We start from the raw sequence: 144,179 nt of genomic DNA on the forward strand, positions 1-144,179 counted from the left end.
TCTTGGGGATAATGTATATCCACTTCCAATACATATCCATAAGGACTATCAATATCAACATTCATTATATCAAGATTGAGAATTTCATGAGGTGCTAACCATGAAAATTCACCTGTTGGTAATGGTTGCGACATGCTTTGACCATATAGATTTGTTGCATTCAAATATGAAATGAATGAAGATGGTTCATTTGGATTATAATCCGGTAAAAATTTATTGTTTGCTTTATGTTTCCTTTCACTACATTGACTTATCCCACCACGAATACCTTTTTGAAAGAAGTGAACCATATCAATATCAGTTAGTAATTCCAATTCAATATTAGTATATTTCAACATGGCATCCCACGATAATCCGGGTGCAGTGAAGTATTGTGCCGGATCCAATTTATATTTATCAACAGATATATTTCTAAAGTTTTCAAAAATGTCACATAATAGTAACACATCTGACTTTAAATATAAATCAGAGTATTCACCCAAATCTTGACATTCGAATAAATTCCAAACAAGTTGAGCTCTCCCATAATCATTATCTGATATATGTTCACAATTGAGTTTATCATAAAATTGATATTTGGTTGGAAGTCTTGGATGATTCAGTTTTTCGATGTCATCAACAAAACTATAGGGAAATACACCTTTCTTTCTCATCAAATTGAAATTTTCAATTTGTGGGAAATGTTTGCGCATCTCGATACACTGATCAGATGTTAAATTTGCACCTAAATTCTCCAAAGAACTAGGCATGAATCTGAAACTATCAATGAATCTCATTTTCAAATAATTCTTCTTCACCCTACCATCTTTATCCGTATAGGAGTGTGTAAAGAGATGTTTTGTGAAAGATATATATTTCTCATTAGTTTGTGGGATGACATCCACTTTATCTTTGTTTTTATACAATTCCTTTATGAATAAATGACAATCATATCCACTGAGATTGTGAAAAATTATAGGAATGAAATTTGGCAATTTAAAATTCAAATTACAAGATGAATGAGCAGCAGGGGACCTTTTTTTTCCTGTGAGGTGACAATGATCCCTCACTTTGACTTCGCCATCATTAAATTGTTTGGAACAAATGCCACAATTTGTGGCAGAAGCAAACTGTTCCTCTTCCTCAGGAGTTTGTACATCCATAGGAATAGGAAACCCGAGATGATTTTCATAAATATTTTTCATATCATCTTCGATTTTGCTAACGAATTTCTGGGCTGCATCCACACCCCTATATGAAACAAATTTTGATAAATCATCATTGTATGAACATTTAATCAAATAAGCAAATGAACAGATATTGTTAATTTAAATGGAATGAGTGGACCAGAAACACATTGGGTGGCATATAAAAAATGCGGGAAAGAAGTCGCATATTTCGATAGTTTTGGAGATCTACCCCCATCATTGGAATTGACTCGATTCTTTCGAAAATGTTCGAATGTAAAAATCAAATATAACTATGATCGTCAACAGAAATTTAATACAGTTCTCTGTGGTCACTTGTGCTTACAGTTTCTCTCTGAATAATTTTCCAAATATAAATGGATACAACACCAAAACTGGATCGGGAGGCTATCAAGGGAATGGGGTTTTCACTTAGAATGTTTTCAAAATATGGTACCTTGAAAAAATGGATGAAGTGATGCTTGCAAATATGCCCAAGGAAGTGATACTTGCATGTGTTGAGATACTTGTTGAGATTGCATATGTTTGGGAAAAGTTACCCAAACATCAACAAGACGACATCGATATAATGAAACATAGATATTTTTATGAACACCACCCCGATGAAAATTTAGATTCAGATGTTAATGATGGTCCTATACCTCAAAAATCTATGTGTTGTATTTGTAATATAGAGGATGTGAATATCGGTATCAATAAAAATGATATTTATTACAATGCAACACCTTTGAAAAAGTGTAAATTGTCTCAAATATGCTGTTTCTGTGCACAACAATAAATTGAAATGTATTTCAAAATATTCATCAATCATGTCACGAAAGTTCTATCTACAAGCTGTCGGGACAAGTGTCTTGAGTGCGGATTTTTTTCCACCAGTTGAATTGGATAGGAACAGCCGTTATGGATTAGGACTTTTGGGATTATATAGATGCAATACAATCAATAATATAACTGAAGCTAATAATTTAGTTAGTTTCAGAATCAGTAATGACAACTCATCGATATTCCAAAAGTTAACAATTGAAATTCCATGTGTTGCTTACGAAATAGAAGAGATAAATGCCGTCATACAGAAACATATCATGTTCAGATTGTTTCTTGATAAAAAACCAATTGATATCGTTGCAGATGGCATTTTCTATCTACACGCCAATAATAATACATTCAAATGTGAAATGCGATCCAAATATGAAATTGATCTGACACATCCAAATTCTAGAGCAGAAATGATGGGGTTCGCTCATGGCATATTTCCACCAAATCAGATACATGAATCCTCATTACCAATAAACATTACAACTGTGAGACTTATCCGCTTAGATCGCAATATAATATCTGGTTCATATATAAATGGTGAAGAATCCCACATTCTTTTCTCATTCGATATTGATGTTGAACCTGGATACAATCTTACTAAAGAACCACACAGTATAATATATATGCCTATCAGTCCAGAAGATCGTCAGTTGATTCACAACATTACAGTGCGTATTTTGGATGAAAAAAATAACCTTATTGATTTTGGAAGTGAAGAAGAGATTTTCATTATTTTGGAATTTAAGAAAATCGAATAGCTATTGTTATGGGTTTCATTTACAATAGAAAAAATCGTATTGAACAATCCCAAACCAAAACGAGCTGCACTATCAAAAAGAAAAGTGTGCATAAAAAGAAGCTCATTTCACAAGTGTGTGCTAAACAGTTAGCACATAACGCTCTGTCTGTGAATGATCTTAAATTTTTTAAATCGATTGCATTGAAAGTGAGAAAATAACAATGGTGCTCGAAACAAACAGTGAAAAGTTGATTATATTCGATGAACCAGTGCTCAATCATTCTCTCATAAGTTTACATGAGCACACATATAAGCCCTACGGATCACCGCTATTCAGGAATTCGGATGAAATTGGAATTGCAATCAATAATCAAGATGTTATACTAGATATTGCCGAGAGCTCCATTTACATAGAAGGTAAATTCACCCCGAAAGATGTAGCGAAAACATGCTATCTCTCGAATAATGCAATTGCATTTCTCTTTGATGAAATTCGTTTCGAAATCGGTGGTGAACAAGTAGCTGTTGTTAGAAAACCTGGGATAACATCTACAATGAAAACCATGATATCATTTGGACAATCACATGCTAACACATTATTGACATCTGGCTGGGGACTTTCACAATTGAAATTAGATATCTTGGATACAAACAGTCATGTTTTTAGTGGAAAACTACCACTGAAATATTTGATGGGTTTTGCTGAAGATTACAACAAAAGTATCTTGAATGCCAAACAGGAATTGATTTTGATTATCGCTCGATCATTCAAAAACCCATATATAGGTGAGGTTGATGCTGATTTGGAAATAAATGAAATCGAATGGAAAATAAGACATATTGTACCAGATGATAAACACAAGCTCAAACTTTTGAGTAGAATAAACAAAACCGGTCTGAATGCCAAAATCAAGTTGGCTTATCGCATGTGGGACCTCTATGAACTACCATCATTACGTGGGACTTCTTCAGGCATATGGGCCATCAAAACAACTAACGCTCTGGAAACTCCTCGTTTTGTCATCATCGAATTCCAAAGTACTACTACATCTGAAGATAGAACACAGGATATTACAAAATTCACAACTGATGATATCAATAGTATTCGAGTATACTTGAACTCTGAAGTTTATCCTTATGAGCGTTGCAATTTAAATTTCGATAAAAAACTTGATGCTCCTGCTTATTATGCTTTTGAGTTTCCAGCGAAGTTATTATGATGAAGATATGAGTGAACCTCTGATGGACATTGGACAATTTAGAGAGAATCCACTATTCGTCATCGATTTTTCCCATCAACCAAATGCAACAAAACCATCAACTATTGATATAAATATTGAGTTTGAGACAAGGAAGAGCAAGTTTCCAGGCAACACTAAAGTATATGAATTAATTTTGCATGATACAGTTTTAACATACAATGCATTGGATGGTTCAGTTCACAGCAGATATTGACACTCTTCAAATTATTGATAATATTTCATTTTTCCACTCTATCATGTACTGTTTTATGATTTTTTGTATCTGTAACTGACTTATATCATGTATTGTAATTTTTTTCCTGATTAATATATATCATATTTATTGTTTTGTAATCATTTTCTATTGTATATAATAGGATTTAAATAAATAAAACATGAAAATAATACAAAGTTTTTTATTTGACATTATTTACGATTTACAGGAACATACAGACTATATAAAATAAATTCTTCCTCATAGTCATCATTTTCGCGATCATCTTCAATTTCCTCTCGATTTTCATCATTCAATTCAAAGTGATGAATAGTCCATTCTGGCAAGTATTCAATTCATTATCCAAAAATTTGTTACAAACTTCTGCACCACTCCGATAGTTCTCAGCATCACGAAGACATAATTCAAATTGTTTTTCATCATAGCATACACTCATATCATAAACGCTTGCATGTTCGGCTCCATCACCCAACACCTTCAATTCAGACGACAAATGTTGAACCGATGATTTAAGATCTACATCATCGATCCAATCTTGACTTGCATACTGCATCCACATCTTTGAATGGTGGAACTGAAATCGAAAAAAAAAACAATAAGCAACCTCCAACTTGTTTCCATGATATCATACTCACATTCCTATTTTATTTGTAGTTACAAAGTGAGTGCATTCAACTAAGTTAGTAATGTTTATATTTACATATAATTATCATCCAATATATAAATATTATTAAAACAAAAAGAAAGTCATTATAACTACTATTATTATTCAATCATATTGAATTTGACAAGAGTTCACGTTTTCATACCTGCAGAACTTTGTGGGCTATGACCTAAAAAAATTCACTATAAATAATAACAAGTATTATTCAATCATATTGAATTTGACTAGAGATCGCGTTTTCATGCCAGCAAAACTTTGTGGGCTCTAAATACGTCATCGTATATTTACCACCCGATGAATTGATACAAGTTATATCATCATCACTGAATTGCAAAGAAATACGTTTTGGTAGCCATGTTTTAAATAATTTATCATTGCTCACATCTTCCAAAGTTAATGAAATTGATTTACCAAATCGTGTAGAATAAGTTGACATATTTTTAATTATGTATACTTCATCAACTGGCAATGATGATAAGGCCTTTTGCTCTAGTATTTCAACCTCCTGTACAATCAAATTAATAATTTTATTCAAATATACTTTTGAAACGGACATGATGAAAACATTTATGAAAATATAAACAATTTCCAACAGACAAATACACTCACCGTCTTCCTTCTATTACGAACTGAATAACACTCTACCAATTGCTAACTGCTGCAGATATATTCGTCTACTGATTTCATAGTGTGCCAGGCATTTCTTTTATATTAAACAGTGCGAGTCACCCCCACCATGAAATCGTGAAAGGTTCACATTGCTAGTTGCTACCCACTAGAGATGCCTGACGTCACAGCCAAGCCCACCTCCCAACTGCATGCGATAACAGATGTCGATAGGAACAGACAGTGGTCGTTGCGCTCTCGTAGAGGCTAGACGTTAGGCAGACAGTCCTCGGCCGCCTGCGTGTCACCATCGATAGCGAGGCTAGAGCAATGAGTTACAGTTCGATAACCTCTTACATCAGCAGGATATTGTTCGATGACCCGAAGACGACATCAATTATTTTGCTGATATCTGCAAAGTCGGCAATAATTTATGTATAAATAGGTTCAATTGATTTGTAATAGCCAGTACTTATATTTCATAGTTATTAGTTGTTACTCTGTTCAAATAAAAAGTTTTTAAAAACCCTTTTGTGTGAACGAGAAATATAATTGGCGCAGTCGCTAGGATAGTGGAAGAGTCCTTAGAAGATCCTCGTCGTTCTCAAACGTTTATCCACTATTCTCCCGAACCAAGTTCCACCGAGAAGCAAGTACTCCAGGAAGAATTCCGGCCGTAGACAAGAATACCTCTTCACTATCGTCCGTCAAGAAATATCTACATAGAAATAAGTTTTTGGTGACAGAATATGCAACGAGCCATCATCGTCATCCTGTAAGCATAAATGAACTCAACTTCATCAATTGCAAATACTATTTTACGTCCCCCTACCTTAGTTTTACCAAATTCACCTTCAAGTATCAATTCTCGCCCATCCATTATTCCTCAAACAATTGACCAACCTTTAAATCCCATCAACATGGCAAAACAATTCGACCTGAAGAATTTTTGGATTGTACCCGAATACGATGGAAGCCCAAATGAATTATACCAGTTCATCAACGTATCAACAATGATTCTGAACGAATATTGGAATACTGAAGACCCCGGTTGTTTTCAGAACCATATATTGATACAAGGACTACTCAACAAGCTACGAGGCAGAGCCAAAGACGTCATCTCAGTTTATGGATGTAGTGACTGGAACAGCATCAAAGGAACTCTAATCCAAAACTTCGCCGACCAACGGAATGAAAATTCCCTAACAAGAGATTTGGTAAACCTGCGACAAGACCAGAACGAAACACCACAACGTTTCTACGAAAAAGTCATGGGACTTTTAAACACAATATCAAACTATATCGAATTACACACCGCCGATGATACGATAAAGATCAGCAAGAAAAGCTTTTTCCAACAACAAGCTCTAACAACATTCCTAGCCGGACTACGAGAGCCTATGGGATCCACCATAAGAACAATGAAACCAATAGACTTGGCAACGGCAATGCAGTACATCCAAGAAGAAAACAATATCCGTTATCTACAAAGGACGTTTGGACCCCCACAAGTCCCCAAGAAACCACTCCAGGCCCAGCAAAAAACTGCAGATCACCAATATGCCCAACAATCAATACCACAGCGGATGTACCAACCCATGCAACACTTTCGACGACCCGGACAACAACAACCTCATCAGGCAATGGGACTCCAACCACAATTTCAACAACCGACCTTCAGACCACATTGGCAACCAAATACTCAACAGAAACAGATGTGGCCTTCAGTCCAACCACCACGTTTTGGACAGAATCAACCAAACAGGCAGAACGGACAAGAACCAACACCAATGAGCATCAGTACCAGAAATACTTATGGAGCACCAACGAGGAGCATGAGAACACAACCTCAGGCAAGGCCAAATTTCAATCCAGCTCCCATGTTCAACATTGAGCAACATGACGAAGACTTTGCATATGAAGCGAACCCCTATTACATTGAAGAAACCTGCTCTTATCCCGATCAAGAACCAACTGAAGAATTCCAGGTTCAAGAAGACCAACAGGAACCAGATGTAAATTTTCCATTGGATCCAGGACAAAACCAAGAAACATAGTGGAACTGCATACATTCGACGATAAGAGAGAACTTCCTTATATAACCATTGCAAATCCTCCCCTGAAACTCCTCATTGACACCGGATCAACAAAATCCTTTCTCAATCCTGAATTAGCTTTCCAATATTACAAGGATTGCATCAAAAAAGATCCCTTCGTTGTCACTTCCATTTTCCAAAACTATTCTCAAGATTACAGTGCAGAAATTCCCATATTTCCTGAGTTTAACTCAAACGGCATTCTGAAATTCTACCTCTTCAAATTCCACAAAACTTTTGATGGCCTCATTGGACTCGATAACCTGAAATTTCTCAAAGCTGAACTGAATTTTCCTGAATCCTCCCTTTTAACCGAATACTCCTCTCTCCCAATCCAGTACTACGAAACCAATAAGACCCAGTTCTACTCTATTCAATTGGAGCCAGACAGCGTGACCCAAGTACGACTACCGGTGAAGGAGAAGAATGGAACTATCATGATACCAAGACAGAAACTGCAAGGCGCTTACATCCGTGAAGCTCTCACTGATGCCCGTGATCATCTAGCCTGGACGGAAATTGTCAACTTCAGTCCAGATAAACTCCAAATCGTTCTAGCCGAACCAGTACGCAGCAGCCCAATAAATCTTCAAGAGCATCATATCTATTCTGCTGACATAATCCCATCAGGAAACAGAGACCCAATCAACAACATGGATGATCTAATCAGAACAGACCACCTGAATCCAGAAGAGGAGATGCATATCAGAAAATTATGCAGAAGATATGCTGATATTTTTCACCATCCAGATTCCTCACTCACATTCACCAATCAGGTCAAACACCATATAAAAACCAGAGACGAAATCCCAGTCTACACAAAATCATACCGATATCCGTATGTACACAAGGAAGAAGTCAAGAAGCAAATAACTTCGTTATTGGACCAAGGAATCATCAGACCTAGCCAATCTCCCTGGTCCTCACCAATTTGGGTCGTTCCAAAAAAACTGGACGCCTCTGGAAAAGCAAAATGGCGTATCGTTGTGGATTTCCGCAAAGTCAACGAGAAGACAATCGACGACCCCTACCCTATTCCGAACATTTCTGACATCCTCGACAAACTGGGAAGGTGTCAATATTTCACTACCCTGGATTTGGCAAGCGGATTTCACCAAATAGAGATGGCAGAGGAGGACATCCCTAAGACCGCATTCAACGTCGAAAACGGACACTACGAGTACCTGCGTATGCCGTTTGGACTGAAAAATGCTCCAGCGACCTTTCAAAGGGTTATGGACAATGTCCTAAAGGGTCTACAAGGGACCATCTGCTTGGTTTATATGGATGACATAATCATCTTCTCTACATCTCTGCAGGAGCATATGGTCAACCTCACAAAAGTTTTCCAACGTTTACGAGAAACTGGTTTCAAAATACAAGTAGACAAGTGCGAATTCCTGAAAAAAGAAGTCAGCTTTCTAGGACACATCGTCACTCCAAATGGGATAAAACCAAACCCAGCAAAAGTCAAAGCAATCATGGACTATCCTGTACCTCGAACTGTCAAAGAGATCAGAGGATTCCTAGGACTCCTAGGGTACTACAGGAAGTTCATCAAGGACTTCGCCAAGACTACCAAACCGTTAACCTCCTGTCTCAAGAAAGATGCCCATATAGAGCATACGCCAGAATTCCTAAAATGTGTTCAAACTTGTAAAAACCTGCTTACCAATGAACCACTACTACAGTATCCGGACTTCACAAAGCCCTTTAATCTGACCACAGACGCCAGCAATTTTGCCATAGGAGCCGTTCTATCCCAAGGACCCATAGGAAAAGACAAGCCAATAGCTTATGCATCCAGGACCCTGAACGAAACTGAAATGAAGTACTCTACCATCGAAAAGGAAATGCTAGCAATAGTTTGGGCCACCAAATATTTCCGACCGTATCTTTTCGGCAGAAAATTCAAAATTCTGTCAGATCACCGTCCCCTCCAGTGGCTCTTCTCCTTGAAGGATCCAAACTCAAAACTGGTCCGATGGCGCCTGAAGCTAGAAGAGTATGACTACGAAGTGGTCTACAAAAAAGGCACAAGCAATACCAACGCCGATGCGCTCTCTAGAATAGAGATACATACAAAGGAGCTCCATGAAGCAAACTACGACGACGACAAGGCATCTCTATTCAACCATCCTCCATCAGAAGTTCCTGAGTCTGCAGATGACATCATCAACGATCTGTTCAAAGATTGCTTTCATCAACATTTTCCTGAAGATAAGGACCCCATACCGCAAGAACAAGAAATTCAGAATGAACCCCCAACCGAAGGAGACAAGGAATGCGTGAACCTGAACCCGGAAGTTACCCCAGACGAAGATACTAGTGGCATCACCAACCATACAGCCAGAGAAAGTCCAATATTAGAAATACCAATATCAGAGAAACCTCTCAATGTCTTCAATAACCAAGTCATCTTCAAACGAGTAAGCTATAACCCAGCAAGAACGGTGATAGAAGAAATATTCCCGAATAAAAGAAGATACCATGCTCAGTTGGGAAACGACAATATGGACGAAAATGTTTTTAACTTTTTCAAAGAATATATCAGCCCGGGAAAGAAATACGCTTTGATGTTCGAAGATGAAGAACTCTACCCCAGCATGTGCAGAATCTTGAGAGAGACATTCAAGAATTCCTCTTTCGATCTCATAAAATGCAACCGCCTTTTGGAAGATGTCAGTTGCTCAGCTAGACAATAAGAAATAATCAAGCAGCATCATGAAGGAAAAACAAACCATAGAGGAATCACTGAAACGGAAACTCGGATCAAAAGATTGTATTATTGGCCCAATATAAAAAAGGATATCGAAGAAGCTATCAACTTATGCGAAACTTGTCAAATCAACAAGTATGATCGAAGACCAGAGAAGCCAAAGTTCATGCTGACACCTACCCCAACGAAGCCTCTTGAAATAATTCACATGGATACCTTTCAGGCTGGTGGACAAAAATTCCTGACGATTGTGGATGCATTTTCAAAATATGGCCAGGCGTATCCAATAGAGGGATGTAATGCTATCAACACTCTCAATGCTCTCTTAGTATTCATCAACCATCATGGAATACCACATATGATCGTCACTGATAACGGAACGGAATTCAAAAATGGACTGATCCAAGAATTTGTTGATACACATAAAGTCAACATTCACTATACCACTCCAGAAAACCCTCAGTCAAACGGGATAGTGGAAAGATTCCATTCCACATTGATCGAGCACTTGAGAATATTGAGAGATACGCATAAGAAAAGAGATATCAAAGAACAGATGCTCTATGCCATCCTAGGATATAACAACTCTATCCATTCAGCAACAAGACAGAAACCTATGGATATTCTGAACGGACATCTCAATAGTCAAGACCCATTCGATATCGACATAAGACGAGCCTTGATTAACAACTACGTCCAACAACACAGGGAAAAAACGAAGGAAATATATAGGAAAATCAACGAGGATTTACAGAAACAGAAAACAAATATCATAGAGAAGAGAAACAAGAAAAGAGAAACTCCTATTACCTACAAACCCTGCACCAAGGTGTACACAAGAAAAACAGTGAAAAGAAACAAACTGCTACCACCCTTCTCCCCAAAATCCATCCAAAAAGACCAAACAGTAACTGTCGAGACAGAAAATGCAAACGTCCATAAGAAAAATATAAGACATTTGCCTAATAAGATTACTAAATTCTTCGTCCCTTTACAGTCTTCATCTGACGAGAGGACAGGAGATCGAAATCCAGAACCTCAAGACAAATCCAGGACTACTTCCCCTCAAGATGGGACAAGCAAAGATCAAGACTAGTACCCACGACTTCATCCACTACTACGATCTTCAACCCATCCACGAAGAGATATTCGCTATAGAATCCCAATATGATGCCGTCTCCACAGCAATTCGTAACGGACTAAGTGACCCTTATTTCTTCAACTTGCAAAATTTCGATCAAGGACTGAAGTACCAACTGAAAACTGCCAAGGAAAAGCTACAGACTCTTTACCCTCTCAGTAGACCCAAAAGAGGACTCATAGATGGCTTAGGAAGTGTGATCAAAGCAATTTCTGGAAACTTGGACCAAGAAGATGCAAGGAAATATGAGAATGCTATTGCTTCCCTAGAAAACAACCAAAGGAACATAATAAGTCATGTGAACCAACACATCAGTTTAAACACAAGAATAATGGAAAGCTACAATGAAACCATCTCTCTATTAACACATAATCAAGATACCATCTCAATAGAAGTCAAGAGAATTGAAACCGATCTCAAACGTCTCGTTTTTGACTTCAATCACTATCTGGAAACCAGAAACGTATTGGATCAAATCAACCTGATACTTCAAGTTATTCTACAAACACTAAATGACTTAGAAATGGCAGTATCCCTGGCAAAGATCAATACAGTCCATAACAGCGTCCTCAAAAGCGAAGATTTAAGTTGGATCGTAAGGACACTGCTCACCTACCACTCAGAAAACCAGTTACTCTATAACCAGGAGGACGACATCCATAAATACTACGACGTCATCAAAATAGACGCCTACCACACGGATCATAAAATCGTATTCATCCTTCATGTTCCCTTAATATTCCCTGATACATTCACCTACTTCCACTTATTTCCCATTCCTACACAAAATTCGACAATAATTATTCCACCAACTCCTTACCTAACAGTCAGTCCCTACCTCTACCAATACCTAAATTCACCTTGTGAACGAATTGGCCTGGATTACCTTTGCGAAGAAAATTTCCTCCAAGATACTGGCAGATCCCCTGACTGTGTTACCCAGATGTTGGAAATAACAGATGAAGAAGCAAAATGTGAACACGTTCCAGTTTCGATGAATGCAACACTGATTCTGGAAATGTCAGAAGCCCATTACATAGGAATATTTCCACAGGCCACGAAGATATCTACACATTGTTCCAGTACGAAAGTTATGGTTCTGGAAGGAGTGCATCTGATAAAACTTCCACCAGGTTGTGAATTCAAAACCAACAACGAAGCCTTCATAAACTCCAAAAGTGTCATATTAGACGAACCCCTCACTTTACCAAATATCAAGACAGCTCACATCAATTCCTCGCTGAAATTCAAACCATTGAAATTAGATAAGATTCCCCTGGATAAACTACAACATCTGACCCTAGAAGAAGAGAGGTTACAACTCATCCCAGAAGAAACCAGACAATCTGATAATAACCATTTCTGGATGACTCCCATTTACATTTCAATCACCATCTTCATTCTATACGTAATTTACAGATTGAAAAGGCAAAAGAAGAAAGAACCATCCAATGATGATCCACCAGTTCCCGAACACGAAGCATCATCTTCAGTCTTGTTCGTCCCTTACAAGACTTCCCCAGGGGATGAAGAAGTTACAGTTCGATAACCTCTTACATCAGCAGGATATTGTTCGATGACCCGAAGACGACATCAATTATTTTGCTGATATCTGCAAAGTCGGCAATAATTTATGTATAAATAGGTTCAATTGATTTGTAATAGCCAGTACTTATATTTCATAGTTATTAGTTGTTACTCTGTTCAAATAAAAAGTTTTTAAAAACCCTTTTGTGTGAACGAGAAATATAATTAATGCGTTACGTCACAGCCTTCACTGTATCGAGAGAGGTGAGGGCACACCGATGAATACGCATTACTCAGCCACACGTTGTGGAGTGAACATCTTGCTCTCTTACCGTTGAACGGTTGTTGCTGTGACGTCACACCACTACTAACTTTGTGGGCTCACACCGATGGAACATTCATTACTTGAAGGATCTTCGAAGTATGCAGACGTATGTTTGTGCAAAGACAAGCACATGATGAAAACCCTGTACCGTGCATTCACACACACACACACACACACACACACACACACACACACACACACACACACACACACACACACACACACACAAAATCTCATATGAAAAAAATTCTGAACGATCCATGCACCAGACCCTTCAATGTCACATCGCCTTGATGTTACTAAACAACAACAAAAAAACAATTAATACGTCATAGTGGGGGGGGAGGCCTAGAACCAGCTGTAATCTACTACTGATGTCTTTCATTGAAATCCTGAATATTGTTTTTCAATGACATCGAAATAGATTTCTGTCAGGGTTGTCTTGAAAAAGAGGAACCAATAATCTTTGTATTAATATCAAGCCATTCATAATTTCCAAATTTCTCTGGAACGTTTGTAGCTACCTAAATGTTTCATAGTTCAGAAAATGAGTATATCCATAAATTAACCAATAAAAACAATATATCAAGAAAGTCATAGATGAAATTCAGAAGAAACATGATAAGCAATAATTTTTTTTTGAAGTAAGCCTTGAAATACATGAACGTAAATGTCAATTCGGTGAGAAAATTTAGGGAAAAAACATAAATTTTTCCAATGACAAAAAAGTTGACATGCTTTTTGTTCATTCGAGATGTTTGGAGAAATGCTAACAAATATCTGGCAATGTATGAGGAATTGTATCCTGAACGACGACAAAATAATCATAGATATTTTTGACATTTCAAAAGTAGTTTACGAAATTATTGGATCTTTTGAAAAACCCTCCAAAAGAAAATGTAGGGTTACTGAATGTGATGGCAATAATGAAATCGGCGTTTTAGTGGAGTTCAAAAAAGATTCACAATAATGATAAAGTGACACATACACACAGAAAAAATATCCCTCGGATATTTTTCTTGGAAACCAACAGCAATTTCAATAGTTATGGGTTTTGATTTGATGAATGCTAATATATAAATTGTTTAAGGGGCTTCAACAGGAGAAAAGTTTTTTGTAGATGGCTCATTAGAAAATTGCGCTAAAATAATGGAATTTTGAAAAAAAATTGTGGTCTGATTGAAGTATATTTACCAATAACCAATGTTTCAGAAGGAATATAGGTACATCATCCCTGGAGACAAGAAAATGAATATTTACATGGAGTTACCAATTTTCAAGAGAGATATGGTGTTAACGTATGGCTTGGTGTTCTTGATAACAAAATTATTGGCCTCCACTATTTTAAAACGTCTCTGATCGGAGAATCATACTTGGACTCCTTATCAGGGTCTCTAATTGAGTTTCTTGAAGATTCATCTCTTAGTCTAATGAGAATATATGAGTATTTCCAACACGACGTAGCTCTAATGCATCACAGAAGATTGGTGTAGAGATTTTTCCCAATACAACTATGCCAGGAAAATGGATAGCAAGTAATGGTCCTATTGAATGACCACCACGTTCACCGGACCTTCCTCTTCTAGGTTTTTCGTTGTGGGGGTCCATGAAAGATTAAGTAGTCAGAACGATCTCCTGATTGAAAGATTCAATCAGGAGATCACTCCACATTTGTTAGAGAACTGCCACAAACACCCTATTTCTAGAGCAAGTATTTGTTTGAGAAGTGATGGAACATTTAATGCGATATCGCGTAAGGCATTACGTTAAAATATTCATTTTCTACGATTCATTGTTCCGTTACATTGGCCTAAGATGAAAAACAGAGGTTGCATCTTTTGATGCAACCAACTGATCTTCAGCCTTTCCCGTTTCAGTAAATGTTCACATTTATTTATTGTATCATTCTGGGAATAAAGACCTATTATTATTCTTATTATTATTATTCTCTTTCGCAACTGTTTCTTTTTCAATGAGGTGTATTACTATACTATCAACTATGTGCTTGCAACGATATTTAGGAATTTTAATTCTCATTAAAAATAAAGGTAAATGATGGAATTTTCATGAAGTGTTTTTTGGAAGAAACGTCGATAAATACATATGTCGTAATATGTCAATGAATTTTTAATCACAGTGACTACCAAAATGTATGAAAAAATACAGCGTGACTCACGGTCGATGGTAGGTTAGACGTTTCTGGAAAACACAAACCATGATTTTCCACCTCTCACATTTCCTTACCTGTTCTATCGATCTGAAATATTTTCAGCATTGCGGCGTTGCCACTTCCATCAAAAAGTCCTAGCAACTTTATTTTTTTAAATAGAACACCTCGTATATTAATACATTTGGAATCGCTCTGGTATTTTAATACTTTTTTGTTGATAATGTCCTATACCTATCTCTACCTGTTTTCGAGATAAAAAATAAATTGTGCTGAATATGGTCCAAAACATAGCCTTAATTGAAATTAAGTACATTAGTACTTTCAATTCATGAAAAATTGATATTTTGATGATAGTTTCAAGAAATCGACTCCATATCATACAGGGCGTGCTAAAATTACTATTATTTCCATTGTGCATAAAAGTAGTCAAAAGCTCATTTTTTCAAATGAAACCCCCTGTATATTACTCGGTAAATTGAAAGATGGTGAAAAATGCTTCAAGATGATATATCATGTCCCTATACCTAAATCGTCAAGTTTTTTCAATAAAGTCGCTTCTTCTAGAAACATTATTTTTTTTAGAATTTGGATACAGGTAGCAGTGGAATTATCAAGCTTATAGCGGTTCGGTTACTTTTATAAGTAATTTACAAAGAGTTATCGATGGTGTTTCGAATCATCTTCCAAAATGAATGCAAATATCGATTATTCAAACGAAGTTCTTATGAAATTATTTATTATACACATGTCATTGTCAGAACTGGATCTGCAAAATTTTTTCAAAAACTTTTCAAAACAAAAATATCATTTAGAACTGACGTACACCAACTTAACTTGAGATTCAGGATACATTTAACAATACCGCGGATCTTCCGTTTCCCATATTGCCTACTCATATAATCGGATATCTATTGAATATAAACCTCTGCCATTAGGAAACTTCAAGCGAAAGATAAAAAAATATCTTCTAATAAATAGATCCAACTAATCGAATTATGTCGAAATCAATGAACCGTTCTCCAATATATATATATATATATATATATATATATATATATATATATATATATATATATATATATATATATATATAAAATCAAGAAAGGTTAATGCAGTCAAGCTGGAAAATAATTCCATGAAAATCTAAAGATAAATAGATTAGTATATACAGTGTGACCCATTTAAGATGGAAGCACCCTTATAAAACTTACTTTTTTTAACCGATTGGAATTTTTTTTTTGTTAGGTAGATATTCAAAAAGTCTATTAGGACACCAAATATCATGAATAAATCTCAATTTCCAGGGCCAAGTAGTCTTATTTTTCAAGGTCAAAAATCTAAAAAAATTACTAGCGATTTTTTTAGAAAAACTCTGACTACACCACTGGATTTGTGACATTTTCTAATGGGTAACATGTAAATTACGTTGAAATGCGTCAATCAATAAAAAAGTTATAAAGGAATGAAATTTGAAAAATATGCCGTTTAATCAACCCACCAATTCATGTTCAGGAATTTTATGAAAATTCTGTATACTCCACTGGATTCAGGATGTCTTGAAATATCACTGGTTACAGTTTCATCGAAATCTGTTCAGTAATACAAAAGTTATAAGGGAATGAAATGGAAAATAATTCCATGAAAATCAAAAGATAAATAGATTAGTACTTTTTGATCATTCCCATATTGATTTCAATTTAAGAGCATCGTCAGTACCGGGCAGGCGGTCCTCGATTGAAGACAAAATGAGAAAAACCAAGAAAGTACTTGATAAAAATAGCTGCGTAAACGTAAGCGAAACATAAGTGGAACCACCTATTGGTGTGACACCGGTACTGACGATGCCCAATAGGCTGAAACAGCTGTATACCGGTGGCTCTTAAATTGAAATCAATATGGGAATGATCAAAAAGTACTAATCTATTTATATATTTATATATATATATATATATATATATATATATATATATATATATATATATATATATATATATATATATATATATATATATATATATATATTGAATGATCCAACTAATTTTCCTTTATTGTAAGTATTTTAATATTAAATTTCACAAAAATTTGAAGCTTTATATCTTCTATTAATTATCTGCGAGCGTTTTCGACAGCTGGTCATCTTCTTTGTATTTCAATTTCGCTGCATATACTACTGCACTGTTCTTAATAGCATACTGGTTTTTTTTTCTTTTTTCTTTTTGTTCTTACGGTTGGATAGAAGAGCAATCTCTGCGATGATTTATCATACGCAAATATTGAATCCTACCATTTGATTAGTTGTAATTGTATGGAACCATCAATAAAAGCCATTACAATTATTATTATCATTATTATTATTATTATAAAATTGATCAGTATTCTGATTGTAGTTTTTGATGCTATATATAGAAAATCATAGTTGTGCCTAACGAGATCAGTTGTTGAACCAATCAGATTTTATCAAATCAGCAGCTTTTTCTCCAATCGCATATGCTGGCACATTTGTATGAGCAGTCAGAGGAAGTGGTATAACACCTGTGTCGACCACACGTAACTGTTTTATTCCATGAACTCTCAAACGAGGATCTACTACTGATGCTCCATTATTCTTAGGACCCATTTTGCAAGTAGCAACTTGATGGTAGAGACTACCAATAATGGTTCTCAGCGAACATTCCCAATATTCGTCACTATTGAACTGGTAGCCTTCACAACCTGAAAATGAAATATACTTTGGAAAATTCCTATTCTCCTATAATTCAGAGAGTTATCAAAGTTTTCAAATATAGCTAAGTATCACACGATGTAATATTTTTAACTTGATGAGGAGCTGAGTTACTCAATTAGACTTGATTTGAGGAGAAAAAATATTAGTCAAAGTCAATGAATACCATGGAAGATGAGGTACCCAAAGTAAATGGATTGTTGGATTATTAAAATATACCTGATTATCATCTTTTATATCATGAAAACCTAATGGAAAAAAGGGTTTTGACTTTCTACTTCTCTATCTTTATACAGAAAATAATAACACTTTTATTGCAAAACGGTCGACACAGCAAACGTCAGGGACAGGTTTAAAAACAAGTTAAAATGTATTTACCACATCTATAAATGATGAGGGAAGGAAATATCAAAATATTGAAGTACAGCATATAAATTTAAAATATAAAACAGTATTGAAACTTCCCCACAAGTCGAAACAGCTAAGAATTAATACTAACTTGCGATTCACGGCACCGTTCAGCCGTCAGGCTGGAACCACCGTTCGACATATCGATGTTATAGATCCTACATGAAAAATAATAATTTTTACTCACATCAGCACTTACCAGGTATTTTAGTGTCAACTATTTTAGCTCCATATCTTTGTAGAGACGGGCTTTGGCTAATCCTTTGTATTTCCCTTATTGCTGCTATGAAAGTTCTGACATCGTGATTTTCGGGATCAGATAGATAGTTCGCATAGAATTTGGGTGAATCTAATGGATCTCTAGACCTCAATTCTATGTATCCTCTGGATTTTGGATGAACTAGCATAGGAAATACCTGCAAATTGAAGACTCGTTTCAGCTCACAAGATAAGGGACAAAATTATAACATATATGAGATATGGTGGTGCCCTGAATTGGAACACCTCAGGAGGACATCGAGAACGACCTTTAACAAGGCAAAACGTACAAGACTCGAAGAGGACTGGGTTATATATCAAGCCAACCTCAGAGAGTTTGAAAAAGTCTGCAGGCGAAAACAAAGAGAAGCCTGGAGAGCCTATTGTGAGGCAGTCGAAGATTTTCCACTAGCTTCTAGGCTACAGAAGGCACTCTCAAATGACCACCATAAGACTGTTGGCATCCTGACGAGGGAAAATGGCGACAAAGCCGCCAACCTCCAGGAGAGTGCTGAGATTCTTATGGAAACTCACTTCCCAGGTTCTGTCTTTCCTGGAACGGCGAACTGGACGGATGTATCAATAACACCCTCACAATATGACTGGCAATATGCTAGTACAGTAATTGATGAGGACAAAATAAGATGGGCTATATCGAGCTTTTCCCCCTTCAAGTCACCAGGGCCTGACGGTATAAGACCAGCCCTACTTCAGTGGGGACTGGACACGCTTATGCCACACCTGGTTGGAATATTCAGAGCCTCTCTAGCTCTGAGGTATAATCCCAGTAAGTGGAGAGAAGTAAGAGTAGTATTTATACCCAAACCAGGTAGGATGGACTACACCCTACCAAAAGCATTCCGACCAATTAGTCTCACATCGTTTTTCTTAAAAACCATGGAGAGGCTATGTGAGCGGTACATAAGAGATGAAGTACTTGTTAACAACCCACTTCATCCGAATCAGCATGCATATACCCCGGGAAGGTCTACTGATTCGGCCCTTCACCATGTGGTTGGCAGAATCGAGAGATCATTGGAAAACAAAGAATCCACCCTAGGTATATTCATAGATATTGAGGGAGCGTTTGATAAAACAACCTTTCCAACAATTACCCAGAAACTACACTCCAGGAATGTACCCCTGGTAGTAGGAGAATGGATACTCCAGATGCTCTCTAGCAGAGCAATAAGTATTAATGTAGAAGACATCACAGTTAAAGGACTGGTCATGAGGGGATGTCCACAGAGAGGGATCTTATCACCCCTTCTCTGGAACATAGTTCTGGATACCCTAATTAATCACCTTAACAAAAATGAATTCTACACAATTGCATACGCAGATGACATAGTTATCTTGCAGACCGGCAAATTTGTAAACACACTGTGCGATAGAGCGCAGGATGGGCTCAAATTGATAGAAACATGGTGTAAGGAACACTCACTGTCGATCAATCCCAAGAAGACTGAGATGGTCCTTTTCACCAGGAAAAGAAGTTTAACGGGCTTAAAACCTCCCGAAATCTTCAAAAGCCAACTAAACTTCTCTGAAGAGGTGAAATACCTTGGTATTATCCTCGACAAGAAGCTAACATGGAACTCTCATCTACAGAGTAGAGCAAAAAGAGCATACGTGGCTTATGAGCAATGTCGGAGGACAGTGGGACGCGCATGGGGTCTTTCACCCCGTGTAGTCGCCTGGATCTACACTGCAATAATAAGACCTATGTTAACGTATGGAGCCATTGCATGGGGACCGAAAGTTCTACAAGCAACGGCCATCCAAAAATTATATCAAATACAGCGACTGGCTTGTTTAAACATCACAGGAGCCATGAGAACAACACCAACCGCGGCAATGGAAGTAATCACGGGTCTGACCCCTCTGGATCTGTTCGTTAAGGAGGTTGCGTTAATGGCCATGGTACGATTGCACACGGCTGGTGTAAACCTAGAAGTAGGAATGGGTCGATTGAGGCTGGGCCTATGGCGGGAAGCGCTTACTGCGCAACCTCTGCTGCAGGCAACAAGTGATGCAATTGAACCCAGGTTTGTGTTTAATAAACCCTACAAAATACAAATTAAGCAGAACACAGAGTCAGATGCTACAAATGCAATACGGATTTATACAGATGGCTCAAAAACCAAAGAAGGTTCAGGATGTGGAGTGTACTCCAGATCACTAAGCCTAAGGATCAAATGGGGAATGGGAAGAAATACCAGCGTGGTCCAAACAGAACTGGCTGGTATCTCAATCGCCACAAAAAAAATAACCAAGAAAAGAATTTCGGGCAAAAACATAACAATCTGCACTGATAGCAGACAAGCACTATTAGCCTTGAACAGACACCGTGTTACTTCAGGGCTAGCACTAGAGTGCCACCAAGATTTAGCCAAAGCCTCGGTAGATAATAACATTATCCTGAGGTGGATTAAAGGGCACGAAAGGAGTAAAGGTAATCGCATTGCCGACTCTTTAGCCAAGGAAGCGGCTGGACTAAGAATTTTAGGACCAAGTGGCACCCACGGCCTGATGACTTCGACAATTGCGGAACTAGTCAAATGTTACACCCATGCTCAATCTTTAAAGAGATGGGATGAAATCAAAGGATGTAATCTTGCCAGGATCACCTTGGGCGACCCTGGGAAGCTGGCGCCGAAGAAATATCTGGCGATGACCAGGAAAAATCTACGCCTTACAGTAGGATTTCTGACTGGCCACTGTCAGCTAAGGAAACACCTACATAATATGGGGCTAGTGGACACACCTCTATGCAGGATGTGTGAACAGGAAGATGAGACTGTCAGGCATGTCCTGTGCGAGTGCCCGGAGTTATCGTCAATAAGAGAGTGTGTGTTCGGCGAGTCTTGGCCTACACCTGCCGATATAAAGGAGATGTCACCCAGCGACCTGTCCACCTTCCTGGAAAGGACAGGATGGACGACGACCTAGGAGGACAACTCCTTGGGAGGATGTACAATGGGTCACATGTGGCCTAAGTGCGTGGGCTTACACTCACCCTCCCTACTCTACAGATACAGAACATATATGAGATACTGTAGCCCGTTATCATTATAATAAATTTCACAAAAATAGCAAACTTTATCTATCCCAGTATACAAGGTATTTCTTTATGGTAATGATAATATTCGAGTTGATTATTTTTGGGTACATTTTGAAAAAATATATGCCCTGACAGTCTCAACTTTTGAACTGCAAGAGTACTTAAATTAAGTACTCTTGCAGTTCAATTATAACCAAATTAACAACAAAATATCATAACATTCATTGATTTACCTCAATGAATGTTATGTCTCAGAACCCGAATTCATCATTCAGTATGCCGTCCTTTCTGTTCTATACAAATTATAGTACAATATTGAACAACATCAGCAAAAAACTAACAGTCAGCATGTTAAATAGGCATAAAACATTGCACAGTATTTCGAGTGTACAATAGTGCAAGAAAACATCAATAAAACACAATAATGTAAAATATACAACGAATGTGAAAAACGGTTATACAAATATTCAAAGTCAAAATAATCAAAAATTCACTCAAGTAAGCTAATGATACTTCCTTCAATAAAATCATTCATAAGCCTTCTCCGAGAATCAGGAATGTTTTTTTTTTCAATCTCTTCCTGAACAACGCATAGGAATCTATCTGTTTTATTCCTTCGGATAGGTTATTGTACACTTCTGGTACTATGTAGGCAAAATACTGCTGGCATATAGATTTTGTCATGTGGGGAATGACACGATAATCTTTCTGACGAGTAAACTAATTGTGGGATGGAAGAGGAACCCAGTGGCATATGGAGTGAAATTTCAAGTTGATGTTCAGGTAATATAGTTGCCTCATATCTACTATTTCACTCTGAATAAAGTTTATTCGAAGGGTATCTACATTTTCTATCTAGGATTAGTTTGAGGAATCTACTCATACACCAAGATCTTTAATTGAGTTACTTGGTGACAGTGAAATGGTATCTACTCGATAATTATACTCGATGACTGACATTTTCCTAAACTCTGTATATGTATTACAGTCTTCGATAGTTTCGACATGTGAATATATTTTTAAATCATCTGCAAAAAATAGCTTACTACAATCAACATAATTACTGAGGTCATTAATAAATAATAAAAACAGAAGTGGTCCGAGATTCGACCCCTAAGGTACTCCAGATGAAGGATTGTAATTGAAAGAATCATAGCCGTTATAAGATACAAACTGTTCGCGTTGAAGTAAGTAGGATTTGATGAAAAGTACTGCTGAATTATGAAAACAAAATTAGTGGAGTTTTTGTGGAAGGATTATGTGATCAAGCCGATCAAATGCTTTAGCAAATTTAGCGATTATAGATGACAGTTTCGAGAAGTTTAGCAAAGTTCGATGGGATTGAGATAGGACGATAATTCCGAATATCAGATGGATCTCACGACTCAAAAATTGGACAAACTCGTGATATCTTCAGGAAAATTATTATTTTCAACTGCAAGATTGGAAAGTGTTAGTGAGGGATAGACCAATATGCCAATGTTTCAATGATCTGAAACACTTTTGATTTGTGAAAAGTTACACATTATGTATGAAATTAACATTATTTTAACTGTTTTCACAAAATTACACTGGAAAAACCATGAAACTTCCACTTAGTGGCACAGTGATATTAACTGGTCAAACCACACAGAAATTTATCTATTGGTCTGAAACGTTGCGGTTCAAACTGTTGAATAAATGCTTCTATAAGTGGAAAATGCTTGCGCCGAATTTATCCTGGTTATAGTCTTGTCTGATAGTTTGTACTACAATTTGAACCTACATCGCCTTAATGGGTAGTTTTATATGCCGGCATCTCCATATCCATCAATAATTCCAATATTCACATAAAAATGAAGTATGTTCACACCAGACACAAACTTACAAGCACAGACATAGATACCGTTAAGAATCATAGATCATTGTATTTTCAAAAATTTTATTCGAAGAATTCACGGTAAACATTTATACATACTATTACGATACGAGGTGGTGATAATTTTTGTTGTGATATTTTGTTTTTTATAGTTATAATAATTGTATCCTAATAATCTCAGGGTTCTTTTTTATTATGGTTTTATGAATTTCAATTTTGTTACTAAATAATTCTTACACATAGTTTATACTCTTCCTTTTCACCTTGTGGAGCATTTCTTTGCATCTCAGGGAGAATTCTTTGGTAATCAGTTCTGTTGTTTATAATGTTATAGAATTCAACAATCATTAAATTTACTAAAATTGAAAAACTATAACTTTTACCCAATTTGAAAAAAATCAATAATTATAAGAAAATAAATGAATAAATAAATGAACAAGATGACATTCATCGATTAAGCAAATTTTCAACATAAATTAACAAATTTTAACAAAGTTTTTTACAATAACAGCTTTCTGTTTAGAAAGATTTTTTGCAATCTCACAATTTTATTTTGTTCGTTTTGAACTACTTTACTTGTTCTTGATTTCAATATAATATGAATTAGGTCACTGGTTTAGTGTTTATGCAAAGGGTTTCATTAAATCGCACTACATATTAGTTCTGGTTATTATTGAATTGGATTTGAGAATTGTTCATAATTTCACACGGAATATATGCATATATGTGTTTCGAAGTACGTTGCAACAATTGATAAGCGATAAAAAGCCCCTTTACCTGTGTAGTTCGGTGTGAAGTTCATAAGTTCTCTTCATGATATTCCTGTCCGGAATCCGCCATTTTTTGTAATTCACCTGGATCAATTTCTTTCTCCAAGAAATGTGTTCTTATGAATAAATATAAGGTAATTATCTTCTTACTCTCTCCAATAGCAGTTTATAATCATTATTTTACTTTCTCTTATACAGTTTTGAAAAAATTATGGATTTATAGCTTGAATAATCATTACACAACTTTAGTATCTACAACCTTCCTCCTTTTTAAAAACCTTCTGGCTTCTCTTATCAACAAAAATTCTGAACTACACAGTTCTTCCTTCCTCTTCAAGATGATCACTTGGTGATCGAAACACGTGTCGAGGTGTTAAAATAACGGTTTGTTGTTGGGAAAAATCTACAGTAATATCAATTTATTGCAAACTAATTACTGAGTCTTGGAAAATACTATTGACATCTATCTAAAGTTTGAAATTCTAAGATTGTTATTTTATTTACTAATTCAGTCTTTGGTATCCTCTTTCCTCTTGAAATTGTTGAAGCATCATTTCATGTACTGAAATAGTTGAACGTCAAACTTCTTCAATGTTGTTATTATTTCAAATAATTTGAAAATTACTTCTTATTTATTTTCATTCTGTTATTTAATTGCTGTTCTAATTTGATTACTATCCAATTTCTCTTTCTTTACATTTTTATTGCCAATTTCTCATATTCATCGATTGAAATTAATTTCTTGAATTCTATTGGTCAATTGAACTGTCAAATATTGAATTTGGTTGCACTACGTTTAAACAGGATGATCGAACGATTGTCCCAATAGGACGATGAAAATTCCCAACTGATATTCAGATTTTAATTTGTTGGATTCAAAATCTAATATTTTATGAGACTGCATCACAATCTTCAATTTATAATAACATGTTGTGAAAACCATCATAGTAACAGTAATATTGACGATATTTAATGTTATTGGAAAATCCTCAAGTAAAAATGGAATCAAGTGAGAAAGCATGAGAAATCTACACACCTGAATTACTACAGCAGTAAACGGGCATCTTTAACAAACCAAAACAAAAAACAAAATTAAGTAAATAATGAACTCTCGACTTTTCTTGGCAAAAAGATTTTCTACTTACTTGATATACCGGCTTTCCTTCTAAGGGCCTCCAAATTGCATTATACATAGTAGGCGGTATATTTAAAAGTTTTCTATAAGTAACACCATAATCGGTATTAAATGATCCAGCAAGAAAAAGCAATTCCATGTCAGGATAGGAAAGATCTGGATCTGATGAAACATTTGTTCTTATGTATGTCATTGCTTCAATTCCCCCTGAAATATTATGTATATACAGAACAGGTCAACTCAAAAGATTGAAATTTGGGATAATGAAATGAATGCATGACTGGGCGCCATCTGGGAAAAAAATTAAATAGAAAGGGGGATCTTGTGACACATCATTTTGAAGCTCCTGACAAATACTTCACAACCCTAGAATATGAAGTCAATATCTTCACTATTACATTTAATAATTTCCTGAAAACAAACACATTAATATCGGTATTTTCAAAAATATTCCTTTTTATCTGCCATATGTCAATTCCATCAACCAGACAAGGTTTGTTGAGTTATTTTTCGTTTATAAAAACGTCAAAAAATGTCAGTATGACAATGAACATCATTGTTCAGTTAGAATATTCTCATTTAGTTTTCGATTTTACTAGTAGAAAGGTATCACATCATCATTCTCTAAAGCGATTTTTATTTACGGTGTGACGCGTAACTTTCACGAGAGCAAAAGAAATTTCAATGAACGTTTTCTGAATCGTCCTATCCGTAGAAAATATTTGAAGGAACTTGTATCCAAATTCACAACTACCGGAAGTGTACATAACAAAAAGCCCCCAGGTCATCTGTCCATTCCGGAAGAACAGCAAGTGTAAATAATTGGTGAGATGTTATAGGATATTCACGTTGAGACGAGAATGACGTCATTTTTGGTAATTTTGTATATCCAACATAACAACTTTGAAATTCTCAATGAAATGCGTTCAATAGTGATGAAAATAGTAAAATTTCATTGTGTAAGTTGCTCAACTGATAGTAAAATTTCAGATGTTGCCGCATCGAAAAAAACTCGAAAACTGTCAGTCTTTCTTTTCTTCTCAGAACTAATCTTTTCTTTTGATAGGACCTCCGTATATTCAATATGCTTAAACTATTGTCGAAACAGTCTCAACAAAGTTGTATTTCAACAAAGTAAACTGATAGTAAGATTAATAGCAATAAAACAAATCAACAGTACAACAAAATTTGAAAGTTCGAAATAGTGCACATGTTGGCAACGCCGTAACTTTCCATCTTGTGACGTCATTCTCTTCTCAACGTGAATATCGTATAGTAAATCCTGAACAGTCTACTTATTCCGTCGCGAAATTTTGTGAAGTGACCCTTTCTACTCTGGAGACTTTTGAAGAGGAATAGGTATCATACATACAAAATTAAAATGGTACACCAAAATTACTGAAGATGACCCTGATCGAAGAACAGAATTCTGCCAAATCATGACGGAAACCATTGCAAGGCTTCCTTCAAACAATATTTGTTTTAGTGACGAATGTACATTTTTTAAACGGCAATGTTCACAGACAAAATTGCTGTTATTGGAGTAACACCAACCCTCACGTTTTCCGGGAAACACATATCCAATATCCAGAAAAAATTAACGTTTGGGCAGGAATATTGGGAAACCATATTGTAGGGCCTCTATTTATTGATCAAAATTCAACAGGGGAACTGTATTTGAATATGCTGGAAACTACTGTTGACCCTCTCATCACTGAAATCGTCGAAGCGAATCCTAATGAATTCGATATGGATATTGTATTTCATTAAGATGAAGCACCACCACATTACTCTAGACAAGTAAGAAACTATTTGGATACTACTTTTTCCGGTCGTTGGACTGTCCGTCGAGGTCCTAAAGAATGGCCAGCCCGCTCGCCAGATTTGATACCTTTGGACTTTTTTATGGGGCTATTTGAAGCAAAAGGTGTACGAAACTGAACCTGCTTCAAAATTGGATATACGGTAGTGCATAATAAATATTTGTAGAGATATTGACGTTACTATGTTCGAAAATGTTCGGCGTGAAATATCGGATAGGCTGTTCATATGTCAAAAAGTTCAAGACAACCATTTCGAGCATCTTCTGAACTGACCTCAAGCTTATTACCTTATATTATGTAGTTGAATGTCAATGTATTTAGACAATTATTGAAAGTTCCGCCGGTGTGTAGTAGTTGAAGATATTGACATTAATATTCTAAGGTTGTGACGCATTTGTCAGGAGCTTCTAAAAGATGTGTTACAAGACTCCTTTCCTTTAATTTTTTTTCCAAGATGGCGCTCAGCCGCCATCTTGAAAGTTTCATCTGTCAATTTCCCTTCAAAATAAAGTATTCATGCATTGATTTCATTATTCGAAATTTCATTTATATATATATATATATATATATATATATATATATATATATATATATATATATATATATATATATATATATATATATATATATATATATATATATATATATATATATATATAGAATAGTAGTTTTTCGGGGATTCGGTCTGATTAGAATAAATATTTACTCTTTTTAGCTGCCCGAGCTTTCGCTAATGTTTATTAGCTTTATCGAGGGCTGTATTATAAAAAGGACATAATAAATATATACATGAAGATCCGTTATTTGAAAAGTCACATGTAGTTTACGAAATTCCCTGCAACAATTGTGATAAGATATATATAGGTCAAACAAAAAACAATTTAAAAACCCGCATAGCTCTTCATAAAAGTAATTGTAAAAATTTAAAACGAAATTCTTGTGCACTCACACAACATGTTCTAGACAATGATCATTCAGCCAATTATACTAACACCAAAATTCTCCATTTCGAACCAGATTCAAATAAAAGGCAATTTCTGGAAATGGCTGAGATCAAAATTAAAGAAAACAATATCAACAAAAAGACAGACATCGACAACCTTAGCAAAATTTATTCATTTTTACTAACAAAAAATATAAATCTGAATACATCCTGTAATATTAACACAGTATAAATCCCCATAATAAATGATAATCAAAAATTTGAAAAAGCATTTCACATTATTCAATGTCAAAAAGTTGTCATTTTGATGTTGAAGACTTCTTTCAAAATTGAAATTTTCAAATTGAATATTCTCACGTAGCACAGGTATTCTGTTTTATCCGTTATTATGTTTTATATATATATGTATATATTTATTATGTCCTTTTTATATTACAGCCCTCGATAAAGCTAATAAGAGTAAATATTTATTCTAATCAGACCGAATCCCCGAAACACTACTCTTCTATATATATATATATATACATATATATATATATATATATATATATATATATATATATATATATATATATTGAATAAACTGGTTAGATAATGGAGATATTGCTTATATTTATGTTATGCACACCTTGGTACGCTCGTTTTCGGCTTTAGTCGACAAACTTCATTCTCGCAAGTAATGACCAGATTACTCACCAGTAATGACCACATTTGTCACTAGTTAAATTGTATAATATTACATCACTTCCCTTCATTGAAATCAACCTGAATCTCAGTAATATGAAGGGTGTGGAATAAGTGATCACTTTGATTTCACAAAGTTATCTTTTTTTGAAAAAAATGTATGAACATTTGTCCTAGCTTTCTTCGTTTTCAAATTATAGGGTATCAAAGATTTGATGAAAATCGGTTCGTCCTAAACTCTTTCCGCCGATTACGATGAAAAATAATGAGTTTGATTGGAGTTACTATCGCAAATGATTTTTCATGTTCGCAGATTTCAAATAACCAACAATGGTGGCATCGCAGAAGGTCAACTGATCGATATCTTTAATCATTATACACAACTAATTTTCAATGTTACGAAGGAATTCATTAGATTGAACAGTTATAAATAATGTTTTCTGATGCTCAGTTTTTTAGAACAAAAAATCAAAACGAATTCCTAATACGATCTCTAACTATAAAAAAGGCTAATTACATCATACTCTAGGCAGCTTGTGTCAAAAAAGGGCAGTTTGCGGGAAGTTTTGGAAGAGTTTTGAAATTTGGTTCTATATGATATTTTGGGCTTCCGAACACGAATCCGATGTTTGCCAACAAGATTTTTTACGAAAAATAGGTTTTTTTTTTGCAAAAATTGTGAAAAAAAATCGACTTTGTTTTGGTTTTTTGCAAATAACTCGAAAACTACGCATTTTTGTAGAAAGATCACCTGTACTGAATGAAAGGAAATAAAATTTTCTACATTTTATATCATTGAAGTATTTTTTCTACAGTCAACCATTAAGCCATGGGAGAACGCTAAAAGTGAGGGAAAACCCCCAAAACTCCAAACATTGGGATTTTCGGCGGTAACTGTTTAAGTAAAATTTAATACATTTCAAAGGATTCCCTGACTTAAAGTTCACTTACCTTTTACAGCTATGAGTTGAAAAAATATACTGAAACCCTTTTCTATGCAACAATCTGCTAATTCATCCAGTAGGCAAATGACCTTCACTGAATAGTTTTGAAGTGAAAGCAATAAAAGCTAACGGAAAATTCCTCAATGGAATGATTTCTTTTCAAAGTAAACAAAAGAAAATCTTTTGGTAAAAGACTTGGGGTCACTGGCGTAGGAATCTTTCCAGTGACCTGTGTGCGAACTTTCTAATGTGGCCCGTGTGTGTATATGTACATATATTATATAGTATCAAAGGGAAAAAATGTCAAATATACATTGATATATTGAGCTTTCAATAAGCAACATTTTACTAGAATAAAAATTGAAATATTAATGGAAACTGAAAATTGAAAAATCAAAAATATAATTAACAAAAAATTAAAAAATTAAAATAAAAAGATTTCAAACAAAGTTATGTCACGACGTTTCGATTGTTAAAATCGGAGTTGGTAGTTGGTCGGAGTTGGTAGTTTTTCGCTTGATTAGAGATTTCCATATGTTACGTATCTCTACGCTGGTTTGACTAAATGCGTTGTTGGACAACATATACGCGGCTTCTTTGAATTTTCTCCTAAACCAGTGTTCCTCTTTGTGGATGATTTCAGCTTGAACCCACTTGATGTTATATTGATGAGTCCAAACATGCTCTTCTATTCAGGATTTGCTGGTTTTTCCTCGCTGTGTGTGTTTCTTGTGCTCAGCAATGCGAACTTTCAATGGCCTCTTAGTTTCACCGATGTATGATTCTCCGCACTCGCAGGGTGTCCGATAAATGCAATTCTTGGAATCGCAGTCCGCGTTTGGTGGCCTGGTTTTCGTGAGGCTGCTACGGATAGTGTAACCAAATCTGAAGCAAGTCGTGATGTTATACTTGGACCCAATTCATCTTATCCTTTTCGATAATCCTCTGATGTAGGGAAGTACAAGTACTGGTTGTGGCGGCTTCTCTTCCTAGCTAGGGCCTGTTCTACCATCGCTCTGGAGTAACCGTTCCGTTGAAAGTCATTTTTGATTATGCCTTTTCGGTTAATCTTTTTAATTTTTTTCAGGGTTGTCAAATCAATTCATATTATATTAGACAATGGAAGTCTGAACTGATGAAATTCAATATTTGCAATGTTTATTGAATAGGGTAGAAATGGAAGGGGCCTGTTTATCTGAGACCTTCCCCTTCCTCTTCTAAATTTCCCTTGCAAAGGGGTACCTGGTCTCAAACGTCGACTCCAGTTTTCTTTCCTCAGAATCTGCTGGTTATTCATGGTGAAAGTATTGAGTATTAATCCGTCCGAATTTACAGTGTTTCCAACGTGAGTTTCCCGCAATGTGGCAGTGTTTTATATGTGTCTGAAAGAGAGTGAAGGTATCATTCCTGAATCACTTAGTTCATTTCTGGATACCCTCTTATCACACATGAAAAAAAAGACCTGAAAAAAGAAACACATTGTTCTTGCCCACAGTATACTTACTGCACTAGGACCAAGATCATTTGTGTCTTCTTTACAAGTTGGTCTGGGAGCATTCATATACAAGAAAACTGTATATAGTAAGTTGCTGGAAGTGCGGCATTCATTATGATTCAGTTGTTCATATGGGGAAGATTTGAAATCTCCTCAGCCATGAAGACTCCCAAGCAGATGCAGCAAGAAGGATTTTCTCCGTAAATCAGCCGAGGCTGAGATGGACGATTTGTTGCCGTTGGACATTCCATAAGAAGGAAACTCAAAAGGTGAATGTTTGCAATATCTTAATACTCCTCAATCCGTTATTGAAATTCAACTCCCTCAATTAATTCTATGCTTTTATTTTTTTCTTTTACAGATGAAGATGATCCAGATCCTAGTGAACGGCCCTCGAAAAGGTTGAGGACGTAAGGAAATCGAAGGTACAATAATTTGAGGATTGCAGCGAAACAGTATTTTGACAGTCACAACTTTCTAAACTTTCTAGAGTTCTCACAGTCCTCACTAACCCGTTCGAAGAAGAATTCAAAGATTGAAGAATGAAGAATGAAGATGATGACAATTTTAACGTTCATATTACTATGAATGTACGCAAATTTCATTTCGTACATATAAACGATTCCATGTTCTTATAATCAATATAATATTTGAAACAGAATTGAACTTTTTTCTTTATACTCACTTTTTCATTCTTTTTTGAAATACTTCAACATATGTTTATGTATGGCAATAATTTACAGACGTACACATAGGTACGAGTGTGTTTCAACGTCAAATAATTACGTTGGTTGGATAGAGATGACGACTCCCGCGTCAAACCACTGAAATTCCGATGTTTGCAGTTTTGCAGTTTTCTGTATATATATATATATATATATATATATATATATATATATATATATATATAAATATATATATATATATATATATATATATATATATATATATATATATATATATATATATATATATATAGAAACAGAAGTTAATATCGGACATAGCACTCATGAAAGTGGCAAACCATAGACACGTGTTTCGGGCTATTGGCCCATCATCAGTATGGTGCAGCCAAGTGTGAGGATGGGCAACACTTGGTTACCAAAAGATAGAAATACAAATGCACGGAGCCACCAACAGGAGCCAACCGCACATTTGTGGTTTCAGTTGATAGATCTCGTGTTCACAAGAAAACTATCAAAATCACCACGGAAGCAGCTATAGCTACCTGCGTGACATCCGGGTCCAGGAAATTATACAAATATATAAATATATATATATATATATATATATATATATATATATATATATATATATATATATATATATCTTTTTCATTCGCAGACATAAATCTGTCAACATTTTGCTATTGGCATCAGAATATGTCAATGAATCTTTTATATAGGGTGTCATTTGACTTGGGCCACCCCCATATTTGAATTTTTGAATACGGACCTGTATTTTTGTTGTAGTTTTTGGATTGTAGACGTTCACTTTATACTGAGAAATCCCATCCCATCCCATCCCATCCCATCCCATCCCATCCCATCCCATCCCATCCCATCCCATCCCATCCCATCCCATCCCATCCCATCCCATCCCATCCCATCCCATCCCATCCCATCCCATCCCATCCCATCCCATCCCATCCCATCCCATCCCATCCCATCCCATCCCATCCCATCCCATCCCATCCCATCCCATCCCATCCCATCCCATCCCATCCCATCCCATCCCATCCCATCCCATCCCATCCCATCCCATCCCATCCCATCCCATCCCATCCCATCCCATCCCATCCCATCCCATCCCATCCCATCCCATCCCATCCCATCCCATCCCATCCCATCCCATCCCATCCCATCCCATCCCATCCCATCCCATCCCATCCCATCCCATCCCATCCCATCCCATCCCATCCCATCCCATCCCATCCCATCCCATCCCATCCCATCCCATCCCATCCCATCCCATCCCATCCCATCCCATCCCATCCCATCCCATCCCATCCCATCCCATCCCATCCCATCCCATCCCATCCCATCCCATCCCATCCCATCCCATCCCATCCCATCCCATCCCATCCCATCCCATCCCATCCCATCCCATCCCATCCCATCCCATCCCATCCCATCCCATCCCATCCCATTCCATTCCATTCCATTCTATTCCATTCTATTCATATAGACTGAGTGCTACGCCCTTGAGGAGCAGAAAACACACAAATGTTTATCTCCAGCCCAACCAGCAAAGTTGTTTTATAATCCCATGGTGTTGCAACAGTTTTATTTCATTAGTATTTTATAAATACTTCCAAAATGCTAATTGATCATATTAGATGATCCGTGAACACAATACAGTTGTAGGCAATAAACGTGTTTCATAAATTTATCATAGAAACATTTATGAAATAAAATTAAAAAACCATTATAAAATAGTCAGGAAATTATCACAGAAACGTTTTTACAATGAACTTATAAAACTTATTTTCCTATGAAAGTTAATTTTTATGTAGTAGTTTTATATCACTTTTCTGTGAGATTTTTTTGATAATTATAAAACCATTTCAAGCTAATTTTATAACTGTTTCCTGTAGCTTTAATGAAACTATTTTATTAGAATGCTTTCAGACACCATTTTATTTTCATCACTATATTGTCACTATTTTCCAACTATTTTATAGTATGGTATATTTACTACAATTCAAAAACACTAATATAACTGTTATAAAATCGAATTGCTTTTGCTAATATATATTTGCTGTCACCAAGAATAAAATGCAGCATTCAAGAGCAATTAGCTGACATCAATTCCTAATCACAGCTTTGAAAAATTCTTTACAATTTTAGTTGTGTTTAGTAAGAATTTTTTGTTCAGTTATTCAAGAGGGACACCATCAATATCGTGGTGGTAATTAGTTCTTTAGCAACTTCTATATATTTGATTTTCATTGAGTATAGGTACACCATGAGTAAGTTCAATATTTTTAAGGCACTGAGTTTAGATTCAGTTCGAGATGCTTCAAATAGACGAAGTAATAACTGCGTATTTCATAAAAAAAAAATTCTGGAAGCTTTTTGAGTCGCCCTGTATATTGGAAATACTAAACAAACATTATCCCACTTAACCTAGTGCTTCAATTTTTTTCTTGCGAAAAACAGAAACAGAAATCCTTTATTCATACAAGCACTTTTGTAGGAACCTAAAGCTTTAAAAGTAGTCCGACTCTGCCGCAATACCATCACTCCCAGAACTTAGTGTTTCTTAACAGTTTTATACGGGTAACATAGTAGCTAAAATACGTTGAAATGCTTGCTACTGATACCAAATTATTTTATAGGACGACGCCATTTCAAATGGTAGCATACTGAAACTGAATTTTTGTATATATTTGTTAATAAAATTTCATTTCTAGTAAAAATGTCAATCTTCGAAAGACAAACCATGTCTTTAACAGTTTTATGAGTGCAAAAGTGAAATTTTAAAATGGCTTCAACCTTTCTATTTGTTAGTTGTCAGTTGGTGACATATCTATTATATTTTCCTAGTGTCCAATACAAAATTACTTCTTGCGCCTTTAAGAAAACATTTTCAACACTTTTTTTTTAATTTTCATTGTTTTCGGCTATATTATATTTTATAACGCTTACTTGGAGCTACTAAAAAAGTCTTATAAAATTGTCTTCTGATTATTGTGTAAATTTCGCTTAAGTATGTTGCAAAATTGCAGTGAGAGAAGTATTTACAAAACTACTTTTTAAGAGTGTCAGAAAAATTTTATAGTAACTGCCAAAATGTTTATAAAACTATTTTATAGTGTTTGTAAAAGGCCTTACAAAATATTGATAAAGGCTATAATGTTTTATAAAACGTTGCCAATTTCCTATTTATGGCAGTTTTATAAATACATTGAAAACATTTCTGGGAGAAATGCAGTTTCATAATTTGTTTCTCAGAAACATTTCCGCAACTATTATAAAATACGAAATGGCTAGTTGGGAGAAACAAGATCTGAAGACAAATATCTAATCCATGAGTTAACAAGTCTTTGCAAAGAGAAGATGAAACAGTAGACAAAGCTGTAATGCACATTCAAGGTATTCTAAATTTGTTATTTTAGATAAATAATATCGGCATGACGACAAAGTTCAAAGAAACAAGGGAAAGGAAAATAAAGAAAATGACAGAGGAAAACCTGGGCTAACCAGTAGATATGATGCATTGAAAATGATTGCCGACAAATTTAGTTTCTTGTGCGGTGATCAAATTAAAAAACTAGATATACAAATGATTTGAACGAAGAAGAACTTGTAATTGAAATAAAAAATTCCAAGTTTCACGCTTTAACCATAAAAAAAGGGGTTGGAAGGTTCAACCGCAATAACTATGCTCAAAATACTACATGAAAGCAATTTACGCGAATATATATGTTGCTCTGAAAATATTCGTGATACTTTCAGTGTCTGTAGCAACTGATGAAAGAAGCTTCAGCAAATTGAAGCTCATGAGAACCTATTCAAGAAATGCTTTGAAACAGCAATGACATACGAAATTGAGCATCATTTCTATTGACCTAACAAGGGTTTCTTCGATAATGTAATCAACAGTTTTGCAGCGAAGAAGGTTGGAAAGCCGACATTTTAATGTTTGATTATTATTGTAGTTAATGTATTATTTTCAATAAAATAAAACTTTCAAAACTTTATTTTAATTCCACTCAACTTTTTCTAATAATTATTTCTAATTCATTTATAGACCTAAATGACGACAAAAAAATGGAAAAAAAACAATTATTGTTAACTAGTTCTTCTTTTATTTATTCTCTTCCTTATTTGTCCCAAATCAAAATTTTCTTACGTATATTGCAAAACTGATAATATATCCGCATGGTACATCAAAAATATATTCAAATGTGAATCGCTTCTTTGCGCCACAAAAATGAATGAATAATTTTTCATTCGCGGTACTTTTTGAAACTACTGTTATACGTGTTATGATAACAAAAATTATTATTCAATGAAACTAACAACGTAATTTTTTTTCTTAACTTAACGTAGAACTGGGCGTCTTGGTAGTTTGGGCACATTTGCGGAGGAGGACACCGAAAACACACCCTAACTACTAGCCCCTAAATCTTAGGTCCAGCCTTGCGCACGCATGCACAAACACAAATAGGTATACTAAACCATAGAGATAAAAGAATACTCACCTATAGATGAGAAAAATCCCCTAGATTCCCTGAAATATTGAGAGAACGTCATTGAACTTGTTAGTTCCTTCAACAGGTCAATGCCTATACTTTCATTTAGTCGAAAAAAAATTCCAGGGAAAGTGGGGTGGTCATACATTTCAACTCCAACCGGCAAATCCTGAATGACGGGAATACCTGAAATGATAAAGTATTCAGGAAAGATTTTGACGTCCAACAAAAACATTTTCAATGCGTGGGGCATGAACATTGCATTTTCACTCGAGCGTTTAAAACGTTACGATTTGGAGATATGGTGACAATGAATACGATTGCTATGTTACCATGCTCTATAATAATAATATACTCTATTGACATTAAGAATAAATCTTGTGGACAACATAAAATGTAAATATAAAAACACTTACAAAACAGTAAAGTTAGAACATACACTATAGTAAACAAATCTGTACACAACATGATTGTGTACAGATTTGTTCGAAATATAAACCAAAAATATGCACATTTTGTCACGTAAATATGTCATTGAAGCACTCTTTCAAATCATAATAGGGTCTAGCAGCCAAAAATGTATTTTGTTGCTCAAATTTGCCTGTCTTATATCTGAGGGCAAGTGATTAAACATCTTGACCCCATTGTAATAAATAGAATTCCTGGCCAAATTTGTTGAAGGAATTGGTAATTTCAACGCGGTGGAACGGGTTTGATAAGAATGGCATGAAGCCTCAAATAGAAACATATTTTTGTAAATGAGGCAAACCGTTTCCAAAATGAACAAAGCAATCACTGTTGAAATGTTTTACTCAGCGAATTTGTGTCTGCACGAATCACGAGGTTTAATCTTACACATACACCTGATAGCCTGTTTCTGCAGTACTAATACAGACCGAAGTGCTGATAAATTGCATATTCCCCAAAACGGTATTCCATAACGTAGGTGGGATTCAACGAGGGCGTAATACACCGTTCTGGCAGTTTTGATTCCCAAATTTATTGAAGTTACTCTCACTGCATAACATCCAGAAAAAAAATTACTTTTGAGTTGTTTAACATGCTTAATAAATTTGAGCTTGTTGTCAATGTGAATACCTAGAAATTTAGATTAAGTCTCGTTCTTGATCACTAAGTTATCACCAATTGACAGGTCATCAAGAGCACATCTAAATGATAAAATATTTGTTTCAGTGATATTGAAGGTGTGATGCAAATTAGCATCACACCGCTCCTTGATTTTTTCATATCAGTAGATATTGCATTATGTACATCATTTGAGTTTTTGCTGTTCCACAATATCGTCGTGTCATCAGCGAAAAGAGTGAAAATTCCAGAAATGCTTAAATTTGCAATGTCATTTACATATAGTAAGAATAAGATGGGTCCAAAAACTGATCCTTGTGAAACACCACACAAAATTTCCTTCTTTTCTGAAAGTTCTGTTGTTCTTACCATTTGATTCCTTCCTGAAAGGTAAGATTCAAACCATTTGAGTGTCATTTCTCTGCAGCCGTATTGGTGAATTTTTCTTAGCAAGATCTTATGATCAACACAATCAAACGCCTTAGAAAAGATCACAAAAGACCGCAGCTACTACCAGAATTAAACTTTGAGTAAATATCATAAAGAAACGAAAAGATGACATAGTGCGTATTTTTATTGCTTTGAAAACCAAACTGGCTTTCAGTTAAAATATTGTGGTGTTGTAGTAAAACTGTCAGACATATTTTCACAAGTTTTTCGAAAACTTTGGCTATAGTTGGAATGAGAGAGATCGGGCGAAGATTCGCGGGATCATCTGAATATCCACCTTTATATAATGGAAGGACAACAGATGTTTTCAGAAAATCAGGAAAAACTCCATTATAGAAAGAGGTGCTGATTAGAGATACCAATGTTTGCAATGCCTCAATTGGAAGATTTTCAATCAATACTGATCAATATCAGTGTATTCTTTTGTTTCATCGTATGTACATATATTCATTTGTTTCTGGTGCTTTATGCAAATTGTTTTAGAGTACAATTTATTATTTCGATATTTTCTATGACAATATGGTAACAGAAATCATCTGTTGAATTGAAACGTATTTTAGATCGTACAAATAAATTTTCAATGATATATACTGAAAATGAACTCAATTTGTTCAGAAGAAACTGAACAAGATAAATAAAAAGAGCATTACATACTGAAAGTACTTGAGGAAACTGTGGCTTGCGGAACAGGGTGGAAGAACATAATCCTAATGAAGTAAGTGATTGCTTCATTGGAGAAAATGAACTTCTCTCTTTATTTTCCAACTTTGTTTAAAAACATGTTTTATTATAGATGTACTGTATGTGGAAAATAAGAAAGACGTATTATTATTATTATAACCAAATTAGTCAGAAGAAAGTAATGGAATATTTTATATTCGAAATTCATTTGCCACAAATTATATAAACAAAGTTAAGTGTAAATATGTCGCTGATTTCTTCAATTGTCTGGAGAGTTGTTCAAAAATGTAGATACTGGTAAGAAGCCTGTAGCCTCGCCTCTCATCTATTCCAATCAATCAGTTGCTACTGTCAAGTGAACACTGTAGTTGAAAATTATATATTAGGTGTGAATTGAGGCCAACCTGCTCTCATTAACGATAGCAGCGACATCGGTCATTAACGTGCGGCAGAACACATTAACTCAAAACCCTCTAGTTCTTGGCGACTACGAGACATGTCTTCTAAATAACTTCTAGGAACTTCTGATCTAGCTTCAGATGGGACTGTGGATGGCATGTGTCCATCATGATTCAGGACCACGATGGTTCAACTAGTGATCAGAAATATGTACTTGTATCCCCTGTTTTATCTAAAGCTTTTATACAAGTACCAATTACATAGTTATTTTCAAGAATCATGCATTATTTTAGTATGCGGAGTAATATTCATGAAATGTTGTGCTTACCGTTAACCAGAATTATACAGTGTGTAAAAGCCAAATGGAATGAATTGATTTTTTCGGTTACAGTACATATTTCAACAAAATCCCGAAACACATCAAATTTAAATTATGATTTGACATACTTCAACAGAAAAATTTTTTAAATAGGAAGTATTGGCTTGTGATATATCATTTGAAAGGTCTCTTCATTCTCTATTCAAAAATGTTACAGCTTTCGAGTTTATTACAACAATTAAGATAAAATAAACTAAAATCGTGTGGTTACCGAAACTCGATAAAATACACTCAAAACTCTTTGCAATATACTCAAAACTCATTTCATGTTGAGGTACTGATAAAAAGAAAGTAAGCAAAAACCATAGTAATGTTCTTTTTGGATGGTATCCTTTAAAAATCGGTAAATAATTTCCGTGGCAACGTTAGTATAACACGCCTTGTAAACCTGTTTTGTATGTTACAACATTAGTATTTTAACTCAAAAATAATAATAATAATAATAAATAAGCAGGGATGGCCACTAACACCCATGGCCTTTGGTGAGTTGCGACAACACTTACCCGTGCAACTGGTGCAAAACCGGACCGGCAGCCTAGGCGCACCCGGGAAGGAGAACTCTATTCTCCCTCCGGTGCCAACCGTGGGTCCACAGGGCTAACCACCCGGTGGACCCAACACTTGGTTCCCAGTGATCAAGAAAGGGGCCCCCACAATCGACCCACTCGGAGGGGTCAGAGGCAAGGTGGTGGGGCCCATAACGATGATTTGCCTACCGACGACAATCCTGGCAACGACAACGGACGCTTTGAGTGGACGCATGAGCTGAGAGATAGCCTTATGCATTGATACGAGAGTAGTGAACCCGCGCGAAGAGGGTACATGGCGACATTGCATGCTCTGTGATCTGAAACACATCCGGAGCATGCCGCCTTTTCCGCCCAAAACTTTAGGAATTATGTATCTTATCTTCGGAGGCAGGGCTATTTAGCTCCTTCCCAGCCTGCTAACGAAGTGGTAGAAGTGACAGTTCTACCACCCGTTGGCACGGCTGAAGAGGAGACGCGCATCATATCACCAACGGAGACGACAATCAGAACACGCAGGGCGCTCCACAGGATTAAGCCACTGAAGCCACAAGAACTGGCTCGTTTGGATGCGGAGGTTCATAGTGTTCTAACAGAAGAGGCTAACGTCTGGCAAATCAACACCGCCGTGTATAACGTCGTCCAATCGCTTTCCGAATCGGAAGGACGAAATCCCGGCCTTGCTGTTCGGAAGATTGAACGGCGTGTACATAAGATGGAGGCTAAGATCACGTCGGCTAGACAACACGCGTCTCGTATCCAATGTGTGATGGATTACAGGGTGGCCAACAGGCCTTTCACGTCCGCAGTGCGGCAAATAGCCGCCAATCTACGACGTATCCATCACACTTCAAGCCAAGGCGTGCTGTTGACCACCAAACGGCACTGCCTTGATAGGATACAAATGCTAGTGGCTGCTAAGAAGTCACTAGTGAGGCGAGCGAGAAGTATCGCGGAAAACCTTAGGTTCCGCGAGAAACCTTCTCGCTTATTCCAAGAGCCTCCACGTGTTGTGGATAATCCACTGACCGCTGATCAGGTGGAATCCTTGTGGAAGGATATCTATGAACACCCGCAGCCACTCAACTTAGACACTCCAGCCCTAGCGCAGTTCGAAGCTTTCAACAGAAAGCGGGGACAGACATGGGGTCTTCTTCAATAACATTGGAGACCTTGGCTTATCAAAGCGCCTGACGTTCTCTTATCTCAGGTCGAGTGGGCTGAAGTCGGAAACTGAGGGGTTCATCATAGCTTGCCAGGATGGTGTCTTCAACACCTAAGTCTACCGCAGTCGCGTGATGGGTATAGAGGTTCCTGACACAAGATGCATGGCCTGCCGCGAGGCGCCCGAGACCCTAATGCACTTTCTATCAGCATGTCCAGCATATGCGGTCTCGGCCTATATCCAACGACATAACGCCGCCCTAAGAGTGCTATATTACCATCTACGGCACTCTTACGGTATTGACGAGATACCGGTGTTGCCCTACGCTCCGGGGTATTTTGAATCCGTTGTGGGGAACGAGAAGTGCCGAATTTATTGAAACTATTCTTTCCCCACCCTCAGGCTCATACAAGCTAATAAGCCTGATGTGGTTTTTCTCGACCACCAGAGCAAAACGATATTTGTCGTGGAGTTTTCTGCTCCTGGCGAGACGAATATCGTCAGAAAAGAGGAGGAAAAACGGATAAAATATTGAGATTTTCTCTTCGAACTCCGCAGACTCTATCCAGATCACTCTGTCAAGATGGTTGTTCTGATTATTGGAGTCCTTGGTGGAATGATGTCCTCTCTACTCTCGAATCTTAAAATCATACCGGCTTGCCGCACTAAAGCAGAAATCTTAGCCGCATAAATGCAGAAGGCTGTCATTCTTGGCTCACTGCGCTTGCTCAGGGTACATGATTCTCGGACCCAATGATCACTTACCCTGCGGTGTGGGGAGTGGTCATTGGTTGATAATGCTGGCGTGCCCTCCCGAATGTATCGGGGCTTCAGGGGATAGGACCTGACCAGCGCACACTACGGTGAAAAAAAAATAAAAATAATAATAATGAATAAGCAGGGATAGCCACTAACACCCTTGGCCTTTGGTGAGTTGCGACACCACTTACCCGAGCAACTGGTGCAAAACCGGACCGGCAGCCCAGGCGCACCCGGGAAGGAGAACTCTATTCTTCCTCCGGTTCCAGCCGTGAGTCCACAGGTCTAACCACACGGTGGACCCAACACTTGGTTCCCAATAATCAAGAAAGAGTCCCCCACAATCGATCCGCTCGGAGGGGTCAGAGGCAAGGTGGTGGGGCCCATAACGATGATTTGCCTACCGACGACAATCCTGGCAACGACAACGGACGCTTTGAGTGGACGCATGAGCTGAGAGATAGCCTTATGCATTGATACGAGAGTAGTGAGCCTGCGCGAAGAGGGTACATGGCGAGATTGCATGCTCAGTGGTGTGAAACACATCCGGCCTGCTAACGAAGTGGGAGAAGTGCAGTTCTACCACCCGTTGGCATGGCTGGAGAGGAGACTCGCATCATGTCACCAATGGAGTCCCCTGAAGCCACAAGAACTGGCTTGTTTGGATGCGGAGGTGCATAGTGTTCTAACAAAAGAGGCTGACATCTGGCAAATCAACACCGCCGTGTATAACGTCGTCCAATCGCTTTCCGAATCGGAAGGACGAAATCTCGGCCTTGCGTTTCGGAAGATTGAACGGCGTGTACACAAGATGGAGGCTAAGATCACGTCAGCGAGACAACACGCGTCTCGTATCCAATGTGTGATGAACTACAGGGCGGCCAATAGGCTCCAATCTACGACGTATCCATCACACTCTAAGCCAAGGTGTGCTGTTGACCACCAAACAGCACTGCCTTGATAGGATACGAATGCTAGTGGCTGCTAACAAGTCACTAGTGAGGCGAGCGAGAAGTATCGCGGAAAATCTTAGGTTCCGCGAGAAACCTTCTCGCTTATTCCAAGAGCCTCCACGTGTTGTGGATAAGCCGCCGACTGCTGATCAGGTGGAATCCTTCTGGAAGGATATCTATGAACACCCGCAGCCACTCAACCTAGACACTCCAGCCCTAGCGCAGTTCGAAGCTTTCAACAGAGGGCTTCGACAGCCTGAGCTCAATGAACTGCGCAATCCGATAACCCTGGATGATGTTCGAAGGGCCCTTGTTGGTTCCAAGAACTTTGCCGCTCCAGGCCCAGATGGGCTGAACACTTATTGGTAGAAAAAACTACCAAGTACCCACCGCCATCTGGCCAGAGTTTTCAACTCATGGCTGGACAGAGAGCAGCCGATTCCGGATTGGTTTGTCGAGGGGCGGAGTAGTGTTAGGTCAGTTGATCGATTCTTCCACACTCCCCTAAAAAAAAACAAAATGTATAATGAACCATTAATGAAAATCTATCTAGTTATGATAAAGTGAGTACCTATAACCTATATAGATAATTAATACTTATATATACCACTAGTTAAACAAATATGAACGAAAATAACTAATACTCAAAATATACCACTGATTTAGAAAATATAAACTAAAATGATGCATTTTATTCACTAGGTTATATCATTGGTGAATCAACAAGATTGATTTTTTTTGTTTTTTTTATGGAATTCAGAGACAATGCAAAACTGGGAATATTCAGTAAAAAGGAAATTATAGCAATCTGATAAGAAAAGGAGGATTTACAGATTTCTTTATTATGTATTGGTATATCAATAAGATTCTTTATCCTCAAGTTGAGATTATGAACATCTGTCCTGTATGCGACTCTTCTGCACAGATATTCAGGTGTATCAGTTTTAAGGATTTCATAACAAAACAACGTAAATGTAGTAAACGACGATTAGACATATTTAACCAGCCCATTTCCTTAAGCTTATGTGAAATCCTATCTCTTCTTTTGAAATTATAAATTAAACGTAGACATGAATTTTGTACCTTTTGGATACGAAAGGCATCAGATTTCCGAAGAAAAGGACCATAAACTGTATCATAATGGTTGAAATGTGATAAAACCATCGAATCAGATAACATTTTTTTTTGTTTTTAAATTCATTTCATTTCGATAAGGATATAACAATTTCAGAGCTGTGTATGCAGTTTAGAAGTAACATGTTTGTCGAATCGCAATTTTGAGTCCAAATGTAAACCAAGATTTTTCACATGATCGCTGAAATTGATAACATCATTATTGATACAGATTCGTAATCTATTCGTAGCTTCTATTTTATTAATTTCATTTTCGAATAAAATGGCGAAAGATTTCGAAGAACTGATTTTTAGAAAACATTAGCTTTTTTAATTTCGTCCATATTGGAAGAAAAATACACTTGAGTATCATCGGCATATAAATGATAATTACAATGGGAAAAATTAAGATGAAAGTTTGAAGTATATGGTGTATATAAAAGAGGACCAAGAATACTAACTTGTGGTACACCTCGTTGAATGGTTAGACTATCTGAATTTTATCATCAATCTTCACATGTTGTTGACGATTTGAGGAGTTCCACTGACCTCCTGCTGAATCCAAGGTGATGTATGATTGATAATAGTATCTCATGGTTAATCATATCAAAGGCACTGGAATAATCTATCATAATCAGTACGCACATTTTATTGTCATCTATCGACTTTACTATATCATCAGTAACAGCACTCAAGGCCGAAGAACAACTGTATCCGCTCCTAAAGCCAGACTGATGTTCAGGAAGTAGTTTTCTATTTGAAACATATGTACGGATTTGTTTTTCTAAAATTTTAGACAGAGTTGGAAGAATACTTATACTTCTTAACTGGCTAAAATCGATTGCATTAGGAACTTTAAGCAAAGGTAAAACGAATGCTCTTTTCCAGGCGATAGGAAAGTAATTTTCACATATACAGGCATTGAAAATATCCGTCAAAAAGGGTATAATAAATGACAAAGTATAATCATTTGACTGTTCATATTATCATGACCAAAAGCTTTTGATTTGATGTTTTTAATAATTTGCATCACTTCATATTCAGTTGTATGTTCAAAGAAAAATTGTTCCGATTCATCCACCTCACTATTATTATAATAATAGTTTAATATATCATTATCAGGCATTCGATCATCTCCGAGTTCATTGATTAAAAAGTTGTTAGTATGTTTTAATTATTTCGGTAACACAGTATTTTGTTTACGAGTTATATTCAGTTTTTTCATTTCTTTCCATTTTTCTTTCAAGGTACAGTTAGACAGTTTGAAATCTAAATATGCCCTTTTCTCTCTTTTTATGGCCGAAGATGTAAAATTTCGCAAGTCTTTATAGTATTCCCAATGGGTCTGCAGTCTAGATTTTTTATATCTATTCAAAGCCTTGTCTCTCAGTTTTTGCAACAATTTCATATTATCCGTTATACAGGGCTGGATAACGTTTTTGTCAGTGCATGATGATTTACCACGTCCAAAATGGTTTTATTCAAGTAATCAACTTTATCACTATACGGTTCAATTGATTAATACGATCCCAGTCCTAAATTTCAAGGTCATGTTGAAATTGTTTAAAACCAATACCAGAAAAATCACGGAAAGTAACATTTTTGGATTTTACATCACTGCGATCTATTACAAATGAACAGTAAATTAAAAAGTGTCTAACAAATCCCATATCGACCACACCTACGCTATTTAATTCAAAATTAGAGTAGAGATGATCGATTAAAGTCATAGAGTTATTCGTGATATGAGTTGCATCAGAAATATTTTGCGTGAAATTGAATGATTTACTTACCGATCTGAAATCATCTAATAAGTTAGAAGCTGTATTGAAATAATCGATATTAAAATCCCCAAGAGATATAATATCCTCAAATTCGGGATGAATGTTTATCAAAACGTTTTCGAATCTGTTCAGGAAAGCCACATGATCAGTTTTAGGAGGTCTGTAACATACTCCCAAAGCAAATTTTTCTTTTCCCACCCGAATTTCTATCCACAGGTGTTCAAGGAAACTTTCATTTTCAGAAATTAAAACTTTGTATCCTAAAGACCTTTTAATGAAAAAAGCTACTACTCCTCCACGTTTGGTGACTCTATCATTTCTAGTCAATGAATAACCTCCAACGTTTATGAAGCTGTCAGGGATACCAGGATGTAACCAAGTTTCTGAAACCCCTAATATATGAAAATTTCTTGAATGAATTAAAGAATTGATTTCATTAATTTTCGGGACCAAAGAACAAATGTTTACGTGACCCACCAAAATGAACATATTTTACACTACTAAAGTGCCTCTTCACATATAAAAAAAAATTAAATGAAAACTCGTCGAGAGCAATAGTACGTGAGCCACAACAATACTTCGTCACATAAATATCAAAAAGAATGAAATGAATATGTATATTACACTTAAAATTGATTATAAACAATCCAAATAACATTAATAAAATGAAAAAAATTAACTAAAGGTCTATAGCTGCCTATTACGAAGATTTTTCTTAGCAGGAACAGTAATGATGGGATCGTCTTGTTCAAGCTGCCTCTTTTGAGATGAACTGCTTGTAATGGAGGAGACGCTGTCACTTCTATGCAGCGTTGATTTACTCGAATGATGGTCCGTCGAAAAATTCATAAAGGGCTGTATTTCCAGGTTGTCAAGGCTGTAGCTTTCACCGTCTATTACAAGGGAATAACATTTGATTGTTGCTATCATTCCTTGCTGCCTGGCAGTATTCTGACAATGAAAGAGGCGTTTCTTTTTCTGATATTCTTCCGAAGGATAATAGGGCGATATGAATATTCCTGTACCCTTGAGTTTTTTGGCCTTGGTAAGAATAGCTGTTCTTACTTTACTGTTGCTACACTCAATGAGGATGGGATGTGGTTTATTCGGTTTGCCACCAGTATTCAATCTAAAAGCATCCTTTAGATCCTTCTCTTCAAAATCAATGGTAAGCTATTCACAAATAAGATTAATTACCGATTTGTATATGTCTTCACCAGCTAAATTGTAGATAAATAAATTATATTTTTTTACCCTTTTTTCTACTAATAATATACGCCTTTTCAATATGCTATTTTCAGTTTTGACCTGTTCGTTTTGTTTCAACACTTCGTCTAGGTTATTTTGTATCGTTTTTATAAACACACGCAATTCTTCATTCATTAATTTGATCTGATCCTTCAAACTTTCGTTTTGATTCGATAACTTTTGAAATATTTTATCCTCTTTCCAAATTTTTTCCATGTCCATAGTATAAATCTCTGGTCCACGTACTAATAGCTGTTATCTCCAGCTGTTATTTACCAGCTTTTTGCAATGAGAAAAACAGAATAAAATATGAATATCTCATTGATTTCCAAAAATTCTAGTATAACGACTGCAGATAGTAAATATCATATATCCATATCTTGTGCAGAATATTTTTCTGAGTCGATCGATATCAATTATAAGGTAGTACTCACTCGTAAGTCTATCAATAAACGACAAATTCGGTAGAGCACTTATTCACGATGTTCTCTAGGCGATATCGTTCGTTAACTTCAAGTCTGACAAATGGTTAGATTAACTGAAATGCATAAAATAACAATTTCACAAATGATTGGTTTCGGAGATAAAACCCGAACAGAACAGAAAGTAGCTCGCCTATTTAATGAGAAATTTCCTAATTTACCGCCCATATCTTAAGGAATAATCAGAAAAATAGAGATACACTTTCGCATGCTTGGTCATGTGGGGCAGATAAAAAAGCAACTGCCAATGCAATGAGTGATGAACTCAAATTAGACGTGATGCTTGAGTTTGAGGAAAACCCACACATCGAGTACATTCAATGTTAGCCATATATCGACATTAAACATATTAAAAGAGAATAAAATGCATCCATATAAAATGATACTTATTCAGGAGCTCATGGAAGACAATTTTGATAGAAGAACTTATTTTTGTGAGCAAATGATGGACATGTTGGATAACAATATCGTCCAATTAGAAGACGTTGTTTTCTGATAAGTGTACTTCGTAATTGCCGCTACTGATCAACATAAAATCCTCACTGGATGAGTGGAGAACACACGCAATACCCTCAAAAGGTTAGTGTTTGGGCAGGGATTGTAGGAGACCATATCATTGGTCCTTTTTTCATTGAGGGCAACTTGAATGACGATAATTATTTGGCAATACTCATTCCAAGTTTAGCAAATTTATATCTTGATCCAGGAAACCCTCAAGTTTCAATGAATACGATATGGATTCAGCAGGATGGAACACCACCACATTACCAAGTTAATGTCCAGCAATACCTCGATACAACATTTCCCAATCCGTTGATAGGGAAGCGAGGATCGATTGAATGGGGATATGTGAAGAGCAATGTGTACAAAAATGAACCTTCAGATTTTAATTACTCAAAAAAACGAATAACGCTTGCGATTAGGTCGGTCACGCCTAATATGTTAAATAATGTTAGAAAACAGTTTTATTTGAGACTAGGATGTTGCCAAGATGTTCGTGGTGAACATTTTGAACATCTACTTCGTTAACATCCATAGTTCTTTTTCATATTGTACATTTCATTACGTTTTGTATTACATTTGAGTTTTTGAGTATATTTTGTCGAATTTCGTTAACCACAGGATTTCAATTTATTTTATCCTAATTGTTGCAATAAATAAACTTCAAAGTGATAACATTTTTGATTAGAGAATGAGGATAGTTTCAAATGATAATCACAAGCCTATACTTCCTATTTGAAAAATTGAGGGTTGTATCTATCATTTGAAAGGGGTTGAAGGTAGGGGTGGCATTTTTACGTTGAAGAATATCAAATTATGATTTACATTTGACATATTTTTAACTTTTACACACTATATACATGGAATAAATAAAGGGCTCTGAAGGAAAATTACTTATGGTCTAGGTAGTCTATTTGGTGTAGTTTGGTGAGAGAGACGATGTCAAAATCATCCAAAATGATCAAAATATCCATCATTGAAACCACTATTTCACGAATTTCACAATTGATTTTTGTTTCTCGCAATTATTCCACTCTCTGGATAATATTGGTTTCCAAGGAATTGCATATGACATAATGAAGACCTACCTATCAGATAGGAAACAATGTGTGAAAATAGGGGAAATTTACAGCGACCTTTTTGATATAAAATAGGGAGTACTCCAAGGGACGGTTCTAGGGACAATATTATTCATAATCAAACGAGTTATTTGAACTAGAAACCGAAGGGAAAGTATTAACTTTTGGAGACGATACCGCTGTTATTTATACTAATTTATCGTGGGAAGGCGTGGAAGCTAAAGTTGAGAGAGATATTCCTAAAAGTATGCATTGGTTTGATACAAAGTTACTAACAATCAACTATGATAAAACTTATTATATTCCATTCGCATCGTATGAAAATCATTTACCAGAAGATAATAAGCTTACACTCTTGCAAAACACTTCCCAAATTGACATTCAGTCTAGCAAAAGCATTAAATATTTAGGAGTATTTTTAGATAGTCAATTGAAATGGGAAACACATATCAATAATATCATGAAAAACTGAGATACTTACTGTAAAAGTTCAAAAATTCGCTATTCATTAGCCGAATCGGAATCGTAGTCTGGGGAGGAGAAAATAAAACTTTGATATAAAATTTTGAAACTATACAGAAATTTCTTTTGAAAATTACATTTAACAAAACAAGAAGATTTTTATCTGACTTGTTATACACCGAGACCAAAGTATTTGATTTTCGCCAATTATTCTGTCACAGTTTTCCCGTGTATAAATACAAAAATAATAAAGTTTCGATTCGGATACACATATACATAATACAAGACACAAAACAAACGCCCTTAAAATACCAGAACCAGAAAAAAACCATTACAAAAAGATGTCATACTTACCTAGGACCTAAATTGTATAACACATTGGACATTGAGATGAAAAAAATTAATTTCCTAGAAATGTTTAAAAGTCATACAAAAACATGGTTACTTAGTATACCTCGAGAAAACTTACACCGATTCATCGATACAAAAAATAATTACTACATTACAAAATTATGATGGGAAATGCTGTGAAGTAAGATAAAATAAAAAAAAAACAACCAAAAAAAAGTGTTTTTCTAAGAAGCTACCCTGAATTGTTTGAATCAACTCTAGTTCGTAGATCTTCTTCATCTTTTCTTTCCTTTCTTCCGTCACGGTTTTTCTTATTCACGTTTCTTTTTATCTGCAACTACATCTTATTATTGAGACTAACTATGACTCATCGAATGATCATCAAATGTATCACAATTGTGGAGTACTTACTGCTGAATGATAGAAGCCGGTTTATGTTCAAATCTGAGATTTTTTTTAAAACCCGTTCTATAATTGTCGGTACATAAACATTGTTAGTTATGACCACATGAGTAAACAACTGATATACATTGCTATTGACTAAAGACTGTTAGTATATATCATTGATGTATATAAAGTGATAACTTTCATTCTTTTTTTTTCTGATCCTTTTCCCTTTTCCATTTTTTCTCTCAACTACTATACAAAGCAATGTTTTATGTGGCTAACTTTTTATATTTTCAATATTCACATTGGTTACTGTAGTTGTTTTCGACAAATAAATATTATAATTTTATTATTATTATTATTTTTTTTTCACCGTAGTGTGCGCTGGTCAGGCCCTATCTCCCGAAGCCCCGATACATTCGGGAGGGCGCGCCAGCATAATCAACCAACGACCACTCCCCACACCGTGGGGTAAGTGATCATTGGGTCCGAGAATCATGTGCCATGAGCAAACGCAGTGAACCAAGAATGACAGCCTTCTGCATCTGTGCGGCTAAGATTTCTGCCTTAGTGCGGCAAGCCGGTATGATTTTGAGATTCGAGAGTAGAGAAGACATCATTCCACCAAGGACTCCAATAATCAGAACGACCATCTTGACAGAGTGATCTGGATAGAGTCTGCGGAGTTCGAAGAGAAAATCTCGATATTTTATCCGTTTTTCCTCCTCTTTTCTGACGATATTCGTCTCGCCAGGAGCTGAAAACTCCACGACAAATATCGTTTTGGTCTGGTGGTCGAGAAGGACTACATCAGGCTTATTAGCTTGTATGAGCCTGAGAGTGGGGAACGAATAGTTCCAATAAATTCGGCACTTCTCGTGTCCCACAACGGATTCAATATCCCCCGGAGCGTAGGGCAACACTGGTGTCTCGTCAATACCGTAAGAGTGCCGTAGATGGTAATATATCACTCTTAGGGTCGCGTTATGTCGATGTATATAGGCCGAGACCGCATATGTGCATCAGGGTCTCGGGCGCCTCGCGGCAGGCCCTGCACCTTGTGTCAGGAACCTCTATACCCATCACGCGACTGCGGTATACTAAGGTGTTGAAGACACCATCCTGGCAAGCCATGATGAACCCCTCAGTTTCCGACTTCAGCCCACTCGACCTGAGAAAAGCGAACGTCAGGCGCTTTGATAAGCCAAGGTCTTCAATGTTATTTAAGAAGACGCAGGTGATCTCTGCGGCTTTTATCTGAGCTTTTTGCCGAACGGGTTTCAACTCGGTGACAGAGTTGTAGTCACCTCGTTCAGAGTCGAATACTATACCGAGTTCATCAGCTGCTCGAGCAGCTGCCCTAAGGAGAAATGCTCCAATTCCTGCTCTCTCATGGTCACGAACCATGCAGAGAAGGGGATCCGAATTCTTGACGACTTTACAGGCTGTATTCAGTACCATTCTGTCATGTAGACACTCCAAACTCAAAAGTCCACGCCCTCCCTGTTGTCGGGGGAAGTACAACCGTGGAACGGACGATTTGGGATGCAAACTCCTATAGAGTTTGCATCCCAAAGCACATTTGTCTATCCCAAATTTCATACCGATAGCATGCCTCTCCAGAGGCATAAAGTTTAGGATATAAAACAGATGGGTGACCTTGTGCCTCCGGTTTCCGGGGGTGCCACAGTTATACCCTCTATTATTATTATTATTATTATTATTATTACTTACCAAATTGTTCCAAATGTTGTTTAGGCCCTATTCCAGATAGCATGAGAACTTGTGGCGAGTTGAGAGAACCGGCTGATAAAATAACTTCTTTGTTAGCTAGAGCGGAATATACCTTTCCATTTTTAATGTATTCAACCCCATAAGCAGTTTTAGTTTCCGGATTCACAAGTATTTTGGAAACTCGAGATCGTGTTTGAATTTTCAAATTGGGTCTCTTTCGAACCGGTCTCAGAAACGATTTCTCAGCACTGCACCTTCTTCCCTTAAGAGTAGTTGACTGAACGTAGGACACCTTGAAATGAAATTATATAGTATATAGTATAGTAAATGAAATTATATAGTGAAAATATATAGTAATTGTTTTATATGACTGTTAAACTTGGAAATCAAGAAATAAAGAAAACCTTCATTTATTTCTCATTGCAGACATCCTTCGAATAATTTTTTTGTATAAAAGGCTATTTGTTCGACATTAAATAGCAATACTCATTTTTCAACTTTTACAAAAAAAATTGAGGTACCCCTTGGAAAATGTGTAGATCATACACCAGATGGAAAGCCCATCCGAATAAAAAATTTTCCTGATTGTATTGATAATGATAGTGGATTCTGAAGTATTATTTGATATTGGCGAAAAAAAATGTGTTCAGGTACATTGACAGCTCCAAAGTAGCCATAATAATTGCGTTCATGCAAAACGAGATTAATTTCAGTGAAGTTCAGGTTTTAGAATTTTGTTACCAATCGTCAATACATAAAGAGAATGATTTTTCTGTAATTCAGGATAAATTTGTTGAAATACTTGTTTCGGATTTTTTTATTAAGTTTATATTCTGAAGAAACACATTTATAATTCTTTCTTTTTCTTGGAAACTCTCTCATTGATCGATGGATCAATCCCGAAACAATTATCAATGAAAGTGTTTGTTTTTGGTTTCATTCAGTTTCATCTTTTATTAGAGAAATAAAAAACCAATTCAAACCGTATAACTTCATTTTTAGCCAGAAAGTGTTGAGCTTTTGAAATGATGATTCGTGAAAACGATTGCCAAATTGATATGATGAATTTCTTTTCCTAAATCTTTCTAAATTCCGTGATTGAAACTTATTTTAAAACATTTTTAAACATAAGTTAAAAGATAGAAATATTTCAAGAACATTTAAAATTTGATATTTTTTTCATCAAACTCCCAATTTCATATAACTGCAATGGAGAACGAGCGACGGTCGTTTTGAAGAACTCAGTTTTTGAAGAGGAAGATATAATATAAAACTTAATTTTTCAGAAGGCTTGTAAATCAGTATGTTGAAAAATTCAGCACTCAACCAGTAAGTACTTAGTTCGAGAATATAGGTATGAAAATGTAATAAAAATTACATTTATATTTTACTGGGCTCGGTCATAGAATTATCAATTATTTTAAAAAATTGTACTGTTCTCAGATTCTGAAATTTTTTACCAACCAATTTGATTTTATTTCACCTCTATGAAATTTCAAATGTCTAATGATTGGCACTATTATATCGAAAAAACTGATAGGGGTCTTTATTAGATCTTGTTTAATATCTAAATAAATCAAATGAGGCTATCATTTGGATAATCCAGGCCGAGCTAGGAATCCCACATCAGAAAGTGAAATCTCGTTATTACGTACACGGCACAAGATTCAACTCTTGAAAATCATTTACTCTCTTTCTATCACTATTTTAATCATTTCCTTCAATTAAAGTGTCTTTCACAACATTAAAGATTATTTTACTTCGACAGAGTTGATAATGATATCGACTGACTTGTTTATACTTCCATTTGTTTACTAGGACGTACTCACCCCTAGCTGATTTTTTCCATTATAATCCACATATGGATGACCTGCTTCTTGAGCTGCCTTTATATAAGCATCTGCGGCTTTCGTCCGAAATGGAACATCACTTACTGACAAATAACCACCTACATTGTGATATCCCTCATCTTGCATTTGAAGGTGAGAATCTTCTGATTTGAGAAAATAGGGAAACATATCCTTGTAAGACCATCCCGGATTTCCCATAGCTTCCCATCTATCATAGTCAATCGAGTTTCCTCTGACATGTACCATATGGTTGATGATTGAACTTCCACCAAGAGCAAAACCATGAGGCCATTCCATTTTGCCTTCATTGCAACCTGTTGAAATTTCAATGAAATCAGGTAGAATATCACAATTCAGACTAATAAAATAATTCGTTTGAATGATTTGTATTGATGATTTGAATTTCATATTCATATGTTGACAATAGTTCCATACTTATATTCAGCTGTATAGTTCAAGTAACGTTATAGTGCAACCTATCTTCAAACAGTTTCAATTTAAAAATATAGTTAGGGAGCTAACTGATTGCATTAGTCAATAATCATTTCTGATTATATAAGAATCAATACATACATAATATATATATATATATATATATATATATATATATATATATATATATATATATATATATATATAAATATATATATATATATATATATATATATATATATATATATATATATACATATATACATATATATATACATATATTACTATTAATGTAAGTTACAAAAAGGATTTGAAACTCTATAACTTCTATTTAATTATCTGCGAGCGCTTTCGACAGCTGGTCGTGCTGTCATCCTCTAGGCCCTACTCTATCTGAACATGTCATCCTGTTGTGTATTCTTTTATACGGTCCGAACGCCTCAATACAGGTACTTCAGGTAAATTTGCCTATATTTGGATTACATCAGGTACTATTTTTTGTGTTGGATCTTCTTTAGGTTTATTGTTTCTAGGAGTGTGTATTGATTTGTTTAATGTATTGAATGTTAGGTCTTGTTGTGTTTTGTTCCTCGATAAGTGATTTATGACTGTTAAATTTACGGATGTTTAAGTTTTCCCAAATGTCCATGCGGTTTCCCTTAGTGACCTTATATATATATATATATATATATATATATATATATATATATATATATATATATATATATATATTTATATATATATATATATATATATATATTTATATATATATATTTATATATATATATATATATATATATATATATATATATATATATATATATATATATATATATAGATATATATATTGGGCATCGTCAGTATCGGGCAGGTGATAATTGAAAATACTTCTGAATAATACAATATAGTCTTTTTCAACTAAAATTACTTTATTAATCCTTTTCTGCTAGTCTTTTTCGGTAATATTAGATACTTCTTCTTCAATTAGCTCTATTACCTTCTTATCAAATTTTGGAAAATTATTTTTACGTCTGATGCTTTGTTTCAATTCCCCCAAATCAACTCGGCTGGATTGACAACACAAAAATAGGGAGGAAGTCTCAGTATGGTGTGTCCACACTTTTCAGCGATACTCTCAAGGGCATACACTTTTTCAAATGTTTTTGTCTGTAAAACTTCAAGTAGTTGGTTTTTGGTATAGTGATCTTCAGAATACAAATTGTTATCCATTGAAAAACTTTGTATTTCACCTTTCCTCGAATTTTTATTCAGTACTTTGACTGTCGCGAATGATAGGAAGCGTTGTCAAGAACTATTACACTATTCGCATCCAAATTTGGGACCAATGTGTTTTCAAACCATTCGTCGCAAATATTAGCTTCCATTTTCTTATGATAGTCAACATTACAGTCCTCAAGTTTCTTTCAACATAATATCAAAGAATTCGGGACCCACCCTTCACTTCCTCCGTAATGCACAATGATTAGTCGCGATTTTTTGTTTGCAGGCATGTTAGGCGTACACATTCGCGAACCTACAATCCACCCTTCCGTAACTGCGTCGTGAGTGTCATACCAAGTTTCGTCCAAATAGAAAATTTGCTGTTGTTCTTGTCTATATTTACTCATTTGTTGTACGTATTTGTCACGCAATTCCATTATTCTTCTGCTTTCCATAACTGCTTGACGTTTGTTCAATATTTTAAATCTATATCCTAATTTCTTCATCCAATTTTGAAGAGTTTTGTCACAGCAGCTCACGTTATGGCCGGAAGTATTCAATTTCTTCCTTATGATTTCAGTTGTAGGAATCTCATTGCTTTTGTAACAATCACATATTGTTTTTTCAACGATTTTATTAGATGAACACCTGAAGGTTTCGATAATCCTGTGTCACATCGCGTCTCGCGTGCATAAGGTTTGTTTTTGACTATTTTACGTAAAGTTGAGAAAGGAATTTTGGTCAAATCTGTTGCAAATCTGTTGCTTGTAATAGTTTGTTTCCTTTGAAACCAAACTTGAGATGTAGATTTTTATATACATTGAAACATACTCTCTGTGTTTCAATATTCAAATGCATCCGAATCTCATTCACTGATATTTCTTTTTCGCATTGTTCACCATCGCTATTGGAATCACTACACTGGAAAAAGTCTGTGTTGCTATCACACTCGTTATTACTATCAGTACTTGTCCAAGGACGCCACAATTTAAAGAGATAACAAAAATTTTAAGTAATTACAACTGCAACAATATCGAATTTCATCACACAAATCGCGATCAGTTTCTGAACTGAAAACGACGGCGTTAACCGTCCTCGCTTTCTCCGATTTCTATTCGTCACCATAACATGACTTCAAATTTTATATTTATGACTCTTCAGCCAATCATAAAACTCGGTTGGTAAAAATTATCCAATATGAACCGCCAAGTCTACAGTCCACGTGGACTAGTTCATTTTTATGTGTTGGTTTTTTGGCCCTTGAGTGTGCCGGTAACTTCATGAGTACACAATATCGTTTACTTCGACTATACCTACGGCTCTTATTCAACTTCATTATTTGTTTGGTATCGACTATTTGTTTACCTTCTTACGACAGTATTAGACATTATTCTTTTATAGAAAAAAACTTTTTGTCTTTCTATTTCTTCATCATTGAATAAAATATGTTGCCCACATTTTATGCATGAAGATGGAGAAGTAGAAAGCCGAAATAATTTTCTCAAAGGCTAATCTCTCCTAGAATCATTCTCTTTTCAATTCGACATTAGAATATTCAGGTAGTAACCCTGACCAAATTACTATATAACTTGAAAAGTGAAGTTTTGGTCTTTTATTACTGTGCTCAAATTACTTCATAGCTGGGCTATATATGAGATGGAAGTAAGGCTGGTATTTTCTAGTATTCAATTCAAATTTAACAATTATAATATATACTGAAATTTTTTTTGGTGTGAGGGACATAATCTACAGGTTTTCATGCGTGACATTTCGTCTATGACTGCGGTAGATATTTTCGAAAGCGAAGAGGCAACAGACAAAGTGGTTGTTCTCAAAGCAGATTCAGAACTGGTTTGCGTCTCCAAATTCATTCCATTGTTGATGAACGAGATTTCAGTTCTATAGATCGAACAAAAGACCTTATACGAGAGTAATTGAGTGCATATACTTTCGGTTGAAATTGTTTCTGAGTTTCTGAATTTCTATCACCTCCAAATGAATTCTTTGGTAGTAACTCTTAAGTTCTATCGAGGACGCTAAAAGTAGTTTTCTTCACTAAGTGTATGTTACGTTACTCTATACTGATTTGCAGGTATGCTCCTGGCGTCAATTTCTCTTGTGTTCAGTAAGACAGGTACTCGCGCCTCTCTATTAAGGTTACAATAATGACTGCAAGGGATCTGATAAACCTGCGGTATTGCTAAATGCCCTCTGATGTGCTCAGCTGATCTCATACTCTCTCTGATGGTTTTTGTTGGTTTGCATTTATATTTCATCTGACTGGATCGAATGAGTTATCGAGAAATACAACGTGAAATCGATATTGAGGACAATTGTGTTAGGAATCACACGTTTAAAGGTAAGACCTCGTTAGTCCTTAGCTCGCACAAGTTTCTCAACTTCTGAGAGTTGTCGTTCGTATGGGGGCGGCAGCTGATTAACGGAAAGACAGATTTTAAACAGATATTTTTAAACTAAAAACCATCAGAGAGGGTTTAAGGTCACTTAAAGGGCGTTAAGTAATCCTTTACCAAATCACTTGTAGCTTGGCATTTGGAGAGACCCGTGTGCTTGATAACTCGGTTTCACTATTCAAGACTATTTAAGGAGGCGATAGAAATCGAGAATCAGAAAAAATCTCAACCGAAAGTGGAATTCATCAATAATAAAGTCTGGCTACTTGAGACTCGAACAAATTTTGTGGTATTTTCTCTGAGTAGCATGAGTATATAAGAGCATTTGGTTATATCTGGCCATATTCATAGAGAGATTCATAGAGAGAGATTCATAGTGAAGAATCCTGCACTGACACCTGTCGGATATAATCCAACGCCCTTCGTGGTATTAGCCAGGGGAGTAGTTGTGTACACAATAGAACATGCCCTATTTCAAATTTGTCTGTCACCAATATTTCAGTACATATGTAGGTACTGTTTTATCCAGAAGTATAAACTCAAAAACGATTTGGGGCCAAGTTAAATATTCCATTCATTATATAAATACTTTTTTCAATGATGCCGAACTGACCAAAGAATTGTTTTCATTTCACATTTGTTACATAACGATTCTTTTTCTTCATTTCGCTTCTTTTGGCGGAGTTACAGAATAGTTTACATAGTGTTATTCTGAACTCGATTCACTTAACAAAATCTCCGATAAAATCAATTTCATAACCATTTTCAAACCTACCCTTGTTTTCACTGTTAGTTTTGCAAAATCACTACTCCTGACCGCTCTGGATTGAATGATTTCATACAGTCTCATCTTGTATTAGTAGATATTTGCTGGAAAAATCCTCACTTGTTTACTTTGTAGTGAATGTTCAAGAGGTAGCAAAAGCGTATGTGATTTTCTGAAATTTCAACTATTGTTTACTAATATGACTGAAGACCAGTCCGTGCAAAGCTTATTATTGAATCATCTGAAAATGGAATTTTTAACGGGTGATGATCAATGATTTGCCAAACTAACTGACTATCATAAGAAAACAAGTATATTGAGGCACCAGTCAATCTAATAATAACTCTGATGATTTTCAAACATGACTCAACCTCTGACGGAAGCACCAAACTCTTACGAAGGTTGGAATATAGCAGACTACTGTTCACTGTAGTTCTGGTGTTAAATCTGGTCATTATTACGCAATGGTCAAAGACGAAACGGACTGGTTAAGGTTTGACGATAGTCGTGTCACGAAGTGTTCTGGCGGTGTCTTGAATTTAGACACCCTATATTTTGTTTTATGAAAGAGAGGACATTGGCAGATCAAGATCTTCAGGTGATGTGGTGCTGTGAGTTTTTCCAGATTTTTCTGCATCTGAAAAAGCAAATGCGCCACTGGAACCCATGAAGTCGCCCCGAAGCACCGATTAATTTTTGTTGTTGTTGTTTTTATATAAAAGTAGTTCTTTAGAATTTTTTTCGCGTCATTCAATGTTTATAAAATAGTAGTTGTTTTTTCATCTTGATTCTCATGAACTGATGAGAAAACAATAATAAACTCTTTTTTTCTAATCATCGACATGAAATTTAACATTTCATTATGATCCATTTCCAAATGAAAAACAATTAACGAAACCAGAAATATGCTAGCTACAAAAATTAACAATTATTCTACTTATTGTTGATTACCTCTGCAAAATCCACTCTGTTTTTCTGATTTATATCCCCAGTTATAATTAGTTAACTGTAAAAGTCCACACAGAAATGGAATTTCTATTATATGATTAGCCTCTCCTCCTGCCTCAAGTAAGAGAATATTCCATCCTGGTATCTCGGATAATCTGTTTGCTACCACAGAACCTGATGGTCCTGATCCTACTATGATGAAATCATAGTGTGTATTCGATGCTGAAAAAAAAAATTCATCTAGTTTGTGAAAGAACTACACACACGTGTTTTTGGCTATTGGCGCTATCAGCCAAGTGCAGAGATGGGCAACACGTGGTTGCCGGAAACGAGAAACACTACAGACGAATGGAATCACCAACAGGAGCCTACCGCACATTTGTGGTTCCGGTTAGGCGACCCAGTTAGGATACACCCAACAGTACCATGTAGGCCGCTACTGCTACCTGTGTGACTTCCGGGTCCATGATATGATAATAATAATAATAATAATAATAATATATATAATATATAATAAAAAGAAATATAAAAAAAATAATATATACATATATAAATACATATATACATATGAGATGCGCGCTGAAAAGGCGAAGTTCATCGTGAGCATAGATATGCTCACAGATGGTCTTCCACTTAACCTGTAGGTATTCTAAACAATATGGGAAAAGAAATATTTTAAAAATATTTTTAAAAAAATCAAAAAACAAATATATATATATATATATATATATATATATATATATATATATATATATATATACATATATATACACACATATACACCCATATACACATATATAACTAGATCACTAAAAACTCTCAACAATTTACAAGAGTTCCATATTCTAATCAGTAACCGTAAGTATTATCTAGAACACAAACCATGCATGTTCAAAATAACAGAGAAAAAAAAGATATAAAAAAAATCATACATTTCAATCCAGTGGGAGAGAGAGAGAGAGACAGGGGTTTCAACCAGTAAGGGATTTTGAGGCTTCTCTAATATGTTTTCGAAATGAAATAATCTTCATATTTTTCAGTTCCTTCGGTATGACAGTATATACTTTTGAAATATTATAAGAAAAGCTACGCTCAAACATAAAAGTTTTATGGACGGGTGGAGTTATAGTTCCCTTGGAACGGATGTTCAAATTATGAACATCAGTACGAAATACGATTTTCCTATACAAGTAAGATGGTGCCTTGGTCTGAATAATTTTATGATATAAAATGCAACAGTGTAGTTCTCTACGTAATTTCATACTCAACCATCCAACTTCTTTTAATTTATGGGTGATAGGCAGACGCCTACGAACACCATAAATGAATCGAAGGCAATAGTTTTGTATCCTCTGTGCATTAGCTGAAGTGAGACAAGGACCATATACAGTATCGCAATGCGAGAACATTGAAAGCACGAGAGATTTGCAGAGCATTTTTTTGATATTTTTGTTCAGCGAGGCACGATTCCCGTATAGTATTTTGAGCTTCCAGATGCTTTTCCTAATGCATTCTGAGATATGTTTATCGAATCGCAGTGAGTAGTCCATCCAGAGACCTAAATTCTTCACAACATCGCAATATTCGATAGGAATATCATTGATTTTGATGGTAATTTTACTTTCCTGGGTTCAGCAAAAGACAATGATCTTTGGAAACTTTGTGGATTCTATTGAGATTCTCATTAATTTTCCGGCAGCCATTTCTAATAGCAGTGGGGTGAAAGGAATAAATTAACTGGGTATCATCTGCATACATTTGCAAGTGCCCATAGAGTATAAGACTGCTAAAGAAGACAGTATATATTGTATAAAGGATTGGTCCCAGAATAGACCCCTGTGGGACTCCACAACTGATTTGTTTCACTGTAGAGATTTTATTATTCAGAATAACCCTTTGTCCTCTATTACTTAGATAATTATAAAAAAAAATTACAGATTTTTGAGATAGTCCAATATAGCCTAAAATATATTTCAGGGCATTATGGTTGAGAGTCAAAAGCTTTCGAATAGTCTAATAATACCAGAATCAATATAAAAAAAGGTGTTATCGAGTGTTATGATTTAAATCAAGGACAGAATTCACGAAACGGCACTCTATAGTAACCACCTAAACCCAAAATTCGAAAAGAAAATCCGTTAACAAAATAATCAATGGTAATTTTTTAGAAAAAGAGTATTTACATCTCAATAACACTAGGGATAAGAATGAATAAGAGCAGGATAATCGGGATAAATATAAAGGTTTATGTCTATAGAGACAGTTTGTTAAAAATGAAAGAAGAAACAACCAAATTACTGAATTAACTTTTATATGAATGGAGAAAAACATTGTGGAAACAATTATCGACTGATAAAATTGTAATATAAACGGAAAAAAATATGACTCAGCCTGAAAATAATACAGGAAAAAATATCAGGTTTATAATAGACAACATAAATTTCGAAACTGATTTGTAAATTAAATAATTTGTAAAATTATTTGTGAATTAAAACATTTATGTGTCTGAATAGCTTCAAAATCTCCATGACCGATACTTGATAAAAAGCCTTTACGAGTGTGATGTATTCAAAAAACAAATTTCAATATGGGATTTCCAAGTTTACAAAACCACCAGTGTGGAAAACAAACCGGTTTCATGAACTTTCAAGTGGAAATCTGACATTGAAATATGTTTTTATAATAACCAATTTAATAAATACTTTGTCACTGCAAAAACTTTGAACAAAATATGTCATGGTAAAATATATACAATGAATATTTTTTTTCCAGAAAATCACAGTTTTATGATTTTTTTTATGTTCAATCATTCTTGGATTTTTAGAAAGATTATGAATTATATCATCATTTTCTTACCGTCATTATCAGCTTGAGGATACTGTGGAAACAGGAAAGGTCCACCACTCGTAAGATTCAGTGAAAAGCTCACTATATTTCCTAGCACATTATAATCTCCGTTGATGGTTGGTAGTAGAACAATCAAAATCACTTGAAGAAAAAAAAAGGATTTCTGTAAAACATAAATAATATTTTATTTACAAATATTTGCAATATTTTTGTAATCAAAGTATTTTTTCCATACCGAGGCGGGTGTGATACGAATTGAATTGTTAATAAGTCGAAAACAAAAATTTCAAATTTGACAAATATTTTCAAACATCAATGTGAGAGTTTGATGACTTCATTTACAAAAACGCCACCTCACACCTCAGGTATCTAGAAACGATTATTGAAAATCTATAAGTACAGTGCATTTCTTTAATGTCCCCCCCCTTTTATTTTTTGAACGGGTCAACTCAAAAAAATGAAATTTGGGATAATGAAATCAATGCATGGATACTTTATTTTGAAGTGAAATTGATAGATGAAACTTTCAAGATTGCGACTGAGCGCCATCCGAGAAAAAAAGTTAAATGGAAAATCTGTTGAGTACTGTTGACCCTCTCATCATTGAAATCGTCGAAGCGAATCCTAATGAATTCGTTATGGATATTGTATTCAAATAAGATGAAGCACCCCCACATTACTCCAGACAAGTAAAAAACTATTTGGATACTACTTTTCCCGGTCGTTGGAATGGCCTACAGAATGGCCAGCCCGCTCGCCAATTTTGACACCTTTGGACTTTTTTTATGGGGCTAATTGAAGCAAAAGGTGTATGAAACTGAACCTGCTCCAATATTGGTTATACGACAGATAGTAATAAATATTTGTAGAGATGTTGACGTTAGTATGTTCGAAAATGTTCGGCGTAAAATATCGGAGAGGCTGTGCATATGTCAAGAAGTTCAAGGTAACCATTTCGAGCATCTTCTTAATTGACCACAAGCTTATTACCTCATATTATGTGGTTAAATATCAATGTACTCAGGCCATTATAAAAAGTTCCGCCATTTTGTAGAAGTTGAAGATATTAACATTATATTCTATGGTGCCCACTCGCCATCTTGAAAGTTTCATCTATCAATTTCACTTCAAAATAAAGTATTCGTGCATTGATTTCATTATCCCAAATTTCAATAAAAGGAGGGATATAAAAAAAATCCGCTGTATATGGAATCCTGTAGATAATACTATCGTGAACTACATCAAGTAAGGTGTATACTTTTTATTATTTAGGGTGTCAATAGTAATTTTTTTTAAAGTTTTCTGAAAAAAATACAAAAACAACATTCAGAGCTTCTGAATTTCCATCATTTTTAAGTCATCTTTTCAAAATCAATGAACTAAATGGTTAAGAAGTTGAAGTGTACATTCAACTCACCCAAGTATGCATCGAGCAGATTTAGTTGTGTACCACTAAGTGAGACCGGGGTTGGGTCACATTTTTTGTCTTGTACATATTTAGTGTCCTTTCGAAATTACATTTATGATACATGCAACCTAGTAGCCTGGTATGGCAAATGTAACCTGGTGAATGTAACGTTATTTTTCGAATATCCTTGGGAGACGAACCGAAATAAATACTTGAAGACATAAATATGTATTTTTCAAATTCTTTCTTCTATTTGTCGATGAGGATTTGCCTATACTTTTGATAACTAATTTTTGTTGATGGTATTGATAATACCGTGTCGCTTATCTCTGCGACAGTAAAGTTCTCACAAAACCGTGTCAGAGTGCGATAATAATTAATCCCAAAATCACTTCTCTTGCAGCACGCAGTATCACTGCGTGTAATACTAGGTCGATCAGACTTTCTCATATGATGTTATAACATTTCTATGATTTTCTCTAAAACAAACAAAATTGAAAAATTCTGTTTTTTCACCACTTTTATTTGTAACTAACGTTACTGCAACGTACACATTAAATTTAACGGCTACACCCATCAATTTACAAATAAAATTGTATGTAGCAGAAGCTAAAAAACCAAAAAAAAACTCAGCACACATATATGGTATTGGTTGTCACATGTGACTACCAGGCTCTGTCAAGTTGAGACAACCAGCCCCGAAACACATTTCAAAACATTACCCCTTGCTCTAACGATCCTTTGATTTTGCTGGATTAACTCTTCAGTTCGTTTTTGAACGAAAACCAAGACACAAGTTGAATCACTCTTCTTGAATTAGGTTACGATAGTTGAATGATATATTTGTCGTTTCTGGCACAGGGAAGATGTGAAGTATTTCACGTTTGGTTCCTTTGGTTAATTCGCTGGAGAGAATATGTCCAGGGGTCAACAAATAAAAACGAGCATCAGGTGGTATAACATGAAATTTCATTCTTAATAACTATGGACAGATTAATAACGCTGATCATATGTACAAAAAGGTCGAATCTATTACAATTGTTGCAGTATAATTTCGAAAAGAAATGGGGGAGTCCTATTTAACGGATTTCAGATCGACGTTTGACGTGACGTAGATTAAGCGGACTTTACTTAGTCGAAAGTATACTAAGTGACAGAGAAAGGTAAACACCAATTTATATTGAAATTATTTCAATAATTTTCCACTTACATACTTGACAGATAATAGCAAACAAACGTGTAAGTTTTCAGAGAAATTGGATGATCGTGAAACCAGTGAAGTTCAGTAGTGTGTTGCAGATCCTCGATGTCTTTCACACTCGTGGATACGTATGGGCATTGTCCTGATAATATGGTCTATATCCTGTTGGGGTATCTCAATCCACCCTACTTCTAACTCATGTCTGAGTCTGTGGGGGCTGTCGTGAATAATTCAGCATTCTGCGACCAAGAATATCCCATACACACAACAATAGTAAAATGAATAAAATCATCTTTCGTGAAAACAATTCAATAACAATTAGTGAAAATGAACATTAGATAGCTGTGAATTTCAATAATTACTTTGTTAATAGTATTTCAAATATCTCTAAGAGTATCCCTCAATCTGATGAATGGTCATCCACAAATTATTCAGTTATAAACAGTTCTTTTTCCAAATTTAAACTATTAACGATGACTCAACTGCGGAAGATTATTCATTCCTTAGACAATAAAAACAAGTCTGAAGTACTGATAAGCAAATTTTTAAAAGAAACATTCATGATGTTTGGGTGTGTGATATTAAACCTGGTGAATACATCTCTGGATAAAGGAATATTTCCAGATCAACTGAAGATAACTTCTGTTATTCCTATACCAAAGATTAGTATTACAATTGAAGCAAGCCATTTTCACCCAATTAATACTCTACCAACTTTGGAGAAAGTTCTTTTACTAGCAGTTTACGAACAATTCGTTGCATACTTTGATGATAATGAATTATTCTTAGGTAGACAGTCAGGATTCAGAAAAAATCATTCCTGTGAATCAGCTATTCAGTATACTTTCTCTAGATGGAAAAATGCGCATGATGAAAATAAATACACTGTAGCTGTCTTTCTTGACTTCAAGCGCGCATTTGAAACAATTGACAGAAACATTTTGATAAAAAAATTAAATTATTATGGGTTAACAGGCTCTGTGCTGGCATGGTTTCTTAGTTACCTTAGTGAAAGGAAACAGAAAACAAAAATTGGTTCAAAAATATCTGATGAGATAGACATCAACATTGGTGTTCCCCAGGAAAGTGTACTTGGCCCACTTTTATTTATTAAATAACTAAATGATATTTATTATGTTCCTGGGCTACATGAACTTAATCTATTTGCAGACGATACATTCGTCTATACTTCGAATACAGAACTCAATGATGCTGTAGATTCTCTCAAAGGTTCTATGAAGAACATTGAAAAATATTTACATATGAATAAATTGAAATTAAATGCAGATAAAACAAAAGCTATGGTGATAACAACTAAATATAAACTGAACTCTATTGATTATAATGAAATAAAAATTGAAATTGGTAACAGTACCTTGGAATATCTGTCTGAAATAAAGTATCTGGGAGTTATTGTCGACAACACTGAGTTTGAACAGTCATGCTGAATAAGTTATAAAAAAAATAAAAAAAAAAAATGTTTATTCTTTTAAACAATGGTGTTTATATTTAAAATAATCAAAAGTCTCCAACCAACATATTTTAATGAATTTTTGATTTGTAATAATCGAATACATGTACATGAGACAAGATGACTTGAAGGGGTCATATTTTTAGGAGTGATTAATTTTTGGGAAAGAAAGTTTTTGGCTTTCTACTACTCCATCTTCATACAAAAAAAAAGGATGAGGGAATCTTCCAAAGAAAGGAAGGAAGTAATCAATTTGTAAATAAGTAACTCTATACATGGATGTGTAGATCATGCAAAGAAGTAACTTTCACACACAAACTGAAAGAAAGTCCTCCTGAAACAGCTACTGTCATATAAACATTGAATTACACGAAAGAAAAAAATTCTTTCGAAATAAATACTTCTATATGAACACTGAATTATACAGAAGATACTTTTCTCTACTCAGTTTGTATTTCAAACATTCGTTGTGGAATAAAAGTCAGATATCATTCACATAAATTCCACTTTAAATGAATGATGACAAATTGCACTTACATGGAACACTGTCATCCTCACTGGTATACATCGATGTTTCGCCTCAAGACACTTACCCTAAGGCTCTTCAGTACCAAATTTGATAACAGTATAGAAGATTTTCTCATCCTTTTTTTTGTATCAAAATGGAGTAGTAGAAAGCCAAAAACTTTCTTTCCCATGAAACAAGATCTTATAATAATTTTCATATATATAGAACTCGCCCAGGTGGCGGAACGAAAAACTTGTTCTACAAGGGACTACGGGAATTTAACAATTTATCAAAATTTATTAAAGAGGAAAATACTCTAAGAGGGTTTAAAAGTAAATTATTGGAATACCTAGAGCGTTAGTTAGTTGGAAAACATGTAGATTATATGTATGTTACTATATCAATATTGGTTTTCAACACTGGGTCTTATAAATTGTATATTTTTTATTATTATCTTTTTATTTAGTTTATCTTCATTATTGTTATTATCTATATACAGATTTGAATTTTATTAATATTTTTGGCAATGTGGAAATTTAAATTGTTAATTAGTTATTATGTCTTGTGAGATTAGGATGTATCCTATAATAAAGATTACTACTACACATGTTCGATCGGTGGAAGATCGGACGATCTGGGTGGCCATGGTAAGCGGTTAATGTCATGCTGATTCATGAAGCCTAGAGTTACTTCAGCCACATGCGGTCTAACGTTGTCTTGTTTTCGATGGTCTCAAGATATTGAAGGACATGAGGCTCCACTACTTCGTGAATGTGACGAAGAGCTATCATGTTGCATCTAATAAAGACTAAAGGTATCCCGTTACCATATGCAACGGCTCCCCATACCATTAAACCAACAGTATGGTGAATACGTCGCTCCACATCAAACTGGGGATCTCGTCTTTCACCACGACGCCTTCTTACTCTTGCTCGTCCATCGTGCATACCCAAAGAAAAGCGAGATTCATCACTAAAAACTACGCGGTTCTATGTTGATCCAAATTTATTCTGTCTCTGCACCAGTGCAATCGGTTGCGTCGATGCTCGAGAGACTCAGTGGCAACACTGATGATAAGAAAAATTGGTCGAAACTTCTTATTCGCCGATATACTGTACGTATTCCAACAACCTTTCCGTGTTCTTCAAACCACTGATTCGCAATCGCCCTAGTAGAAATGAACCGATCCCGAAGAGCCAAAAGTCTTAATCGGCAATCCTCAGGCGCTGTTGTTCCCCTGCGACGACCTGTGCCCCTAGCTCTGTGTTCGTGGCCTTCTTGGGTCCATGCCTGGTTCTTCTTAAAATTTCTCCAAATGAAAAACCTGCCTCACGTACGCCAACAATTCGTCCTCTCTCAAAATCACTAAGGAAAGTTGAGGAATACGACGAAGTCTTCGCACTCAAGTAATAGTGTTAACAATACGAAACACTTTACAACAAACTCTTCAAGAGTTACAGCACAAATAAGAATAAAAATTTGAGAAATGGTGAATGCTCACACAAAAAAATAGTTAAAGAAAAGGTCAGAATAGCTTCCGATACGGCTACTGATGTTACGGACTTTTTACTGGCCTCAACATAAATACCTACACATATTTATTTTTTATTTATTTATTTGAAAATAGGAAATCCTAATATGAATACAAGTCGAAAAAGGTGAAAATGGTATATAAAAAATATTAAAATAGTATAAAAATTCTTCTAACAATAAAATACGTTCAAATAATGTACAAATACAAGAAGCTTAAAAGCTAAAAATTGAAATTTGTTACTGAGAATATTGTCTCATAACACAGAACACATCAAGAGTATTCAGAATAATTAGTTCATTATTACAATTATACTAGGGCATGAAAACAATTATTCAAGTGGGTATGAAATATTTAACATATCACAATGTAACACGATGTAAGACAATGTATACAGAACACATAAAAGCTCAAATAAATAAAACAATTCGATGATGTGAAACATACAAAATTTAAAAAAAATTTGAAAATTCATAGAGTACGTGATGTAATATATATTTTCAATTGAGCCTTGAATGAATATAAAGTAACAGAATCTTTAATGTGGTATGGTATTTGGTTGAAATCATTCAATCCTCTGAAAAACAACGATTTCATAGATTGCTTTGTTCTTGTTCTGGAAATGTGGAATTGATTGGTGGTTCTTGTGCTGTAGTCATGAATTTGATTATTGAACGTAATGAAGGAATCAAATTATTTTGGTAATACATTTCTGGTTATTTCATAAATGAATATCATACTTGAGTGATACAGTCTATCTGCCACATCATACCACTTGAGGACACTCAGCATGCATTGAATGGAAGTGTATCTATTACATTTTAAGATGATTCTCAAAACTTGATTTTGCGATTTCTGTAACTTCTGTATATTCTTTTTATCTAAAAGATAAAGCAGAGTGGAACAATAATCAAAATGGAGTTGTATAATGGTTCTGTATATTGTTATTTTTAAAAACATGGAAACTTCCGATGAAATCCTCAAGAAAAAAAATAGTTTTTTTGATATCTTTCACAGATATAGTCACAGTGTGCACTGAGTGCTAGTGATTCATCCAACACGAAGCCTAAATACTTGAATTCTGACACCCATTCAATTTTGTCTCCCTCCACTTCGAGTTGAAGCTTTTCATAGTCAATTGATTTCAGTTTTTGTTTCTTACTGATTATCATTGATTTGGTTTTATTCGTATTGATTTTTAGTTCATTTTCGTTTGAATATATTTCAATTTTTTTCAACAATCGATTCATGCGCTCCACTGTTTCTACAGCGTCATGTCCATAGCATGCAAGTAACGTGTCATCTGCAAATAAATTTACAAAATTATAACCTTGTATATAATTTACATTATTCAGGTAAATTGTAAACAGCAGTGGTCCCAGGACACTCCCTTGAGGTACGCCTATATTGTTTGAAATTTAATTTGAGAAACATTTCCTCACTCTAGTTATTTGTGACCTGCCATTGAGATAATTTTTGAATCAATTTAAGGCTATTCCATCAATTCCATAATATCTCAGTTTACAAAGTAATATTTGCCTATCGATAGTTTGAAATGCCCCCTAGAAATCAACGACCACTGCTACTATAAATTTATCAGTATCGATTTCATTCTTCCATTTTGAAACTGTTAATTGAAGGGCAATTTCACACGAGTGGTGTTCTCTAAATCCGGATTGATTTCCTATACACAGGTTATTTTCAGTAAAGTACCTAGCAATTTGTTGATGTACAATACGCAAAACAACATGCAAAACATTATTGAAAGATTTTCAATTCAAATGGGTGTTAACCTTTTTTTGTCACTTGGTATATTTTTTGAATAATACAATAGTCATTGATCATCACTTCCACTATATTTTCAGATATTAAAATGATATTCGTTAAGTTATTGTTGTGAGGTGGCTGAAAGATTTTTTTCTTAAGTCATATACTCATTGATAAGGTCCATGTTGACGATTATGATGATACATAATGGAAGATTCATTAGTTAAGATGATTCAAATTAGTTCAAATAAGAAAATATACTATAGAAAAGAAGTCTGTTTCGTTTAAAGGAAATCTTTTGAAGATTGATGAAAACCCATTCGAAATAACGGATAGTTGAAATAACTTCTTACTAAATGTAAACCTGAAGGATTCACTAAACAAGGTCTTATACTATATAAAAATATTTTATTGTTGACTGATGGCCACAAAAGATCTGATGGAAAAGGTAACTTCAGTAAATTCTGGAAATACATCAATATAATTTCACGGTTGATCCCTCCTCAGAGAAATAGACGAAGAGTGGTATTTCAAAGGAATGAGGAAGTTGTTACTGGAACCAACAAAAAAATCTTATATTTGTCAAATAGATGATGCATGGATAAGATATTCAGAAGAGAGTGATCCAAACATACTAGTGCACTTAATGACGAATCTACATGAATCCAACAAATATTATGAGGATATTGTAAACATAATATCTGAATTAAGAAAAATCAATATAATTGAGTAGCAATTCATAATTTATGTGGAGCAAGACATAATAATATATCATTTTCATATCTTCAACAGCAGAATGTGTCTATTTCAGTACAAAAACTTTCAAAGAAACAATGTGGTACATTTTTCTGTGTCAGAGAAAAGGTGAGTAAGTAGTTATTAACTGACAGTGATATAGGTAAACCCATTTTTAATATATGTGATTGATGACTTGTTTACTTTATAGTAATTCATGATTACTTAAATGAAACGAATAAAAACACTTTTGTCTGAATACCACTGGTAGATTTCATTTATACGACCAGTCTCGGGTTTGACCCCATTATCAAGTATGAAACTGATATACTTGATAATGGGGTCAAACCCGAGACCGGTCGTATAAATAAAATCTACCAGTGGTATTTAGACAAAAGTATTTTTATTAATTTCATTTAAGTAATCCTTTTTTACTGATACTGTGAAATAGTGCCGGATTTAGGCATAAGCAACATAAGCAGTTTCCTATGAACCGCCCCTACAAGGGGGCCGCCATCACACCACAAAAAAAATTTAAATCAAATCGATAAAAGCTCAGTAGAAACAAAAAAAAAACTGAGTTTTGTTACAAATAGTTCACAGATACTTAAGTCAAACTTTCAACACACCTTTTTGTGTCGGGGGTTTAAAATGAAGAAAAAAGAATTAATTGAAGAAACAAAAATGTTTTAATTTTGGTTTTACCGAACTCCCTAATTATTGGTGATGCTTTGATGCTATAATCTGCTTGGATAAAACTGCCGTAGCTGAAAGTCTTTCTTGACTCATTGTATTGAATAATTTTCTATTGTTTTTAATTTTGGAAAGCTTTTTTCAGCGGAAGCAGTACTTACCCAGTAATTTGGGTGAATTTCTTTCAAACCATTCTCTATAATATATTGAAGCATATATATAATTATGTCTTTGATGGATGAATTTGGAACAATTCGTAAGGATAAAAGTCATTGCTCTCACCTCTCACCTACTTGCAGGACTGTGTGTGAATCTCAACAGTTTTACAGTATTTGCTTCTTCTACAAATAGTTCACAGGTCACAGTTTACCTATGAGGGCTTTTGTGATTGGAGAAATGCCGTCACACGATTAATTGAACATGAAACCTCGAAAAATCATTTGAAAGCTTCAATCGATCATAGTGGGCGATCCCAACTAATTGGTCGCATAGATCGAGAACTGTCGGAGCAAATGGAAAAAAGTGTTAAATATTGGCGAGAAGTTCTTAAAAGAGTATTGCGAGTCATAGCTTTTTTTAACCAAAGGGGATTGGTATTTAGAGGGGACAACGAAACTTTTGGATCTCCAAACAACGGCTACTACCTTGGAATATTAGAACTTTTAGCTGATTATGATGTTTTTTTTAAATTTAGAAGAACATGGCAACCGCGGAAATGGTCACACAAACTACTTGTCATCCACGATTTGTGAGGAACCGCTAGAAATTTTAGGAAAAGCCGTTGAAAAAATAATGATTGAGCGAAAACTGCTAAATATTTTTTAGTTTCTCTGGACTCGACTCCTGACGAAAGCCATGTTGACCAATTGACGTTAGTGGTTCGGTTTATTGAGGGGCACGTTCTTGAGCGTTTTCTTATGTTTATGCCTGACCAAGATCATAAGGCAAAGGATATAAATGAGGGCTTGATTAATTTTCTAGAACAAAACGAGCTGGATCTGAAGAACATTCGCGGACAGTCATCGACAATTCTTCTGCAATGAGTGGCAGATATAATGGCCTACAAGCATTAATACAAGAAAAAAATAGCTTAACAGCTTGGGTGCCGTGTGTTGGGCATTCACTCAATCTTGTCATACAATCGGCAGCCAGTTGTTGTCTCAGAGAAATAAGTTTCGTTGATTTTTTAGAAGAACTGTATGTATATTTTACTGCTTCAACTAACAGGTACAATACACTTAATTGCTATCTAAGAGAAGCAAAAACTCAGCAACCTATTCTTGTGCTGAAAAGAACGACAACAACTCGCCGTTCATGTCAAGTTGAAGCCACTGAAGCACTCTTGCGAGGCTATAAAGCTTTTATAAATGCCCTCCATGAAATTATTGAGGATGAAGAAGACATGATGGTATGGCAAAGTTAGAAGCAGCTATATATATAGTTTTTTGGGTTGATACGAACAGAATGCTCATAAAAGATGATAATTTTCAGACAAAATCAGTAATGTCTGATAACATAACCAAATATTTTGATCCGATGAATATATACGTGTTGAAAAAATTAAGAGAATGTTGAAATTTCGCGGGCTACGCGAACGATTTTTTCATTTTTCTTGTTGGTACAGTCGTCTCGGACATATGTTCACAGTCTCAGCTGTCAGTTTTTGATGAGAGGCGTAAAAGTTAAGTGTTTTGCGTGTTCGGCGATTTTCTGCTATCGAAATACATGAATCAAAGAATTTGCATCAAATCTAATATAGAAAAATGGATGTTTGTTGGTTGGTTGGTTGGTAAGTGATAAACTTCTACATCGCTCAACCGATCGTGATGAAACTTGACATGTATAAGTAATTTTTCATAGAGGAAGTTTTTAGGCTATCAATTTTTCTGTAACTCGCCACTAGATGGCGCTGTAGAACACTTTTTTGAAAGCACTGTTCTATAACGCTGCGCACGCCTAAGTTCGTTGATTCTGATTCTATCAAAACATTGTAACAGCAGCGATACAACAATATAGTACTAATTGTGTATAAAAATGGAATTGAGTGCTCGAGGTCGAGATAATATGAATGGCGGCCTGGCCCGCCACCGCACATTAACAACCGATGAAAATGTTGAGAAAGTGAAAAAGCTTGCTATGAAGAATCGTTGAATCACTATTAGAGAAGTTGCTGAGGATGTCGGTATATCGGTCGCCTCGTGCCATGCAATTGGTTCGGAAATTTTGGGTATGAAGCGTGTGGCAGCGTCATTCCAAAATTGCTGAATTTTGACAAAAAAGCCGTCGCATGAGCTTTGCTCAGGAATCGTTGAATGACGTCAACAGCGATCCAGATCAGCTCAAAAGGGACATAACTGGTGATGAATCATGGGTATGAGGTTTTGACATCGAAATCAATCATCCCAATAGAAGAGCCCAGGAGAGCCAATAATAAAAAATGCAATCCAAGTTCGATCAAATGTCAAGGTTTTGCTCACTGTTTTCTTCAATCACCAAATTTCTTACCACATGATCGTACGGTCAATAAGGAGTATTATCCTAAAGTTATACGCCTCTTGGGAGAAGCAATACGAAGCAATTCATTGCTTTGGCATCACCATAATGCACTTGCTCACTCGTCATTGCTTGTTCGTAATTGTTTGATTAAACATAACACCGTAATCATGCCTCACTCACCATATTCATCAGATTTGGCACCCTGTGACTTTTCCCTGTTGCCAAAATTGAACAGTCACATGAAAGGACGGCACGACGTATTGTGACGATTGGGGAGATACAAACCGAATCGCAGAGAGAGCTCAAGGACATACTAACTGCTTCGAAGATTGGGAAAAGCGCTGGCACAAGTGTATTATGCCTGAGGAAGATTACTTTGAAGGGGACGAAATAGAAATTGATGAATAAACGATCATTTTTTGGGAAAAATGAAAATTCACCTTATTTTTTCAACAGGCAGCGTATAACGTATAACACTCAGTAAAATTAACTCGATTTTTTTTCAGCATCTTACTGCGATTTCACGACTGTTTTTCATTTACACATCACATTTTAATCTTTGTTTTACGTAAAAATGTATTCTGAGAATTTGGAATGTTCATTTTATCTCACTTCTAGAGGTTTAGTAATCTCAATATATTCTTCACCCCTAGTCTTGTACTGTTTTCTTGGTATCTAAGAGTAATAATAATCCCGTTCATTCTTGTTCTGAAATTATAGTTTTCACATTATGATAGAAACTTGCCAAATATCTGCCTCTGACACAGAGGCAGAGGCAGCGGCGCAAGGCCTAAATTTATTGCAAGGTACATTTTGTGAGGCCCTCTGATGGTGCTAGAAGAAAGGTTGATAAAATGGAAATAACACTTGATGTTTTTCATTCATTGAGAAACACCAAAATTCTTACTAATGTACTTTTTTGGAACATCAAACAACAAAATTAAAAAAAACAACTTTAAAGCAATATACAAACATCGTGTATAGGTCGCCGTATCAAAACTCCAGTCATAGTTACTGACACTGCGGCTATATACTCATTGAGACCTGTAAAATGAGGAGTTGGTCCTTGGCAGACTGTTCTGCACCATCAAGTCAAAAATGAAATGTTATTGTGCATACTCTTAAATATATCGAAGTTTTATTTCGATCAGTCAAATGGATGTATTTTTAACCATTATTGAAGCGCATAATTTCTCTTCATATTCTTGGAAACGAACTGGTAATATTTGAACAGTTCGAGCGATTTCATGAAACATATTCAAGAAATATATCAACAAAATTGACTATCAAATAAAAAACCGCATCAAAATCGGTCAACTATTATAGGAGCTACAGTGCCACAGACAGACGCACAGATATACAGATACTCAAGTCAAACTTACAACACACCTTTTTGTGTCGGGGGTTTAAAATGAAGAAAAAAGAATTAATTGAAGAAACAAAAATGTTTTACTTTTGGTTTTACTGAACTCCCTAATTATTGGTGATGCTTTGATGCTATAATCTGCTTGGATAAAACTGCCGTAGCTGAAAGTCTTTCTTGACTCATTGTATTGAATAATTTTCTATTATTTTTAATTTTGGAAAGCTTTTTTCAGCGGAAGCAGTACTTACCCATTAATTTGGGTGAATTTCTTTCAAACCATTCTCTATAATATATTGAAGCATATATATAATTATGTCTTTGATGGATGAATTTGGAACAATTCGTAAGGATAAAAGTCATTGCTCTCACCTCTCACCTACTTGCAGGACTGTGTGTGAATCTCAACAGTTTTACAGTATTTGCTCTACTGGAATTTTTTTCAACTTGTTTAAGACTTGTTAGAAAAAACCAAAATCTTCAAAGTGTTGATATAAATATCGAATCCATATTGCTTATCACAGAATCAATCATGTTATTAAAAAATTTTGCTCATACCGGCTTTTGGCAGACTGTATAAGTGGATCGCTGCCTTCATAATCAAACATCCTTTTCTTTTTGAATATACTTTCATTATTAAAATCTCTTAGCAAATCATAACTGCTTTCCTCAATAAACTGACGAGCGTCAGACAAGCAATTTTCTATGCAGTTTATCGATATTCTTTGATCCAGTCACAAATAATAAAGATAAAACGAAGATGAGAATTTTTCAATCTATCAATTTCATAATACAATATAGTTTATCACCAAAATAAATATATTCACGAATTTTTCATTGATTTGCTTTCGTGGGCCGAAGAGTGCAATATCTTTAGGTTGAGAATTTTCTAATGTATTAATTATAAAAAAATCATGGCGTGTCCTTTTGGATTTTTTCAAATGTGTTTTTTGCTTCAAGGCCGTATGCGGTCGCCCCCACCGCCCACGCCTTACGCCGCCACCGTTCTGACACTTGAATATAAAACTCTGTAAAACAGGTTGGGAAATGATGAAACATTGAAAACGAATATAAATCTTTGGGAAAGAAAGTTTTTGGCTTTCTACTACTCCATCTTGATACAAAAAACAAGGATGAGGGAATATTCCAAGGAAAGGAAGGAAGTAATCAATTTCAAAATAAGTAACTCTATACATGGATGTATAGATCATGCAAAGAAGTAACTTTCACACACAAACTGAAAGAAAGTCCTCCTGAAACAGCTACTTTCATATAAACATTGAATTACACGAAAGAAAAAAATTCTTTTGAAACAAATACTTCTATATGAACACTGAATTATACAGAAGATACTTTTCTCTACTCAGTTTGTATTTCAAACATTCGTTGTGGAATAAAAATCAGATATCATTCACAAGAGTTCTACTTAAAATGAATGGTAATAAATTGCACTTACATGGAATACTGTCACCCTCACTGGTATACACCGATGTTTCGCCTTAAGACACTTGCATCAAGGCTCTTCAGTACCAAATTGGATAACATTATAGAAAATACACACAGTTCATTCATAAATTACGATTTTCAATGTCACGGAATAAGCTTGATCTGCTTATGTCATCGATGATATCGTAATGTCATTCATTCACCTATTTGATTTAATCCCAGCCAAGAGGAATCTTATTTGAATTGAAGAGGTTATATTTTTAGGAGTGATTGATTTTTGGGAAAGAAAGTTTTTGGCTTTCTACTACTCCATCTTGATACAAAAAACAAGGATGAAGGAATCTTCCAAGGAAAGGAAGGAAGTATTCAATTTCAAAATAAGTAACTCTATACATGGATGTGTAGATCATGCAAAGAAGTAACTTTTAGACACTAACTGAAAGAAAGTCCTCCTGAAACAGCTACTTTCATAATATGAACATTGAATTACACGAAATAAAAAAAACATCGGTGTATACCAGTGAGGGTGACAGTGTTCCATGTAAGTGCAATTTATTACCATTCATTTAAAGTAGAACTCATGTGAATGATATCTGATTTTTATTCCAGAACGAATGTTTGAAATACAAACTGAGTAGAGAAAAGTATCTTATAGAAGTATTTGTTTCGAAAGAATTTTTTTCATGAATTTCATTAGTTCGGACTTCCATTGTCTGATATTATATAAAATGATGTGAAATCTGTGAAAGAACTAAAAAAAGAAGAATTAAAAATGAATAGCTGAAAATAACAATTATATCAAGCAAAAAACCTGAGATGAAATAATAGTGAAATATAATACAAGTGAAAATAGAACAATTGAAACAAGAATGAAAAATAAGAATAAAAAGTTAAGAGATTCCAAGCCAAGTTAATTCACGACGTTGCGATTGGTAGTATCTACAATCATCTTCGGGTAATGACTGGACTGATTTCTCCGAAAGATGACTATTTATGGGTTATTCGAATACTTTCACTTATCCCCGCTTTCCATTTTTTCCGCTTCACCGGTTTCGTAGGAGATGACCGTTTAGCGGGAGTTGGCCATTTTTCGCTTGATGATGGGTTTCCCTATGTTGCGTATCTATACGCTAGCTTGACTGAATACGTTGTTGGATAACATGTATGCAGGTTCTTTCAATTTCCTCCTAAACCAATGTTCCTCTCTGTGTGTGATCTCAGCTTGGGACCACTCGATGTTATGTTGATGCCTCCAAACATGCTCTGCTATTCCTGATTTGCTGGTTTCCCATCGCTGTGTATGTTTCTTGTGCTCGGCAATGCGAACATACAATGGCCTATTAGTTTCACCAATATAGGATATTCCGCACTCACAGGGTATCCGGTGAATGCAATTCGTGGAGTCGCAGTCCGCGTTTGGTAGCCTGGTTTTTGTGAGGCTGCCACGTATAGTATTTCCGCATATGAAGCTGGTTCTGATGTTGTACTTGAAAATAATTCTTCTTATCCTTTCCGATAATCCTCTGATGTAGGGACATGCAAGCACTGGTTGTGACGGCTTCTCTTCCTTGCGAGGCTCCTGCTGTCTTTTAGTCAAAGTCTGTTCTGTCATCGCTTTGGAGTAACCATTTTGATGAAGATAATTTTTGATGATGTCTAGATATTCATTATAGATACACTCTGTATGTACATCGAGCGGTGGTATATTGTTTTTACGCGAATGTTAAACTACTTTTTTTTGTATATATTTTTTATATTGACATTCCAGTCAGTGGGAAATAGAATATGAAAAGTGAAACATCTTGTTTTATTATTCCAGAACGAATATTTATATTAATATTAGTTGTGAATATTCTGAGTTCAATCAAATTATTGAGTTCAGTATATTACAGTGGCGACGAGGAAATTAGTGGTGAATTCTGTCGGTGGTATGGCAGATAAAATAATGCAGTATACCGGTCACATTCAGGAGTTTTTACCTTCAGTGTCGGACTGGTCGATTTATAAAAAAACGTTTGCAAAACTATTTTACGGCAAATTCGATCATTGAAGAGGATCGTAAACGTGCCATACTTTTGAGTCTTTTAAATGAAGAGGCTTATAAGTTATTGTATGATATGTGCATTTCTGCGGAGCCCAAAAAAAAGTCCTATGCGGAAATATTAAAAATGATGGATGGACATTTTCAGTCAGTAGCATCGGTGTTTTCTTTTCGAGAAAAATTTTTCGAGTCAAGGAAAATTACAAACGAAACCCCAAGAGAATGGGCAGCCCGTTTGCGAAGTTTAGTGTCCAAATGTGAGTTCGGAGGTGCTGTGGAAATTGAAAGCGCGTTAGTGAACCGTTTTGTAATAGGTTACGAAAACGGACATGTGAAAGATAGGTTGTTTCAAGAAAAAGCTACGGTGTCATTTTCATCGGTAGTGGAAATTGCTTGTTCAAAAAGTGCTAGTAAGCCATCTTGCTTTAGTGCTGTAAAGAAGGAACCGGAAATTTATTTCAAGGCAACGAAAAATTCCGCGCATGCTCGCCCTTCCACGTCTAAGTCAGCTGGGCCACAAACAGGTGAGGTCAACAGTTCCAGCGGAGGAAGAAAAAAAGTTCAAGCAGCAGGAGGGAGTAAACTTTCCAAATGTACTGTTTGCGGCCGTCGAAATCATGTATCAGATAAGTGTTTTTTTAGAGATTGCTATTGCCATTATTGCAATAAAAAGGGCCATCTAGCCCCATTGTGTCTAAATAAAAAATCTTTAAACAAAGCATCGGCCGGGAATAATTTTTTAGAATCAGAAGAATTTTCTTTATTTAATGTCGATGGTAAAACTGATCCAGTACTGGTTGATTTATTCATAGATAATAAAAAATTTACTTTTAATTTAGATACAGGTGCTAGTTATAGCGTAATATCTGAAACATTTTATCAACAAAATTTCATCGGCAAATCCATTCAAAATACAGAAAAAGTATTTAGTCTGTATAATGGTCAAAAAATATTTCCTTTAAGGTTTCATAACATGTAATATTACATATAAGGAAAAATTTGCCACTTTGAATTTTTTCATAACAAAAAATGGGGGTCCACCTTTACTGTGGCGCGATTTCTTTAATCTGTTTGATCTATCAGTTTATAATTTAGACGGAGTAGACCTCCCCAAAGATTTAAATTTTTTATTGAATAAATATAATAATTTATTTTCACCGGGACTGGGTAATTTTAAAAAAGGCAGAATTTCAATCAGATTGAAATCGGAATCTACACCTCCTAAATTTTTCAGAGCACGACCATTGCCATTTGCAATGCGAGAAAAAACAGAGATAAGAAATCGAGTGTCAGTGGCACAATATAATCAAAAAATGTATCATAATGGTAAGAGATTTTTGGTGTTCGAACCCGGGGAAGAAGTGACAGTGCGGGATTACCGAAAACAAAACTCGAGAGAGTGGATAAAAGCGGAAATTGTAAAGAAAATTGGCAAAACAATATATGTAGTACGAGTGCCAGATTTAGGTAATGTACAGTGGAGACGTCATTTAAACCAAATAAAAAAATTTCATTTTCGTTCGTCTTCAATAACAGAAAATATTAAAAATGAGGAACATAGTTCAAATGACGGACAACCAACTGTTTCTTTAAATAGTGACAATTTAGTTAGCAGTAGACCAAGACGATTAATTAAACCTCCAGATAGATCAACTTATCAATAATTTTTTTTTTAATAATAATGAAATACAACTTTTTATTTTTTTTTTTAAGGGAGGAGATGTAAGATATTCATTATAGATACACTCTGTATGTACATCGAGCGGTGGTATATTGTTTTTACGCGAATGTTAAACTACTTTTTTTTGTATATATTTTTTATATTGACATTCCAGTCAGTGGGAAATAGAATATGAAAAGTGAAACATCTTGTTTTATTATTCCAGAACGAATATTTATATTAATATTAGTTGTGAATATTCTGAGTTCCATCAAATTATTGAGTTCAGTATATTACACTTTTCGAGACATTCCTTAGTATTACAGAGCCCAAAAGCACAGTCTAATAGAGTATTGATGATTCCTCTTTTAGTCGATTGATGGTGGTTGGATTCGTGGTTCAGATACTATCCTGTGTGAGTGGCTTTTTGGTATACAGATGTTTTCCACTTAGTGTCAGTCCTCTCCACTAATACGTCTAAGAATGGAAATTCCTTGTGAATTTCCTTCTCCATTGTGAAAGTGATGAAAGAAGGACTTACGCTGTTGATGTGTTTCAGAAAGACGTCTAGTTCAGTATTCCTATAGTTCCATATTGTTGAGGAATGAACAAGAATTGAATATACATCACCATGCATTAGGTTTTGTTTCATCGTTAAAAAAAAAGTTGTTGATAGAGTTGTCACTGTCAAGTTACTTGCATCATTTTTTTCTGAGATTTGTATATTTTATTCATTGAAGTTTTTTACTGTAGAATAATCCTGTGTGTGACTTAAAACTCAACAGGTTATGGGCCCAGGTGCGCATTAGTCAAGGATTAAGTTGGAGAAGTAAACTTAAAAGTTTTTAATAAAAATGGAAATCTCAAAAGTTGTGATTGATAAGTTAGAAGGTCAATCAAATTGGATCGACTGAAAGTTCCAGTTGAAGACTAAACTACATGCGTGCGAAGCAGTACAAGCTGTGGAAGGTATGCTTCAGACACCTGAAGAATTGGCTCCAGGGGTATACAGCTAGAGTATACTGCCCATAATGTAATTGTCTCTAGTTTGAGCTCTCAAACAGACAGTTGGTTAATATCTATAATTCTGCTCGAAAGAAGTGGAATAAGTTACATAGTATTTTCGAACAACGAACAGAGCAGAGACAGGATCGACTGTTTAATGAATTTTTTGGCGTGAAATTGAAAGATCTTTCAGATAGTGTAGCAAAGCATATGGCAATCACTTTTCATAAATGGAGTTTTAAATACTATGCCTCCTGACTATTTCGAATTCATGAATGCCTGGGAATCTGTTCCTAAATCCCAAAGAAACTCCACTCTTCTCCGAGAATGACTTTGTACAGTTGAACTTCGCTTGCAGGATAGAAGTAGTGACAATACTCCTGAAAATTCAGCTTTTCTCGTAGCGCAGACCAGTCAGCAAACAAAGGTCAACACAAATGCCTAGAATTCCTACACCCACAAAAATAGGAAAACATGAATTTGTTTTGGTTGTGGACAGGAAGAACATTCAAAAAAGGAATGTAAAAAATCAGAGATTTATGAAGAACAAATGTTAAGAAAGGCAGCGCTTACATAGGATCAACATATCAGTATAATAAATTTGACCAGCGTGAAGTATGGATTGCCGATTCCGAAGCAACTCAGCACATGACAATGTATAAGGAACAGTTTTCTTCGTTTAAATACTTTTCAGTCCCTCAATCTATGGTAGTTGGTAATGGTCACCAAATGAAGGCTCTAGGAAAGGGCAATATAGATCTGTTAATGGCGAGTGGACTCAAAATCACTTTAAAGACGTTTGGTTTGTACCAGAGGTGGGAAGAAATTTGTTTTCTGATTCTCTTAGTGATCGCTCTTAGTGTATTATATTAAACAAAATCAAATCAAATTTTTTTGATACTTGGAATGGTATCCCGCATGTTCCATCCTAGGGCCACTTTTGTTTGTAATATATACCTCCCAATTCCCTTATTGCCTTCGTTACACAAACATATATAGTTACGCTGATGATACGCAGATATACATGCATTTCGAGGAATCTTCTGTAGATGATAGTTTCCGAAAAATTAATATAGATTTGAAAAGTCTGACTGAACTTTCGGAAAAATATTGTCTTTCTGTGAATGTCAACAAATCGTTTGTCATGCTTTTTGGGAGATCAGCAACTAGGAAAAAGTGCTTGAACAATATAAGCATCACTGTGGATAACGTGTCGTTACCAAAAAAAGGCGAAGATGACAATATAAAAAACCTTGGTTTGTTTGTTGGTCTTTCTATTCACAAAACTACTCCTATGTTCTTTAATTCGTTGGAAAAATGTTCTACCTGTTTGGCCAATATACAGTTTTGGACAAGAGCCACAAGTCAGCTTATATATTCCTGATCTATCCTGATCTATATAAGCTGACTTGTGGCTCTTGTCCGAAACTGTATATTGGCCAAACAGGTAGAACATTTTTCCAACGAATTAAAGAACATAGGAGTAGTTTTGTAAATAGAAAGACCAATTCCACATTTGCAAACCATCTTTTAGCAGAAGGACATGAGTTCAATCATGAGTACGATGTGTTACATTTAGAAGAGAAGAGTTTGAAACTTAATCTTCTAGAATGTTTAGAAATCAATAGATTCAGGAATTCGGGTAATTTACTGAATGATCAATTAGAACTCAATAACTCTCCGTTACTGAATATTTTTTCAAATGTGGAAAACGGAACATAAGTGCAGGTAATTTAATTCGTTAGAAACTCAGGTAAAATATCAGCTACTTAAAATTCAGGTACTTCGTTTACAGGTACTTTGATTTCAGGTACTACATAAACTATATATATATTTAGTATCGAATGTGTAGAATTAGTTGAAATACACGCCAGATGAAGCCATTGTATGGCGAAACACGTGTTGCGTTTTTGTAAAACAATTTAGTGAAAATCTCACAATAAAGTGTTTTTGGAATACGTTAGTTATGGATTTTCATCAAGTATCGGCCGATTCCATCATATATGCTCATATGGTGTACGGTCCTTATCTGATACAATCCGATAAGAGAAGACTGCAAGTATTACAGAACTCATGCGTCAGATTGATCACTAGTTCGCGGAGACGGGATCATGTGACACAAAACTGGGTTGGTTTTCTTATTACATAACCTGGCTCTTTAACAATTTACCTAAGGAACTAGATAATTCAAATTGTATTATATTCAAGAAGAAAATTAAACATCCTAGCATACTGAATTTCAAGTGCTTGTATATATTTTGTTTTTTTTTTGCATCGACTTCTTTTCTCTTTCTTCTTTTTGATTATAGTATTATACATATGTTCAATGTGTCTTGAATACCGTTTTATGTTTTATAGTTTTTCATGAGTTCAACTGAGTTGGGTGAAAATCTGAGTTCATCATGAACTTTGAGTTTGCTGTCAACCATGGAGCACTTTCTTTCGAAATTCGAACAGTTCTATGAGGAGCATGGGAATCGAAAGTTTTTAGGATAATCGAATTGAGTGTAAATGTTTTTTCGTCTATATTTCTCATTTCATGAATTGAGTCTAAATTAACATTCGTAAGATCTACCAAAAAAGCATCATTATCAAAATTTTTGAATGTATTTACGCATTGAGGTAAGAATTTTGGACTGTCCAGTACCAATTTTACATGCCACTAGATTGTGATCGGAAACAGTGGAACAATCAACTATATCACGGTCGGTGATAAAACTTCGGAACACATTATAAGATCAATCAAAGAACTTCGTGTCGCACTGTAACGAGTAGGTTCACCAAAAAAATGAGACAATCCATAGGATTCTGAAATCCCATTCAGGTTCTCACATACCTGAGATGATTCAGAAGGTCAATGTTGAGGTCTCCCCCGAACAGAATGTATTCATGGGTGGGAACTAGTGCTGATAGCACCTCTTCCAGACCAGCAAAAAATCGTGCGCAGGGAAACTTGGGTCCCTGTAGGGATCCTCATTTTATTTATCTTTAAAACACGGGTACAAATAACAAATTAAACATTAATAAAAGTATTGCCACTGAAATTGTAAATTTCAAATTATTGGTTTATCATGTACACTTCAATGAAAGTAAATATTTTGCCGATGAATAGAAACCCGACTGAATCTACACATGAAGTTTTCATAAATACAAATGTTTCTTCGCAAAAGAGCTCAGGAGAAGTGGTTGCAAATGTTACAGACGTCACAAAAACTACATCCAGGCAATTACAATATTATAATTGGATATTAACAAGATCGGATTCTCCATATTTTATAGAAAATGTAACTTCAGACAGATGAAACCACTTTTGTGATTTCATAGAAATAGAAATAGTAAAACTATGAAATAGAATCTATGAGCATACTTGGAGTTTGAACAATCTAACATAATTTCGAGAAATTCGATGGTTTGTTGATATTTATAAAAATAAAATTTTGACGTTACGCTGAATGCAGGAAATCTTCATCACTTTTGAAAACTCTTGAGGATCATTTATTTTCTATTGGAAAATATCTTCGCATCTGCACCACAGTATGCACCACAATATGGTGCTCTATCTCAAAACACAAAACGAATATATGATTGCCGTAATGAGAGGTTCGATGGCAGATGAATCGGCAGTAAAGATGCGGGGAGATGGTCAGCCATGCCATTAGATCTCATTGTTTCATTTATCACTGAAACATGATATTATTCATTGAATCTACGGCCTAATCCATCAATTCAATTAGTTACAAGTTGTAAAAAGTGTTATTTCACAACTTGTAACCAACACTACTGCAGTTTCGTCCTATAAGGACATTTTCAACGTATACATTAAACTATATTAATGTATAATTAATGTATATCAATGCAGTTTGATGTATAAGTTTGGAAATGTCCTTATAGGATGAAACTGCAGTAACGTAAGTTACAAGTAAAAGTGGTAAAAAATAAGACAAAAAAAATATTTTTCATATTATTTATTACTGAAATATAGAATTTACATATAGAACGATTACCAAAATGTCGGAGTCGTTCATTCTTGTTGAATGTGGAATATTTAGAAAGAATGAAATGAATCACGCAGTGGGTTACTTGAAGAAAAGAGTGGTGAATCGGTCAGAATATTTTGAGCATCTCTTATTATGTAGCCAAGATTTCATTTTTAGTTTTTTCAAAAAAGTTTTACAGTTGTAAGTTCGTATGTTGATATCGTTTTGACGTACTTTTTTTCAAAATTAGTTTGAACCAAACTCAGCAAGATATTTCTCCAATGATTTGAAGTAAGTTCAGTGAAGTTCCCATCTCTATAAATACGTGTCCAGATACATCTTCGATGATTTTTCAATAAAATCTCATCAAATTCTGTTTTTCTTCATTGGTGAAGTTCATCTTTATCGGATTTAATACTATTGAAAATGTGATGTAAATGTGACAGATTGAAAAGTCAATGCCTAATATTGCAGGAAAGCGTAAATTCATATGATTCAGAATTATGTGAAACAGGGTAGATTTGTGTGGCGCTTTTGAAATCTGTAAAATATAGATATGATTGATGTTGAGAGGGATTAAGTTGATGTTGAGAGACGAAACTTCGAATGAAAACTCTGAGGCATCATCGTGTAACAAAGAAAAAGTGTGATTCGGTTTGAAATGAAGTCATGAAAAATGAAATGAAATTTGCAAAATTTCTGTTTTCACCAGTATTTCAGAACTTTCTGAACGGCATTTTGTTGGCCCCATTATACACGTCTTCGTATCTCCTTCAATTACCGGAATCCTAATGGTGAGAGTTGAATTTGAAATACCCGGTATAATTGATAACACTCATCTCAGAAATGAACACCATCTGAAAAACATACTAGGTACCTTAACAAATCAGGGAGATGACCATCGAAGCTAGGCCATTCCTCTTCCAACCACATCTACTCATCTAATCTGAGATATAAGTATAAAAGTAGAACTGCATCTTATAGATGTGTGCTGAATCGGAGTATATCAAATATTATTAATTTTTTGCTTGGTTACTAGTTGGGTTCATTATTTTTAATGACCATATTTACTTATCATATTTTCTCAATAATCACCAATTGACATATTAAAATGCATGATGATTTAGATATTATGTTGCTTACCTTGAGGTGATATTACAGACATAACGTTCACGCAATTTGAATAAAGTATATAATTCATATAAGATATTTTTTTTTGGGAAAGAAAGTTTTTGGCTTTCTACTACTCCATCTGATACAAAAAAATGGATGAGAGAATCTTCCAAAGAAAGGAAGGATTAATCAATTTGAAAATAAGTAACTCTATACATGGATGTGTAGATCATGCAAAGAAGTAACTTTGGAAGATTCTCTCATCCATTTTTTTGTATCAGATGGAGTAGTAGAAAGCCAAAAACTTTCTTTCCCAAAAAATTAATCACTCCTAAAAATATAACCCTTTCAAATCATATAAGATAGTTTTGGAAGCATTCCCAAAAATATGATCTACATTTTTCAATACCTTTTTAAAATCCGTGAACTGTATATTAAAATGTCTACTAAATTCTTTTTTCCCGTTAACCAGCTGTCGCCCCCCTTCGAATAACGACTTTCGAAAGTCAAAACTTGTGCCAGATCAGGACTAACGCGGTTTTAGCTTTCAACGTGTGATTCCTAACACGGGATTGACATAGGAAATGAAAATCGATCGTCCGTCCTTGCGGTTAGAACCACCGCACTCGAACTCAGTCCACACAGCGGTGGACTGAGGTCTCCCCCGAACAGAATTTATTCTTGGGTGGGAACTAGTGCTGATAGCACCAGATCAGCAAAAAACTCGTGCGCAAGGAAACTTGGGGCCCTGTAGGGGCCCTCATTTTATTTCTCTTTAAAACATGGGTACAAATAACAAATTGAACATTAATAAAAGTGTATTTCATCAGTTCGGACTTCCATTGTCTAATATAATATAAATTGATTTGAAAACCCTGAAAAAAAAACAAATAAAAAATTTATGAGATAAACCGAAAATAACAATTTTATTAAACAAAAACTGAAATTACAAAGAAATAACATACAAGCAACAACCAAACAAATGAAAATTGAAATATTAATGAAAGATGGAAAATGAAAATTAAAAATTATTATAACAAAAAATGAAAAATAAAAATTAAAAGATTTCAAACCAAGTTATGTCACGACGTTTCGATTGTTAGTATCCACAATCGTTTTCGGATGATAACTCACGACGTTTCGATTGTTAGTATCCACAATCGTCTTCGGTTGATAACTGTTATCACCCGAAGGCGATTGTGGATACTAACAATCGAAACGTCGTGACATAACTTGGTTTGAATTCTTTTAATTTTTATTTTTCATTTTTTGTTAATAATCATTTTTAATTTTCATCTTTTATTAATATTTCAATTTTTATTTGTTTGGTTGTTGCTTGTATGTTATTTCTTTGTAATTTCAGTTTTTTTGTTTAATAAAATTTTTAATTTCGGTTTATCTCATTAATTTTGTAATTGTTTGTGTCAGAGTTTTCAAATCAATTTATATTATATTAGACAATGGAAGTCCGAACTGATGAAATACACCATGAAACATTGTCAACCACCTTCAACCAAAATTAATAAAAGTATTGCCGCTGAAATCGTCGATCAAATCAAGAATTGATTGTAACCTTCAAATTATTGGTTTATCACGTACATTTCAATGAAAGCGAATATTTTGCTGATGAATAGAAACCCGACTGAATCCACATATGAATCCATCCGTCCTTGCGGTTCGAACCACCGATTCACACAGCGGTGGATTGATTGAGTGAAGCAAATCACCCTCGTTGACCCACCAGGCTATCGTCCCACCAGAAAGTTTATTCCACATAAACGCAGTTCTCCAAATTAAAGAGTTCTTAAACAGTGAAGTTCTAGGTGTACTGAGTTAAACCTAAAAACGATGAGCAGCCACAGACCGTTGTGTATTTCTGATAAAATGTACCGCTCTTGGTGGAATCGAAGGTGCTGAGTTAATCGAACATTTCCCGTGAAAGTATCTATAGAAGAAAGACAAATCCCAAACCTTTCTTCGATGTTCTAGACTCTAGACTAGTGTAAACTATCGAGGTTGCAAGTGATATTCGCGTCACCAATCAGGTGGGTGGCTCATTTCTGGATGGAATCCAGCAGCTTCAGGGTATGCTTAGGAGCGGAGCTCCATACATGAGAGCCATACTCCAAAGATGGTCTGATCTGAGCTTAATGAAGCATCAAAAGTTGCGGAGGTGTGTACAGGTTTCGGGTTCGGAATAATGTTCAAAGCTTTTGAGAAGCAGCCTTTGCAATTACAGCGACAAGATTGTGCCAAGACATATTTGTGTTCATTTCAACCCCCAACAAACTTATTGGAGCACAAAGCGGAATTGTCTGTCCTGACATTATTATATCCGGTTCGGAGACTTTATCTTTTCGGAGAAAACCGATGCCTGGGTTTTGGTAGCATTGATTTGAACCCAGTTAGCTCCTCTCCGATTCGTAATCACTTCTAGATCCCCATTAAGATATGCAACCTCTTGCTGCCGGTGAAGATGTGTCTTCGTAGCCGATGTCCTGAAATCCAAATGGAATGACGAATCCAAGTGTGCTGTCGTCAGCAAAGCAATATATTGGATTCTTCGTTTTATCCAATAAGTTATTGACATTCACGTAAAAAGAGGGTCGGAGAGAAATCTTCGTTGCTTGTGTAAGAAGTATTTAAAACATCACAAATTTTAATATGTCAATTAAAGATTAATGAGTATCAAATATATTCATTGAAAATATTGAACACATCTAGTAACCAAGCAAAAAATTATTAATATTTGATATACTTCAATTCAGCACACATCTCTAAGATGCTGTTCTTACTCTATACTTATTATCTCAGATTAGATGAGTGGATTTAGTTTGAAGAGGAATGGCCAAGCTTCGTTGGTCATCTCCCTGATTTGTTAAGGTACCTATTATGTTTTCCAGATGGTGTTCATGTGTTCATTTCTGATATGAATGGTATCAATTATACCGGGTATTTCAAATTCGACTCTAACCATTAGGATTCCGGTAATTAAAGGAGATACTAAGACGTATAATGGGGCCAACAAAATGCCGTTCAGAAAGTTCTGAAATACTGGTGAAAACAGAAATTTTGCAAATTTGAATTCATTTTTCACGCTTTATATTAGCTTCACCTGTATGTATGTATGTATGTATGTATGTATGTATGTATGTATGTATGTATGTATGTATGTATGTATGTATGTATGTATGTATGTATGTTTGTTTGTTTGTAATACTCAAGCTCGGGATCTGTATTGACAGAATTATCGGCATTATTGCTTGATCTATTCGTGGGCAGATGGCGCTGTACGTAACTATCAATTATTGCTTGAGCTATTCGCGGGCAGATGCCACTATACGTAACCTTCTTGATAGGTTGTTGAAAAGAAAATCAAAATAAAAAACATATTTTGAGAATTATGAGTGTTAGTAAAATTTTGTGCTATAAATGAAATATTTGAATATTTACAATTACCCGTGATTCAGTACAAAAAAAATATTTTGAACGAAACAGAAGATACATTTTAAAATCTAATTCGATTATTTGAAAGCAAACCAGAATATGGATTTCAACAATGAAAACTTTGTCGTAAATTGTACACCTAAAAAATTCAGTTACACAAATATTTCAAAAAATAATTAAGGTGATTGACATACATATCAAATCAAAAGTTTGATTTGAAAAATAAAATTATTCACTTAAAAAATATTTTTAGTCCATTAATATTTTGAATGAAACTTCAAATCAAAACATCAAGACTGAATTGTTTTTTGAAATTATTACTGCAAATTTTCTCTTTACTTCGAAACAAATTTTACAACTGTCCGCCCTCTGTTGGAGACTTACTGCATCTCAGTATTACTATAGAATTTGAGACCTCAAACTTTGTTTGTATGTATGTATGTTTGTATGTTGTTTAAGATGGATTTTACATTCGTGCGCCGTCTGTTAAAGATTTATAATACTAGTGACAAAAAAAAATTATTTTTGACAATAAATCGGACTAAAAAGTGAAAAATAAATATAGTTCAAAAAAACTAAAAAACACGCTTTCAAAGAACATCGAACTAAAAAGTTAAAAATACTGGTAGTATTTTTCGTTCGTTATTGTTTTAAGGTTATTTGAAAAAATTATTTTTAACTTTTTAGTTTGATGTTCATTAAAAGCGTGTTTTTCAGATTTTTCAAACTATATTTATTTTTCATGACTTCATTTCAAAGTGAATCACTCTTTCTCTCTGCTACACGATGACGTTTTCATTCAAAGTTTCGTCTCTCGTCATCAACTCAATCTTTTCTTAGGAGGACTATACCTGTTTTTTCAGATTTCAAAAGCATCACACAAATCAACCCTGTTTCACAAAATTTTGAATCATATAAAATCACGCTTTTCTGCAATATTAGTCACTGATTTTCCAATCTGTCACATTTACACGACATTTTCAATAGAACCGAATCCGATCGAGATGAACTCCACCAATGGAGAAAAACGGAATTTGATGAGACTTTATTGAAAAATCATCGAATATGTATCTGGACACATATTTATAGAGATGAAAACTTTATTGAACTTACTTCAAATCATTGAATAGATATCTTGCTGAGTTTGGTTCAGACTAATTTAAAAAAAGGTACTTCAAAACGATATCAACATAGGAACATAAAACTGTAAAATGTTTTCGAAAAAACAAAAAGTAAAATCTAAGCTATATAACAAGAGATGCTCAAAATATTGTCAATAATAATTATCTGAACGATTTACCACTCTTTTTTTAAGTTACCCACTACGTACTTCATTTCATTCTTTATAAATATCCCACATTCTTCAACTGTGAAGAACTGCAACGTTTTGATATTCGTTTTATCCGTAAATTCCATCATTGGGTAATAAATAATATTGTGTTTCAGTTATGAATGAAACAATGATACCTAGAGGCCTAGGCTGGCCTTCTACCAGGACCTTTATTTACGATTCATCTGTCATCTAACCTTTATGGAAATCAGATACTCGTTTCGTAATGTGAGGTAGAGCATCATATTGTGGTGCATACTGTGGTGCAGATGTAATGGTATTTTTCTAATGGAAAACCGTCTAAATAATCCTCAAGAGTTGATGTCAAAAAGTGATAATTATCTTCTGCATTTAGCATATAGTTCAGTTTAATTCATATAAATACCAACAAACCATCGAGTTTCTCGAAATATATTGGCAACAGCGCCTAGAACTTTACCTGCCATTCATAAAAATATTTTACCTTGCATATAATATATCAAGTTGAAATAATTTATACGTACCTAGATATTCTACTTTAAAAAAGGAAAATTATCTTTATAAATCAACGATTAACGCAAAATATAAATGATAGTTCAATACCACCTCCACAAGCCACATAAACAACAGTTGTTTTGTTATTTATTTATTAGAAGAAGATAGGTTAGGTGCACAAAATGTCATATGTCACAGAATGACTCGGAACTCGGAACATCAGTAAACAGAACAGCACGCCTCTGAAATATGTCATCTTTGTTTGTTTCATACGGGTAACAGATTCATTGTCCTTTATTAGCTATAACCGATGTTGCCAAATGGTGAAATAGAAACGAATCCCTTTAAATGTTGAATGCATTATTCCATTCCTCATTTTTAAGTATTTAAATAATTTTTTAAGAAAAAAAATGAAATGATAAGTTCAAAATGCGTTGTTTTAAAGCTCTTTTATAAAAACTATTTGATTTTCGTCAGGAGGGACATTCCCCATTCAATATAGTTCATTATTTCAAGATTCAACATGAAACATGTTCAACCACTTTTAGGCCAACTAAGAGGGTTGTTTTTCACCCTTTAATAAATGAAATGCTTTAGAATTGATAACAAAAATTATTTTTTTTTCAATAATGCGGTAACATACGTTTTACTTCTTATTTGAGAATAGAATATATTGGATATGGTGTTACGGAAAATGATGTTACAATTGTTAACAATTTATAGAATACTCATCATTTATATAAATTTTACTATATAAAATACTACTGAATATATTTCCAATTTGTTTACAACATTAGCCGATTTTTCAAAGATCCCTGATTTTTATCGAGAAATCTATTCGTTTTCCAAAAATTTGTATTCTCTAGGATCTCACCACTTTTTCGAAATGCCGGTTGTATTGCCAATTGCATATGCAGGAAAATTTCTGTGAAGATCCCTGGACTGACGCCTGTCGGATATAATCCAACGCCTTTCGTGGTATTAGCCAGGTGAGTAGTTGTTTTCTGATAGGGGGTCAAATGGGGTAATGAATACAAAAAAAAATCGAAACTCATAGAAGGAAAACCCCTGTCACAAAAATTTCATGCTGAAAAAATCGAATTAGATTATAATAACAATCTGTGAAAATCACAACATGAGACCGTCCGTCGAAGGGGGTCAAATGAGGTTATGAATACAAAAATAATCGAAACTCATTGAAGGAAAAATCCTGTCACAACAATTTCATGCTGGAAAAATCGAATTCGATCATAATAACAATCTGTGAAAATCACAATATGAGACCGCCCGTCGAAGGGGGTCAAATGAGGTAATGAATACAAAAGTAAATCGAAACTCATAGAAGGAAAAATCCTGTCACAACAATTTCATGCTGGAAAAATCGAATTCTGTCATAATAACAATCTGTGGAAATCACAACATGAGACCGCCCGTCGAAGGGGGTCAAATAGGGTTATGAATGAAAAATAAATCGAAACTCATAAAAGGAAAAATTCTGTCACAACAATTTCATACTGGAAAAATCGAATTCTATCATAATAACAATCTGTGAGAATCACAACATGAGACCGCCCGTCGAAGGGGGTCAAATGGGGTTATGAATACAAAAATAAATCGAAACTCATAGAAGGAAAAATCCTGTCACAACAATTTCATGGTGAAAAAATCGAATTCGATCATAATAACAATCTGTGAAAATCACAACATGAGACCGCCCGTCGGAGGGGGTCAAATGGGGTTATGAATACAAAAATAAATCGAAACTCATAGAAGGAAAAATCCTGTCACAACAATTTCATGCTAGAAAAATCGAATTCGATCATAATAACAATCTGTGGAAATAACAACATGAGACCGCCCGTCGAAGGGGGTCAAATGGGGTTATGAATACAAAAATAAATCGAAACTCATAGAAGGAAAAATCCTGTCACAAAAATTTCATGCTGGAAAAATCGAATTCGATCATAATAACAATCTGTGAAAATCACAACATGAGACCGCCCGTCGAAGGGGGTCAAATGGGGTTATGAATACAAAAATAAATCGAAACTCATTGAAGGAAAAATCCTGTCACAACAATTTCATGCTGGAAAAATCGAATTCGATCATAATAACAATCTGTGAAAATCACAACATGAGACCGCCCGTCGAAGGGGGTCAAATGGGGTTATGAATACAAAAATACATCGAAACTCATAAAAGGAAAAATCCTGTCACAACAATTTCATGCTGGAAAAATCGAATTCTATCATAATAACAATATGTGAAAATCACAACATGAGACCGCCCGTCGAAGGGGGTCAAATGGGGTTATGAATGAAAAATAAATCGAAACTCATAAAAGGAAAAATCCTGTCACAACAATTTCATGCTGGAAAAATCGAATTCTATCATAATAACAATATGTGAAAATCACAACATGAGACCGCCCGTCGAAGGGGGTCAAATGGGGTTATGAATACAAAAATAAATCGAAACTCATAGAAGGAAAAATCCTGTCACAACAATTTCATGCTAGAAAAATCGAATTCGATCATAATAACAATCTGTGAAAATCACAACATGAGACCGCCCGTCGAAGGGGGTCAAATGGGGTTATGAATACAAAAATAAATCGAAACTCATAGAAGGAAAAATCCTGTCACAACAATTTCATGCTAGAAAAATCGAATTCGATCATAATAACAATCTGTGAAAATCACAACATGAGACCGCCCGTCGAAGGGGGTCAAATGGGGTTATGAATGAAAAATAAATCGAAATTCATAGAAGTCACAATAATTCTGTGAAAATCACAAGATGAGATCGGTCGTTCAAATTGGTCAAGTGAAGATATAAATTCAATAATAAATTGAAAATCCCGGAAGGAAAAATCTTGTAACCATACCTTTATATGCACTACAAAAATTGAATTCAATAATGGTATTATACTGTGAGAAGCAGAACATTATTTCGGGCTTCGAAGGGGGTTACATAGAGACTTGAGAAAAAGAAAAATTCTATCAATAAAATTTAGAGTTAGAAAAACCAAATAAAAATATAAACATGTTATTGACTGCAACAGATGTAGGGTTGTCAAATACTGAAATGAAATGAATCATTGATCAGATATTATTTGAAATTTTTTTTGACAGAAGTCTTGTCTCTTTGATTCGTGAAATAGTAGGCCTAATGAGTTCAAAAAAAATTCAGTTTCAAAAAGTTTGAATCAATATAATCTACACAGTTCACACATTCCATTTATTGTTTTTTCTGTGATTTTCAATCCATAATTTATATCAAAAATTGTTAAAAGGCATTTTTTATGTATATATCTCAGACAAGTTCTACACTTGAATGAAAACTGTATGTCGCTAACAATTTGTCCACAGAAAAGACAGATATTGTGCATTTGTTTACTGTTTTTTAGTAGAAGCAGTTTCAGATCATTGCGGAATACTGAAGCATCAAAATATTCTAATAAACTTTTTTGCTTCGCAATTTTCATGAAAAAATATATGACATATACACCACAATTGAAGCTGTCCTTTTGTATCACATGTACCAATGTATTATAAGTCCAATTTTGACTTTCTAGTGGTTTTAATCTAAGAAAATATTTAAATCGTTCTAACAATTCGTCTCCAAGTAATATTTCCTTTCCCAACGGATCTATGACAGTTATTAATTTTTCGGAAAAAGATACTTTCAATAAAATAAAGTGTTGGTGATTCGCAACTGGAAATATAACTGTATTTTTATGAAAATTTACAGAGTCTACAAATTTTTTTGTCAGAACTTCTTCACCAAAAATTATTGACGATTTGGCTACTGAAATTATCTGGTATCTCTGTTCCGAATTAAAAATATGCAAACAATGATCCACTATGAAACTACTTAGCCATTTTCTCCCGTTAAGAGTTAAATAGTCTTCTACTAATATCTCTTTTATTGAAAAATCAATTTTCGAAATAGATGTTACTATGTAGCCACGATTGTCGCCAAGTTGTTTATAATAATTTATATCAGATACAAGTCCGTTTTCCAAGAAACTAACTGGTTTCGTGGTAGTCCATTTCTTCTCGGTGGGTGATAAATTCCTTTCCGGCAATACCAGTTGAGGTAACATATGAAAATAATAAAAATCCTTCAACTTTAAAAACATCATTTCCCAGAAGTGTGTTGATCTATAAACTCTTACGATTTTTATTTTAGTGAAAGTGAAGATTACCAAATCACACCATGATGTATCTGTTATTTCCAGAAGACCTTGAATTTGATAGTGGTAGTTATGCTCAGACTTTATAGATGAATTATTTTCCAAAAAATCAAATTTATGGATATAAGGGTCAACATTTCGCGAATTATAGGGACACTTCACTTCTATAATACCATCTGTATCAATAAGCCCGTCTGGAGAACCAGCTATGAACGGATATTTTCTATGGATAATGAGTCCAGATGGTAGATATGTCGAGTTGGTCTCTTTTATATAAAGAGCAATTGCCTTTTGTTCATATTCAATGCCGTGTTTTGTTGCCGCTGTATTTATTTGTTTTTCAGATTTTATGTCTGATATCATATTTGGGTATGATAATATATTTCTTAGTTTGCAAATTCGACCGAAATTGGAAGCGGTTAACCGTATTTTTCGTTCTTCAAACCATTGTGGACATAATCTCTGAGTTCGTGTCATTTTTTCCAGTTGTTTCATCTGAACTTCCGACAAAGATAGGTTTCTCAAAAATTTTTTACACTTTGTATACAAATTTTCAGGAATACTTTCTTCTTTATTTAATGAAATATTGAGCTCACATATTTTACATATAAAATTTATTGAAGAATATGACCGGTCTCCTTCTGAGTTATCACATAATTGATGAATCCAACGCTCACATTGATCGCATTTCACCCAAGAAGTTTTTTCCTCAAGCATTCCGTGGCCGCAGTATGCACACTGAGCTAATTCTTGATCATCTTCCGGAAATAATACACTCTGTTCATTACTTTAACTACTAGTCTGATTTCTTAAAAATCTAGCATCAAAGTGAGTAGTACTCCTTTTTTTAGATTTGCGCATCCAACTCTCTCGAGATCCTTTCTCTTGAGCCCAATCCTTGTATTTCGTTAATCGAGACTTTTCAATTCCTAAATCGCATTCAATTTTCAATGCATTCAATGCATTCAATGCATTCAATTTCCTAATGAATTGCGAGCACTTTAAATTTTTTCGAGATTCGAGTTTGTTATACTTCAGTGTCCCAAAATAATTTTCCACAATTGAATTACTGACTGATTTCCTATCAAACAATAATAATCCACTCCATAAAGGACAAAATGGCAAATATTTGGTGATAATTATATTGAAAAATTCTTTATTATAATATATGTTTTTCTCTTTAAATAGTGTTTCTTCGCCATGAATTGTTTCGATTTTTTTCAAAAATCTAATATAAAAAGGACTGGAACTGTAAATACTTTCATTTTTATTTTCTTTTTCGGCATATTCAGTATTTACTCTAAAGCCGTCGTCTTTTAATGTCTCTTGAAATGTTTCTACTGCGTATTCAACTTTTTCTCTAGCCAGTTGTGTTAGTTTCCTAAAAGCACATTCCGTTTTTTCGTTGCGGAATTCATAATTCAAAAGTATGAAAATATTTTCGACGAATGTGTCAAATTTATCAATTTCTTTGATTAAAATGGCAGATGCGATAATATCTTTTAAAATATTTCTTTGGTCTATATTTATGCATAGGTCATTCACATCCTTGGAGACCATTTTCATGAAATGAGCACAGCATAGGTAGATTCCCACCAAGCAATGATTTTCCAGACTGGTAAAACCTTTTTCTATTAACACATAGCATTTATGTAGATACTCTTTCAAAGTACATCTGTTGAATGCTTTACAAATTGCATGTATATTAGCGAATGAAAAGTCTGTTACAACACCTGAAAATGCTGGCCAGTATCTGTTGTCTTCGCAAAAATATCTAAAGTCATTCAACAATTTGAAAATAGAATTTGAATCGTGTGTCGAAGAAATCATAGAAAATATGGGATATATTCTTTTAGGTTTCTCAATCTTGATTACCGCTGTATACAAATAAACCGTTTTAGAATTTGATGGTGGTTTCCTTACGACTCCCCCTGTTGCATCAAAATAAATGATTCCTAACGATTTTTTATTCTGTGCTTTCAAATCACTCAACTGTTCAACGCTATAAATTTTTACGCTGAACGGGAGACATATCTCTTTAATATACTCTGGGTGATCATTCTGCATTAATATTAAATTAAAGAGATCGTCTTTGTCACGATCCAAATGTGCCATTGCTTGGGACCTTATCTTCCTCAAGGTTGAATCAGATTTGATTTGTTGCAGATTTTTACCTTTATTTAAAATATTTTCGTTGGCTTTCAGAAAGGTTTTTTTTTGTAAGAGAATGACTTTTCATTCAATAATCTCCTCTTTATCAATCGTCTTTCCACCCCTTTCACGTGATTGGTTAAATGAAATGGATGATTGTAATTTGAAGATGTACTAAACACTTGAACAGTTCTATCAATAATATTCAATCTGAATTTTTTACATCCATAATTATTATGTTTACAAATACCATATACGTTAATGATATTATTTTTCTTGAGATATTTAATGTATTTGAACGCTATAATGCAAACATTGTTCACATATTTAGCAATTCGATTTCGAAATACATATGGATAATATTTTACATCTAATCTTCCATCGGTAAATATCTTTCTCCAGATTTTTTCCTCAACCACAAATACTCCTTCTAGAAAATTGCAGCTTTTATAAGCCGTTTCAACCGATTTCCCGATGATATTAATTGAACTTATGGGTAAAATTTCAGAGCAGTTCCTGGGACTGGATAAATTCAATAGTTCTTCTGGAATTTCAAAATTTTCCGGTGAAACGTTTTTATGATTTCCATCTATAGCTTTTGCTCCGGGCATTACCTCGGTACAATTCTCTGAACTTTCCGAGTTTTCCATTTCTGAACGCTGACTCTGTTCAACAATGTCACATTTTGTAATCGGTACCTTGATTTCCCCTTCGACGGTACAATCTAGTGAAAATTTCAGTTCTTTCTTTGGAGTAGAACAGTATTCAATCGAAACATCATTAAATTGATTATCGTCCATAATACTACAATTACCGCAATTTCCATTCAAAATTCTTTTTTTTAATATTTTTCACATGTAATTGATTCGTTTTCTATTTTTGATCGAATTTTTCATACCAAATTTTTTACATAGTATAGCGTAAACAGAAACATCACTTCGATATGAACTACACACTTCAACTGGACCAATGTTCATTGAAAATAGCATTTTCTTCAAATTATCTTTATTCAAGGTACTACAAACTTTCGTGGTGGGAACATGAGAATTCATAAAATTCCTCATAAAATAATTTCTGAAATTGTTATTATCATTTACAATTCTTTGAATTCGACTACAAACGCCAAATGATGTTCCTTTCAGAGAATCAGCAATTTCTCGACAAATATCTTTTTCAACTATATTTAGGTTAGGGGAAAGTGGTTACCCTTCGTACACTTTTTAGATTTAATTTTTTTTCTTCATGACTAATTGTTGAATTTATCAACTTTATGTACCAGAGGGTAACAAATATATTGTAGTTTATTACAAAAAAGTTTGAATCTATTATGTCAAAAGGTTAAAGCGTTATAGCGATTTCTCTACGATAAGATATTTGTACGAACGTACCCCACGCACGGGGTACGTTCGTACAATAGGTGGGGTACTTTCGTACGCCATGGGGTAGATTCATACAGAGTAATTAAAAAGCCAATTGAAGTCGTTGAATTTTTTTTTAATAATTATAAAAATATTTATTTATCAATGAACTAACTTAAAAATATGTGACTTGACTAATAGTCGATAAAACTTTTTTAAAAAAATAACAAAAAATAAAATCGTTCATCCTTAGTTTACTTTACTAAGCTTTACAATCAATCTAAATGAGATGTTTATAATCATTTTGTATGACATTGTTACAGAGTCTGACAATTCCAACTTAAAATAGGTAATCATACATTTGGTTGTTTCTTTGAAACTTATTGCACATTATAATGATTTAAATCAACTGCAAATGTATAAAGTCTAGTCATTCTAGCTGCACAGCCCGTTCGTGGTTGAGGATCAGGGAAGATCATGGCGACATCTCTGATACACAGATAAGATATATTCATCTCTATACCGGAATAATAACTGAGAACTTTTCCGACGTAATAAACAACAGAAGTCTTTTTTTTAAACTTTACCAAAATTTAACAATCATTATTGAATTATTATTGATACTATGATCATCAGTCTCTTCTTCCATTTTTAAATCAACTGGAGATGTTGAACTCTCCCGCAAGCTAAATTATGATCCTTTATATTCCTCTGAATCTTCGACGCTTTCTATTTTCTTAGCTTTCTTTTTTTTTATTGAACTGAGTTCTTTCAAACTACGTTTCACTGCTTTGGCTCTGGCTTTCCTTTTCTTTTTTTCTAGTCATTTATGTGTATATATATATATATATATATATATATATATATATATACATACATATATAAGATAAGAAGAAGATAAGAACTCGGTACAGATTGTGTCTCGGCGGCAGAGGTGGAAGATTCACCAGTTCCGGTAACAATGTCTTGAGGATTATACGAAAACCATAGATGGACTCTCATGGACTCTTCATCCACTTCTTGAGTACGCGTACCTTTATTTTATATTTTCCCACCATGATTCTGCAATAAAATATTAATTATAACGTTGACTCATCAAAAATATTTAATTTTTTTAGAAGTAGAATATTTCATAAAAGGAAAATTATGTTATTGTGTTATTTGCACGATAATTTTAAAAGCTGATACTACATTTTATTTCATAGAAATTAAATTTTATATACTAGTGGTTAATATAATCTAAAGGGGAGCATTCGTACGCGTACGAATGTGCCCCTTGTCTGGCTGTCCGAATGCACCCCATGCCTTTGCACAAAATTAAAATACAACTTTATACAAATTCTAATTTGGTTTGAGAAATATAACAATTGAAGTTCAAACTAAACAATGTTAACATTAATCATTCATCACCATTTTGTCGAAAACATAACAATTCTACTTACAATTACGAACTGAAATTAGGTAAAAAATTTACTCACAGCCCGCAAAAACACGTCATATCTTATCAGCTGAAACGCCGTGGTGCCACTGGCGCGAGACTCCGCTAGCATTATGGTGGTCGATATGTCTATGCACATAAGCAAAGATGTGTTTGTTTGCCGTTTAGTTTTTCTGTTATACCAATTGTACGAATGTGCCCCGCGTACGAATGGTGACCACTTTCCCCTATATGAAGGAATTTTCTCTTTTGAGGCTATTGATATAGCTTCGAAAGCCTTTTCAACGGGAAGGTAACGTTTCTTCATAATAAAAGAGTAAAGAACCAAAAATTAAAATTTGAAACACAGAAAATAAAATCTATAAAAACAGCGTGAACAAGAATCAATTCAAATATAATCCAACAAAGCTCTCTCAGGCAAACGCACGGCAAGTATCTTCTATTAGTTGATCGCTGGTAGAAAGCCAATAAAATTTGCGTTCGGTTAACGCGATATAAGGTAGGACGCGTATTTCATGGGACAAGAAATAGTGCCCATATCTCACCTAATTCACATGATAGACAAATAATTCTGAGAATGAAACTTGTTTTAAATTTTCTTCTCTACAATTTTTATTTGAAACATTTTTTCCTAAATACCTCTTTTCTTGTAATAGTACAATACAATATCATTTATATCCCCATTTCATCCCCTTCGACGGCCTGTCTCATCTTGTGATTCTCACAGATGATTATTATATTCGAATTCAATTTTTTCTAGGTGAAATTATTGTGACAGGATTTTTCCTTCTATGAGTTTCGAATTATTTTTCATTCATAACCCCATTTGACCCCCTTCGACGGGCGGTCTCATGTTGTGATTTCCACAGATTGTTATCATGATAGAAATCGATTTTTCCAGCATGAAATTGTTGTGACAGGATTTTTCCTTCTATGAGTTTCGATTTATTTTTGTGTTCATTACCCCATTTGGCCCCCTTCGACGGGCGGTCTCATGTTATGATTTCCACATATGGATGGAATTATTTTGACAGGATATTTCCTTCCATGAGTTTCAAATTATTTTTGTATTTGTATCCCTGGGCGGTTTTATCTTTTGCTTCTCACAGTATAATATCATTTTCAAAATCGATTTTTCTAACATAAAATTATGGTGAGAGGATTTTTCCTTTCATGACTTTCGATTCAGTTTTGAATTTCATCCCCATTTGACAGGCTTTTTTTTTCTAGGAGTTTCGATTACTTTTTATAGGTATGTCTCCATGTGACCCCCTTCAATTATTTCACTATTTGAGCCCTTCTAACTGCTGGTCTCATCTACTACGACTGATAACAAAATATGTTTTCAGTGATAGATAATTTCTTACAAATGTACTCATCCCCTATTTATAATTTTTTTTCATTCTGCTTTTTTAGTAGGCACATTCGAAAGAGTTGCCCGAGGTGTTCGTTCAGCGATAATAATAGAGCTTCTAATCATTTTTCACCTTTTTAATGTTTATTTTTCCGTAATAATTTTTCGACGTACGTCTATGTGCGCTCGGGTGTTTTCGGAACTTTGGCTGCTACCTTTTAGCTGCCAAGTTCACACCGGTGTCAAACAGCTTTTACGAAATTAAATCGAGTAGATCTTGTGATTGTAGAAAAACCTGACTCTTCACTAAGGTTGTGCATTGACCTCCAACACTTGAATGAGTACTTGATTAGAGACTACTATGAAATTCCTACCTTAGAGGAAATAAGTTTGAAACTTGCTAAAAAAAGTCACTCCGTCTTTTCGATTTAAAAAAATGGGTTTCATCAAATTAGAGTAGATGAAGAATCCAGTAAACTATGTTGTTTCAGTACAACATTTGGTGTTTTAAAATATCTGAGAGCCCATTTTGGTCTAACAGTTTTGCCAGAATTCTTTCAAAAACTAACATATAAGTATTTTGGTCATATACAGAATGTTATAATAATAATAATAATCTTTATTCAATCCTTACAGATCACATACAGCATGATATAGGATACGTCACAAATCAAAAAAACCGTGTGATGATAGACAAATTTACAATCAACAATATTAAAATATCACAATTTAATAGATTTGTTCACATATGAAAACATGTATAACATTTTTTTTCATACATATGAGCAAACACATTATCATTTTGTATCAAGAAATTCTTTGATACTGTATTAACATTTGTCTTGCGGGAAGATGATTGAAAAACTTTATATCTCTATATGAGGGGCTTCTTTCATAGAATGATTAGCTGTGTGCAGGAATTCTGATGAGGTCTTCGTTTCTAGTTGGGTAACCATAGCAATGAGAAACTGTTTGATACATCTCAACATATTGCATAAATAACAGTATACATTTGAAAACATAAATACATGGAACTGTTAAAATTTTATATTTTTGAAAATATGGTCGACACGATTCATCTGATTTTAGATTGAAAATGAGTCAAATAATTCTTTTTTGGGAAATAAATATTCTGTTTGAGTTACTGGAGCATCCCCAGATATTGATGTTATATGATATGTTGCAGATTAGAGCATAATATACATTGATTAGTTGATTGGAATCGAACATATTTTTTAATTGCAATATAGCATAGTAACCTGTGTTAACTGTTTTGCTTATGGCATCAATATTATTTTCCCAACTCATTCCACTATCTATATAAGTTTTAAGGAGTTTCGTAACTTCAGAAAGATGAATAGTGCTATTTTTGACAACCACTTGAATATCAGTCACAGATCTCCACCTAGATTGGAAATGTATACAGACTGTTTTCTCTGCATTCACTATCAAAACATTTCTTTTACACCAAATCATGAATTTTCCTGCCAAATTATTTAGTTTTTTTGTAAGTCTTCAGGACTATCTGCATCAATGGACAATGCAGTATCATCTGCATACTGAATTTGAACTGATATAGTCAGGTAGATCGTTTATGAATAACATATATAATATTTCTTTTTCAATATTAAATTTCACAAAAAGGATTTGAAGCTTTATATCTCCTATTAATTATCTGCGAGCGCTTTTGACAGCTGGTCGTACTGTCATGTGCCTAGAAGATGACAGTACTGTCATCTTCTCCTTGGAAAATCATTTATTGAAATTTTGTCAATCCCATAGATGGCGCATTCTTGAAAGACATTTGTTGTTCAGTCTAGCATCACTATTGCAGCTCGAAACAGTGATGCCTGATAGCTGTACATGAAGAGAGTAAAAATTACTCCAATTGGACTCATTATCGGGACCGTAATGAAAATTATGAATTTATTTGATGATCATCAAACAGACACCCTGTACAGAAATCCTGTCTAAAAAGTTGTGATCATATTCTGATAGTACAATGAAAGTTTCAACAGAAAGTAGTATTCAATTTCAAATATCTATGTGAATAAAAAGATATAGCAAAAATAGAATTTTAAAATTGTCAGAACAAAACAGGACACATTTTTCACCATCACCCAATAGTAAGCAAAAAGAGGCAATTCTCTAAATGTAGTTCTTAATGCTTAATATAAAAGAATTCATAGCTGTGCCAAACGAGATCAGTTATTCAACCAATCAGACTTTATTAAATCAGCAGCTTTTTCTCCAATCGCATATGCTGGCACATTTATATGAGCCGTCAAAGAAAGTGTTATAACACCTGTGTCGACCACACGTAACTGTTTATTCCATGAACTCTCAAACGGGAATCTACTACTGCTTCTCCATTATTTTTAGGACCCATTTTGTAAGTAGCAACTTGATGATAGAGACTGCCAATAATGGTTTTCAATGAACATTCCCAATATTCGTCACTTTTGAACTGGTAGTCATCACAACCTGAAAATGAAATATACTTTGGAAAATTCCTATTCTTCTATAATTTAGGAAGTTTTCAAATCAAATTTTGAGATATGCTTAAGTATTACACCAAGACGTTTATTCACCCTTCGAAGCTTGATACCAAACAGTTGTTGGACTACAGTAGGTATGAACTACGTCTAACAGGCCTTCTTACAGGTCATTTGAATCGTTATGTGCAGAGACTCGGACTCTCGGAAGACAGTGTGTGTCGCCTCTGTTTGAAAAATGATGAAACAGCAGAGCACATACTGCTCCGCCGGGGACCGAATCAGGTTTTTATACTTCGGCAGAGCCATACTCTGACCTGAAAGACCACTCACAATACAAACTAATCGGCTTCGTTAAGAAGCTGGGTCTATTTGGTGAATAGGTGTGAGCCGCAATAAACCCTTGCGGGTTGCGGTGGAGGGTCGAATAGACGCACTCAATTTGATAAAAATCTAACATACCCAATTAGACCTGGTTTGATGAGAAAAAATATAACTCAAAGTCAATGAATACCATGAAAGATGAGTTACTCAAAGTAAATGGATGGGAGACTCAGAGAAATATTTACACACCGGCACAATCAACAGCCCACCTATATCATTCGTCGCCCATTATGTTTTATGTTAACTGTAGCTTATCAATTGTTTGGTTTTTTGTTAAGTGGGTGCACTAGCAAAAAATTAAACACTACACCATTATTTCGTCTTTAATATTTGTGTCACTGACGTGTTTTTGTAATTTAGTCGTTGTTTGACAGTGTTGCAATTGTATTACTGTGTTATCATTTCCTGTTCTGTTTTGCTATAGAGTGCAAGTATCGTTCAATTTCCTTATTGTTTGTGACTGTAAAAAATTCCACTCGACGCAACTGATGTAACCAGAGCAGTGGCTCTGGCTGATGCTGGGTACATCCAACGTCGCATAAGTCATACTCTCGGTGAACCTCGAAGTTCGGTACGGGATGGATTTCGGTAGACAAGTTCATACACGCGCAGGCCAGATCGAGGCTGACATTGATGCACTTCTACTCGAGATGATCACTTCGTCGTCAGCAACGTGTTAAGAAATCGCCTCAGCACCACTACTGAAGGGCGTACATATCTTTTTTAGGTGGGAACTGTCCGAGTGAGTGAGCGTACCATTAAAAGAAGACTGGTAGAAATAAATATAAAGGCTTTTCTTCCAGCTCGTGACTCGCAACTGTTTCCACAACACCGTAGAGCTAGACTCGCTTTTGCACGGGAATATGTTGACTTGAAAGTGGAGGAACGTATTGTTCTCTGATAAAAGCAGAGTAGCCTCAGGAGGTATAGATGGACGTCATCGTGTCAGGTGCCAAAATGAAAGGTTTGCTCCGTGCGCTATAACAGAAACAGTGGGTTACCAGGGAGGTTTCTTGATGGTTTGGGAAGGTATCTCTTACGATGCTCGTACTGATCTTGTCGTGTTTGACAAAGGCAATGTGAATACTCAAAGATACGTGAAAGAGGTTCTTCAAGACCACGTCATAACCTTTGCATGCATTGGTGACAACTTTCGATCAATGCAAGACAATGCACGGTACCATACGGCTTCATCCGTCACCAAGTACCTACTAAATCTGGTCGGGGTTCAAGTTTTGCAATGGGCGGCATGCAGTCCAGATCTCATCCCGATAGAGCACATTTGGAACAACCTCTAAAGACGTGTAAGAGGTAGAATACCAGCTGCTATAACCCTGGAAGCACTCAAGATGGCTATGGTAGAGTAGAGACACAATATATCCTAATTAGATATTCAGAATATCGTGGATGGCTTACCAAACCGACTCCATGAAGTCATAAGAGCTAGAGGCGACAACACCCATTATTAATTATTATTAAAAAAATTTTGCAATAATAAAATTTGTGTTTTTTTACCTTAATGGTAGTTTACAACATACCCTCTCATGAAATATGATATAAATTTGAGTATTTCTGAAAATTGATAGAAATACAAGGTGGGCGCTTAATTGTGTCTGTGAGTGTACCTAATTATCGTCTCATAACATGACAACTTTTTGAAAAAAAAACTTTTGGCTCTCTACTTTTTTATCTTTATACAAAAGTTGTGGAAAACTGCTGAAGGTAGAAAGAAAGAAGGTAGATAAAGTTACTTTCAGATACAAATTGGAAGAAAAAAGCACTCCCAAAATAACTATTTTGACATGAATATTGAATTACACGAAGAGAAAGTATTTTTAAAACAAATACTTTCAGGTCAATATTGAATAATAAAAAAATCACTTTTTCCTATTCAAGCCACTCCAAATATTCGTTATGTTCATGTGAATGTACGTGCTTCGGGAGGGGTATTTTCTTCCAGTTTGCATCGGAAAATTACTTCTATACGTGATCTACACATCTTTGTAATGAGTTCATTCTCAACTGAATTGCTTTCCTGCCTTTTTCGAAAATTCTCCTTAAACTCCGTCTTCGCAGTCAATGCATATGCCACTGATGACAAAAGTACGTATGGTACTTCATGTTCGATTCGACCCCAGACCCTCCAGGCTGGATTTTGTTCTTTATAACTGGATAATTAAAAAATACTTGTAAATATTCAGTGAAGAATATTTCTATACGTCTTTTCAGTTATAACTCATTACGAACAACAACCTCACAAGTCAAAACGAGCCAAGGATCAACGAGGTCTTTCATTTCAAATTGTGATTCATAGCACCGGTTGGACGATAAGTAGTGAAAATCAATATTCCGGTCGTAGGGCTGCAACCACCATTCCACATAGCGGTGTGACAGACCTTACATAAAAAATAATAATATTTACTCACATTAGCACTTACCAGGTATTTAAGTGTCAACTATTTCAGCTCCATATCTTTTTAGAGACGGGCTTTGGCTAATCCTTTGTTTTTCCCTTATTGCTGCTATGAAAGTTCTGACATCGTGATATTCAGGATCAGATAGATAGTTTGCATAAAATTTCGGTGAATCTAATGGATCGCTGGACCTCAGTTCTATGTATCCTTTGGATTTTGGATGAACTAGCATAGAAAACACCTGCAAAATGAAGACTCGTTTCAGTTCACAAGATAGATACACAAGAAATACATTTCACAACAAAAGCAAACTTCATCTATCCCAATATAACAGTGAACAATGAAGCTTCTCAATGTTCGATTTCTATATACTTATCATTGCCTAACCTGGATTTTTATTAATAAACTAGTGGACCCTTCGAACTTCGTTTTGCCTAAGTGTCAATGAGTGAGCAGATACAGGATTTTAAAATTGATACAAAATAATTGGGTATAATAAAATAAATGGTATTGGTATATAATAAAATGAATGGGATTTGGTAGGAAGGATACACTCTTCAGTGCATTCTTCAGTGCATCATCTATTTCGTTTGGTAGAATTTTTTCGAATAACCATATAAGAATGTGTGCGTGCCTCGTTTTTGCCAATCTATAGAACACATCTAGCACCAAATTTTCCAAAAATTGAACCCTGCTGCTGACCAGCTGCTGACCACCATACAGTAGCCATGGTCTTTTTGTGAGTTTCTGTGTCTTGAACGTCTCCTGTTGTCGTAGAGAATTCATTGTGAATCTCACGTGACGATCTGATCCAAAAAAGGATCTTCGAGGCTAGAATATCCGGAACGAAATTTCGTAAACCAACGTCGCACAGTCTCAAAAATAGCCTCCTTGAATATTAGGCATGTTTTCAGGAAATAAGTTGAATTGTAGTCGTAATTTGTGATTTTTTATCTTTTCTGTTCCATGCAAACATTGTTTTCAATTTTAGAAAAACTAATTCTCTAGATCAACTACTAGGTAGGTATCATATTCATGTTTATTCAGAAATACAGTGCTAGTCAAAAGTCCCCTCCCCCCCTCGTATCTTTGGAACGGGTATACTTATAATAATGAAATTTGGAGGGTGGAAATAAACGGATGTAGGCTTCTTAACTGGTCATAACAGGTGACGCAATAGTCATAAATGACGTCACAAGGCCACTGTGACCAAAAATTTTAAATGGGACCCTATGGCAAGTGACAGCTCGTTTGAAAGGTATTGAAAATACCTATTCAGTCATACCAATTTTGTTTGGGTTTCGGCTGATTTTGATTGATAAATTGAAGAAATACGAAAATTATTGTTTCGCATTTAATTAATAAAAATTTTAAAGTACGCCTCTGGTTCATTGTCAAAAAGGTTGACGTGTTTGAATTATCTACTTGTCAAAAGTGTTTATACCTTGAAAATTTACCTAAGCTATTGTTTAACGAGACGTTTAAGTGTTTACATAGGCAAAATGGTACGTACTGTAGCCGACAAAGTAGCAGCTATCTTAATAATTGGTGAATGTAGAAACAATTTCCATGCAGCGGAACGACTGTTTAATGAGAGGTACCCCGATCGCCCTATATCGAGGGTTTATTTGAGGGAGCTTCTTCGGAAGTTTGAAGCATCAGGTAGTGTTCAAGATGCCAAACGATCTGGTCGACCAACAATTAGTGATGACAAAAAAATTGACATACTTGGAGAAATGGTAGTGAACCCTACTTCTTCCACAGCCCAAGTTGCGTCTATCTGTGAAGTCAGTCAAAGGACAGTACATAGGGTGTTGGCTAAAAACAAATTTCATCCATACAAATTAAAAATGGTGCACCAACTTTCAGATGATGACCCCGACCGAAGACTAGAATTCTGTGAAACTATGTCCGATAAAATGAACCAACAACCAGGCTACATACAGACAATTTGTTTTAGTGACGAAAGTACTTTCTTTCTCAATGAAAATGTTAACACTCAAAATGTGAGGTATTGGAGTGACACAAATCCTCACATCTTTCGTGAAAAACATACCCCATTTCCAGAAAAAGTAAATGTTTGGGCAGGTATTTTGGGAAACCACATAGTTGGGCCTCTTTTTCTCAATGCTAACTTAACCGGTGAATTGTATCTGGAGATGTTACAAACTGATATTGAGGCGTTGATTCTTGATATTCTAGAAGATAATCCAGATGAATTCGACAACTTGGAAATAACGTTTCAACAAGATGGTGCTCCTGCACACTATTACGGTGCAGTAAGACGTTACCTAGATGAAGAATATCGTGGTAGATGGATTGGACGACGAGGTTCGATCGAATGGCCAGCTCGGTCACCGGACCTTACACCATTAGATTTTTTTCTATGGGGTTACTTGAAATCTAAGGTTTACGCTACAGCACCTGACAGTATTGCCATTCTGAAACAACGAATTGTTGAAGAATGTAGGGCAATTTCCGCTGACACACTGGGACGAGTACGACAAGAGTTTAGCAATAGGATGCATTACTGCCAGGAAGTAGATGGAGCACATTTTGAACACTTATTATAAGAACTGGTTCTTAAATCTTCATTAATTAAATGCGAAACTATAATTTTCTTATTTCTTCAATTTATCAATCAAAATCAGCCGAAACCCAAACAAAATTGGTATGACTGAATAGGTATTTTCAATACCTTTCAAACGAGCTGTCACTTGTCATAGGGTCCCATTTAAAATTTTTGGTCACAGTGGCCTTGTGACGTCATTTATGACTATTGCGTCACCTGTTATGACCAGTTAAGAAGCCTACATCCGTTTATTTCCACACTCCAAATTTCATTATTATAAGTATACCCGTTCAAAAGATACGAGGGGGGGAGGGGACTTTTGACTAGCACATACAGAGAAACAGTTTCCATTAGAAGTTTGAGGCAAAAGAGTAACGTTATCGGAAGTTTCAGATATCAGTACATTTAAATAATGATACGAAAAGGAGAAATTAATGCATTCGTTGCATTTTGCAATAACATTTGTCGAATACACAGTTATAATTTTTCACATATAGTCAGTGGGCATACTTGAAGACTGGCTCTAAATCAAACATCTAAAGGAACAATTCGTTCGTGGTACTAGCCAGGGGAGTAGTTGTTCTCTGATAGGAGTCAGTCCGTTAACCTACAGTGTAGGGAGTCGAGACTGGCCTGAATGAATTGTTCCTTCAGATGTCTTCAAATACGCCTAATGACTATATTCCCCTTATACGGGGAATTGGGCAAATTTCGGACATGCGGTTGGTTGCTTCCTTCACAGGCAGATGGAGCGATGACAGACCTGTTGTTTGTTGACCGCTTCAGCCTAGTCCGAGAAATGATACGCTGAGTTGACACTCGCCTGAACGAATTGTGCCTTGAGATGATAACATTGTTCTCATTTACTGGGTCTTTTCCCAATAGGTATGAATAAATTATATAATAGAAGTTTTCTGATTGATTCGGCCGTTACTTGATGAAGATCCATAGTATTTTCACAAACTACACCTCACGATTTGATCGCCACAAACTTAATTTGAAAAATATATCACGAGCTGTTTCTATAACACAGTAACTTTATCAACAGTGATTTGAATGTATTCAAATCACTGTTGATAAAGCTAGTGTGTTAGCGCAACATGTGATATATTTTTCAAATAAAGTTTGTGGAGATCAAATCGTGAGGTATAGTCAATGAAAATATTATAGAAGCTGAACAGGGAAATTTGGCTGAATAGAAAGAGGAAAAACAGACACAGACACAGACTAAAATAAACCAAAGATCTCTATTGTCTATACAATGATGGTTGCTTGGATACGTTTTTATTTCGGAAAATTTTGTAGATCAACTGTATAAGTTCTTACAAACAAATAAATGTTACTAGAGTTTTTTCCCAACACCGACCGTTATTTTAACACCTCAACACGTATTTCGATCACCAAGTGATCATCTTCAAGAGAAATATTGAACTAAATATACTTACAATATTATTCTTAATTATACCATAGATACCTCTTCTAGGTACCTACATCTTAAGTGTCTTAAATTAATTTCACAATAGTGCCTTATCTACTAGTCTTTATTTTACAATGAATCCTTTTGTAATAGTCAAGTAAATCTAGTAATTGAAATATTATTTCAACAATCCATATAGTATACTATTAGGTATTGGTCCACCATCGTTATTCATATTATTATGTTTACTTATTTCTGAACTCACATAGGCATCTAGATGCCTGTTAACTTGTCTATCTAATCTTAATGAACTAAAGTCTATGGAATGGTTTTGTTGCAAAATATGATGGGCAACTGCTGATTTTTCTGGTCTTCCATATCTTATTTTAATAGATATTTTTGTCTGTTCATAATATTTTGCATCGCACTCCTTACATTTAATTTTGTGAATTCCAGACTTTTCCGAAATCTTGACTTTGTATTTTGGATTTCCTGAACTTCATACCTAGTTCTTTGAAAATCTTTCCAAAATTCTTCGTGTATTGGTGGTATGCAACCGAGATATAGTTATCTTGATTTTCGTCCTTTTTAAAAGTCGAGATTTCGTTCATTCTCAACCTAAACTTTTTCTCTTTGATATATATATATATATATACATCTCAATTTTTTTGTATCAATTTTAAAATCCTGTATCTGCTCAATCATTGACTCTTAGGCGAAAGGAAGTTCGATGGATCCACATTTTTTTTTGAATGATGCAACTAATTTTCCTTTATTTTCAGTATTTCAATATTAATGTAAGTCACAAAAGGGATTTGAAGCTTTATAACTTCCATTTAAATATCTGTGAGCGCTTTCGACAGCTGGTCGTGCTATCATCATCTAGGCTCTACTTAAACTGAACGTGTCATCCTGTTGTATGTCCTTTTATACGGTCCGAACGCCTCAATGCAGGTACTCCAGGTTCTTCAGGTGAATTTGCCTGTATTTGGGTTACATCAGGTACTATTCTTGTGTTAGATCTTCTCTAGGTTCACTATTTCTAGAAGTGTGTATTGATTTGTTTAGTATATTGAATGTTAGGTCTTGTTGTGTTTTGATTTGTATCTACTTGTTCCTCGATAAGTGATTTATCACTGTTAAATTGATGGATGCTTAAGTTTTACCAAATGTCCATACGGTTTCTTTTATTGACTTGTTTTATGAGTTTTATATTTTCTGGTGGGGGGAAATTATGTTTTGTATGGCGTGTGTTGTGAGGTTTGATTTATATACTATTGGGTTTATGTATGCCTTTTTATGCTCATCGTATCTTTGGATCAGTTTTTTCTTGGTTTGGCCGATATAGAATTTGTTGCAGTCCGGGCATTGTATGCTGTATACCTCGTTTTGGTTTTTGTCTTCTTCTTTTTTATAGCTGTTTATTTTTTGTGTTATTTTCGTGTTTGGCTTGTATGTGATGTTGATGTTCAAAGGCTTGAAGACGTTTGTCAGTTTTTTGCTTTAGTGTCCTACGTACGTAAATGTTGTCCATCGTTGTGTTGTTTTGTCTGTTGGGGTGGCTTGATCCTTGTTCTGTATTTTTTGTTTGATTTTGTTTTCTAATTTATCTATTGTCTTTTGGGTATACATGTATACATATTAACTTTTACTTCAATTTATATCTTCAATTTATTGTTTCTCACAAATTTTTACTGCCCTGAAGAAGCTTCCCATTAAAAACGAAAGCTTGGCAAAGTAAAGCAGAGTTTGATTTTTGATTTTTTGACTGAGAGACTTCTTTCGTTAACCTCTCATGTCAAAAGTCAAAAGACGATGCACTAGAAAATTCGGCCCAGCACGTTTGTGCTGTGCACAGTGATGTGAACTGTCAGGAATATTCCTGTATGTGCTTGTTTCCTTTCTAAATACATTTCCATATTGGCTCCTCATTACCAAAACGTCAAGAAATAGAAGTTCCATTTAATGGAACAAACAATAAACAATAACATGGTTTTTGAACGCTTTAACTGCTTCTTCGGCGGTCGTGTACCACTCAGAATTGACCGTTTTACGTTGCTCAAGCCAAACAGTGGCCACATGACCCATTCGGCCGAAGAAACAGACGACCATTTGCTTCACTGTGCTTCTTCCACGAACAACTTTTATTGGATTCAACTCGTCTTGGAATACCTATACGGTCGATTTCTGTTTTGTTTTCGGCTCATACGCTTATATCGATAATTCGTCACATGTCACGATTTTATACACGTCTTCCGAAGCACCACGGTCGAACTTTCTAATCATTCGGTACACCGCTTAACGCGAGCCGTTTTTGAGCGATTGATGAATCATGGATTATCCAACGAGAGCCATTTTTTACCAACTAAATATTCATGCGAAATCGAATGTATTAAAGTGGAACTAATGTGCAATGATGCTTCTATGTTACAGTATATCACATGACGATCAGTTCACGCACTGCATTGATGTTTTGTGCCACCACAACCGATTTTGGACGATCTTCACGGAATTCATCGGTTACCGAACTACGACTAGGATTCAATTCACTATACCAGCAATATACTGTGGTTTTTGATGGTGCTTTATCTCCATACGAATACCAGGTGTGTTGGAAGAAGGTTGTACAGTTCAGTTCCGAAGAAGAAACCGAATCTTTGTGTAATTTTTTTAAGAACGGAATTTTGTTATGCAAGTTTTCGACTGATCTTGTCAATTCGTAAGTGATAAAACAAAATTTCTGGGTATTCAAGAACATCCATATGTAACAGTGGTAGCTGAATAAGAATCTAATGCTAAGTATTTTGGTTGCCTTGTACAGTTGCTCCATTTCGGAGCAACTGTACAAGGCAACCAAAGGCTGTACAAAGCTATTTCACATGTAATTATTTTTATTGGGTTTCTGGTTGTTTGTGGGCAATTGATGGCATTATTAAATGCCATCAGATTGTTGTATAGATTCTGCCAAGGAGTTATATAAAATTAATATTTTTTTTGAGAAAGTATACCCCTAAGGGTGTAGAATTTGAACATGAGAAATCTCATCCGTTTCATTACTTCGGAAATGTGTTCTACCCACCTCAGATGTTGGTTAATGACTATGCCTAGGTATTTTATGGACGTTGCTTTTTCCATTTTTGGGCAGTTGCATGTCATATTCTTAGTGCAGGTGGGTAAGTGTATTCTGAGTTCGTTGAGGTGGTTGGTCATCAAAGTTCTTGTCACATTGTCGTACAGTAAATAAGGAGTATTACCCTTGAAGTCATGCGCCGCTTGCGAGAAGCAATACGAAGAAAACGTTCGGTATTATGGAGAAACAATTCATGGTTTTTGCATTACGATAATGCACTTGCCCACTCGTCATTGCTTGTTCGTAATTTGTTGATCAAAAACAATACCATAACCATGCCTCAGCCACCGTATTCACCAGATTTGGTCCCCTGCGACTTTATGCTGTTCCCTGGATTGAAGAAACCATTGAAAGCACGGCGTTTTGCAACGATTGAGAAGATAAAAACTTTATCGCTAAGAAAGCTCAAAAACAGAAAGTGTTATATCAGAACTGCTTCTAGGATTTGAAAAAACGCTGACACAAATGTATTATGTCAAGTCGTAGGAACCGGCTAACAAAAAGCGTCGCTTTCCGGAAGAATTTCCTCCTCTTCCGTCAAAACCAGTTGCTCCGGTAAATGAAAATATCGGCACTAAGCTCAAAAAACAGGCCAAAAAGACGTCCAAGCTTCGTGATGAAGCAAAAAATTACACTTCCGAATCAGAGCTATCTACAACAGAGTCTTTTGTCGCCGCGGGTGACCACGACATGTCAGTTGACAACAATAAGTCGGAAAAATCGACTTCAACCATACAGAGTGGCCCAAAACAGCCGACACAAAATTCAAATCGGGTTGTGAACCACAACGATCAGGGAACTAGCTCCCCTCTCACTCAGCGTCCTCAGGTGTCCCGAAGCATTAGAAAAACCCCCCAATTGTTGTTCGTCAGAAGAAGAAACTTTACAAAAGCGGTAAACATGGCTGACGGCATCAAATTTCAGCCTTCTTCGGCCGAGGACTACAGGTGTATGTCCAAGTTATTGGTGAGGGAAAAAATCCTTCAACACACGTATACCCTTCCTGAAGACAGGCAAATCAGAGCCGTCTTCAGAGGAGTCCCGGAACATCTGAAGACCGCTGACATCGAGGACGCCTTGCTGGAAAAAGGTTTTTAACCATCATCGGTCACCAGGATGATGCGAGTAAACCGTCCGCTTCCTCTGGTTTTGGTTCAAGTGAACCAAAATCAGAAGCATATTTATGACGTCCGGGATCTCCTTAGTGTTAATGTTAAGGTTGAGCCCCAAGATCAAAAGACACTGATAGGGCAGTGTCACCGATGTCAGTGGTTCGAGCATAGCCAACGGATCTGCTTAACGATTCCTAGTTGCGTAAAGTGCGCCGGCAGACACTTTTCAGGTGAGTGCTAGAAGCCACGCGCAGATCCGCCAAAATGCAACCACTAGAAGCCACGCGCACATCCGCCAAAATGCAACCACTTCAAGGGTGTGCATGCTGCAAACTACCGCGGTTGTCTTGAGTTCCCCAAGGTTCGTAAGAGGACCAAAGTAACTGCAAGGGCCTCCCGAAATGCACCCACACCTGAAAGGCGTCCTGCCGGAGCATCTGGCGAATGCCCGTGAATGAGGTACCCAGGAGCTGCCAAGAGCGGTAACACCTCCGCCAGGCCAACCGCGGCTTCCAGTAGTCCTCGTCCGTCAAAGGTTAATGACATCTGTTTCGCCCTGGAGCAGATGAAGACACTCTTCATTCAGTTTCCCGTACTCGAAAAAATATTTACGGTGAACACCGACATGCTAACTGGAGCTTGTTAATGGCTAGACAACCTACACCTACATTGCCTAGCTCTCTTAAGGTTGTATTTTGGAATGCCAACAGTATTTCAAAACTAGATTTTGTGAACTTCTTGATAGAGCAGAACATCGACGTTGCACTTGTACAGGAAATCCACCTGCACAATGAACCTTTTGGTATTCCAAACTACCGTTTTTACCACAGAAAACGTGTTGGACGTGCTGGAGGTGGAGTTGGCATTTTTGTCAAACGTGATCTTCCTCACGTACAATTCGGCATTGACTCGGAACAGTTACACGGCATGTAAGCCGTGTCTAAGTCGATTTCCAACTGAGAAGAGGTTGTCATAGACTAATCTCAGTTTACAACCCTCCGCGGATTCATCTACTCCCAGAATCACTGGATGTTCTGCTGATGACGACAAATACCCCCACAATTGCTGCTGGTGACTTCAACGCCCAGCACAATCTGTAGAGCAGACTCCACGCGCATGCTGACAGGCATGAGTATCGAGTGATGGGTCCGGATGAGCCCACGTTCTACTGAGGAGATTTAATACCTGACGTGCTTGATATCGTACTGCTCAGGAACGTCTCCATGTCCTGCGAAGTGTACACTTTGTTGGAACTTGACTCAGATCATAATCCAGTCATCCTGCCCTGGAATATCGCATGAGATCATTCACGGACTGAGAAGCCTCCAAGGCTCACCTAGTGAAGGTACGTACAGTCCGTGAGGCGCTTTAAACTCGCAACGGTCTGTGAAGATGTTTGCACTGACGCCTGTCGGATATAATCCAAAGCCGTTCGTGGTATTAGCCAGTGGAGTAGTTGTGTAGGTATATCCCAGACGGGCTTGAATATTTAAAGTTCATTTCTTTAGATTTGTTTAGTGCCTGTCTTCAAGCATAGCCCACTGACTAATAAGAAGGTTGCAAAAAGTGTCGCAATTTTTCTAAAATATATTGGAAATATGAGGATGATACTTTTTCTCTCCTTTCTGACAGTGATGATGAAGAAATCATCTCATATAATGACACTCATGTTTATAGAAGGAGCCACATCAACATTTGAATTGAAATGTTGTCAGAACGGTAAACGGTGAACTATATGTGATTCTATGGAAAACATTAATAACATTTGCTAAGAAAGAATATTCGCATCGTTTCATTGAAAAAAGTATTGTATGTATCAAAGGTGGAAAACTATTGAAAAACTATTGAAAACTGAACTTTATGTTGATAGTTTTGAGGAATGTTTATTTGATTAAAATGTGATGCAATAAAAAAATTTCGTTTTGTCGATGTTAGAGTTTAAACATTTTGGGCCATTTATTTGGATATATTTGTGAAATACTGTGAAAGAATATGTATGATGTTTTCAATACTTTTTACATAAGCAACGAAGATTGTTTGATGTTGCTCACCTTGGCCTGATATCAAAGACATCGCGTTCACGCGATTGAGCTGATATTAAAGACATCGCGATAATTAATTCATGAGTAACAAAATAATTTTGATAGAAAAGTTTATTTGTTATTCATGAACAAATTTTGAAATGTTTTTAATAGTAATGTTTTTATTTCAATTATTTTACAATGTGTTAAAACAACGATGAAAATAAAATAAATACAACAATAAAAATTGATTGGCGCTCCGGGGGACTTCATTGATTCCAGTGGCGCATTTGCTTTTTCAGCTGCAGGAAAACCCGGAAAAACCTGCAGCACCACATCATCTGAAGATCTTGATCTAACAATGTCCTCTCTCTCATAAAACAAAACGTAGGGTGTCTCCAGAGGCTCCAATAAATTCAATGCATCGTCAGAACACTTCGTGACACGACTATCGTCAAACTTAAACCAGTCCGTTTCTTCTTTGACCAAGGCGTAATAATGACCAAATTCAACGCCAATGAACAAATTATTTTTTTTAATGAACTGATTATGTAGTTGTACTACATACGTTTAACGGACTCTGAATAGATTTTGAAAAAATGTATATCATATTTTACACATCATAATAAGACAATTCACTCGAAATGCGTGAACGTGATATCTTCAATATCAGCTCAAGGTGAGCAACATTGAACAATCATCGTTGCTTATGTTGAGAGTAATCAAAACATAATACATTTTAACATGTTAATCAGTAATTATTGAGTATCATATATGTTCATTGAAAATAAAAAACTCGACTAGCAACCAAACAAAAATTTATTAATATTTGATATACTCGAGTCCAGCTCACAATTTGCAAAATTGTTTCCATTTTTTCTGACTCCATTTCAGACGGCGTCACACATTTTCATTGCCACTCTTTCTCCACTATAAAATTTTTCATTCCAAGTTCAGTCTTTCATCATGATCAAATCAATATTTTCTTACGAACACAAAGTATATCTGATTTTGTTAAAAGTTAAACAGTGTCTACCGTTTTTTAAGACAACATAAAATATAAGGTGGTCATGCTGTGATGTCATATGCTTGTCATGCACTACTGTCACTTTTGTCTAAAATAAATAAAAATGTAAAAATGTCAATAAAACTCTCAGTCATTTTCCTATAAGTAAAAGAAAAGGAGTCACGCTCAAAGCCAGAATAAATCAATATTCAAACAGGTTATGGGCCCAGCTGCCTCGAGTGTTGTGAATGTAACCCTAGTGGAAGTATTCTGGTGATTCTTTAAAAGTGTTCACGGTCATCTGAGTGCCGGTGTGCTAACCCAAAAAATGACGACCAAAGAGCATGAATTGAGCAATATCCAAATATTGAATGGACAAGACACCTTTGAAATATGGAATTTCTCTATTACCATTTTATTTAAGGCAAAGCAACAGTGGGGTATTGTATCTGGAACTGAAACTAAGCCTGATGCTGATGAAACAAAGCCAGATCAAGTCAAGGCCAGAAATGCCTGGATTGCCAAGGATAATGAAGCCCAATATATCATTGTGCGAACTCTGGACAAGTCCATTTTGTCTCACATTATGGCATGCAGTACATCAAAAGAAATGTATAACACATTGGTAAGCATTTATAGAAGGGACACTACCCATCAAAAGCAAAAGCTCTTGCTAGAATTCCATTCATACAAGTTCGACAAAGAGAAGACTACCATGGATAATATCAGTCATCTTAAGTACATAGTCTTCAAGCTTTCACAATTCAAAGAACAAGTAACCGAAGAAATGTTGGTTACAAAGATTCTTGCTTCACTACCTGAACATTATCATTCCTTTATAAGTGCCTGGGAATCAACACCACAAGTAAATAAAAGTGTTGACAACCTGGTGGCACGTCTCTGCTCTGAAGAGGAATATTGGAAGACAACCAAACTTGACTCAACAGCAGCAGCTTTTAATGCTGAAGGTAAAGCGAAGAACAAATGTAAAAATAAAAATGGGGATAAAATAGTATGTCATAAATGTGGTGAAGATGGCCATAAAAGACCACAGTGCCCACACAAGAAATATTGCAAGACTTGTCGTCGCAATAATCATAATGAAGATGAATGCTTCAAAAAGAAAAATAAAACTGGACAACCAAGTACAAGCTCTGCAAGTTCAAATGTCAAATGCATCTTTTGTGGAAGAAACAATCATGCATCAGAAGACTGTTTTCACAAAAATGCACACCAAAAGAAAAATGAGAAAGCTGCCTTTTTCGCTGAAACTGTTGATCAAGAAGCGCCAATGAATGAAGCCCTATATAATGAAAAGTCAAGCAACATTCTCTTTGTTGTGGATAGTGGGTGTACCACTCATCTTACAAATGAACATCATTTGCTGTTAAATGCACAAGAGTCACAACTGAAAATCTCAAGTGCCAAGAAAGGTCAAGGTCTGAGTGCAACATTGTTGGGAACTATCGAAGCAGATGCAGTAACACTGCAAGAAGTGTCCTATGTGCCTCAACTTTCCAAGAACTCACTGTCAGTAAATGCAATCACCGAAAACAATGGTGAGGTGATATTCAAGAAAGAAGGTGTGACCATCTTCAAAAATGGCAAAGAAGTTATGCGAGGGCATCAAACCTCAAATGGTCTATTTGTGGTTGACCTCAGTGCTAAATCATATTGTCAATCCTTACTCACTGTCCAAGAAGAACAAATGAAATGGCATCAAAAATTGGGTCATATCAATTTTGAGTCAATGAAGAAAATTCCAAGTCTGTGTGAGGGAGTGCCATGCTCACTAAACAATTGCAAATTTGAAACTGTATGTGAGACATGTGCCTGTGCCAATCTTATAAGAAAACCCTTCAACACAAAACGTAAAAGGGCAGAAAGGCCACTCCAAATCATTCATACGGATGTATGTGGGAAAATCACTCCACCCACATATGATAACAAGAATTATTTTATGACCATTATTGATGACTTTACCCATGTTGTGCAAGTCTTTCTAATGGAAACAAAAGATGAAGTGGAAGATCTACTTAAGGAATACATTGCTGCATCTGAAAATCACCACAATTTGAAAGTATCCAAAATCAGACTGGACAATGGTGGAGAATACCGCTCCAACAACTTCAAGGCTTGGTGCAAAGAAAAAGGTATTCATCTGGACTATACCATACCTCACACTCCAGAACTAAATGGAACGGCTGAAAGGATGAACTACACTCTATGCAATAAAATGAGAGCACTGCTTCATCATGCTCATCTGCCAGATTATCTATGGGGTACAGCCATAGAAACAGCAGCATACCTTCACAACAGATCACCATCTTCAACCATCGATACCACTCCTATTGAAATGTGGACTCATCAAAAACCAGATCTCTCTCATCTTCAAGTGTATGGCTCACAATTATATGCCAAGAAGGTTGGACTCCTGAAGAAAACCGAATGTCGAGGAAAACGAGGTATTCTGGTAGGATACACATCTAATGGATATAGGATCTGGGATGAAGCTGAAAGAAAGATTTATCCATCTCATGATATCGTTGTAATTGGTATAAAAGAAGTGGAAAATCCTGTACCATCAGCTATCAAGATTGAAAATTTTATGAATTTATCCAAAGATGATGAACTAGCCCAAGCTGACGAAGAACCAGAAGATCACCCAGAAGATCAAGAAAATCATCAGGAAGATCCAATTGTAAATGAACCAGTTATGGCAGATGAAGAAGATCAAGATTCAAGTGATGAAGAAACTGAGTCTGAAGAGGAGGAAAATGAGGTACCTGAAAATGTTCCACTTAACCAAAGACCTCATAGACAAGTCAGATTACCAAAGAAATATGAAGATTATGTTATGTTAGCAGAAGAATCTATTACCTACAAAGACTGTATGAAGAGTCATGATAAAGAAAAATGGAAGACTGCTATTAAAGAAGAACAAGACTGCCTGCGAAAAAAATGAAACTTGGGAACTAGTGGATTCTAACTGTGCTGTGGGTAAAGAAATTTTGACCAGTCGCTGGGTTTTTAGAATCAAGTCAGATGGTCGCTACAGAGCCAGATTGGTGGCAAGAGGATGTCAGCAGAAGAAGAATCTCGACTATCAAGAAATCTACAGCTCTGTTGTACAAGCAAATTCTCTTCGAATGCTCCTGGCCATTGCAGCCTCTGAAAATTTACAAATGTGCACCTTTGATGTAAAATCAGCTTTCCTCTACGGGGATCTGCAACAAGAAATTTATATGCATCTGCCTGAAGAATACAATGTTCAAGGAAAAATCTGCAAATTAAGAAAAGCTATCTATGGACTCAAACAAGCACCACAGCAATGGTTCAAACGGCTCACTGAATTCCTGAAACAAGAAGGGCTGAAACAGCTATTGACTGATCAGTATGTCTTCAAATCTACTTCAGGAGAGAAACTATTTGTTGCCATTCATGTGGATGACGGTCTCGTGATAGCTGAAGATCCAAACGAAATAAAGAAATTGCTGTCCAAGATGCAGAAGTTGTTTGAAACTACAGTCAACCTTGAACCAAAGAATTACTTGGGTATCCAAATTAGCCAAAGAGAAGATGGAATATTCATCAATCAAGAACAATACTGTCAAGAAGTTATTGCAAAGTATAATTTGGATGGATACACAAAGGAGAAAAATACTCCTATAGTACATCAAGACTACACCCATGAGGAAACGAAGAATGATGAATCAAGTTTTCCATACCAATCTGCAGTCGGAAGTATGATTTATCTATCATGTAAAACCCGTCCTGATATTGCATTCGCAGTAAATTTTGAAAGCAGATCTACCAAAAATCCTAAAAGACATGATGTCTCAAATGTCAAAAGAACCATCAGATATCTGAAAGGAACTAAAATAAATGGTATATTGTACTCAAACAAAAATAAAAATAAATACACCCTGGAGGTTTACTGTGACTCAAGCCATGGAGGAGATAAAAAGGATGGAAAGAGTACCACCGGTTATTTAATGAAATATGCAAATGGACCAATTGCCTGGTGCTCACGGAAGCAATCCCTTGTTGCACAATCATCTACTGAAGCTGAATACATTGCAGCGGCTCAATGCTGTAAGGAGATGAAATATGTAAACTCCGTCCTTGAAGAATTGCTCGAACACAAGATCAATGTTGTTCTCCATGTAGACAACACAAGCTGTATCAAGATGATCAAGGCCAATCAGCTTACAAGAAAATGCATTTATATACATATAAAGTATCATCTTATAAAAGACGAATTTAAGAAAGGATGGTTTAAGATCACTTATTGTCCTACAGATCAAAATGTAGCTGACATCCTAACAAAACCTCTTGAAGCTATCAAATTTGCCTTTCTCAGGGAACAGCTAATGTGTTCTTGAAACTGTACTCTCATGTGCCCTATAAAACTGTACACTTATGTGCTTTTTTTGTGCAAATTGTTTGTCGTATTTTTAGTGAAATATTTACTCTTTTTTTTGCATTCATCATTCAATATGTTGCATTGTTGATGCTCCTACCTATATATTCTATCATTATTGTATGTCTAATCATTCCTTATTTTCAAGGAGTGTAATTGCTTATTTGTATTTTTTTTTTATGTTCATATATTTTCTGTTGAGGGAGTGTGTTAAAAGTTAAACAGTGTCTACCGTTTTTTAAGACAACATAAAATATAAGGTGGTCATGCTGTGATGTCATATGCTTGTCATGCACTACTGTCACTTTTGTCTAAAATAAATAAAAATGTAAAAATGTCAATAAAACTCTCAGTCATTTTCCTATAAGTAAAAGAAAAGGAGTCACGCTCAAAGCCAGAATAAATCAATATTCAAACAGATTTTCACAGATTTTGAAAGCATCACACGAATCAACCTTGTTTCACAAAATTCTGAATCACAAATTAATACTAATAAATTGATGGATATGACCGTTACTATGTGGTAGGAAATCATTATGAAGAAAAGAGAATTGAGACTTTCAATGTTTTTTATCACTTTCACCACTTTTACCTACAGTGTTGTTATATAAGGGCTAATATAATCAATTATTTTTAGTTTAATGTTATAAGTTTAAAAATGTCCTTATAGGAAGAAACTGCAGTAACGTTAGTTAAAAATAAAAGTGGTAAAAAACATAGAAAGTTTCAATTCTCCTCTCTTCATACAAATGATTCATATATTGATTTCAATATGAGAATCTATTTGTCTTTTGATTTTCATGGAATTATTTTCCAGCAGCTTGACTGCATTAACCTTTCTCGATTATATATCTATATATATATATATATATATATATATATATATATATATATATATATATATATATATATATATATATATATATATATAAAAACACATCGCGGAAGTCTTTTACATTATCAACACTTAGAAATTTCAGTACCAATTATATTATCTATATGCAGTATCTATAATTCGTAATTATATTACCTGCCATTAATTTAATGTGTATAAGCGTACATGTTATATGAGAGTGTGTGTATTTGTGTAAATATATTTTATGGTAGTCTGCATTAATAATTATACTCATTTTGCTCTCACTATAATTGTATACTTGATTTTATTGTTAGTAATTTTAGTATAGTACTTTCGAATAATTTGTTTGAATATTCTCATGGTGTATACGCCCACACACAAGCAGTGCCTACTGCTTTTTTGGTATATTCTTGTTTATTCACAACATTGCTGCATTTGTTAAGTTATACTCTGTAATTATTTTTCTTACGTGATAACAGCATTATCAACCAATGACCACTTCCCACACCGTGGGGTAAGTGATCATTGGGTCCGAGAATCATGTGCCCTGATCAAGCGCAGTGAGCCAATAATGACAGCCTTCTGCATCTGTGCGGCTAAGATTTCTGCCTTAGTGCGGTAAGCCGGTATGATTTTCAGATTCGAGAGTAAAGAGGACGTCATTCCACCAAGGACTCCAATAATCAAAACAACCATCTTGACAGAGTGATCTGGATAGAGTCTGCGGAGTTCGAAGAGGAAATCTCGATATTTTATCCGTTTTTCCTCCTCTTTCCCCTGACGATATTCGTCTCGCCAGGAGCTGAAAGCTCCACGACAAATATCGTTTTGTTCTGGTAGTCGAAAAAGACCACATCAGGCTTATTAACTTGTATGAGCCTGAGGGAGGGAAACGAATAGTTCCAATAAATTCGGCACTTCTCGTTCCCCACAACGGATTCAATATCCCCCGGAGCAAAGGACAACACCGGTGTCTCGTCAATAGCGTAAGAGTGCAGTAGATGGTAATATAGCACTCTTAGGGCCGCGTTATGTCGATGGATATAGGCCGAGACCGCATATGCTGGACATGCTGATAGCAAGTGCATTAGGGTCTCGGGCGCCTCGCGGCAGGCCATGCACCTTGGGTCAGGAACCTCTATACCCATCACGCGACTGCGGTAGACTAAGGTGTTGAAGACACCATCCTGGCAAGCCATGATGAACCCCTCAGTTTCCGACTTCAGCCCACTCGACCTGAGAAAAGCGAAGGTCAGGCGCTTTGATAAGCCAAGGTCTCCAATGTTATTGAAGAAGACCCCATGCATTGGCTTATCCTTGTGTTTCCGCAGAAGTAAGGTGATCTCTGCGGCTTTTATCTGAGCTTTTTGCTGAACAGGTTCCAACTCGGTAACAGAGTTGTGGTCACCTCGTTCAGACCCCATGCATTGGCTTATCCTTGTGTTTCCACAGAAGTAAGGTGATCTCTGTGGCTTTTATCTGAGCTTTTTGCTGAACAGGTTCCAACTCGGTAATAGAGTTATGGTCACCTCGTTCAGTGAGTTCATCAGCTGCTCGGGCAACTGTCCTAAAGAGAAATGCTCCAATTCCTGCTCTCTCATGGTCACGGACCATGTAGAGAAGGGGATCCGAACTCCTGATGACTTTACAGCCTCTATCCAGCACCATTCTGTCGTGTAGACTCTCCAAACTCAAACGTTCATGGCCTCCCTGTTGTCGGGGGAAGTACAACCGTGGAACGGAAGATTTGGGATGCAAACTCCTATAGAGACGCATCATTTTTCGGGTCTTTACGTTGAGTTGATACAGCTCCTCCTGAATCCACTGTACTACTCCAAACGAGTAGAGTAAGATTGGAACGGCAAGCATATTTGTTGCAGCAACTTTGTTCTTCCCCGGCAGTTCCGATGACCAGATCTGTCGAAGTTTGTGCTGATACTTGCCGCGGAGAGAGTTTTTCACTGCAGTTACCTCTTGTGAGAAGCGTTGTTCCAACCCGAGGTAAGTATACGTCTCTCCGGCATCCAGATGATGTAAGATGCTTCCATCTACGAACTGCAAATCCTTTCCGTAGTCCCCGCATCGTCTTCTTTTGAGATGGACCATTGCAAATTTGTCTATTCCGAATTTCATACCGATAGCATGCTTGTACTCTTCCACCACTCTCAAAGACTGATGAAGATCCTCCTCTCCAGAGGCATAAAGTTTAAGATCATCCATATAAAACAAATGGGTGACCTTATGCCTTCGGTTTCCGGGGGTGCCACAGTTATAGCCTCGAGTGTTTCTGAGCCCAACGAATAATGGTAATAGTGAGATGCAGAAGAGAAGGGGACTGAGGGAATCACCCTGAAATACACCCATCTGAAAGTGACCCACCCTGTTTGGACTCTTGCTTGACCAGATGTTATGGTAAAGCGAGTTCGCCAAAGTGGTATAAGTTGTTCAATGCATCTCACTATTATGTCGGGTACCGCAAGGCATCTGAGCAAATGCAAGATGAGCTCATGCGAAATTGTATCAAATGCCTTAGGGTAATCGATCCAGGCCATAGAGATGTTACGTTTATATTGTATCGAGTCCTGCGTCACACATCTATCGATGAGAAGGTTCTCTTTACATTCGTTCGAACACTCGGCCAGTTGGCGATGAGTGCTTGGTAGTTTTTTCAATAAGTGTTCAGCCCATCTGGGCCTGGAGCAGCAAAGTTCTTGGAACCCACAAGGGCTCTTCGAACGTCATCCGGGGTTATCGGGTCGCGCAGTTTATTGAGCTCAGGCTGTCGAAGCTCTCTGTTGAAAGCTTCGAACTGCATTAGGGCTGGAGTGTCTGAGTTGAGTGGCTGCGGTTGTTCATGGATATCCTTCCGGAAGGATTCCACCTGATTAGCGGTCGGCGAATTATCCACAACACGTGGAGGCTCTTGGAATAAGCTCGCGGAATCCAAGGTTTTCCGCGATACCACTCGCTCGCCTCACTGGTGACTTCTCAGCAGCCACTAGCATTCGTATCCTATCAAGGCAGTGCTGTGGTCAGCAGCACGCCTTGACTTAAAGTGTGATGGATATGTCGTAGTTTGGCGGCTATTCGCCGCACTGCGGTCGTGAAAAATCCTGTTGGCCGCCCTGTAATTCATCACACATTGGATACGACGTGATCTTAGAAGGATCACATTAGGCTTACTAGCTTGTATGAGCCTGAGGGTAGGGAAATAATAGTTCCTATAAATTCGGCATTTTTCGTTCCCCACAACGGATTCAATATCCCTCGGAGCGTAGAGCAACACCGGTGTCTCGTCAATACTGTAAGAGTGCCGTAGATGGTAATATAGTACTCTTAAGGCCGCGTTATGTCGATGCATATAGGCCAAGACCGCCTAATAATAATAATAATAATAATAAATAATAAATAGTAAATAATAATAATAATTATTATTATTATTATTATTATTATTACTTCCATAGTATGCACTGGTCAGGTCCTATCCCCAGAAGTCCCGGGAGGGCGCGCCAGTATTATCGACCAACGACCACTCCCCACACCGTGGGGTAAGTGATCATTGGGTCCGAGAATCATGTGCCCTGATCAAGCGCAGTGAGCCAAGAATGACAGCCTTCTGCATCTGTCTGACTAAGATTTTTGTCTTAGTGCGGCAGGCCGGTATGATTTTAAGATTCCATTAAGATTTCATTCCACCAAGGACTCCAATAATCAGAACAACCATCTTGACAGAGTGGTCTGGATACAGTCTGCGGAGTTCGAAGAGAAAATCTCGATATTTTATCCGTTTTGCCTCCTCATTTCGGACAATGTTCGTCTCGCCAGGAGCTGAAAACTCCATAATAAATATCGTCTTACTCTGCTGGTCGAGAAGGACTATATCAGTCTTATTAGCTTGTATGAGCCTGAGGGGGGGGAACGAATAGTTCCAATAAATTCGACACTTCTCGTTCCCCAAAACGGATTCAATATCCCTCGGAGCGTAGGGCAACACTGTTAATATCGTTAATATTATTATTATTATAGAAGGAAACTCGCTGACAGCAATTCAATCAGCAGTCTTCTTCACCTACGAATCATCTACATCGTTGACAAAAATATCACTAAATCCCTTATCACAGATTGATGATTTTGTTCTGTTTTCCTCCTCCACCTTCCCAAAAGGTCGTTTCGAAGATTTAGAGAAAATTTATGCGTGATGCAAGTAGTAGATAATTCAAGAATAAGTTTGCGGATGATGGAATTAATCATAGTATGATGCTGCGTAAGAAGCCACATAAGAAATCATGTGGATATAAGAATAACTTCAAAATATCGAAGAAAATAATAATTATTAAGATGATGACTTCGATGCAGTGAATATTTCCACTCAAGAGTGAGTACTGATTTTTTAAAGCGTTTTCAAAGGGGAAACTCGTGAATATCTGATCTGATTTCGTGAATATTAAGGATCATGAAGCTGAGACATTAATTAATTTTTGTTGTATGTTGTATCAGTTGAAGTATCGATTTACAATATCTTTCTATATAATACAAATGTTTTGAAAGATTGTAATATGAGGTAATTTAAACAATCTCACATAAGTTATCCTGTGTGAGATTCCAAACATGTGTTAATATACGGGGTATTCTGTTTAAAAAAATAAAGTTGCTAGGACTTTTTGATGGAAGTGGTAACGCCGCAATGCTGAAAATATTTTATACCGATAGAACAGGTAAGGAAATTTAAGATGTGACATTTTCAGAAAAAATCTGCGTTGCTTTTTCCAGAAACGTCTAACCCAACACCAACCGTGAGTCACGCTGTATAATTATGAGTTGAAACTGTTATGCACTATAAGACATATTGATTACACTGATTAATAAACAATCTCAACTTTATTAAACAACAAAACATTCTAACTATTATTCAAATGTCTATCGCTTTATTAGATCACTCCGCATACCGCACTGTCATTTCCACTTGAATATATCGACATGCTCGTGGATTTCGTTTATATTCGGCAAACGAACTATCCCGAAACCAGTGGGGAATTCCTCAGAAAAACATCGAAGCCGATATTCGTCGGAATTCCAACGAACCAGTGTGAACATCGCGAAACGTCGGCTAGGCTGGGTGCGATCTAGGCAACGTCACAATTTCATGGCTACCAGCGGCCGGCATTATTTTCATTAGAGCATAATTTACAAAACTTCTGCCATATCTGAGATTGTTCGCAGCAAATAACATATCAAGAGAGGACATCACGATCCATGTAAGCATTCAGCCTCTCTATGTGGACAAATTTATGCTTGCTTCTGAGTGACAATTGGATTTTGTACAACAGATTTTTTATCTTTTTGGTAACCGAGTGAAGTCCTTGCCATGGTCTTTGCAACTTGGGACACAAATCTTTCCGACGTTGTGATTGGTAGAGCCACACAGCATCGCCATCCTTGAAGCTCACCGGCAGTGACTTTTTGTCAAATCTCATCTCCAACCTGTTGCTGGAAAGCTGTAATCTAGATCTGTCAAATTTGTGTACCAGCCTCTCCTTCAAGTCATTCACATACTCTGAAATATGTATCTCTTGAGAATCATCGAATGAAGCTTCAGTTCTCGACCAGTTAACATGTCGCGATTATGTCTCTCGACCATTCCATCGGACTGTGAGTGAAGAGCAGTTGTCTTCTTTATTCTCAAGAAAGTCATCATTTCATCCCATAAATCCGATTCGAAGTTGCGGACCTGATCCGAGTATAGTTCCTGGGGTACTCTGTGTCTGGCAATTACGTTCTGCAACAGGTCTTCTGCCACCGTTTCAGCCTCTTGGTTGGGTAAGGTTAATACTTCAGGCCATTGGGAGAAATAGTCAACTGCGATTCTCTTGAAAGGTCACCCACTGAGGTATTGCTTCAACCTCCCTCTCTTCCTTGTCTTTGGAACTTTTCTCGAAGAGAAAGGATCATCTAGAATTTGTGATTTCCCATTTCCGAGTGAGTAGATTATCTCGAATGCATGTGGAATCCCAGTTACTATTTTCTGCTGGCCTGTGGAAAAATTCCACTTTTACAACTTGAACATAATCAAACAATGCATATACAGGATAATACCTCCTAAAGTTAGACTAGTTTATCCTTCCGATCTCTGAGTAGACTTTAGATTGATGGGAAGTTTTTCTCCCTTTTTGACATCTTGTTTCGTGATTCACTTATTTCCAATAACGATCACACGGAATACATTGCCTGCATGTCTTAGCATTAGTTATTTAGGCATAAAGGCTTGGATGAAATATCGTTCCACTTACTTTTTATATTAAAAGATATCCAAATAATCCTCGTCGCCACTTGTAGAATACTCAATGAGAAACAATAAATAAGCACTGGTCACTTTACTGGCTATACCGCTTTATTCGGTTATCTGTACAGAACTTCACTTCACTTCACTTAAAAACTCTTGGCTTTTGCTTCCAATAGGCGCATTTAACCAGCTCGATTCGAGAGGGCGCAGCTGTCTTGCACGCAGCAATGCTGCCACCCCTTTTTTATGTAACTTTTTTGTTATTATATAAAAAACACTTAAAGATTTTTTGGAGACTTCCAAATTTTTTCACATAATCAACACTTGAATTGTTAAAATCCTGTCTCCACGTGGACATTCGGTCCACCCCGGCCTCCAACCGGAGTGAATGGGGACAGGAGTTATATAAATCCACTATAACACTCCCACGTGGACATCCGGTCCACCCCGGCCTCCAACCGGCGTGAATGGTAGTGCTGTTTCTCTATAACACTTATAAACGTTCACAAAAAAACTTTTAATTTAATGATAGCACGTTCTATGACGGCAGACATGCACAACACAAACTGAGCTTCGTCCCCAACAATGGCGTCCGCGTGCCTTCTTTGTGGACGGTCGCTGTCAACACGTCCGTCCACCACCACATCAGGAACGAAACTATCTGTTCAGAACTGAACTCTCTCCTCTCCCGAGTTAAGTAACAACGTTATTCGTCATTCGGGATGACTTCATTAATCGATACAGTAAATCCTAATGGTATGCATACGCTACAGTATTTATTGAAATATGAAACAACAAGCATGAAAATATCGAATGAAAAATGGGCTTTATTAGTTGAAAAAGATATGGCACCCGTGAAAGAAGCCATTGACCACAATCAAAACTGTAATGTACTTCACTATTTAACAATAAGACACGGTTTTCGTATATTCCATTTTATTTCCCAAACTCAACTGAACTGCTATCCTAAGGTCACGGCACAGTGCACACAAAAAATATACAGTTTTTATCAACAACAATTCGGATACACTACACTTTTTCTCCCCTAATATCAAAGAAAATAAAAAAACCTAACTTACTAACTACATTATATAGAAAGAAAAAAATATAACACTAATAAGGAATGAATCTCTCTGGAGGATTTCGAATACGTTTTGGCCTTTCTGTTACGACAATTTGTTTTGGAGTTATTTCGATTTCCTCCCTCAATCTGGAATTATTTGAGTCAAAAACTGTCTCCTGTGAATCTATTGAATTTTCTCTAGTTTCCGTTGTTAATTCGAAATCTTCCGTTGAGGTTTCCGGATTCTCGGAAAGTCCATTATTGATAATAGGAAGTGAAGTTTCTTCACGACGATACAGGGGCATCAATTGATTCATGTGACGTTTCCATATAAGTGTAGTATTTGGGATTCTTACATAAAAAGTTTTTCGTCCAATCGATTTTACAATGATTCCCGTAATCCAAGTAGGTTTAGATTTTCTATAATCTCGTACTAAAACATATTCCCCATCTTGCACACAACGTCGTTTTTTTCCTTTATAATACTTTTTTTGTTTACTTTGCGCCTTTTTCAATGTTTCCCTCACTTCACCAATCGATTTATTTTTACGCACTCCGATATAATTGGGTTTAAGTAAGTCTAATCTAGTTTTCAAGGGTCTACCCAACATCATACGGGCTGGTGACTCCCCAGTACTGCAGTGTTCTGTATTTCGATAAATTAAAAGAAAATTATTCAAAGATTGTTCAGTCAAGTTCTTCTCCTTGAACAAGTGACCTATAAAATCATATGAGCTTTTCAACTCCTTCATAATAAAATGTTTTATAGTTTTAACACTATTTTCTGCCGCCCCGTTTGATGCTGGATGATACGGTGGTGACGTCACATGAATAATTCCATTATTTCTTAAAAATTGTTGAAATTCTGTAGACATAAATGTCTTTGCATTATCTGATACAATTTGGTCGGGTAAACCAAATTGTGCAAAAAGACTTCGCAGTCTCATTATAGTACAGTGCGATGTTATAGAATTTAGAATAAAAACTTCCACCCACTTTGATAAAGCATCTAAAACTACTAAAAACATTTTCCCATTAATTGGACCTAAAAAATCTAAATGTAGACGTTGCCATACTCTGTCAGGGATTGGCCAAGGTTGCAATTCACTTTTAGGAGGGACTTGGCGAACACTGAAGCAAGCCTTACACGATCGACAGGTCTCCTCGATTTCTTCATTCAAGGAGGGCCACCACACATAAGATCTAGCTAGTGTCTTCGTTTTAACCATCCCCAAATGATTTTTGTGTAGTTCAGATAGAATTTTCGTTCGCAGTGAGCTCGGTACTATCACCCGGTATCCCCAAATCAAAATATTATTTTCCACTGATAATTCATCTTTTCTTCTGAAAAATGGTTTATACTGAATATCTACTTTTTCCGGCCAACCGTTCAATACATAATTTACTACAACATTCAAAATTTCATCCGATTTTGTTTCATTTTTCATAACATTCACATCAATTGGTACTTGTTCATTCTCAATGATATAATTTAATGTCACATAGTTATCTTCCTCGGTAAAAGAATCATTTGTCATGTTTTCAAGTGGAAGTCGTGACAAAAAATCCGCACAGTTTTTATTACTGCTGACATACTGGATGTCAAAGTCAAATGAACTAAGAAACAAAGCGTATCTCTGTAGTCTATTAGCGGTCATAGTAGGAATACCTTTTTTTTTACCAAAAATTGAAATGAGTGGTTTATGATCGCACCTCAGCACGAAATGTCTACCCCATAAATATGAATTAAATTTCTGCACCCCACTAACTATACTCAGTGCTTCCTTTGTTATTTGTGAATAATTTTTTTCAGTATTTGAGAGAGTTCGAGAAGCGAACGCGATTGGTCTCTCTAAACCATTTGGATACTTGTGAGAAAGGGTTGAACCTACCCCATAAGAGGAGGCATCGACCGTCAGTATCAACTCAACATTAGGATTATAATGAGCTAATACTTGTGGAGAAATTATTTTTTCTTTTATTTTTTCAAATGCAAGATCACATTCTCTGGACCATACAAAAGAACACCCTTTTTTTAAAAGTTGATAAAGAGGGTGTAGCACATCTGGTATATTAGGGATAAATTTTTGATAATATTGTATGGAACCTATAAATGATTTTACTTGAGACACATTAACTGGTTTAGGAATTTTCAATATAGCTTCAATTTTTTTTTCGCTTTTATGTAAACCGTTTTTGTCAATTCTATGACCTAAATATTCTATCGAGTCTTGAAAAAAAAATACATTTTGATTTATTAATGGTCAACCCACAATTTTGTAATCTACTCAACACTAATCTTAACCTTTCCACATGTTCCTGCTTACTTGCCCCCGTAATTAAAATGTCATCCAGAAAGCAGCACACTCCTGGTATTCCTGATAATGTTTGCTCCATTACCTGTTGAAAATAACTAGGTGCTGAGGAAATCCCGAACGGAAGTCGGGTGTAAACAAAGCAACCTTTATGTGTTGAGATGGCAGTAATTTTTTTTGTGTCATCATCTAATGGCAATTGTTGATACGCAAAAGTTAAATCAAGTTTTGAAAATTGAATACCCTCAGATAACTTACAAAATAAATCTTCAATCTTAGGAATAGGATGACGACACATCTCGATAAAAGGATTCACCGTGATTTTATAATCGCCGCAAATACGAACTGTTCCATCGCTTTTTAAAATAGGAACAATTGGTGTGCCCCAATCTGAGTATTGAACTGGTTCCAATATTCCCAACTTAAGAAGATTGTCAATCTCCATATCTACTTTCTCTTTCAATGCGTGAGCTATGGGTCTGTGTTTGAAAAACTTAGGAATTGTCCCATGTTTTAATCTGATCGACATTTTTCCCCGATTAAAAGTACCCAAATCATTTTTAAATACTTCTGGATACTCATTTATTAATTTATCAATTATCTGATCATTTGATAGTTTCATGTAATTTAGTGGACTAAATCCCAAATTAAAATTTTTTATGAAGTCCCTTCCTAAAAGTAGATTTGCTCCTCGACTTATAACAAAAAAATCAAACTTTTTCATCTCATTATTAAATGTTATATGCATAACTATTTTACCCAGGGGTACTATTTCATCTCCGACATAGGTCAAAAATTTCAATTTAGTTTCGATTGGTTTTAAATTAGGAAAATGTTTTTTCCACAGAATTTCAGAAATAACTGATTTAGAAGCCCCTGAATCCAACTCTGCCTTGAAAGGTAAATTGTTTAACTTTACATTTAGTAATATGGGACTTTCTTGTGACGATCTTAAACAAAATAATGCCCCTTCATTTTGTAAACAATCTTGGTTATCCGACACATTATTCGGATCAGCTGTGGAACAGATGGGCTCATTGACCGTTTCAATAAAATTAAAAGACTGGTTTTTATTTACCTTTTTACATATTCTACGGAGATGTCCCTTTGCGCCGCAAAAAGTGCAGGTGTATTCGCGGTAAAAACATCGCTGCGTCCCGTGGTTCCCACCTCCGCACACTTTACATGAAGACATACCTGTTTGTCGCCAGGAGGACCCCGATGAGGTGTTGGTGTTTGAAGTGTCTGCCCTTCTGAAACGGGTTGTCTGCCCTCTGCTGCTTTGTTCGCGGTTTCTTGGACCTGATCTGTATCCTGTCCTCTGATCTTTCACTTCTTGATAATCAAGTTTGTAAATATTTTCTCCTTTCACTTGCACTGTGGCTGGTAATCGATAACTATGATTTGCAACATCTGTTGCGGTAGCCGCTTGTATTGCTTCTTGAAAAGTCAGATGTTCATCTTTGGTGAAGAACATATCCAAAATTTTACCTTTTTCAAACCCACAGATGAATTTGTCACGTAGTGCATTATCTAATGATGTTCCGAATTTACAATGCGTTGCTAGACCGCGAAGACGAACCGCATACTCTTGGATAGTTTCAGAATCCCACTTTTTGGTTGCATAAAATGCAAAACGTTCTGCAAATACCACACGAGTGGGTTTATAATATGTTTCGAATAATTTCACTATGTCATCAAACGAAATGTTTTCCGGTTTTGCAGGTAAGGCGAGGTTTTCTAATAGCACGAATGCATTTTCGGATAATGCGTTCAATAATATTGCACGTTTCCTCTCTTCATTAACGATTGCATTTGCCACGAAAAAAGACTTCAGCTTCCTGATAAATATATCAAAATCGTGAACATCTGGATTGAATTCAGACTGAATTCCAAACTGCGCTGCCATTTTCTTTATTGGTACCTGAACTAAATGATATCAATTCTTCAATTATGAATGCACTTTACATTAACCATTATCCTCGTCGCCAACTGTAATGTACTTCACTATTTAACAATAAGACACGGTTTTCGTATATTCCATTTTATTTCCCAAACTCAACTGAACTGCTATCCTAAGGTCACGGCACAGTGCACACAAAAAATATACAGTTTTTATCAACAACAATTCGGATACACTACAAAAACATATTGAGTAATCTTATTCATCTTATTGAAAAGAACAATTTAGAACAGTTCAGAGATAAGCACACATATCAGCCTTCTGAATAAAGGAGCCGATTCAGTAGAATTAAAAGATCAAGAAATGCAAATAGACACTAACGACTACAATTGGAGAAATAAAAGAGAATTGTTAAATGGAATATGTTCTGTATGAAAAGCTATAATGGGCAACTTTGCTGCCAGTGACGGCGAATATTTTAATGAATGTATTAATAAGATTCATAAAGATGAACACCAAATTGAAAATTTACTTAAAACCCAAATTTAAGTGACAACCTCTATAATTAAAGAATTTAATACTGCAATACGACAATTACAGGTCGTATTGCAGTATTGCAGTATTGAACAAGCATTTAATGAAGATATAAAACAAATCGAAGCGAAGCATGGATACATACGCTACCAGAGTATCTTCAATAAACGCAAAGTTCAGAGCCATTCAAATTTGTGAACAACTTTCAAAAACTAATACATTTCTAGAAGATTTCCTGAATGATATGTGAAACGCAATTACTTTTGCCAAAAGATTTAGTTTAGTCCCTTCAGGAAATTGCCCAAACAATTCAAAGGCACATTTTACCTTTACCAACTAGACTTTCTTCAATATCAAAATATCTAGACATAATTGAATTACAAGCGTTTCAAGCAGATTCAAGACTTGTTTTCATTTTTAAATACCATTAGTAGAATCTGAATTATACACTGTTTATAAATTGTACCCCATTCCAGTGTTGGACAGTCGAACAAGGTTAGGGTAAAAGAGGGTAATGGGGGTCACTTAAGCGAGAACTCGAATAAAAGTGTAATCATCAACAAACTATTTATTGCAACCGCTTTCAAACATATACTTAATTAACTATCATTAGAAATAATTATCAGCCACTCTGGCAATCAACTTTAGATATTATAAAATTAATAAAAAAAACAGTTTTGACTCCCATTATACCAACATGAAGGTAATGGTGGTCACCCTGGGGGCAATCGGAGTCAAAGAAAACCTAGCACATATCGCAGACATAACCTTCAGCTGAGTTACACCAGTGCATTTCGCGTGAACCCATAGCTCACATGAGGTGCATCTGAACCACATATCGTTATTCCTTCCAAAATCGTTGCATACCAGGCATCTGTTTCCAGCATCTTCTGCGTCAGTGTCAACATGTGATACAGAAGTTTCTTTTGCTTCTTGTAGTACTTGGCGCTTTGCATTTTCAGGACCCCTCTTCTGTATTGTAGTCTTTTTTCCCTGACCTTCACCTTTCTATCTCTTTTCTTTTTCTTTATCCCCTGATTTTTCTCATTTTCTTATTTTCTTTTTCTAACAGCTTTCCTTTGATTGGCGTTGAAGTTAAAATTGTAGCGTGGTGCTTCTTTCGGCCTTTTCTTGTATTCATAACAGGTGTTTTATCTGGCAACTTGATCAAATCATGCAAATTAGCACTAATTTGATTTGACGTGCCAGCTGCTGGTGATATAATATCTGGTTCAGAATCAAGTGGGCCTAGTCGTTCAGACATTCCAAGAACCGGTGGATCAATTTGTTTTGAAGTACTCGGAACTGGTGAGTGAAATTCTTTTGATGTGCTGAGAATCATGCCGGTAGCTGCGAGAGTTTTATTGCAGTCTTGGATTACAATAGTCTCAGATTGGAGAGTTTTTGCAGCGAAGAAATCTTCTTCTGTGAATACTTCCGGATTTAGTGGAAATATTCCAGTAGCTCTAAAACCCGATTCTCCTTTACTAATAGACGCAACATTATTAAATGCTTTTCTCACCAACGATGCTACGTCATAAGGTGTTATCTTTTCTGCAAGATGGCTTTTCAAAAATAAGTCACATTCTTTTTTATAGGCCATTTTGAGCGGACCAAAAAAAGAAACGTCCAGAGGTTGCATTCTGTGTAACGTGTGTGGTGGCAGAGACAACATATGAATATGATTGGACATGCAATATTTGTAGATGAAAAGAGAAATGTGACTAGCATGGTTGTCTAGTATTAAAAGGATGGGTTCATCTGCAGACGGCTTAGCGTGCTGTTTAAAATGCACCAACCATTCAAGAAAGAGATTCTCATTAATCCAACCGTTGTCCGAGCATTTGTAAAGCGCTTCTGCTGGACCATCCTCCTCGAGCAAAGGAGTCAACCTTTTTCTGTGGAAAATGAACATCGGTGGAATGTAACCGCCAGCAGCGCTCATAGCACACATCAAAGTGATGTTTTTTCCTCTTTCCCAACTGGTTATCGATCCCACTCTCTTCTGTCCTTTGGTAGCCAGAATTTTTCCAGGAGTTTGAACTGTTGAAATACCCGTTTTGTCGCTATTATATAGTTATTTATGTATCAAGGGAATTAGGAGGGCCTTAATTACCGATGGCAAAGTTTGCGTCCCGAGGGCCTCTGGCCCGAGGGACAGCAATTGCCTGAGGTTATTAAGGCTCATTAATTCCCGTGGTACATAGATAATTTTATTTCTGACCGATTTCAATAAAATTTTGTTCATTTTTGAAACGGAAAAATGTACCAATTCATTACCTTCCCGGTATATTTGAATCAGGTACCGTTGATTATAGTAGAGTTTTCTTGTTGCTAGGTTGTTGCTATGTTACTTGTTTATAAACAGAACTATGTTATCAAGCTGTGTTTGCGGTGAAAACGTGTTTTCTACCCCAAATATAATGGAGGATATTTTGAAAAAAGCTGAACAAGCAAGAGAATCATTAATTCCATCGAAAATTGAAGCCGTATACCAAAAAGAATACAAGATATATCTGGACTGGCTGACACGGAAAAATGTTATGCCAAAAGATGTCACTGAAACTGTATTTCTGGCATATTTTCAAGAACTGGTAAGGAATTTTCTATGATTTAGGTAGATTTGGTAGTAATTGTGTTTATTCGTTTCAGTCAGAAACGTATAGTCCGAATTCTTTATGGACTAAATGGTCAATGCTAAAATCGATGGTGACTATACATGAGAAACGAGATATCACCAAGTTCAATGAACTACAGGCTTTTTTGAAACGGAAGAGTACGAGTTATAAGCCGAAAAAGTCTGCTGTTTTATCTCCGAAAGTAATTTTCAGGGAACATTTCAAAATTGTACATTTATTATTTGTAATGACGTGAATAAATAAAATATGGTTCAGTTTTCATTTCTATTTATTTTTACTTGTGAAAGGTAGAGGGAATTATAAAATCTATAATGTCCCAAGGGAGTTATGACCCTCTTTATTGATAGCGTAACTATGACGATATAAGCTTATAATATCCCGGTCAGAAATAAAATATTTTTTGGAACAAATCTATGTTTTTCCATCAGCTGGCCAAGTAGCTCGAAGAACAGACTTATTTCGGTTTTATTAAAAGCTGTTATTCTATTTATGCTGGTCGCCTCAGCTTTCCTAATAGAAATGTTATGTCTGGTCATAAATGCATGCAACCAATCGCGCCAGCCATTTTTGAAGATTGCCACTTTTCTAATTTGTTTAGCAGTGCAATCATAAAAAATATTTGCCATTTTCTTCACCAAGTTTGCTATCTTGGCTTCTGTCTCAGCACTAAAAACAGTGAACCGTCCTAAATGTGGTCCTAAGGTAGAACCTTTTTTATCCTCTTTTGGAGGCTTGAAAAGGGGATTCCCATTAACTTAGCAGCATTTCTCATAAAAGAACCTCCTTCAACAAGCTTTATAGCTTTTTCCAGGCTATCAGAAGACCAGGAAGCCTTTGCAGTTGTCCTGACCCGTACATTCGGCATCTAAAAAGAAATAAAAATGACGTGATTCAACATGCAAAGTTGCGGGTAATAGTGACCACTTGCGGGTAATGGGAGTCACCTGACTCTTATTTCCCACAATTACACTAATGCGGAAAAAAAAATAAAATAAAAATAATCTTCAAAACACTGACATAATCTGAACTTCCCATTAAAATTTCGAATGTCTAACTAATTTCGTGTAAAAGTCTCAATCGCATACTGCAAGATATTCGGCACTTACCTTCTAATTTGCAATGACGTGAAATTATACCAGTGGAGCACAAAAACAAATCACCTACGTATCTCAATAGCGTGGGCACTAACTGGCGCAGGCTATTCCAGGCAGCACTCCTGGGTCAGAGCGCGGGTAGGGATGTCATTTTTGCGTTACTCGCTCCTATTGTTTCGTGGATGTGAGGGTGACTCCCATTACCCGCTGACTCCCATTACCTTATACTCCCCTACATCATATTTTACCCACATATAAGAAATTTATAGCAAAAGATGATGACTCATTGCTGTATGCTGCATTCGAAAATCTAAGTTTATGAAAAAGCTTGAATTTTAATCTTGATATATGCGAAAATGTAATTTCGTACCCAATTGATAGTAACGCAATGTGTGAAGCTCAAATTGTAAGACCACTTTCAGATCTTCCTAGAATGTGTTCAATTTCGATAAACTATTTAAAACATGAGGTTGAAACACGAATTATAAAAAACAATTCAATCTTGAAACTCCAAGCTATGTAATGCTTTCATTAGAAACACAAGAGTATATTTTAAAATAATTGTAAAGGAACAAAAATGTAACTTATACAGTCCATTTAATTGTAATACCATAACAATGTTGCAAAGATGTACTAGAAAAAGAAAGCTTACCACATTTGAAACTTTTGAAATTGAGCAAATTGAATGTAGACTATATTAATATTTCTCAACACAAATTAGATCAATATTCAGATCAATTAGATGAAATTATGAATAACGCATTCAAATGAACACTTTATTGTGAGATGAATTTCACTAAACAATTTTACAAAAACGCAACACGTGTTTCACCATGCAATGGCTTCTTCGGGCGTTTCTTAACTAACTAATTCTACAATGCTACATATAGGTACCTCATTCAAGTACCTACATTTCAAGTACCTGATTTTTACCTAAGTTTGTAATGAATCAAATTATTCCACAGTTGAAAAAATATTTAGTTATGGGAAGTTATTCAATTATAATTGGTCATTCAGTAAATTACCCGAATTCGTGGATCTATTGGTTTCTAAACATTCTAGAAGATTGAGTTTCAAACTCTTCTCTTCTGAATGTAACACATTGTATTCATGATCGAACTGACCTTCTGCTAAAAGGTGGTTTGTGAATGTGGAATTGGTCTTTCTATTTACAAAACTACTTCTACTCTCTTCAATTCTTTGGGAAAATGTTCTCCCTGGTTGACCATTATACAGTTTTTGACAAGAGCCACAAGTCAACTTATATAGTCCTGATCTATCCGACACCGAATTTTTGTCGTTATTGTTTTAAATATATTTACTTAGATTATTCGTTCTGTAAGATACGTTTACGCATTCTTTCTTTAAAAATCGGGCAATATTATTGGTTGGTTCACCCAAATTTGACAATGTCCTATAACTGACGTTATCGTATCTTGAATTTGGGTAGACCAGATCCATGGCTTGTTTTGTAGTTTTTGGAAAGAATGGAATCTGTAATATCTACTTTATACCCGTTGTTAACCGCGATTTGTTTGATCTAACTCAGCTCTCTCTGAAAATTATTCTTAACACGGTGGAATATTCAAAAGTCTGCGAAGCATACTATTGAATGCAGCGACTTTATGATGGTGAGGGTGTGTGGAGGAATTATGTATGATGATGTCCGTATACGATGGTTTGTGGAAAATAATTATTTTTCTTTATGGTTAAGTCAAGGTAATATATTGAATTATTTACCTCCCGCTCAGTGGTGAATTTTATTGATGGGTGGAAATTGGCATACTCAATGAACTTGCCTAATTGCCTATCTCTACCAGTAAAGCAGACTAAGATATTATCTACGTATCTGTACCAGTACAAAAAACTGTTAGTTAACTGATTATTATGGATTTCATACTAGGTTATCCATGAAAATTCAGGCAGCAAGGTACTCAAACAGTTCTCCTTTATTAGTCCTTCACTGCATGAATAAAATGTTTCGTCAAACTGGAAATAATTTTGAGATATACAAATAGTAAGTAAATATAAAATTTCCTGTTTTATCAATGGATTTACGTGGGTTTTCTCCAAGAGACACTCAACTAGTCCAATTGTTTCAATTGGCGGAATACTAGGAAATGAATTTTGGACCTCGAACGATATTAATTTTGCGTTATCAGGAAGAATTACGTTTTTAATATTATCCACTAGTTGATAAGAATTATTTATACTGACTTTCGGCTTGAAATGGGTATAGGTTTGAATCATTTTCATCAGGATTTCTGAGATTTTCACGGTAGGTGCCGTCACAAACGACACCACTGGTCTGATCGGGAAATTAGTTTTGTATAATTTAATAAGGGAATACAGTTTTGGTGGTTGTGGATATATGACCAATGTTTTACATTTATCATTTCCATTCAAAACCAATTCTATTGCCTTAAGGGTTTCCGTAACCTTTTTCTGGTACATAGTTGTAGGGTCATTCCTAAGAATCTCGTAGCTTCCTGAATTAAGGAAATCTAGAGTTTTTCTGACGTAGTCCTTTTAATGCAATGCAATAACCTTTCGACCTTTATCTGCTCTCGTAAAAATCACTTCATTATCCTTAGCATTTTGCTTGATTGATTTTGCAATTTTACTTTCTCCATTAGACTGAATTTGATCAACCGGTTCAGATTTCAAAATATTTGCCGCGACATGTTTATTATAATTACAAGTATCTCCCAGAGCCAGTTCCTTTTCTATACCTACCTAAACATTCTATGAATGTAGAATTGATATATGGTTTTGTGTTATGACCGAGGCCTTTCTCTAATAATGTCGTTTCATTTAATGTAAACTTCGTGTTGGATAGATTTAGAAATCTGTCGAAAAAATTATGATTAGAATAGTTTTCCAAACTTTGGGCCCGTTTCGTTTCTTCCATAATTGATTCCTTCTTGGGTTGCTCGACTTCTATTGTTGGTCTTCAGGGCGATAAATTTGGGGCAAAAAACCCGTAGGGGCTTTCTTAAGATATATGATGGAATTGGCCGATACTTGATAACTAACGTATTCAAAAAACATTGAATAACTCCCCATTACTAAATATTTTCTCAAATGTGGAAACTGGGGCATAAGCACAGGTAATTCAATCCATTACAAACTTAGGTAATAACCAGGTACTAAATGTAGGTACTTCAAATTGTAGAATAAGGTATATATAGCATTGAATGTGTGGAATTAGTTAGTTAAGACACTCCCGAAGAAGCCATTGTATGGCGAAACATGTGTTGCGTTTTTGTGAAATTGTTTAGTGAAAATCTCAAAATAAAGTGTTTTTTGAATACTTTAGTTATGGATCTTCATCAAGTATCGGCCAATTTTATCATATAAAGTTATAAATGAACCATTCATAAACCGACATGTTTCATGGTATACTATTTTCACAATTGTAATTATTGTCAGATTAATTAATATTTTACATGTTTTGTGAATGTAGAAAAAGACGTTATATTCAAATTGGAATAATGGCATCAAGCAATGATGATCCACCACCTTGACCCAGAAGAACTGTTGCATCATTTCGAAAATCATTCCCAGC

The 144,179-nt window shown here is 35.5% G+C and overlaps 3 protein-coding genes and 1 long non-coding RNA gene across 5 annotated transcripts; 2 read left to right on the plus strand and 2 right to left on the minus strand.

Moving 5' to 3' along the window:
• The first annotated feature begins 6,201 nt into the window (after positions 1–6,201).
• LOC141483922 (uncharacterized) lies at positions 6,202–8,517 on the plus strand. Its single transcript, XM_074178993.1, has 2 exons — positions 6,202–6,263; positions 6,326–8,517. The coding sequence occupies exon 2, from the start codon at positions 6,409–6,411 to the stop codon at positions 7,543–7,545; it is 1,137 nt and encodes a 378-aa protein (XP_074035094.1). The 5' UTR covers positions 6,202–6,263; positions 6,326–6,408; the 3' UTR covers positions 7,546–8,517.
• Positions 8,518–17,825: 9,308 nt separating this feature from the next.
• Positions 17,826–64,217, minus strand: LOC111514779 (glucose dehydrogenase [FAD, quinone]-like). The gene is made up of 9 exons (XM_074179100.1): positions 64,206–64,217; positions 62,798–62,951; positions 59,945–60,163; positions 54,140–54,474; positions 52,311–52,602; positions 36,780–36,956; positions 25,692–25,888; positions 18,796–19,012; positions 17,826–18,178 (listed from the first exon to the last, which is right to left on the minus strand). The coding sequence occupies exons 1-9, from the start codon at positions 64,215–64,217 to the stop codon at positions 17,898–17,900; spliced, it is 1,884 nt and encodes a 627-aa protein (XP_074035201.1). The 3' UTR covers positions 17,826–17,897.
• A 40,299-nt stretch (positions 64,218–104,516) lies between these two features.
• LOC141483923 (uncharacterized) lies at positions 104,517–136,674 on the minus strand. 2 transcript variants are annotated; one of them, XM_074178997.1, is made up of 3 exons: positions 135,520–136,674; positions 108,271–108,487; positions 104,517–105,437 (listed from the first exon to the last, which is right to left on the minus strand). In XM_074178997.1, exons 1-2 carry the CDS (start codon positions 136,348–136,350, stop codon positions 108,278–108,280), a joined length of 1,041 nt encoding a protein of 346 aa, XP_074035098.1. In that variant the 5' UTR covers positions 136,351–136,674; the 3' UTR covers positions 104,517–105,437; positions 108,271–108,277. The 2 variants fall into 2 exon arrangements, with proteins under 2 accessions (XP_074035098.1, XP_074035099.1); XM_074178998.1 differs by lacking the exon at positions 104,517–105,437 and having other exon boundaries at positions 108,353–108,487; positions 135,639–136,674.
• A 2,281-nt stretch (positions 136,675–138,955) lies between these two features.
• LOC141483924 (uncharacterized) lies at positions 138,956–139,778 on the plus strand. Its single transcript, XR_012466370.1, has 2 exons — positions 138,956–139,472; positions 139,531–139,778. It is a non-coding gene; the product is annotated as an uncharacterized lncRNA (long non-coding RNA).
• Positions 139,779–144,179: the final 4,401 nt, after the last annotated feature.

This window comes from Leptinotarsa decemlineata, unplaced genomic scaffold (assembly GCF_025532065.1).
Source record: "Leptinotarsa decemlineata unplaced genomic scaffold, Ldec_3_MD MMD2_tig00004307_RagTag_RagTag, whole genome shotgun sequence".
NCBI classification, from domain to species: Eukaryota; Metazoa; Arthropoda; class Insecta; order Coleoptera; family Chrysomelidae; genus Leptinotarsa; species Leptinotarsa decemlineata.

Coding starts and splice junctions, on each gene's coding strand:
- LOC141483922 (XM_074178993.1), top strand. CDS start 6,409: ATGGCAAAACAATTCGACCTGAAGAATTTTTGGATTGTACCCGAATAC.
- LOC111514779 (XM_074179100.1), bottom strand. Junction 25,889..36,779: donor GGGATTTTTCTCATCTATAG/GTGAGTATTCTT, acceptor ATAATATTTCAG/GGGGAATTGAAGCAATGACA. Junction 19,013..25,691: donor AAGGAAAGCCGGTATATCAA/GTAAGTAGAAAA, acceptor TTCAATTTGCAG/GTATTTCCTATGCTAGTTCA.
- LOC141483923 (XM_074178997.1), bottom strand. CDS start 136,350: ATGGCAGCGCAGTTTGGAATTCAGTCTGAATTCAATCCAGATGTTCAC. Junction 108,488..135,519: donor TCCGTAGAATATGTAAAAAG/GTAAATAAAAAC, acceptor TTCATTTTGCAG/GTGTTTTCTATGCTAGTTCA.